Source organism: Castor canadensis, chromosome 3, assembly GCF_047511655.1.
Source record: "Castor canadensis chromosome 3, mCasCan1.hap1v2, whole genome shotgun sequence".
In the NCBI taxonomy this organism is placed as follows: Eukaryota; Metazoa; Chordata; class Mammalia; order Rodentia; family Castoridae; genus Castor; species Castor canadensis.
In genome coordinates, this window is record NC_133388.1 from 49,807,511 (window position 1) to 49,951,689 (window position 144,179).

The 144,179-nt window shown below is 37.1% G+C and overlaps 1 protein-coding gene and 1 pseudogene across 22 annotated transcripts; both read right to left on the bottom strand.

Annotated features, from left to right (window-relative positions):
• Nucleotides 1–2,873: 2,873 nt before the first annotated feature.
• Nucleotides 2,874–100,128, bottom strand: Ktn1 (kinectin 1). 22 transcript variants are annotated; one of them, XM_074067919.1, is made up of 46 exons: nt 99,974–100,093; nt 81,648–81,692; nt 80,816–80,883; nt 74,826–75,372; nt 70,972–71,109; nt 68,548–68,718; nt 67,282–67,412; nt 63,269–63,385; nt 61,207–61,347; nt 57,418–57,524; nt 56,345–56,477; nt 54,905–54,992; nt 51,571–51,701; nt 51,072–51,140; nt 49,879–49,916; nt 49,102–49,192; nt 48,424–48,492; nt 47,938–47,975; nt 47,703–47,784; nt 47,112–47,180; nt 42,926–42,960; nt 42,444–42,534; nt 41,687–41,755; nt 41,042–41,079; nt 40,258–40,348; nt 40,038–40,106; nt 38,899–38,936; nt 38,227–38,317; nt 38,082–38,150; nt 37,568–37,605; nt 35,377–35,467; nt 34,542–34,610; nt 33,230–33,264; nt 31,288–31,378; nt 29,184–29,270; nt 25,572–25,661; nt 21,267–21,347; nt 20,420–20,509; nt 20,198–20,290; nt 19,156–19,227; nt 18,833–18,916; nt 18,586–18,669; nt 15,732–15,815; nt 13,650–13,742; nt 5,385–5,505; nt 2,874–3,075 (listed from the first exon to the last, which is right to left on the bottom strand). In XM_074067919.1, exons 4-45 carry the CDS (start codon nt 75,340–75,342, stop codon nt 5,401–5,403), a joined length of 4,008 nt encoding a protein of 1,335 aa, XP_073924020.1. In that variant the 5' UTR covers nt 75,343–75,372; nt 80,816–80,883; nt 81,648–81,692; nt 99,974–100,093; the 3' UTR covers nt 2,874–3,075; nt 5,385–5,400. The 22 variants fall into 22 exon arrangements, with proteins under 22 accessions (XP_073924020.1, XP_073924019.1, XP_073924016.1 ...); XM_074067918.1 differs by having other exon boundaries at nt 42,471–42,534; nt 51,535–51,701; XM_074067915.1 differs by having other exon boundaries at nt 51,535–51,701; nt 99,974–100,092.
• Nucleotides 100,129–140,040: 39,912 nt separating this feature from the next.
• Nucleotides 140,041–140,329, bottom strand: LOC109698484 (alpha-ketoglutarate dehydrogenase component 4 pseudogene; annotated as a pseudogene).
• Between the last annotated feature and the right edge of the window lie 3,850 nt (nt 140,330–144,179).

The following is a 144,179-nucleotide window of genomic DNA, read 5'->3' on the forward strand; positions in this document are numbered from 1 at the left end:
GGCAAAGACTTCCTCAATAGAACCCCAGAAGCCCAGCAACTAAGAGAAAGGATGAATAAGTGGGACTTCATAAAACTGAAAAGCTTCTGCATAATAAAAGAAATGGTCTCTAAAGTGAAAAGATTACCCACAAAGTGGGAGAAAATATTTGCCAGCTATACATCAGACAAGGGACTGATAACCAGAATACACAGGGAACTTAAGAAGCTAAACTCTCCTAAAATCAATGAACCAATTAAGAAATGGGCAACTGAACTAAACAGAACATTTTCAAAAGAAGAAATTCAAATGGCCAAAAGACACATGAAAAAATGCTCACCATCTCTAGCAATAAAGGAAATGCAAATTAAAACCACACTAAGATTCCATCTTATCCGTTAGAATAGCCATCGTCCAAAACACCACCACCACCAAGTGTTGGTGAGGATGTGGGAAAAAAGAACCCTAATCCACTGCTAGTGGGAATGCAAGCTGGTACAACCACTCTGGAAAAAAACTTAGAGGCTTCTTAAAAATCTAAACATAGACCTGCTATATGATCCAGCAATCCCACTCCTGGAGATATACCCATAGGAATGCAACACAGGTTACTCCAGAGGTACCTGCACACCTATGTTTATTGCAGCACTATTCACAATAGCCAAGTTAAAGAAACAACCAAGATGCCCCACTACTGATGAATGGATCAAGAAAATGTGGTACTTGTACACAATGGAATTTTACTCAGCCATGAAGAAAAGTGAAATCTTACCATTTGCAGGTAAATGGAACTGGAGAACATCATTCTGAGCAAGGTCAGCCAGGCTCAGAAGACCAAAAATCATATGTTCTCCCTCATATGCAGACTTTAGATCTAGGGCAAATGCAGCAATGTGGTTGGACTTGGATCACAAGAAAAGGGGAGAGCACATACGGGAGATGTAAGAATAGGTAGAAAACCCAAAACATGAAAGCGTTTGATGTCCTCACTCCAGAGGAACTAATACAGAAACCTTAAAATGACAGGTTATCATGAGCAGGGGATCAGGAACCAATGTAAAGATCAGTTAGAGTTGAATCTACATGGGTCGTAACACAAGGGTACATGAAAGCAACAGTAGGAATCTCTCTGTATAGCTACCCTTAACTCAACTAGCAAAAACACTTTGTCTTTCTTATTATGCATATGTCTTTACTTCAACAAAATCAGTGATAAGGGCAGAACAAGACCTGCCTGAAACTGGGTGGGGGGGGGGCAGGGTATTGGAGGGAGGCAGGGTGGAGAAATGATGCAAACAATGTATGCACATGTGAATAAATGAACAACAAAAAAATGAATTCCATCCACTAACTGATTTAGTATTTGAGCACAATTAAATGTCGGGCACTTTTTCAGGGCTAGAGATACAACAAAGAACCAAACAGATGATTCCAGCCCTCATGGAGCTTGCTTTCTGGTGGAGGGATGCGAGCAAAAACATATATATTAGGAAACTGTGAGTAGTTCAAACAAAAATAAAGCAAGATTGAGAGGGTGAGGACAATACTGGATAGTCAGCAAAGAACTCATGAGAAAAGTGACATTTAAGCAGATTTCAAGATGGTGAAGGAAACCACCTCTGATATTCAAAAGAGTTCTAAGTAGGCAGAATAGAAAGTGCATAGGCTCTGCAGTATAACTATGACTGCTGTGTTCAAAAACAGTAATGACACCACAATGCAGTCTAAAAGTACTTCATGGAACAAGATATTTGTCAATGGTGATTGACATCTGAAGAGAGCAGTGTTTGCAACAAATTTTTTTTTAAACTTCCTTTTTTTTAAATTTCGGTGGCTCTAAGATTGAATTCAAGGCCTCAAATTTACTTGTTAGGCAAGCGCTCTACCACTTAAGTCACACCTACAGCCCTTTTTGCTTTTAATTATTTTCTTCAGATAGAGTCACACTTTTTTTTTTGCCCAGGGCTGGACTTAAAAGGTACTCCTCCAAACTGGGGCCTCCTGAGTAGTTGGAGTGACAGTTGCACGCTACCACACCTGGTTTATTGATTGAGATGGGCTCTTGCTAACTTTCTTGCCAAGGCTCAAACCTCAATTCTCCTATCTCTGCTCCCTAAGTAGCTAGGGTTACCGGCATGTGCTTACTACTGCCTAGCTATTTAAAAAAGAACTTTCAACAAAAAGATAACATATGTAAACTATGTAGTACAGTGTCTGAAAAGGGAAAGTTAAAAGTTAATTTTTATTACTTTAAAAGATAGTAGTAAAAAGGGTTGGTGGAGTGGCTCAGGTGGTAAGAGTGCCTGCCTAGCAAGCATTAAGCCTTGAATTCAAACCCCAGTGCTGCCAAAAATAAATAAACAATTTAACTCTCAAACGCTAAATGCTTGTCCTGTTCTTTCTGTAAGCCACAGCACACTGGGGCATAGTTTACCCAGCACAGAAGCAGAGAAGCCCCAAAACTCCAATCATAAAGGCTACATAAGCAACAACTGCTAGCTTATCTTGTTCAATAGCCGCAATCAATAATTGTATGCTAAACTATGTTGATCTGTAATGTAATGAAATCTGTTAAAGTTCAATGAAAATCAGAGGAAGTCAAGTTTGAATAATAAGCATCCCTTTATTTGTTGACTGCCATTACAAAAACTGATTACACCAGCAACAAAAAAAGTGTTTTCTTGAGTTGATGTCAGAGGCAGTTACTCTCCAAAATGTTAAGTAAAACAGTGTACAACATCAGTATTAAAATGTTAAATTTTATGTTGTTTTTACCATTTTGATCTTCTGAACAATTTAATTCAGCAAAATAAGGTAAAAGATTACATGTTTATTTTATCTTCAGGAATGTAAAGGTCTAATTATTCAAACAGTTTTATTATAAAACTAAACTCTGAAGGTGTCTACAGAGTTGCCTTTTTTTTTTTAATGTTTTCTCTTTAAATCAGTAGTCTAACAAGGATTAGAAAAGACAAAACCTGTTCAGTGTTTCTGACAAAGTAGAAAGGGTGAAAACATAAATAAGGCTTTAATTTGGCCAAATATAATACAATGCCTTCTGTTACCCATGAATGAACAGTTCCCAATTACTTCACTCTGTAAAAGATCAGAAAGAAATTAATTTTAAAACAAAGCAAGAAAAGGCAATCAGAATACATTTGTCTTATACATAGTCCATTTAATCTAGCGTGGCCCTTTCAACTATAATCAAAGCAATTTACACTATTGGTAATCAAAATGAGAACATTTTCGGAAGAAGCTTTTAGGTAAGTATTTAAAAATATGAGTCAAATCCTGTTAGAAAACATTTAAGAGCTTGGGAAGCCATTTTTATTAGTCCTACTTAAAAGAAGTAGTACTGAAAAGAAAGCCTGAAAAAATTTTATGTCTCCACCCATTAATAAATATTAGTACAGTCCTAAAGGCAAGAGGTAATAGACAATCTTAGAATTTTTTTAAGCACTCTAGAAATAAAGTTCTTTCTTTGTAACACAAAGTCTTATATACTATCTTTTAGCATATCTCATACATACTTTCAGCATCCCATTATATGTAAAGAAAGACTTAGGAAATCATTAATGTTGTTAACAAAAATGTTCTCTTTGGACTGACAGAAGAAGTCATTCCAGAGTAGACAGAGAAATTAATAACAAGAAGAGACATACTGTGAGAAGAGTTTCTTATTTTAAGAATATTTGTTGGCCAGGAATAGTAAGGCACACCTGTAAGCCCAGCTACTCAAGAGGTATAGGTAGGAGGATTACAGTTGGGTGAATATGGGAGACCCTTGTCCAGCAACTAACTAAAGGAAAAAGGGGCTGCAGGCATGGCTTAAGTGGTACAGCATCTGCGTAGCAGGAGTGAGGCCCTGAATTTAAGCCCCAGTACCCCATGATGTATATGTGTTAAACAGTGGCACAAAAAATTAGGGGGAAGACCTGAAGGAAAAACAAGATTAAAGTAAGACATCTCAGCACATTATCAAAACTGAACAGAAGGAGCATTCAGTCAGGCTGAAACTATGGGAAGAACAGATGGAAGAGTTTTCCTTAATGTGGGAGGGGAAATTTGCCAGGAGTGTGACTCCAGCAAACTGGAGAGGTCAGCTTACAAGGATAAAGGACTGACATGAGTGTCGTTACTTTTGCTGGTATGTTCAAGAATGAGCTGGATTAAGTCTTCTGAGAGGTACCTGACCTGAATTAGCATTTTAAAGAGAGCATGTGCTGAGGCAGGCCAGAACATGAGAGGTCTATAAAAGTGAAGCAGCACCTACCTCCAACATCAAAATGTAGGTGCACCAACTTTTCTAGGATAACTACCCCATCCCTGAGACTTTTCTATGGCTCTCACAGTCTGAGGCATGGGTTCTGAAAGGCGGGATTTGGTAACGAGTTGCCCCTTTGGATCTCCAGAATACTATGATTATCTTAAAGCAAATAGCCTCAAAAGAAGACTATCTGAAATATTCAGTGTATATCTGAATACTGTATCCTAGGTAGTGTGACTTAATCCATTCAGAAAATGTAAAAATCCCAAGTAACAACAATAAAAACTTGTATTCATCAGCTGAAAAACAAGTAATTTTTAAATGCCAAATCTAAACTTTCCAAGGTAATACAGGTAGCAAAACCTTGTTACACTGATTTAGTTGCTCATGGATTTATCTGTCCTTATTTAAAACTCTCATTTCACTTCAAGCATTACAGAATGGAATTCTCAGAATCTCTACAAAAGTGAGCAAACAGTTTCCAGCCAGGTATGGTGGTGCACGTCTATAATTCCTAACACTGGGGAGGTGGCTAAGGCAGGAGGACTGCTAGTGCAAGGCCAGCCTGAGTTACAAAAATGAGACCCTGTCTCATTAAAACAAAACACCCAGCTTCAAATTTAAAGAAATTATGGAAATCTAATGTTCTTACGCCTCGGGTATGTAATAAATATTGTACATTCTTTCTGATGTTAAAGAAAAAGAAATTTGATGACTTGATTTTCAGTTCTGCAATCTTAGGTCAGAAAAAATGTTGTGTTCACTTTATTTACCAAGTCATAGAGAGAGGAAGAGGGAAATCACACAACACCTCAACTGACCTAAGATCACAATAAACTAATGAAACAGCTGCAGGCATTACAGCAATGGACAAATTGGGTAGCCAAGTCACAACTGTGTTTGATGAAAAGGTCAAAGTAGACAAAGATAAAGGTTTTCCCCAACTAAGCTAAAAGACCTTTAAAATCTGCGTGAGACAGAAATAAAGCTCCCCCCAAAAAAAAAAAAAAAGTAAAAGGTGCCACCTGGACATTCTGAGAGAAAATAGTAAAATGAGAATTTCCTTTATTGGTGGCAAATACACATTATATACATGCTACCCATAAATACACAAAACTACTCCAGTTATCCTTACCCAAGACCTGGTAGTGTTATTTCTCCTTTATGAGTTGTCGGTTTACTTCCTGAAGCAACTGCCGTAACTGTGTTAGGGTCTGATTGAGACTTGTAAACATTGTCTCCTTCTCGGAAGACTCCTGAAAAGAAAATGGAAATGATGAGAAACTCCAAACACAAGGAAAAAGAATGTGCAACCAAAACCAGAAAATATTTGTTGTTTCAAATACAAACATGAAATATATGAAAAATGACATGAGAATTAGCATCAAAAAAAAAAAAAAAACCACACCCAGAGAAATGTGTTTGCTAAATAATGGTACAAAACCAGTTTGCACCAAAGAACATTATGCTGCAGGAAAACAAAGGGAAAAACCTAACGTCTATGAATACCATAAATTCATTTTTCCTTTAAGAAAATAAAAAAGTTTGTCCAGCAAAGGAGAGGACCTAACAGTACAAATCATGGTTAACATACATTAAGATCTCACTAGGTGCTAGGCTCTGTTTTAAGTCCCACTCTCTAGTCAATGTATTTTACATATTAACTCTTCTACTCCTTCAACAATCCTATAAAATAGGTATTGTTTATCATTGCCTTTTACAGATGAGTCAACTAAAGCTCAGAATGACTAAAAAATCTGCCCAAAGTTACACATCATGTTACTAAGAGCCAGGTCAGCATTTAAACTTTTTTAATCAGTAAATACTCACATGCATTTCCAATCAAGTGCTGCATAGATTTTACTATAGAGAGAGGTGGCTGATACCTATCATTATCATTTTAGCCACCTCAAATAACTAGTCTGTCTACATCTTTGAGCATCTATTTATTATCCTGAAAGTACTTTCTGAAAAACTGCTAGCCAATACCTTCGAGCACATGCCACAATCCCTCTCCACAAAAACCCTAAAATTAACATAGTATCTCACAGAGCTAAAACGGAAATAAAAACCAAAACAGTGCATTTTAGACAGAATATTTCTGGAGAGATTCCAAGATGGCGGCTAGAGGGAGGAAGCAGAAAGCGAGCCTCCTATAGTGAAATCTTGGAGAGACGCTGGAGACACACTTTGCAGGCATAATCACCGAGAAAAGGCATAACTTTGACCCCTCCACATCTCCAGCCGGCGCAGAGAATCTCCACTTCACGTTAAACGGAGAACCGAGGAGGCCCCCGGGGCCGCCAGTGGCCGGCGCCCATACGGCGTGGGAAGACGCGGACCAGGTGAGCTTCGTGGTACCGCGGTTCCCCCACAGACAAGCCTGGGCCAGAGCAGCATAGCCCCCTGGACAGACTGACCTCCACCCGGGAAAAAAAGAGAAACTGAGTACTAAGCAATAAGAACAGTTAAGACACGCTGGAAAGAGGGTGGGGCGCCCTGAGCGCTGAAGATTGGGGGAAGGGAACCCTTCCCGGGACTGTAAAGAAACGAGCCGGGCTGGCCGGAGAGGCTCTGGCGGGAGCGGGGCGCGCCAGCAACCAGGAGCGGGGACGCTTGTGAGAGGAGGGAAGACCCACTTCCCACGTGAACTGTAAATAAACACGCAGGCCTGACAACGCGGGGCAGTGTCACCTTTCCCAGTGCTTGGAAAGGGGAAAGCCTGTAGCAGAGGCCCCCCTCCCCCCCTCCAGGAGAACTCTGAGCAAACAAAGCCTGTGGGACCAGGTGAGTGCTAGCTCACCCCAGAGATCTGCATAAATAACGCCGCAGGCTACAGGCTGAGAGCAGCAGGCAGGCAAGCCACAGTTGCAGATACCACTCTCAGAACTGCCTCCAGACGCTTTTTTTTCTTTTTCTCCCTACCTTTGATGAGAGAACAACCGAATTACACCTGCAAGCCGAAAAACTTACTGAAACTGTATTGCATTTGAACTGGGGACACTTGGTGGGACTTTTTTTTTTTTTTTTTTAATCTTCTGTGTGTGTGTGAGTGTAGTTTTATTCTACTTTATGCATCCCCTTTGATGAGACAACTACAGAACAACATCTGAGGCACCAACTCCAGGACTGGAGATTGAGACGGACATCCAAATTATTAAGACTGAAATTGCATTGCATATAAACTTGGAAGTTTTTTGTTTTTTTGTTTTTTTTTTTTTAATTTTCTATTTTCCATTTTATTTTAATTCATTTTTATAAATAGATATTACTTTCATATACTTATTTTTAATTTTTTTTTATCTTTGATTTTCAATCCTCTCTCTGTCACTCTATTGTCTGTTCAGCTTACTGTCGATTAGTACACTAACACTCCCTGTTTATACCTTTGAAACTCTCTTGTCTGATACCTTGTTCTGCTTTCTCCCTCTTGTCTGTAAATTTGTTTTCCCCTTTTCTTTAACTTCTTGCTTTCCATCTCAGCTCACTCTTCCATTATCAATATTACCATTGTTATTATTACAAGCTAGAAAATACTTAATTACACACAGTACAGGGACAGTAACAACACCAAGGACAATGACAGGAAGACAGAAAAAACAAGGAAACCAGTTTCCCCACAGCAAAAAATTAGTACAGGAACCAGAGGGGAATGAAGAGAACAGAAACTCAGAGCCAGACTCCAACAAAATGAAGATAAACTATGCCAAAGGAACCAATGAAGCCTACAAGAATAATTTAAAAGAAGACATACTACAAGTACTCAATGAGAATTTTATAGAGATGATACTGGATAGGGTCAACCAAAATGTACAGGAGACACTCAAGAAATTCCAAGACAATAAAAATAGAGAATTTGAAAAAGCAAAAGAAGAAATAAAGGAAACCATAGAAGCACTGTATAAACACCAAAGTGAAAGAGAGAACACAATGAATAAATGGATAAATGAACTCAGGACAAAAATAGACAACAATAAAGAAGAAAACAGCCAGGATATGGAAAACCTCAGAAAAAAGAACGAAACAGAACTGCAAAACAAAACGGAAGGCCAATCCAGCAGAATAGAACAAACAGAAGACAGAATCTCAGAACTTGAAGATGAAATGGTAATTAAAGGAAAAACTGAAGAACTATTAATTAAACAACTCAAGACCTGTGAAAAGAAAATGCAAGAACTCACTGACTCCATCAAAAGACCAAACTTGAGAATCATGGGCATCGAAGAAGGAGAAGAGGTGCAAGCGAAGGGAATGCGTAATATATTCAACAAAATAATAACGGAAAATTTCCCAAATCTAGAGAAAGATATTCCCATACAAATGCAAGAGGCCTCCAGGACACCAAACAGACCAGATCAAAATAGAACTACTCCACGACATATCATCATTAAAACAACAAGTTCAGAAACTAAGGAAAGAATATTGAAGGCTGCAAGAGAGAAAAAACAAGTAACATACAAAGGTAAACCCATCAAAATCACAGCAGACTTCTCAACAGAACCATTAAAAGCAAGAAGAGCGTGGGGTGAGATCTTCCGGGCACTGAATGAAAATAACTTCAACCCCAGGATACTCTACCCAGCAAAGCTATCATTCAAAATAGATGGAGCAATAAAAGTCTTCCATGATAAGCAGAAACTAAAACAATATGTGACCACAAAGCCACCATTACAAAAGATTCTGCAAGGGATCCTGCACACAGAAAGTGACACCCAACTTAACCATGAAAAGGCAGGCAGCACCAAACCACAGGATAAGAAAAAGCAAGACAGTAGAGAGTAACATCAAGTTAGGTACACACAATCAAACCTTCAAACAACTAAGATAACTAAATGGCAGGAATCACCACATACCTATCAGTACTAACACTTAATGTTAATGGACTTAATTCACCCATCAAAAGACACCATTTGACAAAATGGATTAAAAAAGAAGATCCAACAATTTGTTGCTTACAGGAGACTCATCTCACCGACAGAAATAAGCATATGCTTAGGATGAAAGGCTGGAAGAAGATTTACCAAGCCAATGGCCCCCGAAAACAGGCAGGAGTAGCAATACTTATCTCTGACAAAGTAGACTTCAAACCTACATTGATCAAACGAGATAAAGAAGGACATTCCATACTAATAAAAGGGGAAATAGACCAAAAGGAAATAATAATCATCAATCTGTACGCACCCAATGTCAACGCACCCAATTTCATCAAACATACCCTGAAAGACCTAAAAGCATATATAAACGCCAACACAGTGGTTGTGGGAGATTTTAACACCCCATTATCATCAATAGATAGGTCATCCAAACAAAAACTCAATAAAGAAATCCAAGATCTAAAATATGCAATAGATCAAGTGGACCTAGTAGATGTCTACAGAACATTTCATCCAACCTCTACACAATATACATTCTTCTCAGCAGCCCATGGAACCTTCTCCAAAATAGATCATATCCTAGGGCACAAAGCAAGTCTTAGCAAATATAAGAAAATAGAAATAATACCGTGCATACTATCTGACCACAATGCAGTAAAAGTAGAACTCAACAACAAAAGTAAAGACAAAAAACATGCAAACAGCTGGAAACTAAATAACTCATTACTTAATGAAGAATGGATCATCGATGCAATAAAAGAGGAAATTAAAATGTTCCTGGAAGTCAATGAAAATGAAAACACAACCTACCGGATCCTATGGGACACAGCTAAGGCAGTCTTGAGAGGAAAGTTTATAGCCATGAGTGCATATATTAAAAAGATTGAAAGATACCAAATCAATGACCTAATGATACATCTCAAACTCCTAGAAAAACAAGAACAAGCAAATCCCAAAACAAATAGAAGGAGAGAAATAATAAAAATAAGAGCTGAAGTCAATGAAATAGAAACCAAAAAAACCATACAAAGAATTAATGAAACAAAAAGTTGGTTCTTTGAAAAAATAAACAAGATCGATAGACCCCTGGCAAACCTGACTAAAATGAGGAGAGAAAAAACCCAAATTAGTAGAATCAGGAATGCAAAAGGGGAGATAACAACAAACACCATGGAAGTCCAGGAAATCATCAGAGACTACTTTGAGAACCTATATTCAAATAAATTTGAAAATCTAAAAGAAATGGACAGATTTCTAGATACATATGATCATCCAAAACTGAACCAAGAGGAAATTAATCACCTGAATAGACCTATAACACAAAATGAAATTGAAGCAGCAATCAAGAGTCTCCCCAAAAAGAAAAGTCCAGGACCTGATGGATTCTCTGCTGAATTCTATCAGACCTTTAAAGAAGAACTGATACCAACCCTCCTTAAACTGTTCCATGAAATAGAAAGGGAAGGAAAACTGCCAAACACATTTTATGAAGCCAGTATTACACTTATCCCAAAACCAGGCAAAGACACCTCCAAAAAGGAGAACTATAGGCCAATCTCCTTAATGAACATTGATGCAAAAATCCTCAACAAAATAATGGCAAATCGAATTTAGCAACACATCAAAAAGATTATTCACCACGACCAGGTAGGCTTCATCCCAGGGATGCAGGGGTGGTTCAACATACGAAAATCAATAAACGTAATAAACCACATTAACAGAAGCAAAGACAAAAACCACTTGATCATCTCAATAGATGCAGAAAAAGCCTTTGATAAGATCCAACATCATTTCATGATAAAAGCTCTAAGAAAACTAGGAATAGAAGGAAAGTTCCTCAACATTATAAAAGCTATATATGACAAACCTACAGCCAGCATTATACTTAATGGAGAAAAATTAAAACCATTCCCTCTAAAATCAGGAACCAGACAAGGATGCCCACTATCTCCACTCCTATTCAACATAGTACTGGAATTCCTAGCCAGAGCAATTAGGCAAGAAGAAGGAATAAAAGGAATACAAACAGGTAAAGAAACTGTCAAAATATCCCTATTTGCAGACGACATGATCCTATACCTTAAAGACCCAAAAAACTCTACTCAGAAGCTTCTAGACATCATCAATAGCTATAGCAAAGTAGCAGGATATAAAATCAACATAGAAAAATCATTAGCATTTCTATACACTAACAATGAGCAAACGGAAAAAGAATGTATGAAAACAATTCCATTTACAATAGCCTCAAACAAAATCAAATACCTAGGTGTAAACCTAACAAAAGATGTGAAAGACCTCTACAAGGAAAACTATACACTTCTGAAGAAAGAGATTGAGGAAGACTATAGAAAGTGGAGAGATCTCCCATGCTCATGGATTGGTAGAATCAACATAGTAAAAATGTCTATACTCCCAAAAGTAATCTACATGTTTAATGCAATTCCCATCAAAATTCCAATGACATTCATCAAAGAGATTGAAAAATCTACTGTTAAATTTATATGGAAAAACAAGAGGCCACGAATAGCCAAGGCAATACTCAGTCAAAAGAACAATGCAGGAGGTATTACAATACCTGACTTCAAACTATATTACAAAGCGATAACAATAAAAACAGCATGGTACTGGCACAAAAACAGACATGAAGACCAGTGGAACAGAATAGAGGATCCAGATATGAAGCCACACAACTATGAGCAACTTATCTTTGACAAAGGAGCTAAAAATATACGATGGAGAAATAGCAGCCTCTTCAACAAAAACTGCTGGGAAAACTGGTTAGCAGTCTGCAAAAAACTGAAACTAGATCCATGTATATCACCCTATACCAAGATTAACTCAAAATGGATCAAGGATCTTAATATCAGACCCCAAACTCTTAAGTTGATACAAGAAAGAGTAGGAAATACTCTGGAGTTAGTAGGTATAGGTAAGAACTTTCTCAATGAAACCCCAGCAGCACAGCAACTAAGAGATAGCATAGATAAATGGGACCTCATAAAACTAAAAAGCTTCTGTTCATCAAAAGAAATGGTCTCTAAACTGAAGAGAACACCCACAGAGTGGGAGAAAATATTTGCCAATTATACATCAGACAAAGGACTGATAACCAGAATATACAGGGAACTCAAAAAACTAAATTCTCCCAAAACTAATGAACCAATAAAGAAATGGGCACGTGAACTAAACAGAACTTTCTCAAAAGAAGAAATTCAAATGGCCAGAAAACACATGAAAAAATGCTCACCATCTCTAGCAATAAAGGAAATGCAAATTAAAACCACACTAAGATTCCACCTCACCCCTGTTAGAATAGCCATCATCAGCAACACCACCAACAACAGGTGTTGGCGAGGATGCGGGGAAAAAGGAACCCTCTTACACTGTTGGTGGGAATGTAGACTAGTACAACCACTCTGGAAAAAAATTTGGAGGCTACTTAAAAAGCTGGACATCGATCTACCATTTGATCCAGCAATACCACTCTTGGGGATATACCCAAAAGACTGTTACTCCAGAGGCACCTGCACATCCATGTTTATTGCGGCACTATTCACAATAGCCAAGTTATGGAAACAGCCAAGATGCCCCACCACTGACGAATGGATTAAGAAAATGTGGTATCTATACACAATGGGATTTTATGCAGCCATGAAGAAGAACGAAATGTTATCATTTGCTGGTAAATGGATGGAATTGGAGAACATCATTCTGAGTGAGGTTAGCCTGGCTCAAAAAACCAAAAATCTATGTTCTCCCTCATATGTGGACATTAGATCAAGGGCAAACACAACAAGGGGATTGGACTATGAGCACATGATAAAAGCGAGAGCACACAAGGGAGGGGTGAGGATAGGTAAGACACCTAAAAAACTAGCTAGCATTTGTTGCTCTTAATGCAGAGAAACTAAAGCAGATACCTTAAAGCAACTGAGGCCAATAGGAAAAGGGGACCAAGTACTAGAGAAAAGGTTAGATCAAAAAGAATTAACCTAGAAGGTAACACCCACGCACAGGAAATCAATGTGAGTCAATGCCCTGTATAGCTATCCTTATCTCAACCAGCAAAACCCCTTGTTCCTTCCTATTATTGCTTATACTCTCTCTACAACAAAATTAGAGATAAGGGCAAAATAGTTTCTGCTGGGTATTGAGGGGGGGAGCGGGAGGGGGTGGAGTGGGTGGTAAGGGAGGGGGTGGGGGCAGAGGGGAGAAATAAACCAAGCCTTGTATGCACATATGAATAATAAAAGAAAAATGAAAAAAAAAAAAGAATATTTCTGGAAAAACAAAGATGACTTTCGGTTACAGTACAACACAGAGGGATGGAGGTATAGCACAGTGGTAGAGTGCTTGCTTGGCATATGCAAGGCCCTCATTCCATCCCCAGCTCTATTAAAAAAGGAATACAACATAACTGATGAAAGCACATTTTTCTAGTCAGGGCTGCATCTTACACATGCTTATTCTTTAAATAGTTTACAAGGTACTTAGTCCAGTGATTTGTGGTTAAAGGAGAAACATACCATTTCTGAGGAAACATCACTATTCTTAATAACAGTAGTGTCTCCAGCAGCTTTTTCTATTTTTGACTGGATAAGATCCAGAGACTGTTGGGCCTGTAAGGAAAGCAATATGATAGCTGATTAATACACACATACAAAATGAATAATTTCATTATGTGTTTTGCACAAAATTAAAGGTCCTCTCAAAATACAATGTAAAATTTTGTCATCAACAGACTAATAGCTACATTCCCCTACCAAATTATAAGAACATGTGCTCACTGTTGCAAAAAAGTTTGAATACAAAGCCAGGCATGGTGTTTCATGCCTGCAATCTCAGCACTCAGAAGAGAGACAGGATGATTACGAGTTTCAGACCAGCTTAGGCTAACACAATGCATTTGTGGCCAGCCACAGCTAAACATGGAGACCTTGTCTCCAAATGAAAGAAAAAAAGTTCAAATACAAAAGCTGTTTTTGTAGTTATGAATAGTTTTACATAACAAGAATATCTGAAGAGAGACCAAATGGAACCCACAAATCCTAAAATAGTCTGTGGGTTTGCTGACTCTCAATCTAGATAGCTCTTTGTGCATAATATGTACTTAGAGAAAACTGGCAGAAAATTTTATAGAAATGGGCTTTTAACATACATGTTGTTTTATACTTGCCTGTACAAAGCATTTTGTTAACTTTTTCAGTCAATAAATATTTCTGTGCATTTCTAATCAACTGTTGCACAGTATTTCTAAGGGAAAGAGACTGGTGACTGATGGCTACATTGTCACTGCAGCCACCACACATAACATGGTCTATCTGTATCTTTGAGCATCTGGCTATTATCCTGGAAGTACTCTCTGAAAAACTGCATTGCCAGGCTAAACCTCCATGTCTTATATTTTGATCCAGAGGTCAAAAATTAAAATGATTTTATCAAACAAAATTCAACCCTGACAGTGCATCATATATCAAAGTTTGTGCTCTAAAACAAACTTTTTAAGTTCACAATTAATCTACTGTTTTGGGGGATGGAGTGGTGCTGGTGATTTGAACTCAAGGCCTTGTACTTGAGCTATGTCTCAGTCTTTTTTGCTTTAGTTATTTTCAGATAGGGTCTCAGACTTTTTGCCTGGTGCCAGCCTCACATGACCCTTCTACTTCTATCTCCTGGGTAGCTGGGATTACAGGTTTGCGCCATGACACCTAGCTCTTTTAATCAACATTTAAATAACATAAAGCACTTCTGGATTCTTAGACTTTTGCAACTACAATTATAAAGTATAAACATACAAAACCAACAAGTATTTCTTTTATATTTTAAAAGATGACATTTTAAAATGAGATACTTTTTAAAAATCTAGACTATCAAATATTTAAATGTTTAACACTATTCAATATAGTTGGGGGTGGAGGGAAACGGGTACTCTCAGACCATGCTGGAAAGAGCAGAAATCACTTCAAGATATTGGACTCATACACAATACTCTCAAAATTTAAGATGTGCATATCCCTTGATTCTGCAATTCCAATAAAGTAACATAAGTAATTGCTTTGTTGATAACTACCTTCATAAACACCATCAAAGCTCTAAAGCAGTTTGATAAAAGTATGTATGAACTATACTATTAAAAATATCTCATAACAGAACTACAAAATAACCTAAAAGTCTAATGCAAATAAGAAATGTAATCTTAAAAATCACCCATTTGTACCGAAAAAAAAAAATCCAAATGAACTTCTGAAACACCAGAATTTTATATACCTCTCAGTTTTATCCATAAATATCAATAGAAATGTACTTTGTAAATGACAACATAGTCAAATCCCAATTTAAAAACATGGATGTAACCAAATTTAAATAGCACCAGCTAAATTTAAATTTTTATTTTTACTCTGTATTTTATAAAATAATTATGAAACATGATGAAATGAATTAATAATAATAGAAACAAGTCAAAATTTGGTTCAAAAACAAATCAATGCACCCAAACAAATTCACAAGGATGCAAAAGACAAGACCAGAATTAATAGTGTGTCTGATTAAGATGCAAGGACAACACACATGCTCAGGACGCTGTGTCTCCAGGTCAAGCAGTGCCTTACCTTATGCAAATCACCAACTACCTTCTGTCTTTCATTGTCTTCAGTTCTAAGCTTTGCATCTGTTTCATTTAACTGTTTCTTCAACTATAATAATAAAGTAACAGCAAAATTAACTTCATTTTCATCCTTTGATTATGCAGATACCTTTAGGAGTGAAGAATGAGTATGAAAGAACAGGAACACTAACAGTTATTATGCACAGTGAATTAGCCAATATGCTGCACCCAGATGTACAGAGAAGCTATGCAGTGGAAGTTCCCATCTGTAGAGCTAAACGTAAGAAAAACTATAGAAATGAGTAGAGTTTAGCGTAGAAAACTGTAACCGCAAAAACAAAACCACCAAACTCAAATAAGTGCCATTTAAAAGAGTCACTTTTCATAAAGTAGTTACTGAAATTACTCTAAATTAAAACGCAAATAGAAATTTAACCAATTAGTTTTTTTTGTTTGCTTGTTTTTGTTTTTTTTCCCTCAAAGCATGTTTTATTAGCACACATTAGTTGTATAGGGGAGATTCATTGTGACATTTCTGAATATGCTTCCAATTAGCTTTTTAAAGGCTTTCTTGATTTATGCAATTCAATTAAAAAGAGCCAACTATGTAATACTATAAAAAAACCTTGAAGAGATGATTACAAATCCAGGAAAATGAACAATTTAAACATTGACCATCCTCTAAGGACTCACTAAAAACAGTAGTGCAAGACTACTGGCCTAAATTACACCAATAAGAAATAACCAATAACCAATAGCTATAAGGCTCTATGAAACCTAGGGTCAATACATAATGCCTCTTCTGACAACTGTTTCAATTAAATTAAAAAAAAAATTTAATTTTTTTGTTGCCCAAAAAAAGTTAAGTTTTTTTAGTAAACTCATCAAGTTAATTCTTTTTGCCTCCCACCCACAGGTATGAATTTCCAAACAATTCTGGAGTCTTATAAGGGGACAATATAAGAGAGTGACATTTAAAACTGGAGGAAGAATGAATGGGGGAGGGTACTCCACTTGGAAACTGCATTTGGAGAACTGTACTTAAATACCCAAATAGGTTCTGCCTCCTTATTCAACCCTGAGGTTGATACTCTCTATAAAGAGGCTCACCTTTTGCCCCAAGAACACACATAATATGTGCAGGCAAACAAAACCATTTTACCTTAAATGCAGCAACAATTAACCTGAACGCACAAAATATAAAATTTCAATTCCAAATTCAAGACAAAAGGGGAAAAAAGAAATGGTCTCTTGACAGAAGGAGAGGGGTGCCAAGCTAAATGGAGATGCAACTATAATCTCATATGTTTGATGAAGCTGGAGCTAGCCTCTAAGCACCAAACAACGATTAGTTAGAAATGATTTTTTTAATAGCTGGGCATGGTGACACAGGCTTATACTCCCAGAACTTGTGTGTCTGAGGACAGACTGGGCAAATGGTGAGAACCTGCCTCAAAAAGGGGAGGGGGAGGGCATTTTGTAAAAAACATACTATACGGTAATGGCTTATAACTATATTGTATCATAGTCCTGATCTGTGCAATATATAGCAACATGTGCCTAAAGCTAGTCTTACACTGCAGTGGGAATGAATTCAATTAAAGAATTGGGCCAGGTACAGTGGCTCACATCTGTAATCCAGGCAGAGATGGAGAGGATCACAACTTGAGACCAGCCAGGACAAAAAGTCAGAGAGACCCCATTTCAACCAATAAAAGCTGACAGGTAGTGCACACATGTCATCTCAGCTACATAGGAAACCTAAGTAATAGGATAGTAGTACAAACCAGCCAGGGCATAAATGCATACATGATACCCTAATTCAAAAACAGTAAAGCAAAAAGGGCAAGGGGCATGGCTCAAGTGGTACAGTGCCTGCTAGCAAGCATAAGGCCCTAAGTTCAAATTCTAATACCATGAAAAAAAAAAAAGTAAAATAAAGAACTGGTAAATAAAACAAATTTTATTTAAAAAACAGGTTGTGTGTATGGGTAGGGTAATATATTTCTTACATATCCCCACTCTAAAAATTGATTCTCATAAATAGTTGACATAACATAGAACCACCACAAATGAATGAGGTGAGAAGTTTTCCATGATAAATATAGCAGTGCTGATGAGAAGATTCCAATAAGGCAGGATAATCTCATCCCATGCTATAAAAATTCTAAGTTACTGAAGGTAAAACAATTGTTGCTTGAAGTGGAGAACAAGACAGTCCTAAGCCTGTCAATAATCAATAGAAATTTCTACAAAAACTTAAGAATTGTAATGCAGAAGACCATGTCTTAAGACTTTAGTTTTCTGTAGGTTTGTATTTTGGGGATTATTAGACAGTAAATAACATGCTGATAAAGAATTTTACAAGCTTTTTGTTATTTATAATTTATAGGAAGACTAGTTTAAATCAGAAGCTATATTGGATTACAGCTCTTGAATGAAAAGCTGTATCTACAACCTTTGGCAATGTTTTAGATTACTGAAAGAAGAAAATGAGAGACCCAGATAACTATCATAGTTTGAAGAAAATATTTATAACTCAATCAATCTTTTGTTTGGTTTCTTTTTTACTGAAAATAATACTGTTCAAGAAATTAGGCTGCATAAAAAGCAGAAAATTCTGAAAAAGAGTTGGAAGCCATACATGCTGTTATTAGGAGCTAAGAAAAGAATCATCTTAGGAGTCAAGAAAAGAAAGACCACCTTAGGAGTCATCAGAATATGAAGATTATCTTAAACTTGCAAAAATGCCAAGCTAAAGATGGTTAGCAAGAGAAAAAGTTTGGATGGTTTCTCCACATGTCAACATAAGTGCTTTCAGAGCCTACTTGACACCCAGTGGAGAACAAGCTTCTTACCAAATTAAGCTCTTCATTCTGTCTTACTGCTTCAGAATATGAATCATCAAGTTTTTTCTGCAATTCAGTCAACAGATCTTTCAGCTGCAATGAAGTTTAGAGTTTAAGATTGATCTTCTTATGATATCCCATGTTTTGTATGGTACTAGGAAGCTCTTCCAAAACAACTTACATTGAAATACTTGATCACTGTTATAAACTTAATTTGAATTGAGAAGCAAGTTTGAAAAAATTCTGTTGTAAGTACCTCTCTGACTTCTGTAACATAAGTAGATCGTTCAATTTCTGCCTTCTCCAGTTCCATTTCCAAATGCTCTCGTTCTCTTCTCAGCTACCAACACAACAAAGAAGGAAAAGTTAGCACATGTAAGATTTCCTTTCACAATGTTTCCCCACAGTAGAAAGGTGAGACACTTATGAATACAACACTGTATCAACTCAAACACTACCCAAGATATTATGAGTTACTGTACTGTCAGATAAAAGTAATCTCAAAACACACATCTTCAGACAATACATAATGCCAAAACTGATTTCACAGGTTACAAGCCAAACAATCAAATAGCGTACATTTTCAATATCTTTATTTTCTCTTCTTAATCGCTCTAGCTCTTGCTCTGAAGATGTAAATGACAACTGCATCTACAATGAGAAACAATGTAAGGCCAAGTAAACCACCAAGCACAGAGCTTTCCTCCTTGAGAATTTTGGATCAATTTAAAGACTCAAGAAACGCATCTTTTAAACTCATACTAAATTTCTGAAGACCTTAAAAGTAAGAGAGTTACATATAACTTGATTTAAATTGTGGTTAAAATCTACTCACGTTGTAGGGTATTACAGTAGGCCCAGATAAGATTTATCTTTTAATGGTGCTAGGGTTGAACACAGGGCCTTGTACCCTAAGCAAGTATTCTACCCTCTCAGCCACACCTCCAGTCCTTTTGCCTTTTGAATTTGTTTTTCAGATAGAGTCTCACACTTCAATCCTTATACCTGTGCCTCCTGAGTAGCTGAGCTGAGTAGCTGGAATACAGATGTTGTGTATCACCATGCTCAGCCCTAAAACACTTAATTGTTAAATATCAATTAACTGGTAATCAGCTGTATTTCACCCCCAAATGCACTAACACAGCATACCACCAGCAGCTTGCACACACTGGCCCAAGAAAATGATTAACAGGTGGCACTCTACCACACCCATATACACGGGAAAAAAATTAAGACTGCACAGTAACATTCAGGTTCCATGAACAAAAATGACTTAGTAACTTTGTCTTAAATTCTATTATAAGTTAAATACCAGTGTTTTTAAAACTAGTTGTGAACCCAGAATTCTTCACCCTGTGTGATCACACAGGAGTTCTAAAGTTCAAAGCACTTTACATACTACATCACCACCCTTTGGTCATACTATAGTGATCTTCAGACATGGTAGGCATCAGAATCACCTGGAGGGCTCATTAAATACTTCACCAACACACATTTCAGGTTCAGAAGTCTGGGTAATGCCGAAATGTGAACTTCTCACATGCTCCTAGATAACACTGATTCTGCTGGTCCAGGCCCCACATTTGAGGGCTACTGCTCTAAGATATTCTTTTTTAAATACCTGCTTAATAGTCTTTTGTGACTCATCGACCTTAACTTTCCATTTATTTTCTTCTTGCTCCACACTTCTCTGCAGCTTCTGTAAAATTCCTTCCTACAGACAAAAATATAGTTGTTTGGAAAAATTTATGTTCTAATATCAATATAGACTATTTAGGCCATGAAGGAATAGGTTAATGATTTAAAAACAAAATCAAAACATAAACTAAAAATCATTTCCTACTGTTTCTGCAAGAACGGATTTATATTTTTCACACTCTAGCTGTAACAATGTGTGCATTTCATCAGCTTCTTTCAATTTGTGCTTTAGAACCTGCAAAGAATGAAGTAAAGAAAAATTCTGTAATTTTCCCTATTCGGTTCTGGGCTTCAAGTTTACTTCAGTACTTAACATTATATTATGATAAATGGCTTCAAACTGTTTATAATGCGACACTAAATTTCAATCTTCCTAAGTAGCAATGAAGTTCAATAATCTTTTTGGTCACTTGGTGTCTACTATAAAACTCTTTAAACATGTTCAAAATAAAATATATCACACACTTTCACAATAGGCTTGTTACTCTATAGCTAGATAGTAAAATCAAAGTAAAGACAAATATGAATGTCACAATGCCTGTGTACATACGGGAAAGGGGATTTCATTCCTCAACTTGGCATGTTAAGGAAGCAATAATAAATCCCCACAATACCAACAGCCAAAGACATCATTAATTAATTAATTAATAATGTATTTAAGGACGCCTTAGCAAACCAGTGAGATTCTAACTATCTATACCTCAAATGATTTTTACGTTTTTAAACTTGGGCTAAAAAGAGTAATTCGATATTAAGTTTTAGAGTGATTAAGACATACAGTTAAAGAAAAGGAAAACATTAGCTTTGTACACAAATCACATACAAGGAAGATATAGCATTTTCATTAAAATGAAATCACCTCCTTACACACTCTGTAGATCATTATGCTACTAATAATATATCCTTTATCTTTTCAAAGCTCACGCAAGTTGAGTTCTGATTTGCTCTTTTTCCCGTGTTTGGTCTAAATACAGTTTGCTTCTCGAACTAACCTTAACCTCCTCTGAACCTGAAGTTCCAGCTATACATTCTTTTGCCTTCTTTTCAAATCCACGTAACCATTCACTGTAACTCTGTAGGAGAGAAATAAAATGTCACTAGTTTCTAAAAAATATCTAACAGAAATACATGAAGCATTTAAAATAAGCAAATTAGACAATAATGAAAGAAACCTACACAGACAGCACCATTACACTTGAAACTTCACAGAGTAACATAACTTTCACAAATTAAACATAATCCAGTCTTAAAATAAACACTAAAAGTATACCTATGTGCTATCAAAAGAAAATCTTACTTATCCAAACCAAGAATATCAGCAACTGAATTCTGGATTCAAAGGCAGAAAACCTGGGTTTACCAGGGATAATGACTTCAATCTTTAAAACAGTGAAAATCCAAAATGAATAATTTTTCAAAACTTTTCTTCAGGTAAAATATTTTTTTAAAAACTAGGTATATTGAATTCAAAAACTAAAAATCCAATGATAGAGGAGGTAAATTCAACTATGATATACTATAAGAGCTTTGGTAAGTATCACAATGCACCCCCAGTACAGCAATAATATGGTAATTTAAAAAAAATCCAACTAAAGATGTTCTGGTTCATCTTTGAAAGTACTCCAGCCTTCCTGAAAAAACACTTCATTCAAATTAAGAAAAATGTATTACAGTCAGGTATGATGGCTCACACCCATAATTGTAGCTATTCAGGAGGTATAGATCATGAGGATCACAGTTCTAGGTCAGTCAAGGGCAAAAAATTAGCAAGACCCCATCTTAACAAACGAGCCACATGTGATGGTTCATGCCTGTAATCTCAACTACACAGAGGGTATGGAGGATCACAGTCCAAGACTTGTCCCAGAAAAAAGTGGTAGACTCTACCTGAAAAATAACTAAAACAAAAACAAAGACTAGGAGCATCAAATCCCAGTACCACCAAAAAAAAAAAAAAAAAGTATTATAAGCTGGGCACTGGAGGCTCATACCTGTAAATCCTAGCTATTTGACAGGCTAACAGTAGAAGGATCTAAGTTTGATGCCAGTTCAGGAAACTAGTTTAAGAGATCCCATCTCCAAAATAACCAGAGCAAAATGGACTGGAGGTGTGGCTCAAGCGGTAGAACACCTGTTTTGCAAGTGTAAAGCCCTAAGTTCAAACCCCAGTCTCACAAAAAAAAGTATAAAAACCCATAATGAGAACTGACATGCAAACATTTGTGTTGACAGACTGACTACAATGCATGTTACAGTTTTAGCCATTATTCTAATTTTAGAATAAATTATTTAACTTTTTTGATGCTTCCTATATGAATTTTAAGCTCTGAAAAATTATTGAGTACTTGTTCCATATGTTAAATCCAATTTCTTAACCCTTTGGATTAGTTTATTTGAGGAAAAATAATACAAAATTTCTATGAACTCCTATAACATGAAGCTTTATTCATGTGGCTGAATCAGGATGCTCTATAAACCATAATATATAAGAGTAAAAATAAAAGTGGGTGCTGGCATCACCCATAGTGTAATACGTATCATGTTAGTTTGCAAAGCCTGTCCATTTTAACAGAATGATATTCTCACATTACAAATCCGAATGAAGACTAACTGTATAATATTAAACTCATCTTCAAATATTGAGATCTAATGTAAGTTAGATCAGACAAAAAACTGACTTAATTGTTTGAAGTTTGTAAACCTCCCTACAGTTCATGTAGTTTAATCTCTCCTATCTGCTGATATGCTTAACTAAACAACAGTAAGTTCATCTATAAAAGTCCTTTCATATCTCATGATTATGTAAACTTTTCCTAATATTAATGAAGCCTAACACCTAATTATTCTTGGTATCCTTTAAAAATCTAAACTAGTACTTTATAAATAACACATGCAAAGTTTAAAGTATTTCTTAAAAACAGGCTACATTCAGAAACATTCAACTTTTACAAGCATAGGAACAAAATCCAAAGAATATCATTCATGTCTTACAGTGATTTATAAATAGGATCATGAAGATTTGGTTATTGAAGGTAGATAGTGGTGCTATTAAGAATTAGCCTAGCTAGATATGGTGGCCCAAGCCTGTATTCCTAACCAAGGTCAGGAAGATCTTGTACTCCAAGCCTGTATTCCTAGCAAAGGTCAAGAAGATCACGGTTCAAGATCAGCCTAGGCAAAAAATTCATGAGACCCCATCTCAACAAAGAAACTGAGTAGTGATATGCACCTGTCATCCCAGCAGGATAAAGATTAGGGTCCAAGCAAAAAGCAAGACCCTATGTAAATAATAACCTAAACGTAAAATGGCCTGGAGATGTGGCTTAAGTGATACAGTACTTGCCTGAGTGTAAGGACCTGCCTTCAAATCCCAATATTGCAAAAGAGGAATGAATGTGGCCTAGATGTAGAGATGCATGTTTGCCTCAGTGCTCAGGAGACTGAGGAAGGAGAATTGAGAGCTTGAGGACAGCCTGAGCTACTTAACAAATCCCTTAACAACAAAAAAAATGTTACAATGAAAGAAAATTCATGCTGCTGATAATCTCACACAATCTTTAAGGAATATAAACTGCCTATCATTAACTCTCTTGGCTCATAAATACATCCACTCAAAAATACAAAGTAGAAAATACACAGATCATAATCACAAAAATATGAAACATATTAACAGCAACCTGTTCTCCAAGGTATCTTTATATAAATTTACACAACGTAAGACATTTCATCAGTTCAACTTAAGTATAGGGATCTTTTACACTGATCAAGCCTGGATGTAACCTTGATAGTTACAAACGAACTTCCTCTCCTTACTTTGAAAGTAGGCTAAGACAGAAGGCAGCTGAACTCAGACCATATATAGAATAGGCCATTAAGTTTACTTACCCAACCCCTAGCACCCACACCTAGAGGAGCCAGAGCTCCTTACACAAACAGGTGATTCCATGTTTGGGGTTGTAAATGCACACAGTAAATTAGGAGCATCTTGTTAAGCCACAAAGCACAGAAGCTATTAAAGGTTAGAAGTTTAGTGTCAAAAGGGCTTGACAGCCAGTTTAAATAACGACAAACAACCATCACAGACCTTGTGATGGAAGTGAACAACACTGCTCAGGAAGCAAGGGCATCTCATCCTAAACCCAAAATATTGAGCCTGAATCACATTAGGCCTCACTATCAGCTTATGGGATACAGAAAGGGTAGAGAACATGATGACACTAGGAATGCAGTCAGCTAAATCCAAACTAGAGGAAACTACCAGATATAAAAGATAAAGTGTGGGCAGGGGTGTGCTGAGAGACATAGGGAAACCAGTTGAATTAAAAAAAAAAAGATTCCTTAAACAGTTACATGTTGACTTTAGTTGGGTCCTGAGTAAATCAAACTACAATGATTTATTAATTACAACAGAAAATTAATGTGGCAACTGGACGAATGCAAGCATTGACTCTATGAAATTAAGAATGTATTTTTAATAAAGGGATTATTATTTTTTGAAACGTGTTGAAATAGTTACAGACGAAATGCTCTGAGGCTTGAATTCCTTCAAAATAATTAGGGTAATATAGAGAGGGAGATAAAACAAGACTGTCTATTTATTAATACAAGGCATGTATTCATAATTGCTGAAGTGGTATACTGGTTTCATTATTCCATTCTCTTTACTTCTCAACATATATAGGATTTTCTATTAAAAAAAAAAAAGACCCCACCATTTTAGGAAATTCACATGCACTCTCACTGGCCTTTTCTGCTCTCAAATACTTACTGTATTAATTTTCTGAACCAAAGCCACTTTTCTCTCCCACTCAAAACATGTTCAACCTTAAATAAAGCAAGCTGTTCTCTATTATCTTTAAGACTTTTGCTTGAAAAAGTTAAACAGCTGACCAAAATCTTAGCATTCTGTCATCTTGTAAAAGAGCCTGGTTCATAGTATCAAATACATTAAGAAATAAATTGTTGCTAAAACTAAAAAGTAATCAGTTAAAATTAAGTTCTACTTTGAACAAAGCCATTAAGAATACTATTGGTTTACTGACAATTCAGAAACACTTCTTATCCAAATATGATATTTATAAAGCCTCAAATTGTATTCAACACATTTCATGTGAATAAGTACAAATGAGTTTTGAGCCAAGTTATTATTCCCAACTACTCAAAAACACCATGGGTTAGTAATAGGATAGATTAAGGAATCAATATACTATCAAAACCAAGTGCACAGACAGAGCAAATGCTGTGTATTCACAACCTTTCTGAATGTCAGGTTAAGAATAACAACAAATTAGTCTTACCAAATTAGGAGGAACAGACACCTTTGGAAATAATTTTTTCAGAACTTCTTTAGCTTCCAACTCAACAGCTTCCACGTGTTGTTGTCTTTCCTAAAGAAGAAGATACACCAAATCAAACTTGGAAGATTATAGAATTTAAAAACAGAAAAAAGCTATGGTCTTTAATACTAAAGGAGGAAAAAGGCAATTAAAAATTATTTTAGTACTGACAAATGTCAAAATTTCCCATTTTAAGGTATTAAAAAAATATTTCCATTAAGAAAAAATAGTAAATATCCTATATTAATCTAGCCAAAACAATATCGGACAATAGGGACATTTTCCTTGGCACTAGAAAGACAGTGATTTGCCTCTCCAGGTACAATATTCATACTCTCATTCTCTCTCTCTTTTACACACACACACACAACAACCCACTTCCCACAATCTTAGCAAGAAATATGCATGTGGACAATATAGCTGAGGCTTACTAAGTAAATCTACAAAAAAAAAAAAAACACCTATTGCCAATAGACTATAATGCCATGGGAATAAAATGGCAACTTTCATATTTCCATCTTCAAGGTCAGGTGAACCTATTTATGCTAAACAAAACAAAACTTTGATGAGTGGTAAAAATGGTAAAAAGAGTAAAGAGAACAAGGAAAAACTGATGTTATATTACTTCACTGCTGCCAAGCATCAAGAAGATTAACTCTGACACTTGAATATGGACTTAGCTGTAAATGTAAGGTACTGCAACTGTGCATGTCTAAATCTGCTGATTTTAAATCCAACTCCAATGGATACCAATCATGAACTCAAAATCATTGTTTGTCAAAATTAGGGAAATGATTCATCACACCCTACCCCCCACCCAAATCACATGTTCAAACTATCTCTACAAGATTTTAAAAGAGAAATACCTATAAAATGCACATCTAAATCAAGCCAAAACTATCTCAAAACAATGCTTCTAAAGTTCAACAAATGACAAGAAGGCAAGCAAGCCAGCAATTTCCCAATCATATCTTCCCCCCAAAAATTTAAGTGTTTGTTTCTTTTTTGGAGGGTGAGACTGAGGTCTGAACTCAGGGCTCTGCAGGTGCAAAGCAGGAACTCTGCCAACTTGAGCCATGCCTCCAGTACCTCTTTGTGTGGTTATTTCAGAGACAGGGTCCTGTGAATTACTTGCCTGGGTTGGCCTCAAACCTCAATCTTCCTGACCTCAGCCTTCCAAGTAGCTAGGAATATAGGTGTGAGCCACCAGCACCCAGAGATCTTTTTGAAATCTATTCCTGATTTAAGATGCACACACTTCAACTTGTGAAAATTTAATCACATGAAAATTTAAAATTTACACAACAAAGCCAGAGCCTTTACCATATTCTATATACACAAAAGCTGTTATTTTATTAAAGATTAATGGTAATATTTTAGAATAGGTGTTTTACTTAAGTATTTTCAACAATTCAGTAAAGTTCACTAAATTATAGGAATATACCAAACTGCATAAATAAGGTGTATGTGCTCAAAGAAAAACAATTGCTCTTTCAGAGACAATTTAGAGGTAACTTTACCATTTGACCAGAAAAATGCTAAAGCAATCCTTAAAGGAAATCAGTAACGAGAAGAAACTGTGGAACAGAGCTTTCTAAAAACTTACTAAAGGAAAAACTCGAACTAAATAAGTAAGTCTCTAATTTACAATCCAGAAGCACAAAGAAAAGTTACTTTTATTCTCTATTAACAATTTTAGCTAAAATCTTTTCATTTGATATAACAGTTTGGTTGTAGATAGCAATTTCCATTCTACTTTAACATGTGGAAAAGATCTAATGTTGGAAACTGCATTATAATTTCCATTATCATTTTTATCTAAGTGAAATATATATATAAAATATCTTCCATGTAAACCTGTCATTTATAGTAGCTCCTTGCAAGTCATTTACAGTTGTTTCATAGTAGCGCATGCCTGTAATCACAGCACTTTTGAGATAGAGATGGGGATCACAAGTTAAAGGCCAGCGTAGGCTACAAACTGAGACCCCACCTTAAGGAAGAAAACAAAAGTTAGCAAAAAAAAAAAAAAAAAATTAAAATAAACAATCCTGGAAGGCAGTATATCATTTTCTGTTACACTTCAGTTGACTGTTACTTATTTTTATTTCTACCACCTAAAACACTAGAGGTATTCTACACAGTTACTTTTTCCAGCACAATCTGTGGCACTGGGTCCATCAACATTATTTTACACCTTATGCTATCAAGGACAGCTATATTCTGCTGAAACAGAAGACTATAAATTCTTTCCTCTGAAGGCTATCAGCTATGCAAGAAGCCACCATGTGCATAATTATAGCTATCTTTTGGAATGATATTATATGAGAGCACCTTTGGCAAATGGCATATAATTTCTGCAGCAACAGCATCATCAGCACAGTGCCTAGCTATTCAGTCTCACTAACAACACAACAGTGATAAACAAAGGTAAAGACAAGCAGAAACCATACTGGAACCCTTGCTGTTGACAGAAATGACTGTCACAATTGCAACCCCTCACAATGAAACAATAACGTCCTATTAGACCTACATTCTTCTAGTCTCTGGCCTAAATTTCTCTGGTCCTAATATCTGTGAGCTACCTCAAATTTGAGTTTTAGTGAAAATTGTAGCATGAGTAAGTACATAAGTACAAATCCACTGCACTAAGAAAAATATAATGACAAACATAAACTTAACAAAACTTATAAAAACTATACTTGACTAAGAAAGTCTTTCATATGTCCTTAAGACTTGTACCACACAAAACACTTTTAGAATGCTGAAGTAAATCATAAATGCTCCTTCCTCAACCCATCTGAAAAATTTAATACTTCTGTTCTACATTTATTCAGGTCTCATAATCTTGAAAAACTTCTGTTATAATTCTTCAGTGATGGACAAAAGGCTCAAGGAGAATGTCATCCATTGTTTTTTGAAGACAAAGGAGATATATGTTTCAAGAGTACTTTTATATTCTGATCAAGAGAATTATCCCTCATGCTAGTATTTCATACTAAACACAACACAGGTATCATTACTATCCAGCTACTTCAAAATCTGAAGTTTAAGCTCTTCCCACCCCCACCTTTAAGGAACAATCTCCAGTAACCCAGAACTGATCCCTCTCTTTGCAGTACTTAGGACTTACATCATTTTTCTACCTTGTCTGAGTCTTCTTAACAGGCACCAGGAAACCTAGTTCACTATAAATCATAGATACACGCTAGGTTTATAAATGTGTTTGTTAAATCAGCTAGATTTCTTTGTTTCTGAGTTCTCATCAAAGTTCTCTTATCTACCCCAACAGGCACACTGCCTCATAAAGGCCTGCATACATAGGATAGCTCTTCTGAGTCTCTTCAGCTTAAAGTAATATTCATCAAAGATCCAACAATAAGGTCCCAACAAATGAGCATGCCCAAAAATAAAGCCTCAAGGAGATGGAAAAAAAAGCAGATGTGATAAATGTGGATGATAAGGAAATTTTATGTTTAAACTGCAGTAAAATCAAATGCTTTAGTGTGATTTTAAGACAAGCTGCAGATTTTCTCTGTTCAGTGGATTGTTTCTAGGAGTAAGCATTACAACCTTGGAAGTCTTGGTCACTTTGTCCTGCAGCATTTTTTCAGTTGATGCCAATGCTTCCATTGCTTCCCAGTTTTTCTCCCGAAGGTCCTAATCATTTTTAGAAAGAATGATTTCAGTTTATCTGTTATTGAAAGACTTGCTTTTCACTTCATCAGTATTTTGCACTGCATTTAAATGCTGGTTACTGCAAAATTATTTCAATGGGAAAATATGTATATTAGCAAAAAAAAAAAAAAAAAAAAAAAGCAATGTTTAGAAGTTTGAATGAGAAAAGAAAGAGATCTATTTTTCATGTTTTAGTACACATACCAAATACGCCAGAGTTTAAAATAATTACAGTGCTGTGTGGCAAAGAAAGCATTCAAAAGTAAACACATAAACCAAGATTACTAGATAATTTCAGGTACACCAAACATTAGAGGATTAAGAACGGAGTAAATATACAAGTACAGCAAAAAGCTCCCTTGTGTTTTTAAAACAAGGCCTAATATTGCTTGTGGAACTTTACGCTGCAGTGTAACACTTTTCCTTTAATTCTCTTTTAATAAAATCAACACATTTCCAATCTGCATAGGAATGACATGGTAACTCACTGTTTCTATGTCTTTCTTGGCATGGTCAAATGTATATGCCAACAAACAACCTGACACAAACTGCATGAGCTAGCTGATTGAGGCAAATAAGGAAGATGGGAAGGTATAAAATACATTCTCTTTGAGGATAAACGAAGGTCACTAAAAACAACTCTAAAAGATCTAAATTTTAACAATAATTCTTTAGCAACTATAAACAAAAACAATGCTCTATTTCAGACTTACTTCAGAATTAGAAATCTAAACATAAATGGGGACGACAATAATCCTCGTTTATTGAATGCTTACATGCCACATACTGTACGTGGCACTTCACAATTCCTCATTAATCCTTAAAACAAGTTATGAGGTATTTATTCTCATTTATAGATCGGGAAACAGGAGCTGAAGGTTAAAAAAATCTGGCCAAGGGTACACAGCAAATGAGTGGCAGAACTAGAATGGACTGACACTGCACCCTGCTGGCCTCCCATATCCTGACTCTTTCCACACGCTTCAGGGCCTCCAATGCTGCTGCTGCTGTGTTATACTGGCATTCCCATGCCCTCCTCATCTCAGAATCCCAACAATAAAACACATTTAAGATGTTAGCAGTATATCGGCGACTTCACCTCAAATTTTGTGGCTTAGCAATACTGTTAGTGGTATTATGCAACACAGAAAGGGCAATTCATGTACCTAATTTTGACAAACTCAGGGATGCAAAAAACTGCCAACTTGTTAAATTAACAATTTAACAAAAACTTTGAAAATTTTAACTTACATTAAAAAACACATATCCATTTATTATCAATATCTCCTTAGATTTCAACATTTTGGTCTTGTTTAAGACTTAGCAATCATACTTTTGTATGCAAAAATATCTTCTCTAGCAAAAATGTTTGCATTCTAGATAAAAGTTATCACCTTTTGTTAAGAGAAAATTTACAAAACTCACCTAAATTTACTATTTGCTTGATAAAAGTACTAGAATTTATAGTTCTTAAAGAACTGTTGCTTCCTATTTTAGTATAAATGTATTTAGATTCTAAAGTTTCTAACAGACGTAATTACCAAAACAGCACTACCTCTCAGTTTAAAAAGACAAGTTCCTGAAGGCTTGAACCTATTAGATTTGAGCATTGGATTAGTTTTAGTCCACAACAAAGCTAGCCCAATTAAAGAGGAAATACCTTTGATTTTAAAATACTGAGTTTGAAAGAATTACTTTTCCACATAATAGTTCAACACAAAGTCAAGTGTACTTTTAGTTTAAAAAAAAAACTCTGAAGTGTAATAATTATAGCTCTAATACTTCAAATGACATTCCTAAGTATAAAAATTGGTCTGTTCCACCTATTAAAAAAAATCTACTTTCCAATAAAATGATTACTCTCATAATACTCCCCAAAAAGCTACATAAAGATTAAGAAATCTAAAGTAAAAAGATTCAAAGAACAAAAATTCCTGAACCATCTTTCAATGTTGAAGTAATAAAAAGAAAAGCTTTATTCCAATAAAGATTTGCTTACATTGTTTTTCTTCCTCTGGTGCTCAACAGCATCCTTCAAAGTATCTAACTCATTCTGGAGACCAGTTATTTCTTTCTCTTTCTGTGAAATTCTAAACCAGAACACAAATACTTCTTTTAGGTAAGCAGCAATTTTATATGAGCAATAATACAACCTAGATACTGGGTAAATGATAATACAACTTAGATACCTACGTATCACTATTTGTTACTATAAAACAGTGTGTAGATGATGCTTTGAAAAATGCATTAACTTAATACCTTGTCTACTGTTTGTTAAATGAATTCTGAATTTCAGAAATGATTTTGAAAATAAGTTTGTGCACATAAAATGAACATGCTATATTCATGCTAAGAGAAATCTCAACCCATAGAAACCAGTTCATGAATATATTAACTGCTGCTTTTTTAATCTGAATCAACCTAGTAGCTATTTTCAGAGTGAAGTGGATACAGAGGTAGTCCTTGCAAACACATACTTTTTTTAAAAGATGGCAGTGAAATCTGTTATAACTTTAAGTGGCACCACAGGAAAAGTGTTTTGTTGCCATTTTCACCTAAATCTCAGGGTTTGTGAGCTTTGTTTTGTTTTTGCCCTGTACAATGATTTAGTTACTTCTCAGAAAGGCAGAACTCAATGGCAAGGATTCACGGTTCATTTTTCGGCTATAGGTCAGGGTGGCTTGTGTAGAAAGTTAAATCATACATAGCTCTGCCCTAAGAATAAGACTATATAAAAGCAGTTGGCACTAGGGTTGTTTACAAAGTTAAATCAAAGACAGCTATTTCTTGAAGGCTTATTTGAAGCATCTAGCAACAGAGTACAGCCATGTATACCCTTGATAGAAGAACAGCCTTTTATCAAGGAAGGTTGTCCTCTTTAACAGAGTACACAACTTCAGGACACACAGGATGAAGAGAAAAGGGGGTCACTACCTAGCCAGCCAGATCAGCCAAATAAATCAATCCTGGCAATCAATGCAGTGACAGGTATCAGAGCCATATCATCCTCACATCCACACATAGTTATGGGGTTGCCAGCCCACAGTCTGGTATTTTTTCTTCTTCCTTTTTTTTTTGGTCTATGTGGCCCAGACTGTTCTCAAACTCACAGGCTTGATCATTCTGCCTCAGCATCTCATGCAGCTGGTGAACTGACAACACCCAGCCTGTTTTTATGTTTTATAAAGGGTTGTTTAAAAAATAGTATGAAACAAGAAAACTGTGACCCACAAAACCTAAAATACTCAATCTCAGGCCCTTTACAGAAAATGTTTGAAAGGGATGTGGATATTGTTCAGTGCTAGAGTGCTTACCTAGAAAATGTTTATAGCTCCTTCTTCATACATTCAATCTCAAGACCCAATTTAAACAGTAATAATCCTAACCTAGTAAATGACCAACTTTGTAAACAAGTCAAAATAGAACATTTAAATTACTTATATTACCTTTATCAATATATTTAACGTGACTGGCATTCAGCATTGTTGAAACATTCTATAGCTTATTAGAAATGACCTTATTAAATGAGCAGTCTTTTAGAGAGAACTCCAGGCTGACAAAAATGTTAACAATGGAAGGGCTAAACCAAAATTTGCATCATTCAATTGTATAATGAGACCCAGAATAAGTAAGATTCAGCAGGATAAATGAGGTAACTGAAGGTAAAGGAGTAAAGCCTTCAAAGTATAGTTTAATTTGATTATTTTCTGACTGCTTGAAAAAGAAAAAAATCTCCCTCAACAAAATATTCAAAGAAATCCAAATAGCATAAAAAGGTACGTTAAGTTAGCCAAAGGCACAACAAGCACTACTGACCTGCAGTTCAACACAGAACTGTAAAAATTAGTGAGCGTTCGAAGTTACATTTAATTGCTTCTCTGAGAACTACTTAGCATATAAAGTTACCACTTCCCAAATTGTGAATCAAACTTATTACTTACATTTTTATGAATTCTTCATGAGGAAAAGAAGATGCCTATTAAAAAGAGTCAAATGTTATTTCAAAAAAAAAATTTCTAGAATACAACAAAATTAAATTGTCAGATATAAATTAAGAAAACACCAAACGTAAAAAAATCACATACTCCACATGCAAGCACCTTGACTTTAATCAAATGGTTTAATTATTAACATACACAAATTCACAAAATGTATAAATTCCAATCTTCAATGTCACTACAGAAACCCTTTACTTAACTTCCTACGTGCACAGCATTCAGGTAATACTTTAACTTTTATATTGCACAATTCATATTTCACTATATAAATTTTTTTGTTTTTTTGATGGGTCACTAGGGTTTGAAGTCAGGGCTTTGCAGTTACAAAGCAGGTGCTCTACTACTTGAGCCACACCTCCAGTCCATTTTGCTCTGGTTATTTTGGAGATGGGGTCTCAAAATATTTGCATGGGCTGGCCTTGAACCACAATCCTCCCAACCTTAGCCTCTCACAAGTAGCGAGGATTCCCAAATAGTTAGGACTACAGGCATGAAGCACTGGTACCCAGCTCACTATATAAAATCTTTAAGCCTCCAGAAGTCAAAAGATATTTAAATGAAATCAAAAGAAATTGAGTTTCTTCACACATAACAAAAAGTTAATTATGTAAAATATGAAAATGTACAGCCTTCCAACATGGTACTTATTTCTTAATGACTACCATCTCCCAAACTAAACTAGCAGACGTTGCTTACCAACAGGGACTCTTAACTCTTTGTCTCTCAAAATACATTCTGGTCTATCCATATGTGTTCAGAAATAAATATGAAAGAAAAGGAAAAGAAAAGAGAAAAACTGTGGATAATCTATCTTTTCTAAAAACCATTATTTTAAATTTTATTTGTACCCAGTAGAAATACTCCTTGAAATAATAAACAGTGGTAGACCATTACTTATAATATTATGTATTTGTTAGTTTCTCTCCAGTTATTGGTATTTTCTTTAGGGAAGGGAGAAACAACATATACATATACTGACCTATGTATAATTTTAACTAACCTGCTAAGAAAAGCATTCTGGAGGATCAAAAAACACACAGATAAGAAATAGAGCTGGAATACAGATAGTAATATTATTTATGTGTATTTTCATAAATAAATTGCTTTGTTTTATAGGAAATTGATAAACACCTATAGTTTATAAAGAAATTTTTATCATCAATGAAAATGTAAAAATGGCAAGGACATTTACAGCCACTGGTTATATTATTTTTTTACCACATAAATAAAAAGCAAGACATCCAACAGTACCTACCTGTTGGTAGTTCTGCTGCTTGAGCTGTTCAATTTGAGATTTAAGCAATTTATTTTCATCTTTTATCTCCTATTTAAACAAAAATTAAACATGAAAACCTGGACAGAGATTTTTTATTTTCTGAAACATATCATCTAGAAAAATTCAAACACTAACAATTTTGAAAAGATATAAAAGGTCCTATATAAAATATACTATTCAATTATAGTTAATTATATTTAGTACTAGCCTGGGAGTCAGCATACCTCAATGGAACAAAGTAGTTTTCAGAAGCAGACCAATTCACCTGTAAGGATTTAGTATGGGGTGGAGGGGAGGGAACAGGCACAGCGGCTCATGCCTGTAATTCTACTTACTCAGGAGGATCATGGTTCTGGTTAGAGGCCAACATTGAGCAAAAAAGTTAGTGAGGCTCTATCTCAGTCACTAAAATTTGGGCATGGTGGCATGTGCCTATTATTCCAGCTACACAGCAAGTGTAAACAAGAAAATCATAGTCCAGGCCACAAATACAAGACAGGATTTGAAAAATAGCTAAAGGGGCGGGGCGGTCTCAAGCAGGAGAGCACCTGCCTAGCAAGTGTGAGGCCCTGAGTTCAAACCCCAGTACCATCCAAAAAAAAAGATAGACATGCATGCACTTACATGGAAGGATCTCAAAAAACATTGGTAGTGGGTGCTTTCTCAAAAGATATACCACCATTAACAGTAATAATTTGTGAGGAATGAGACCCAGTATATCTGGGTGAGGGGCTCTTCTGTATTCTATTTTCTCTTATGGTAGTTAAAACTTTTTTTAAAACACACAAAGACAATTTTAAGCAATCATAGTTACCTGCAACAGCTTTGTTTTGCTAGAAAGATCACTCTCCCTCTCTTTTAGCATAGCTTCTACTCTCTTCATTTCATATTCCTTTTCTTTCAACCTAGAATTTTTACAAAAACCTTATTTTACTAATGTACATTAAAAAAGAAAAACCAGACTCCAGTATCAGCCTTAAAAAAAAAAAAAAAAAAAAAAACCCACAAACAATGCCTACCAGCTACAGCTATAGCAATTTATAACTGTTTTCAAAGACAGCATTTCCAGGATCAATCTACTTCAAATTCAAGAATAACCTAAAATTGCTACAACTTATTTTACATTTAACATTTTTTAAGCAACTAACTATGGCTTTATCTAGGAGGAAACTCTAAAAACAAAGGTTAACAGTAAAATTATATTTCATCAGTCTGTTATAAAAATTACTACTTGAAAAGAAATGAGTTTTGCTCCCAAGACTCTTAGCCATAATTTACTGACCCCATAAATTACAATATCCTTGTCCTGAAAGGATGCTAAATATAATTTAACCTGGTACTCCCCTTTACCAATCTAGATGTAAATCTTAACTCAATCTATCCCTCATGAATCCCAATTGCCCTTGTTATTCTAAGCAAAAGACATCAAAGACAACCACTTAACAGTATTAAATGATCTGTATAACTACCTATTTCCTCAGAGCATAAACCCATTTTATCCATTTCCACATCCCTAGTACCTAAAAGTATGTAACAGATTCTCAGATACTTGCTTAATAGAATGCTATTTCTCCCACTTTAATCTAGCATTTTATTTATTTTAAATATGGGGCATGGCACTGGGGCTTGAAGTCAGGGCATTGCGCTTGCTAGGCAGGGCGTTCTACCACTTGAGCCCTACCTCCAGTCCTAATCTCACATTAACCTAGAAAAAATACCAAGACCCGTATAGGTACATAAGAAAAATATCCAAACAGCATACATGAACAGTGGGATTAAAGAATGAAAGAAAGGGTGAATTTAAATGAATATTGCTTAAGTGAAGGAAGCCTATCTGAAAAGACTACAGTCTGTATGGTTCCAACTATGACATTCTGGAAAAGGCAAAACTATGGAGAGAGCAAGATGATCAGTGGGTGCCAGGAATTCAAAGGGACTGGGTGGAGTAAATGAAGGGAGGGTAGGATGAAAAGGTAGCACAAAAAAAAAGCTATTCTATATGATGCTATAATGATGCAATAATATACTGTCATACATTTATTAAGACCTAGTGAACCCTAGTAGAAACTGTGACATTTACTTAATAATAATAAATTGCTATTGGCTCATCAACTGCAATAAATGTACCATAATAATGCAAGTTATTAATAATAGGAGGAATGGGGGAGGGGGTAAATGGGATATCTCTGTACTTCTGTTTTAATTTTTTCTGTAAATCTAGGACTGTTCCCCCAGAAATAAAATTTATTAATTTATTAAGAGGACAAGGAAAATGTAAGGTAGAAATAATCATAAAATTTATGATTTATATACCTACTAAAAAGAGACCACAAATGTGTCTCTAGGCTTTTGCTTAACAGAGGAGAGCAAAGCACCCAATTAGTTGTATAAATAAATGCATAATCATGGAACCAGGAAGATTCATCTGCCTTGTTTTCCTTAAGTTAAATGACCTAATAAATGTCTTCAGCACCTCATTCTTAAAGACATAATTTAAAGGAGCGACTTCTTAAATCAAACAATAAAAATTGATTGGCAGAATGCCAAAGAAAAATCCCTTAAAAATAATTCTACAGGGAACCAAAATGTGTTTCAGGATGAACATCTGCAAGGACTGACACCTCCTATGCTGAGTTAACATTTTTATTATTCAGCATAGAATAACAGTTCTATTTTCCCTATAAGCAAATACTATTATAGAAAGATTGAATATTCATTATCATTTTATAGCTAAGTAATCTCTTTACAATAATTGCATTCTTTGTTTTAAAAAACAACTTAAAGCTAGTTTATATTTATAGAAAGAATATTTGAGAAAATGGGTATGATAGGGTTAGAAAGGATAAAACTTTTGGGTATTTGAAAGCATCTAAAGGAAAAATAGAATTTGCTTCTGGACTATCATTCTGAACAATAAAGGTAATAACTTAGAAGGTATCAATGAATTTTAAGCACATTCTGAAAAATAATTTCTTTTTAAAAATGCTAGCTAAAAGTATACTTACACAACTTCAAGTTCTTCAAATTGTGATGGAGAACATGCCTAAGAAACAGATTCATATTTTAAATGCTAATATCAAAATAAACAAGATACCCTAATATAAACAGAATCACTACCCAATAAAAAATAAAATAAAATAAGGCGTAATTATGTGGTAAACTTAAGATTAGGCCATGTATAAAACAGTTTTCTCTATCAAACTTAAATTTTCATATTTATTTCCTCAACGATTTCAGATTAATACACCAACTAAACACAGTTAAGAATGAGCTTAGAGAAAAACATTTGAAAAAGGAAAGAGAAGGAAATGCTTCTAAGCTTAGGTTGACAAATCAGCAATAAAATGAAACTTGACAGGAATAAAAATTAACTTATTTTAACAATAACAACAAAACTATAGCACGACATGATTTTTCTGGCAAAGAAACTGAGACCATACAAGTTTCTTTACTTTTCAGTATACTAAATAAAGGTTTCTATTCCCTGTGTAGTACATTTGTGATTTGTTTACACTATACCTCTTGCAAGTTATGTTGGGCTACTTCTTGAGCATGTGCCTTTAAAGATTCATTTTCTTCTTGAAGATCCTTAAAAAGAATTAAGCGTAAATTGATATTCACATATTTAGGAAGCTGTTTTTTACTTTTATTTGTAACTTCTCACCTGTAGCCATTTCCCTGTATTAGCGAGGTCTTTCTCCTTCTCTTCTAAAACAGTCTTCATGGTATTCATCTGCTCCTCCTTTCCTTTTAATCTGACAATAAATTAGTAATGAAAACGTTAAATGACCATAAAATTTTAAAATACTCAAAGACTGGAAAAATCTATTTCAGATAGTTCTCACAGTCCAAACTGATTTAAAAAATTACTCTAAATACAAAAGCACACAAGTTCTGGACATATAATCAAATTAGAGGATATTGATGAATAAAGAAAAATGTCTGGGCTGGGGCAAAGCTCTGAGCTCAAACCTCAGTACTGGAAAGGGAAAGGAAAAAAGGAAGGAAAGGGGAAGGAGAAGAGGAAGGGAAAGGAAAAGAAAAGAATGAAAAGGAAAGGAAGAAAAAAAAACTGTTTTATAACTGACTGTTCTATCACTGAATACTCAAAAATATTCCAACTGTAAGTCAAGAAAAATGGTACGTCGTATCTGTTCTCCTTCCCACAACAACAAAAAAAAAAACCAAAAAAACAATGGGTTAAAGCATAATGAAAAACTTAAAAACTTCAAGGCCTTTTGAAATATCTTCTAAAATACTACTTGAAATCATATAGAAGCTATGATTTTCATTATGTTTAACATGTGAAAAAGTTAATGAGAAAAATGATACTCACAAGTTCTGAAGCTCGTGAACTTGAGAAGTGATAGATAACTGAAATACAAAGGACAGAAAAAGCAATAATCCTTTAATTTACCTTATTAAGCTTTATAATGTATACATTTCAAATTACAAAGACCCTAGGTTAAGTTTTTCATGCCAAAATGAGAAGTGTTTTGGTTTTGCTTTCTCTTGACTCTAATGACAATAAGGGTAATAAACTAAAATATAACAGAGAGGAGAGAAAAGACAAGGAAGATGGTTTCAAATAAGTGTAAATAATGTGATTGTCCTACAATTGTGATAATTAAGAGTATTAACTAACTCTCCACATACTTCCCTACATTAACAGAACTCTTCTCCAGCCCAGTTTTCAAGAACTACTACTCAATGGTATGCTTTACTGTCCATCCCTAATCTCTCTTTTACTAAACCATACACAGTCTAATAGTACCTCTTAGCCCCCATTCTCTGCCCACAGCCCCTTCGGATCTTAGCTTAGATCAGCTCTTCAGGAGGAGCCTCTTCTGAACTCTCAATTGCTCAACACATTATCTTCAGTCATCATTAACACAAGACTGTGGTAAGTAGGAGAAACTCAATAAATATTGTTGAATGGATCTGTCATATGAATGAATCTCTTCCATGCAATCCTCACCATTTTTTAATGAAGATTAAATGTAATAAAAACCCATTTACTTCTAGAAAAATAAAATAAAACCCATCTACCTCTAGAATCCCCCAGTAAAACTTATATTTTGTTCTACCAGCTGAGGTTGAATAATACACAAACTACAACTAAACACTCCAGTCCATTAGGTTTGTGTTTGTTTTCATACGGGGGAATTAAAAACAGATTTACCAAAGTGTTTTGTTTCTTTTTATTTAAGTTGGTAAACAAAAATAAGCACTAATTCAGAAAACTTTCCAAGAAAGGACATTAATTAAAAGTTTTAAAAGATATGCAGATTATAATAGCAAGGAGACTTTCTCAAATCAGGAAAAAAAAAGAAAAGAAAAAGCGCATATAACCCAATATACTTACAGCATTAAGCGATTTGTTTTCTGAGTAACAAGGGAAAAAGGAAAACTAAACAGCTTATAAATAATACGTATACTAATAAATCTATCATGCTATGGCTCTGGGATTGTTACCTGTTGAGCCTTTTCAAGCTGGACATTTCCTATTTCTTCTTTTAGAGCCTTTATTTCCTGTTTCAAATCCTTGACAATGACAAAACAGACAAGATTGGACAATGGAAACACAGAAGTTGACAAAAAAAATGCAATGCACAGACAAACACATGAAATTAAATGATATTAACTAAACTTGATAAACAGAAAGCCACACAAACTGTTCTCTCTCTCCCAATACCTGAATAGTTTTCTCCTTATTAGCAACTTTGAGAAGTTCAACTTCTAGAAGCTCTTCCACAGACTTGATCTTTCCATCTTTCTCATGGATCCTTAAGTAAACAAATGAAGTATTAACCTGAATAGAAATCACCAAGATCTACCAAATAAAGTTAAAAAAAAAAAAAAAAAAAAAAAGCACCAAATCACAGGAAAGTACTCCAAATCAACTCCTTCCTATTTTAAGTAAAACAGCAGCAATATTTGCAAACAAAAGTGGAAAGGGCAGGGGGATGCTTAAAAGCTCCTCTAAGATGAAAATTCGTCAGTAACTATCAGATGGTTAAACTCTAGGCACACAAGAAGGTGATGTGCTTCAAAAGTCCCTGAGGAATGTAAGATTTGTAGCATGAAGGACATAGAAAACAATCAGGTTTCATTCAATAATAATAAACTTCCAGGGCTTTGAAAGCTGTGGCACAACTTATAAACAGTTACAGCATTAAATTTTACAGACACCTCAAGAACAGGATACATGCAAGGAATTCTTTAACAGCTCCTGCTGCAACACAGAAAAGTGGCAATTTGATAACCACATGAAAAGGGACTCAATTATGGAAATGGATTTTTTTAATAAATCACGTTGAATTTGGGAGTACAGCTAACTTCCCTTAGTCCATTAATGAAATATTCTAGAGTGAAAGTTAAACTACTGTATATCAGCTATCCCATCAAAGCAGTGAAACTAGATTTATGAGTACTAAAAATAGGCCACAAGAAAAAGGCCAGTTAATGTTATCACTTACACTTTTTTAAGTTCTTCAACTACAGATGCAAAAGAAACCTGAAAAAGAAAGGTACCTTACTTTGTAATTTTCTCCAACTATGAATGGGTCAGAAATAGAAAAGTACATAACCCCTATATTTGCCACCATACCACAGTTCGAATGAAAAAAGCAAACCCAGGAATTCTTTCTAAATATTTTTAAGTATCCTGATGAAAATCGGTTAACATTTTGTAAGTAAGCAGCTTTAAAGATACTTACAAGTGTAGGCCTAAAGAAAAATCACTAGATAAATGTTTAAATTATTTAATTAACAATTCCAACCAGATGAAAAAACTACAACTAGGAAATTTCCTCATTTCATGTAGACTCTTTTGCTATTAGTCCTAATTTATATGTGTATACTCAAAATCTTTTATCACTATGGTAAAAAGAAGCAACAAAATCTTATCTGGTATAGTCTACATAGTACCTGGCATGCAGTCAGTTTACAATAAATGGCAGCCTCTATAGTGACCATAAAATCACTGCTCATTCACTGACTAAAGCTGTACTTGAAGTTTCCCCCAGGAGCAGAAAGGGATGGGCGGCAGCTGCAGTGTGTTATGTAGCCACTCTGCTCACTGTTTAAGAGAGAACAGTTGCTGGGTCTGCTATGCACATTACCTGATCATTCTGCTTGGCCTTCAAGGCCTGAACTTCTTTCACCAGGGTTGAGTTTTCTGTTCTCACAGCCTTTTTCAAAGACACATAAGCACAACACACTTTTATTTTCTGAAAAATTAGCTAGCTTCAAAATATAGTAGCTTCTTATTTTTCTTTAGGTAATTCTTTTACTTTATGGAAGGCCCCCAAATCTTTCTTCTTCCATGTCTACAGCTCTGTACTTCTACAGCAAATCAACTGGTTTTTTAATTCAATTATCCCCAAACATATTTCTGCTTACATTTCCATAACATCAAAAGCACACAGTGTGCCACTTGTCAATAGAGCCATGGCCCTCTCTAAATTCAAACACACCTTTACAATTACTCTTCCCAGCAACCCTGTTCATATCAAGTTAATGAAAATGACAGTAACAATAAAACAGAACTCCACTTTTCTTTCTCTAACCTCCGATACTATTTTATGGAATTAGGAGGTCTGCTAGTAATCATTTGGTTATAATTTTAATATAGGTGCAAGTGAGGAAGCATGTATTACAAACTATAATAACCCTCATTAAGACACTGAATGCCACAATCAACTATGCATTTTCTATTTCTAAAGAAATCTTATTTAAATGTAATGAAAGAGGACATTTTATAAACTTATATAACTACTATTAAGTTTAAGAAGTATAGGAAAACCTTATACAATTACAACAAAACCCCTTTGTGTAAATGGAATAAGTGTAAGGAAAACAAACTATAAAATGCTTTACATTCAGTTCCTCCTCTTTAGTAGCCACCTGAATAAGTCCAGTTTCAAGTAATTCTTCTACAGTCTTTAATTTCTCATCTTTTTCTTGAATGCTGAAATTAGAAATTTTGAACATAAGGTCAAGGTAAATAATTATCATTCCTACATATTTTATACAAATCAACCCCTCTGTCCATTCTTCCTTACAAACTCTTAATTCTACAAAGGTTTATTCAGTCATGTCTGAGGGTGCTTCTTCCTGACCAGTTAAGTGGAACACGCTCAGGCAGTGCATGCTCACCTGCAGCCTAAACAAGTCCATCAACCACCACATGACACCCACTAACCATAACACAATCCCAGCTAACCCACAGCATACCACACCGCTCTACCACATGGTACAAAGAGAACTTGGGTTAGGTTAATGTATTCTTAATAATTATTTTATCTCAAATTGGCAGAAATGAGCCATTAAGGTATAGAAAGGAAAAGTTAAACTCTTACCATTTTTCCATTTGTTCCACAACATCTTTATTAGGCTAAAATTTAAAAATAAAACAAAACAACAACAACAACAAAAAAAAAACACCAAAACAAGTTTAATTCCACTAAGTTTGCATGAGGTAAAACTAGTTTAGAAATAACTACTTACAAAATACAGCAAATTGCCCTGTAATTTTGCTAATTACAAAATTAATTCAAAAGAGAGGCATCTATATACAAAGGACACAGAAAAAAAATGTATATGGGGCTAGCAAAAAATATGAAGAAACTTATAAATAGTTTTAATCAATACAAAAGATAACCTTAACATGAGTATGAGAGAAATTGCTTCAATACCCTTGTTCACTGAATATAAAAAAATCCAAGACCCTAAGATCTGGCAAGACAGAAGAGCCTCTGGTCTTTCTTTTTTTTTTCCTAATTGACTTTTTTTTTTCTGTACTAAGGTATAACACTTACATAGGCAAATGCACAAATCCTGTGTACACCTTAATGGACTCTGAATATGTACATACTTTGTAACTACCACCCAGACCAAAATACAGACTATTTTAAAGGTGCTTTAAACTGCAGAAGCAATACAAACGCATCTGTTTATAAACATACAATGTGACACGCAAGTGGTCCCTCTTTAGCCCTCCTCCTAGGATCCCCCAGTGCATACACAAGTCCCCACTGCTGTAATTCCATGGCTGTCTGGAAGCAGGACTTCCTCATCATTCACAAAGCTTTAGGCAGCTAAGTACCTAACCAGAGAAGTGTGAGATCTTTCTCCCTGAACATTCTCTACTATTCATCTCTTCTCCCACACCCACTCATGTTATCTTGCTGCTTTCCTAATTTGTACCAATCTCATTACAACCATTTTTCACAAATAAAACTAATTTTTCAACTGTCAAATTCAAATCTTATGATTCCACATTTTACGTATTCCTAAATTAAATGCCTTCTCTTCAGCGCCTAAACTTAGGTCCTCACAGTTTTACTCATCTCAAGTACCACAATGTCCTAATTCTCCCTGCTTCTAGTTCATGATTACTTTGTGAGGGGCACACAAAGAACAAAAATTGTCCCGCCATCAAAAGAGAGACAGTTGACGTCCAAAGTTCATTAAACTGAGTTTATATGTAAAAACAAATCATGTAGTAAGTTTACAAACCTTTCATGAAGATGATTAATGTCCATCTTTTTTATTAATGCCATGTCATAAAAACACTTAGTATTTCCAAGTACATAGTTACCTGCACCTAATTATTTGTCTTGTGCTTTTAGTCAATCCTACCAACTCTTCCCTCACACAACTGCAAATACCTCATCGCTACCAGTATCTTTCTAAAATGTTAGAGTAAGTGCTCATTCATCCTTTGCAATATCCTTCAGTGTTGGATCAGGATAATGATCCTTACAAAGTCCTTAATAATTAGGTACTAGCAAACCCTTCTCTACTCCCTAATTGTTATATCTTTCACTAGCAGTAACAATAAAACATGCCAGAAAAGAAAACACCAAAAAAAAATTTTTTTTTTTGGTCTGCCAAGATGAAAGAGGTCTAAATTACATCCAAAAATATCACAGTTAACAAGCCTTCTATTTTTCTTTTTTTAATTTCCAGAACTACAATAACAATTTTAAGAATTACCCAACAGTGGGTTTTTGTTGTTGTTGTAGTACTGGGGTTTGAACTTGAGACCTGTGCTTGCTAGGCAGGTGCTCTACCACTTGAATCACACCTCCAGCCCTTTCTGCTCTAAATTATTTTTCAGATAGGGTCTTGCTTTTTGCCAGGGCTAACCTCAGACCATACTCTTACAGTACCTCATATAGCTGGAATGACAGGCATACAACACCATGCCTCGTTTATTTTATTAAGATGGGGCTTCAGCTAACTTTTTGCCTGGGCTGACCTGGAACTTCGATTCTCCCAATCTCTGCCTCCCAAGTAATTAGGATTACAAGCATGAGCCACCATGCCTAGAACAACAGCAAATCTTAAATTAGTACCACAAATTGAGTTTCCTCTCTTATCAAATAATTCTTTTAAATAAATCCAAACATGTGGCTATGAAATTTCATTCTGAAAACATTAAAAAAAAAACCTCCATCTAATATTAAAAGTTGTCATTTAACAGAGCTTCTAAGAGTGTACAGAAAACAGAAGGCAGACTTAATAAGATGGAAATAAGAGAAAAAAATTTTAAATACTTACTTCCACAAATGTGATAGAGAACATCACATAAGATATTAGAATGCAACTTTTGGCTGGTGTAATGGTTCAAGCATTAAGAGCACCTGCCTAGCAAGCTTCAGGTTCTCTGTTTAAATGTAGTAAAAGTTGCCAGCACCTGGATACTATTAATGTACAGGAATTCTAAGACAGACTGAGCAGTTTCTAGACATTTGTTTTACACCCATGGTGCTAATTTTAGAATGCTTAAAACTTTATATATTGAAATAGATGCTTCAAAATCTCTGGCAACTAACTCAGAAATTACACTCTACTTTTCAGAATAAGAATTAACACACACACACAAAAGAGAAACTTGCATATTATCTAATCCAAGCCAGCAATGTGTTATCTTCCAACTGATACTTAACACAAAAAAATTTTTTAAATGCTGTCAGACAAATTATAACCAAAGACTACAAAATACATCCAGATTTCAAAGATAGTAATTGGGTTGAGGGCTTTTGGGGAGGAGGAAAGATGGGGCAGAACTGGGGTTTTAACTCAGTGCCTAGATCCTGCCCAAGTGCTCTACCACGTGAGCTACACCCCCAGCCCTTCTTGCTTTTAGTTACTTTTCAGATAAGGTCTCCTGCTTTTTGACCTGGCCAACCTCAGACTTCAATCCTCCTACTTCAATCCTCCTACCTATGCCTCCTGCCTAGATGGGGTTACAGGCACATGGCACCATACCTGGCCATACGGTTATCATTGATGGAATGTCGTTTCTTTCATAAGATACGACAAGCACAAGAAAGAGAAATAAGATTTAAGAATAAGATTGAAATACTGTTTAAACTAAATGTCCCTTTAACATTCTCTCCTCTATTATTTTTAGTTTGCAAGGGTAAAGAACAAACAAAGTAAAAAAGGTTATGCAAAGGACTTAATGGGGGGGAGAAGTGAATTCTATCTTAACAAGTAAAGAGGATGTTAACAAAATTCTTTGAGCAGCACAGCTACTTATATTTGCATAAATGGGAGTATTAAAATGGGAAAGAACGTATGCATCTGCTAAAGAAATATTAGTATTTGTGATACCTTACATTTCAGCTTCTAATAAAAGTATATTCCAAAAACTTACTATAAGGGAAATGTGTTGTAATATCAAGAGTTCCAAGAATACTTTTTAATAAGAGAAATGTATGCAGACAACACTTAGTAGAAGCTAGACAACAGACATCAAAGGGTGCTAGTTTATGGGGCAGTGCTTATTTAAAGCTGTTGTAGTTTTAACAGCTTGCTATAAATATAGTAAGAAGAGTGACAGCATAAGAGGATAAGGATGATAAGGGGAAAAAAATAACATTCCAAAAGAAATGATGGTTTAGATGGCTTCACTCTATATGTGAAGCACTAGGCTAAGCAGCATAGGCAAGCTTCCCACTTAAATCTAAGAAATATATGCTATAAAAGTATAGTCTTAGTGTGAAAGACTTGCTTTTAAGTACTAGTATTAGGTTTCAAACCCATTCTCCCCTGGATGAAAAAGTTGAGGCTCCAAAAGTATAAACAAAACTTTTATCCCTACTACATTTTTTAAGTACTTATGAGATTAGCTATAACATCATCTCAGAGAAGATTTTCTTTAATTTAGAAACTTGATAAGCACAAAGGTAAACAAATGCAATTTTTATATATGTATATATAAAAATTATATACATCTCTCTATATAAATTATATACTTATATATATATTATAAATACATATTTTATATAGAGATGTATATATATATATGTATTATGTATTTTTTACAGTATTGGGTTTTGAACTCAGGGCCTCGTACTTGCTAGGCAGGAACTCTACCATTTGAGCCATACCCCAGCCCTTAGAAATGTAATTAAAAAGAACTCTCTAAGCTTAAGCAAAATTTCTCAACTAGTAAGGTAGTTACTACTTAAGAAGAGCCAGACATTATTATATATTGAATAGTTTTATATTATAATTCATGAAAAGCCTTACCTGCTCAGAAATAAGAGTCTGTAGCTTCTGAACTTCTAATTTTAATGCTTTGTTTTGGTCATTTAGAATCTAGGAAAAAAATTCAATTTATTAGCTGAATACTTTTTTCAATTTAATAATTTTTAATAAATTCTTCATTTAATATTTTTTAGGCACAAATGCAATCATTTGAATGGGTTTTTGAACAACCAAACCCGTATTATTGGTTTAAGTGCTCACCGAGTCCGTAAGAACTCAGATCTCACTCTACACGGATATACACCCTTGCAACAGTACTCAAAGTCTCTAAGTGTAGAAATTAGACTACAGCAACAGTGAAAAACAGTCACAAATATAAAATACAAGCACAAAACTGCTAAAGAAAACTGGGTGCAAAGTAAATCTCAAAAATGTGTTATAAGAACAGCCAAGCTAGAACCTAGGCAAGAAGTCTATGACAAAATTCACTATTTTCATAAGTGTCCAAATAAACCATGAAACATTGTTTCATAGTGACTTCATTTAAAAAAAAAAAAAGTCTAGATTTTTCTACAACTGAAAATTACGTAAGTTTGTTCCAAGAAAGCTGAGTATGCAAGCTTAATCACACACCTTAAATTCTTCCATTTTGTTTGAAATTTCACACTGTAGCTGCTCTTCAAGCAATTTTATTTTATCGTCCTTGGCATGAATACTATAAGAAAAAAGTATCAATTAAAAATACTTCATACATTCAGAAAGCTGAGTATGTGCACAACTATCAATTATAAACAGCAGTACTTTCTGCAACAATTGCACTTGAACATAAATGCAGGAGTATCTCTATGTACAACAATATTTTAATCACCTTTTTTGCATCTTCTCCAATTCATGTGCTGCAACAGCCTGTGTTTGGAATAAAATGAGAATTTTATCACATCTCAGGAAGCACTGAAAACTATTCTTTCACTTGTTTTTGCATATTACTGTTTTCACACATTTGGAGTAAAGTGATAGCAACATCACATATTTCTGTGATATGTTTCGCTGCCCAACATTGTAGTCAACTTTTATCTTAATAAAAGGTTTGTCCTCTTTACGCTAAATGGCAGAAGGCTAAAACACACCTGAACATACTATTTTAAACTTATTTCTGATGTTTAACAAATAATTTATTGAACAAAACATTAACTTCAACATGAAATAGTTACATCTAAGTAGGCTGTGAGGAAAAGGCTTTCAGAAACACAACCACAGAAAACTACAAGTAACATCTGTAGTTTTTAACTACACAAATAAAACTGGGGCTCACAGAACAGACAAATTAAAACTGAGGTAAATGCTAAAGATCTACCTGTTCATTTGTCAGAGCCTGTAATTTCTGCACTTCAGCTTTTAATAAGAAATTCATATTCTTTATATCCTGGAGCAAGGAAAAAGAACACTGTATTACAAATATTTAATATAACTGACTTTGAAACTTCTAAGACATCTGCATCTTTTCTACCAAAGAGTTAGGCAAAGGTCTCAAGTTACAAATTTCCTAAGAAAGAGACATTATAAATTCCTTTCACTTAGCAAATTTCCCAAATTGTTGTGAATCATATCATGTGAGAAAAGCCCTTTAAACTTCTCCTCTTAAAGCTAAAGAGGACTTTATAATTTAGAAAAGAGATGCTAACATTTTTTAAATGACTTCCAGAGTACTTTCCATTCTTCATGTAAAATACTGATAAGGGTGACTATGACAATGTATTTTCTACACATGTATGAATGTGGAACACTGAAACCTGTCGAAGTCACTTTAATAAGGGGGAAGGGAAACAGGAAGAATAATGGAGTGGATGAACCAAACCGGGTTACATTATATGCATATATGGAAATGTCACAACGAAACTCCCTGTGTAACTATTATAAACTAATAAAAATATTTTAAAAATTTTTTAACAAAACAAAATACTGATTATAAGATCAGGATAATTCAATTTCAAGTTCCATAAAACATTGCAACTATTTATAAGAATTTCTATACCTTAAGTTCTTCCTCTTTACTTGTTAAGTGGTCATGTTCATTTGCTAAAGAATCTTCAGTCTCTTTTATCTGCTTATCCTTTTCTGCAATCCTTTAAAAGGAAGTAATTTGTGCTCTTAATAAACACTAGAAGTCATTATCACAAATCAGAGGAGGGTCGTCCTTACTTAAGAAGCTTCTTATTAATTGTGACTCCTATTTCTATAGTCCCTTTTCATTTTACTAATAACTATCATAAGCATTACTGAAATTCCTCAAAATACATGCTACCATTTTAAAACTCAAGGTCAAAGAAGTTAATTTATGCTCACAAGTCTGGCAATGTCAAAACCAGATTTCAGGGCTTCTAAACTCAAGTGATTTATGCCTATGTAAAATACAACACAAAAGAATACATAACTTTGAATATACTACCTATTATCACATTATCACACAGGGTAGTGGAGCACTTGTTGGATACAAAAACTAATTTACTTCCACCACTCTCAAATACAATTACCCCGTCCACATAATTGCCAAAACCCCAGATGAAGGAACATTTCCAAATCTTTTTATAATGAAAAAATAAAAACAGAAAAATGTGATGTTTAGAGACCCAAAAACAAACTACAGGGGTGGGGGGCATGGATGAGGATATAAGCAAAAGTTGCTCTAAATCTAGTTCAGAGTATTTTCCAAACGGGTCAGAATATAAAGCTAATCACAGTGTTGAATCTAGCAAGTATCTGTTAGTGGTGACTACACAATTGTAAGAGAAGTGTGGAAAGGCAGGCTTACACTTTATGTAATTCTTCTGCTAGAACTGAAGCGGAGGTCTAAGAAAGAAAAACATCATCAACATAAAAGCATTTGAGAGAAAGCTTAAAAGCATAAAAGTCATCAAACAGAGCTTGGAAAACTAAGAGAAATTAATGTATATCAAGTTTTTAAGGAAGTATCTGTCCCATGTGAGTGTTCAATAAAGAAAAGCTATCAATCTGAAAGCAAATATGATCACCAACAAACAGCCTGTATTAGGGATTACATATCAGAGGATATTCAGGATAAAACAAATTGCCAGACCTGGAAACTTCATAACTGAAGCAACAAACACAAAGAAAACAATAGCGTGGTCTAAGTAATTTCAGATAAATGTCTGAGAGCTATCTTTCAGATGACTAACAATCTCAACCCAATTTGATATAATTCATACACACGCAAAATGCCTTTCTTACATTAAATAATACCTTCTCAATTAATTTTAGGCAATAGTCTCTACAAAGAAATCAATTAGGAAAAAACTGCTTACATTCTCAAAGCTTTTACAGTTTGAACTTGACTAAACCCTAAATACAAATGTTTAATCTTAAAGCCACTTTTTACAAAGAAAAGTCGAATTTCTAAGCTAATACATTTTGCTACAAACAACTTTCACAATTTTAAAGTTGAACTGACATTCAAATTAATAGTACACATATAATGGAAAATAACAGTACATATATATACTTAGAAGTTTTCACTTTTTGCTTAATGTTATATCATTTATATTCTAAAATCTACCTACCAATCAATCTATTATGTCATAGACAAAATGTTGCCAAAGAATAACAGATCTTATAATACCATTTTTAAAAATTGGGAGCATTTACCACTATCTAAACTAAAGAATAATTTTGAACTGATTTTTTTGCAAATATAATCTGATAACTACAGGTATATGAGGTTTTTCCACATTAGTCAATATTTTGTGAACACCTTTAATACATGAACCACTATTCAAGACACCACTTGGCCAGTTCCTCTTGTTTGATGACAGGCACTTTTTACTCCTATGGTTAAGAGCTAACACCCTCCTTTCCAATTAACTGGATTTGGATTTCTTAGTGTTTTCCCATAGCACTGTACAGAGAACTTAGGATCACCATTTTTTGGTTCACTGACACGTAGATAATTGTTTAAATGGCTGGGAAACAATGAGAAAACACCATTACCTGGGCTGCTATCTGGGAATGAAACTGTTGAATTTGAGCTTTCAAAGCCTCATTCTGCTCCAAAACATCCTTTCATAAACAGCAAACAAAAAGAGGGAAAAATTGTGCAGTTAATAAATATCCAAATGTACATGAACACAGTGACTTATAGATTCCCTGTTTATCTTTAAAAGGGCATCCTTAGATTCTAAAAGGTCTTATTTAAAATAGTGACTAAGCATTGAATTTTGAGTTAATTTATAAGGTTCAAATTAAGAATACATTTCATTATTTCTCATCTACCACAAAGGGCCTACAACTGTGGATGACCACACCCATAAACACAATAAACTGGGATAAGTGCTCACAAACTAAGTTATAATTATTCACCACCACTGCAGAATTAGCATAAGGTATATCTTTGCTCTCTCTTCTAGACACATACATGTAACCCTTTATTTTTGAAAAGAAGGAAAACAGATACCTGCACTTGCATTTGTAGAGACTCTTCTTTGCTCACCCTTTTTTGCTCCGATTCCATTAACTGCATTAATCTTTGCTCCAACTGTTGTTTTGACACCAAAGTATCTGTAAGCTTACTATGCAGACTCTGTACTTCATTTTCTTTGGCCACAAATTTACTCTGTAAATCTGTAGCAAAATATTACATCTTACAAAGGTCTCTTCCTTCACCTAGTTCATTCCTTTGCCTAGGTCTCTTCATTTGTCTAAGCACTATCTCCTCTAAAAAATTTTCTCAGATCTCTCCACTTCCCCTTTTGCATGCTACCTCAACAGCCTATCCTTGCTTTATCACAGCACCTGTCACATTGTAGTAATTCATTTCTTGTCCTACAGTGAGCTTTTTAAGATCAGAGATTACTTTTTCTCTATATCCAGAGCTATACCCAAAATTTGGCACCACACTACATACTCAATAAATGTGTTAACTGAGTGGTATATGCACTTAAATAAAAAAACTATCATATAATTTCCTGAAAACACTCTTTATTTCCCCAAAGATACTTTACTGAAGTTATTTTAGTGAATTTCTTATAAATTCCCTGAATTCTGCCACCTCAAAATACTCTGCTACACGGAAAGATACTAAAGAAATCTATTACCTGAAGACTGAAAACATCCCAACATTTTAAATAGGTTAAGTTTTCTGTCTGCTCCTCCTCTTAGAGATAACGCCAAAAGAACAAGAAAAAAGAAAAACAAATACAAACAATCTTAACTTCAAGTCACAATAAAGAAAAAGTGAATGTAAAGATTAGTGATTGCTAACTTGGCAAAGAGGAAATCCCTGTCAAATAAAGAAAGGCTAATGTCACGTATCATGAGAGCTATCTGTCCCATATCATAAACAAGTCCAAAAGGGGGAAGCAGGGGAAACCATCACCACAGATAGAAAGACAATGCAGGGAAAAGTGGAAAATGTTTATGTGTGTGTGTAAATGTGTGCCTATATTCACAACATGATGGCTCCTGCCTGTTATCCTAGCTACTAGGGAGGCAGAGATCAGGAGGATCACAATTCAAGGCCAGCCCAGACAAAAAGTTCGTAAGATTTTATCTCAACCAATAAAAGCTGGGTGTGGTAGCACACATCCGTCAGCCCCACTATGCGGTAGCTTAAGAAGATCGCAGTCAAAGCCAACCTCGCAATAAACGCAAGACCCTATCTCAAAACGAACCAAAGCATAAAGAGCTGGGGACATGGTTAAAGTGTTAGAGTGCCTTTCTAACAAGCGCAGTTCTACCCACCACTACCCCACTCCCCCACCAAAAAAATAAAAATAAAAATACAGGAAAACAAAAGAGAACTCCTGAAAATTAAACACATGCATATTTGGGATTAAAACTCAGTACAGTGTAATTTCTTATCACCAATGGTAAAAGTTAAAACACTGAGTTAAATGCCTTCAAAGTTCTGTAGAGGAAGGCTGGTAGAGTGGCTCAAGTAGGGGAGTGAGTACCTGCCTGGGAAGTGTGAGACCCTGAGTTCAAACCCCAGTACCACAAAAAAAAAAAAGAAAAAAAAATGTTTAAAAGAAAATTCTGTAGAGGAAATTATTTCCAACTTACAACTTCACATCCAGTAAATCTACCAATCTACCAGTCAAGTATGAAGACAGAATAAAGACAGGATGCTTTGAAATGCATACGTCCTCCACAAATGTACTTCTAGGCATATTCTAGTACAGCTACTCAAAACATACTTTAGTAAACACAGGAGGAAAGCAAGAAAGATGGCAGCGATGTAAGATCCAGAAAGGCAGAAAGACAAAAGCACATCTCAGAAAGATAGCTATGGAGCCAACCTGGAAAGCAATAAGCACTGAAAAAACTGAAGACTCCAGGAAGGGTATCTCCAGAAAAAACTGTCTAATATCTAATATGTTGAGAGGTGTAAGGTGTGAGGAGTAGGTTAAGAAAATTTTAACCAGACATAAAATTTTAAACAATAAAACAAATACCAAGGAGGCAATAAAGCAGTAATTAGCTCCAGGAAATAAACAACTGGTAAAGGAAAAGAATCAGTTTTAACATCTAACTTGACCCAGTATCCCACTGGACAATCACAATGATATAAAAAAGTGAGTATTGATATAATCAAAAAGTATGGGGTGAACTTGTTCAAAGTATACTGTACACATCCATCTATGGAATAATGATGAAATCCTTTGTACTATTAATGTATGCTAAAAGTTTTCAACAAAAAAAAGAATGCATAACCACCATCAGGACAGTGGGAGACAGGTAGGAAAACTGATGTAGGAGTTAATACCCTTATTTTCTGTAACAGAAAGTCAGACTTCTATTAACAGACAGCAGTATAAGTATCAATATTATGTTTGTTTAGAAGTAGGAAGTAAAACACTAAAAGGAAAAAAATTTACAGTGACTGCTTCTGATTAAGAATAAGATTTTACTATCTATGGTTATATATGTTATAGTTATAATTCTTTTAGCAGAATGTCTGTGCTTCACCAATGAAACACAAAGTATTAATTTAAAAAAATAAAGTGGTATCTTAATATAAATAAAAACTTTATATAAAAAAGCAACAGGTCTTGAAATATCTTGTGTACGTTTAGATACTGAACAAGACAGCTATTTCAGTGGAGGGGGCATCAGAGGAAACCAAAAGTCTACTAAGCCAAAATTCCATCTATCCTACTATTTGGAACTATATTCTAATTAGCACCCTCTTCTGTGGGAAAAAGGGAGTAGTGGAGACATAAATGGGACACCCATTACAAGCGCCATTATCTCCCAGACAGATCCACCAAATTATGAATAAGGGAATAGTAAAAGTTAGCATTTATTAAGTAGACAGTTCAAGTAAGCTTCTTGGGAAGGTAATACTCTTACTATTTTTCTCCTCACAACATACAAGTGAATCTTTTCTTAAAAAAAGAAAATAAAATGAGGAGTTAATCAAGGAAACCAAAGGGGAAAACTATAGAGAAATCATCTACACCCAGGCTCCCATTACCCTATTATGTGCTACAATTTTGCCTCAACTTAATACTTTAGGGAAAGCTAGTAGGTTGCTTATTTATTTATTTACTTACTTATTTCTTTATTGTTGTGCTGGGGATACATTGTGACACTTACAAAAGTTCTCACAATATATCATAGTTAAATTCACCCCATCATTCTAATCCCCTCTTCCCCCATAGGTTGCTTATTTAAAACCACAACAAATGTCAAAGAAGTAAAGATGATATGAATGGGCAAAAGCTATTTTTATTGAGCTATAACCAAAATGCCAAATTAACTTTCTTTAGAGATGGAGCAGGGAGGAAATTTTACCTATAGTACCTTAATGCCTCTTCCCTTACCTTTCTGTGCTGCCTCATGTTCTGCTGTTCTCTTCCTAATATAGCTTTGAACTTCTTCCCACCTCCTCTCAGCTTCTTGTAGCTGAACCTTGATATTTAAAGAGAGAAAGGATAAATCAAACACAAGATTTCAACTTTTAAAAAAAAGCATCCTCTACCTGTATTGTCATAAAAGTGCTTGCTGTAACTCATCTCCTACATTTTAATAAGATGAGCAGACAGTTATCTTACAAGCTACAGACATCCTCTCCTCCAATACAGAGGATTAACAGATTGGAGATTATTTCAGAAACTCAGTATTTGTACTTTTAGATCAAGATAGCTACCACTATGTACATATCCAATCCATTTAGCAATCACCTGTTTTCTATTCATCTTTCTTCGACTGTAAGCTTCTAAACAAGAATTGTATCTTTGTTGCTAAATCTGAGTACGTGAGATTCCTATTTTGAGGTATATGTATTGCACAACACTCCAATATGATCATTAATCTTAAATGGCATTTATCTATTTATTCTTATCTTAGAGAACAGATTTCCGAATCTATAAACGCCTGCAGTAAATCTACCAGCAAAACCAGTAGTAAAAGAATATAATATACTGATATACTGTTTTATATATATAAGACCATATCATTCTTACACAGGATCCAAGAAAACATGTTACATTATATTCCACACTCAATTACTATTTTTCTACTACTTTAGAACTGGTCTCAAAGTACAACTGTATCAATGATCTAGGTGGGAATCTGTCTAATACAGTGCAATTGCATTTAATTTATACAAATTGAACTATACTTTCAACAAATCCCCTCCTCAATAAAGAGAGAAACAGACAATTCACATCCTTCTATTCAATATGGCTATGCTCCAGAGTAAGATGAAAGATATGAACATGCTATACCTCAATCAGTCCAAGCAACCCCATCCATGTCTTTATAGTATGAGCATCTTATTGTACCAAGTACAACTCTAGTGTCTAATGATACTGTATGTGACTTTTTACTTCATGGTTCAAATGCAAGCCACTGGATCAGTACTTGGTCTTGTGTTCAAGCAAAAGAAAAGCTGACTATTCCAATGCTAGAAGAAAAAAGGTCCACTGAACTTACTAAGATATTCAAGTGATGTTAAAAGGTAATTTTAACAATATGATTTTTGCCTTATTACATGTAGACCTCAACCACCATATGTAAAATGAAAATCTACTACTTATACATGACAATCAGCTAATTTCATTTTTCTTCAGTCTTTGGCTCCAAATTCAAGCCTATATTCACTTTTTAATCAGGACACACACTTCTGGATAGGCAGAACACTTAAACTACTGGCTTCATTAAGCCTCACTACATTTCTCAAACCTATACACACATTTAGATCATTGAGTTAAATATCTGTATGGCTCATTAAATGGTAAATAAAGCAGGCAATGTATTACCTTTAACTGGGTAACTGCTTGTTCTGCATTCTTCTTTTGGACTTCCTCTTGCTGTAGCTTTCCTGTTTTCTCAGTCAACTCATTCACCAACCTAGCATAATCCTGGCGCAGTTTATTTAGTTCTGCAGACTGCCTGAAAACAGTAATTGGATTAGGAACCTTCCATTACTGTAAACACAGGTAATGATAGATAAATACAACATATTTTATGTTAGTTTTACTGAGCTAGTAACTCCACAAATAGCCAAATGAAAAGCAACACAATTTACTACTAATAATGAAGCTTGATTGAATATAATTCCTAAATAATTCTAAAGAGAATTATACAAATTCTAAAAAACCAGTCTTAAAATATCAAGAAAAATAGATGACCACAAACTCTTAAGGAGGCAGTGTCACCCTCAAACTGGTTTTCTAAAAACCTATTAAAATCAACCAGTTCATTGTAACTGACTATTCCATTGCCAAGAGAGAAAGAGCATTCCTAATTCTAATAAAATAAACTTTATTATTAAAAAAAAAAAATTAAAACAAGATAAATCATTTAAGGGTGCTTACTCTGTGCAAGCATCCTACTAGCCTTTCTATGGTACTGTTTCTCAAATGGTCCCAAAACCAACTATATCCTGGCTATAAGAAGGAGTATGTCCTCATTGGTAGATTCCTGAACTCCACCAGGATAGCCATTGGATCATGATCTTTCAGGGTTAGGACTCAAGAATATGCTTTTTTAGTTGGCATCCCAGGTGCTATTCAAAATAATGAAGTTTGAGTAGGGGACAAATGGTTTAAAACTTGTAAATTCAGTCAGATATATGTAAACTGCTCCACTGATAGCAGTAATATTTATTACATAACAGTTTATAACATGTATAGGTTGCACATAGCTAAAGTTTTTCATTCAGCGAAAGAATTATTTATGAAAAGAAAATTACTTTAGAAGCAAATGAAAGAAACAAAAGTCTAACCGATTACTATCAACTACTATCTTGATGATTCAAGAAAATACTCTACCATTTTTTTTTCACCCCCCCAATATTCTACCATTTAACCTAAAGCATTGAGAAACATACTTGCTTTCCAGTTGGTTTGTAGTGTTGCTGACAGCATCTCTTAGAATACCATTTTCTTGCTTCAAGTGAGCTATCTCTGCTTCCATCTGCTCCCGAACTTGCTGAAACTAATTATTTTACATATTTAAAATTTAGAAAACAAAAAGTACCTCACCACTCATTGTTGGTACAAATGGGTACCAATCCATTTGTTTTGGGTTTTTTGGGGGGTTTTTTTGTTTTTTAGGCAGTACTAGGTATTTAACGCAGAACCTCTCGAGAATGCCCCCAATCCTTTTGCTTTTAGTCTGTTTTTCACATAGGGTCTTGTATTTTTTGCCACGGCTAGCTTTGGGACCACAATCTCCACCTCCCTCCCAGGTAGCTGGAATTACAGATGTGCATCTCCATGTATAGCTCCCTCCCCACATCCTCAACCTGGCCTCCAGTGGAGATCCTTCTATCCCAGCCTTCCAAGAAGCTGGGATTACAGATGTGTGCCACTGACCTTGGCCCCCAAAGTTACCTTTAAAAAGAAATTTTAGTATTATGAGAATGTAGAAAGCATCAGAATAATGGTATCTTAATCACTCTTTCCAAGTAAACATAAACATATTTAAAGGAAAATTTTTCTTTTTTAGTGGTGAATGCAAAGTAAATAGAAGCTGTCCCAGCATTTGAGAATAAAATAAATACAGTTTCACAACTAATAAATTATTTAGGACTTCTTTCCTATCTAATAAAATTAATCCTGTCCTAATCCTAGAACATGTCAATTTTACATTAGCAATATTTTTAATGAAAGTTTTTAGTTACCCAAAGTTTACAAACTAGGAATATGCTCTAATACACTTATATTAAGTTAAAAATTGAGCCATAATTAGATAATGCCACAAAAGTCTACTTGAAAAATATGCTGACCTCTAGTTACTTTATTATGGCAAATACACATAATTTAAAATGTGTCATTTTTTTTTTTTTTCAGAGCTGGGATCAAACAGAGCCTTGTGCATACTAAGCAAGTGCTCTACCATTGAGCTACATCACCAGCCATCTTAACTATTTCAAATGTGAAATTCAGGGCTATTAAATACATCCATACTATTGTACAACCATCATCATCATTCAGCTCGATAATTCTTTTTAAATGAAACTCCATACCCATTAACCAGTTAACTCCTCATTCACCCCTCTCTCTAGCCCCTACAACTACCACTAGAATTTTTGTTTGGCCTAATTTTTTAGTTTCAGAATTGCAGAATCAGAAGATAAAGAACACTGAATCTTACATTCATAAGGACACATATCTTAATCTAGTAAGTAAAATTACACTTATAAGACAAATTAATAGTTGCTGATAACCTTACTAATAGTTCAGTTAGGAGAAATTGAGGTATTTATTGCTATTTTCCAGAGAATTTATTTGGAATCTATATCCTGACCTCTATAAGTAATCAAATTTTTAAAAATTTTTTTAAATGACACACCAATAAAAGGTGTAGCAAAGTATCTGATTGAATTTCAAGTAAACAGTAAATAGCAATTGAGAAAAGATCACTTAAGGCTACAAAGACCAGTTCTTCAATAACCTGACTGATATGAGAGAAAATACAAATGACTAAGGAATGGGAAGATGCAGGAGTGGTCAAATAAAGCTAGAAGTAATGGACAGAATAAAAAACCTGACAATGTCACTCACTTGTTTTTTGTTATCAGTGACATGGCCAATGAAAACAATAGAACTTTGATACCAGTGAATAATTAAAAAAAAAAATTTTAGCCAACTAGCCATATAATCAAAGTAATATTTTACAAAAAATAATCTACCACCAATTACAGGTTAGAGTGGAAAAGAGAGACCTGTTAATAAAAGACTAATTATCCTACTGTGAGGTAAAGAAAGACATTTAAGAACTGAATGCAAAAGTAACTAACTACAAATAAAGTATTTACGATTCAGATCAACTTGTAGACTGGACAAGAAGGACAGAAGTCAAAGGATTCAAGTATACAGAATATATAATGCCTTAAACTATTGGAAAATAAAACAATCTGATCAACAGACAAGAATTTGACTTTAAACATGTTAAATCTAAGGAAACGACAACGTTCACAACTGAAGCATAGGGAAGCAAGTGGGGGTAACGATTTCAAAGAGAGTTCAGATTAAGGAAAGTATAAACTCATTTGGCAAGCAGACCCAAGCCATGTCCTTCAATAGTGTCTTTACCAGTGATGGGGGATGGGAGAAAAGTGGGAGAAGAGAAGAAAGTGAGAAAGAGAGGTAGAATTCACTGATCCAGACCTAAACAGAATCGTTAAAATGAATACTATATAGAACAGACTGTAAGAACTGAACCTCATGAAACACTAACAAAAGATAGGTGAAAAAATACGCAAGAATTAATAAAAGAGACAAAATGTCACTTAAGCCAAAACTCTGGGAGTCATCATTCACGATCATCTCTGTCCTCCACACTAACACCAAGCCCCATCCAATCAACTCTTTTATGTACTACTCAAACTCATCCCTTCATCATCAGCATCTTATTTCCAGCCCTTGTTTGCTCTGACTTGAATTCCTGCAAAAGTGTTTTAACCACATCTTGGTTCTACTCTGCACACTACTGACAAAGTGGTAATTAAAAATAAAAACAAATACTACTAGCCGCTTAAACTCCTGTACTGTCAGCCCAGTCTTAAAATATACAAGGCCCTCAAAGACGGGGCCCTCCCTACTTCTCTAGATCTTTTCTTCCTCAAGTTAACCCTGGTTCCCAATTTCCACAACTCTCTATATTTCTCACAAATGGTAACGCAATCATAAGTCCCAAAATAGACCTGCTGAGCCTGGATCTCTAGGGATGAACTAAAGAATCATACCAACTAACTTTTATACCCAGTGCCCATTTCTTCACACCCACTTGACAATGTTTAATTCAAAAGATTCAACAGTCTGCATATCAACTGTTCCATATCAGTCCTTCTGCTTCCCACTTCCCATCTCCATTGCTCCAAAGTACACAATGCTTACCTGTATTGTGACATGCTTTTCCTTGCCTGCTTCCAGCCTCCCTACCTCATCCCCACACAGAAAATTTGCTTACCTAAGAATGTGGACTAAGTTAAATAGCTATTGTATGCCAATGGCCCACCACATTGCCCTGCTCATACAAGGCACTTGAAAGTTTATTAACTGAGTGTGAGGCAGGTTAGGAAAGGGAAATAACCCACCATGGGACCTCACTTCTCTTAAACAAACAGGCATTCCCCAGCACAGACCCTGTGCTATCTCTACAGCAATACATCTCCTCTAAGTTGTCAAGACAGCTTGCAAAAGAGGCACCTTTGGGTCTGCCTTGCTTGGTAAAAAAGGCCTGTCACCAAAATTTGACCTCCCAAGCCAAATGCTCTTCCTTAGGACCTTAGGTATAATTGTCATATCCCATACATGCAATTAAAGGCCCAAAGTTACCATAAGCGTGTACACAGAATACCCCTTGTTATGGGATAAGGCTGTGTTAAGTAAACCTGCCAGTCACTCTAACCCCTCTCTAAGGGCTGCCCAGATTTTCTCACCAATTTATAAACTGGACTTAAAAAAAAAAAAAAAAAAAAAATCAACACTTCCATTCCGTCACGGTTCTTTCCTCTTTCTTTTCTTTCAATAACATTTTTCTACATTTTACAATTTGTGTCTCTGTCTAGTTCTCTATTCAGGTGACACAAGAACACGGAATCTTCTTAGACTACTCATTCCTGTAGCAAATGCACATATTTTAATCTTATTTCCAAAGAATGAAAATATACCTTCATCTGCATCTGTTGAGTCTCTTGATAACTGACATGCATTTTGTTTTGAAATACATTATGTTCCTTTTCTAATGTTCCGATCCTATCTTTCATCCTTGCCATAACCACATTACTTCTTTCTTTCTCGGTCATCATTTCCTAGAAGAGAAATGCAGAAAAGAAATCATGAAGAACTTATTTAAAAGGTATAAGCTTACAACAATGAGAAAAGGTTTTTAACATCAGTAAAATAAACATGAATGGTGAAACAATAAGTGCTTAAAAAGCAAAGTAAAAGATTTACTTTGCTATTCTTAACACTGATTGCCTTTATAAACACTTTGTCACCCTATTAGCTTTTATTTCAAATGTACTTTCTGGTTTAAAAGTTAAGAGACTGAGCCTAAAATAAATCCTATACTCTAATTTGATTATAAGAAAAAACATTTTAAGTTAAAAGTTATTATTCTCCAGTACTAGCTCTCTTGGGACATAAAAAGAAGGCCTGGACAAATAAGCCTAGAAGAGGGGAAAAAAAAAAAAGAAGAGCTCTCTTAGAAGAATAAAGATATGTCTACAGAACAACAGTTTAGAATAAAGGGAAGAAAAAGTGAGAAAGCAAAGCTTTATCATCTTCCCAACTCATATCTTAAAAGGGTGACTTTACTTTGTATTTCAAATATTATGAACTCCTAGAGTAAATATTAATTATCAAAATACATGAAAGGCAAGAGGTTACTTAGTTATCTGCAGGTTTAGTTCATGTATCTGCTCTAAAAAACTGACAAAATTGATAATTTTTATGTAATTTTTGACTGCTTATACATTTATATTTACAATGATGTATGATTCTTGAAAAGTACACACATCTTAAGTGTACAACACAAGTTATCAAAAAGTAGTTAACCTATTTTTAATTTTTTTGAAGAGTCAAAAAGAAGACATATAAAACTATAATAAAGTGAACAATAGTAAAGAGGCATGTTTTTAGTCATCTAACAGGATGTTTCCAAGACTATTATTTACTTCAAAATCACATAAAGGATTTATATTCAAACAAGGCCACTCATTCTTTTGATGCTGGCAAGTAGCTAGATGAATGAGTCATAAACTCATTTCCCTACTACATTTAATACTAAAAAACAGAAACAAGCACTTCAGGAGGAAGGAGACCACATTTTCTACTTTAATTCTGTTCTCCCAGTCTCCATGATTTTATGGGGGTTTTTATGGGGTTTGGATGGTATGAGGGGTGGGATACGGGAGTGTTGAACTCAAGTCTTGGCACTTGCAAAGCAGGTGCTCTATCCTTGAGCCACATCTCCAGTCCATTTCACTCTGGTTATTTTGGAAATAGGGTCTTAAGAATTATTTGCCCGAGCAGGGCTTGAACCAGTATCCTCCTGATGTCAGCCTCCCAAGTAGCTAAGATTACAGGGATGAGCCTTTGGTGTCCAGCTACATGATTGTTTTTAAAAGGTTTGTTTAACTTTGTTTTTGGTTTTGTTTTAGGTTTTTTTGTTTGGGGTTGGTTTTTGTTTTTTTGTCCTCTCAGACTAAAATTTCTGGAGGTTGAAGAAGCTAATAAAATTTGTACACCCTGGGCTGAGGATGTGGCTCAAAGCATTGTACAGCACCTACCTAACAAGCACTAGGCACTAAGTTCAACCCCCAGACTTACAAAAGATTTATCATAAGACCCTCCGTAAATAAGTTACTTATAGAAATGCTTCCAAATTTACCCCATAAATTGGATTTTGACAATATCACACCAAATTTTACGCTTCTATAGAAAATAAATGTAGGTCAAGTCAATTTAAAACAAACTCCCACGCTTCCGAACAGAATGCTTCCTATACGGTGAAATTAAGATATCTAATAAGTACTGTTATTTTAAATTAATAATTGAACTATAGGCTATAATATTAAAAGAGATACTTCCTACCAAAATTCTAAAAGAAAATTACTTTTATTAGATATAAATTTATTATACAAACAAAACTGGGGAATAGGGACAACTTTTAAACCTTTCATTGCTTTGACTCATAAGTATATCCCTTGAATCTAAGAGTCTCTTCACCTGGGTTAACTGCTTACACCGATCCTTTGTAGCAGCAGCATCTTCCTTCACAGCAGCAAGCAATTTGTCCTTTTCCTGAAGCTGATGCAGAAGCGCAGTCAATTCTCCCTTACTTGACTACAAGTAAGAAATCGATACAGAATTAGTATGGGCCAATGAAAACAAATTACCTAATATCAAGTGTTCTTAAGTCAACACAGAGCTCTATGCCAAAAACTGGTGAGTGGAATAAAATTTAGAAAAGTCACTGTAACATTACATATTCTAAAATTACCAATATGATAGAAAAGTTCAGAGTAATAAAACACTGGCTTGGATCTAATGACTAGAAAGGCACACTGTATCTAAGAGAAAATTGATAGAGGGGTAATGTCAATCTATATTCAAGTAAAATTAATGTTGAACTTTAAAGAAATTGAAACCCTTGCTATTCATATAGTATAGCACCCAGTGGAAAAATCCAATAAATAATAAAATTTGTTGATTACCCAAAGAATACTTTTACTGTAAGAGTGCAATTTGACAAAAATAAGTAAAAAAGTACAAAATTCAGGCTAAGCTCAGACCTATACCCAGCAATATGAATGCTCAGAATAGTAAAACAACTTCATTAAAATTTTTCAAGGAAAACCAGGAATGTTATACCCCACCAATCTATCATCTAAGACAACAAAGAAATGTCTTGAAAATTTTGGAATATAGTTTCCACTGAGGTCTTCTTGAAGAAACACTGTAATTAACCAAAGCTGAGAGGGAAGGAAAAGGAAAAAATTAGTATATACAGTAGTTCTTCCTGTTTATTTATTTGTATATATTATGGGCCAAAACCATTAATAGTTCAAAGTTAAAAAGTAACTGAGGCAAGTATATTTAAGCATCAATGTTAAAAATTAATTGTAGTCAAGTCATTTTCTTACTAGTAATCATACTGACATCTTTTAACACTTAGTATATGGCAGGAACTGAAAGCACCTACTACCTATTATCTTATTTAATTCTCAAAGCCTGATTTTCATTCCCATTTTAAAGATGGGGAAATGGAGGCATTGAGGTTATGTAACTGATCCATAAAACTCAAAGTGGCAGAGCCCAGATTTGAATTCAAGAAACCTGACTCTACATCCCACAATCTTAATCTACACTCTACATATAAAACACAAGGGTTTTGCATCTTAAACACAGGGCCATATGAACACACCACCATAAAATCTCCTCTCTAATTCTGCAACCCCTGCAGCTTTTACTCTACTTTTCTCTTTCCAGCTAAGCTTATTCACTGCAGACACACTGTTCCCTCTCCCAGTCATTTGTCACTTTTTTACAGTCTAATCAGAAAATGAAACTACTTTCACCAAAGATAACAAACCCTCTCTAAAACATGTCACTGTTGACCTCCCACACCCCAACTCTCTCTGTCCTCTCTAAGCTTCTGGGATTCTACTATCTCCTGGTCTCTCTCCTCCTTTGGTTCCTCTTCAGTCTCCTTTGCAGTGAATTTCCTCACCCTTTAAATGCTAGTGTTTCTTAGGGCTCATTCTTGAGCTTTAGTCACTTTCTACATCCATATGTACTGGTGATAATACTAGATTCCTTCCCCAAATTGCTCCCAATGTATTTGCAACTACAAAGAAATATATATTCAATTGTGAAATGATTATATCCAATTAAATGGCACAAGGGATGCCTAAAACAACTTACTAGAATTCCACAATCCTTTATTCCCTCTTTCTCTACAACATGTTCATAAATGCCCAATTACTCAAACAATTACCCAGTTACTCAAAGACAACAGTCATTCTAGACCCTACCTAAGCCACGGTATTTATGGTCAGCAAGCCCCTAACCTCTCTTCCTATGCCAGTGCTCCTGCACCTTGCTCTGAAGTTGAAGGGGGTCTGTATTAGGTGTGAGAATCTATCTATATGTGGGACTTTGAAATCTCTTAAAGTGACCAAGACCCAATTTCTATGTCAGGAAAAGGGAGACACTCAATTTACCTAGTCTTTATCAGATATAGTAGACCTACAATAGCAGAATTTCTTCAGCAGAGAACAGAACCAGCCCATGAGAAGCCAGTAACAAGATTTTAATCCAAAGCTAAACAGCTCCAAGGAAAAGCTGAGGGGGCAGGAAGGGAGTAAGGGGCAAATAGTTTCAAAATCTTTGCCCTATATCAAATGCTATCTTCAGTGAGCCCCTAACTTCTTCCTAGGCTACTTAAAATAAAAATAAACAGTAGACTAATTTACCAACTGATCTTCAGAGATCAAAGATGCCTCAGACAATAAAATGACTACTCTTATCCCCACTCAGTTCCCAACATCTTTACTCAGAAAAGAGACTTAAACCAATTATCTTTAACTTTAAAAGGCAGTCATTTTAAACAGGTAGGTATTAATGTAGTAACTTCATCTGGAGTCTTTCCTATGCTAGAAGCTTTTCCTAATCTCCACAAATAACTAAAAACTCTTTAGATACATATTCACCCAAATATAATGAAGTGAACCAAAGGACAAATTCTTCATTCAAGAATATCAAGAAAGTTCCTTGCAGGAGAATAATCTGATTTTGCATTCAAAGCCACATAGCATTAGTAACCATACTTACGGATTGCCCTTATAAATACCCTGCTTACTGTGAGTCATCACTGGCACCACTTACAGACAGTCTAACCAATATACTATATTGTAAAATGTCATAGATTTGTCAGATGACTGTTAAAAGATATTTGAAAGTATGTACAGACTTATAATACTATTCCAAAGTTATCAGACAGCAGAAAAACAATTCACACTACAAATTCAGGTTATTTTATGAGAAAATGATATTTGAAGGGACAGACAGAAGAAAAAATTTTGTTATACATGAAGAAGCGAAGATGACCTCATATGGGTGAAATGTAGTGAGGGGATTAGATGAGGCTATAGACAGAAGTAGACATTAGCCTATTAAGGAACTGATGTTGTGCTCTAAGTACAAAAACAACAGCACGAAAGGTATTTAAAGCTGTGAGTATATAACCTAATTTATCTCTTTTTTTCTTTTTTTTGGTGGTAGTACTGGGGATTGATCAAACCCAAGGTTTTGTGCATGGTAGGCAAACACTCAACCACTGAGCCACATCCCCCAGCCCCCTAATTTATCTTTTAAATGTCACCTTGAAGTTACATGGAAAAACAGCTAAGAGGGCTAAGAGAAAAAGCAAAAATATCAACTCAAAGACTACTGCAGGTAATTAGGTGAAAGGTATTAACTCAGACTAAAGCGATCTTTATTTGAAGAAAAAAATTAAACCACTCAAGGTGTTAGAGCAGGTATGTGTACACCATGTTTTAGAATAAGGAGAATTAAGTCAACCATTTAATACTGAATACCAGACACCATATCATCTATCTTATATAAGTACCACTTAAAAATCTGTCACTTTTTCCAGTATGACAAAGTACACATGACAATATAGTGAGCTTGACCCATAAGAATAATGTTAACTCCTTGGGAATTTTTTTGTTTACTAATTTTTTATCAGCCATAGCAATGATTCTGCCATACAAATCACTTTTTTTGAATGAAAGTATTATTTATACACACTGTAAGTAGACACATTCTGAAGAACAAAGAATTTAAATTCTTTAAATATGCTATCTTCAATCACAAAAGCATTCCACATAAGCTGTCCAAAAATTATCTGACCTTGACTTTAATACTCTTAGAACAAATCAGAACAGTTTAGCCAAATGATGTTAAAGCCATAAAAATCATCTCATTTTTTTTAAGCAACTGGCTTTTGTCAAAAAAAAAAAAAAATCACATGACTAAAAAGATGCTTGACTCAGTAAGTTCATGATTAGTATGGACATATGAAATAATCTCTGAAGGCTCTCATTACATTTAAGATGTAACTGTCATTTTGGATGTTAAATACAGGAATAGACAATAATTAATTACTCTCGCAGAAGTCTTGTTTGATGAACTTCTAATTACTGCTCACAAATATGCCCAAAAATTATGCTTACCTTTTTTAAAGCATCTTTTATCACTCCAGACTTCTCCTTCAGCAGGTCTACAACACAAAGAGCCTCATCTTCAGAAAACATCATAGTTTTCAAGGACAGAAGAAAATCTTTAAATTTCACTTCAGCATTTTCTAATTAAAAAAAAAAAGGAGTTAGCATTTAGAGGCACAAGTAATAATCCAGCAAAGGTAAACATCAAGAATTTCTGGTCCAGAATCTCAAAAGCCAAGAGAAAACAGACTTATGCTTCCTCAGGTCCAACAACAATAATGCTCCAGTTGAGAGGGAAAAAATGTTTATCATCTGTACTATGCAACAATAACTTATTAACTAAAAGATTGCTCCAACTGCAGAATACTAAAATGCCAGTACACCTTAACTTGTACAAGATCATTTAAGTGTCTAGTGTGTCCTAGAATCTGCATTAGATATATTCATAATATCCCTATTTAAATTTAATAATCCTGAGATGTATATATAAACCAAATTCCAGACAAGGAAAAATAATTATAAAAATGAAATCTAATTCTACAAAGATCAAATATATACAAGCAATTCTGAATTTAAACAATGCATATATAAAACAACTCCTGCATTTACCCACCCCAATTTTCCAGGACTCCCACATTAGGTACTAACTTCATCTTCTCGAAGAAACTGGCACCCATTAGACCTAAATGAGCATAAGGCTTTTACACTTCAGCTACATAAGTTCTAAAAGGTGGTTGTGTGTATGCACAGGGTCAAGGAGGAACAGGGAAACACTCTGTACTTTCCACCTAATTTTGCTGAGAACCTAAAACTACTCTATTTTATGGGGGTGGGAGGGCACTGAGGATATAGCACAGTGGTAAAGCGCTGGCCTAGTACACATAAAGCCCTGACTTTGCTCCTCAGCACCTCAAAAGAAAGAAGAAAAGGAAGGAGGAGATAGAGAAGAAAGGGGGGAAGGAGAAAGGGAAGAAGGAAAGAAGGAAGGAAGGAAAGAGGGAGCTGTGAATTAAGCTTATAAACCTCACAGGAGATAATAGTAGAAAATAAAAAATCAGACAACAAAGTAGTTGTAGGACCTTGAGTAAGTCAAACACCAGTGTCCAGTTCTACAAAATTGAGAAGAATAGACTAAAAGACTACCAATTAAGTTTTACCGCAATGATTCTATCAGTCTTTTCCAACGCACTAACTCTATGAGAACATGCGCTTAACTCCATTAGAACTCAGAAATGTGATTTTATAATAAAACAGATTACAACTTCTATACATTACCTTTGTCAGTTTCAATCTTCAGTTTTTTAGTCCCAGATTTCTGGATCACTTCTACTTGGTCAGGTTTAATCAGATCAATAACTTCTCTCTTATCCACCACAAGATTTGAGTTAGCATTATCCATCAAAGGAATGTAAGTAGCTGCATGAATAAGGGATTCAGCTACCAAGACTGCAATTTAAGTTCAACATAATCACAATTATTGGGTTTGAAAAAAAATGGGGGGGTAATTAAACAACATGCAAGCACACCTAAATTTAATACTAAAAGCAGTTTTTCAAATCTCTAATATTAGCTTAATTTTGTTTTAAATTCCAAAATCATCATTTAACAAGTCCAAACACTCTAATTCAAAAGTACCAATATTATTTTATAGCAAATCATTTAAGTCATATAAAAATGGGTAGCATAACAGTATCTAACAGAATCTGAAACTTCTTATATATCTCTTAATTAGCTCTACTTAATTTTTCTGAGGTTTTGTCTGATTTTTTGGTTTTTGGCAATACTGAGGTTTGAACTCAAGGCCTAAGCTTGCTAGGCAGTCAATCTACCACTTGAGTCATGCCTCCAGTCCTTTTTTGCTTTAGTTATTTTTTAGATGGGGTCTCATACATTTTGCCCAGGGCCAGCCTCATACTTCAATGCCTCCTGCATAGCTAGGACTATAATGTGCACCATCACACTCAGATTTCTTTTTGAGATGGGAATCTTACTAACTTTTTCCCAAGCTGGTCTCGAACTACAATCCTACTGATCTCTACCTTCCAAGTAGCTGGGATTGCAGGATGTATCACCATGCCTGGTTCCATCTGTTTTTGAGACAAGATCTGGCCATTAAGCCCAGGTTGGCCTCCTGAGTGCTGAAGCTGAGATTATAGGTGTGCACCACCATGCCTCACAATTTTTGTGTTCTGCCATAAGAAATTAAGTTCCTCTCACATGGTAAGTACAAAATCAGTCACTGTTCCTTACAGATAGGTTCTCATTTCTAAGTTATGCACCCTGGAATTTCAATGGCACATCTTCTTACACTTCTTACAAACTTTAAGAGTAACATTAAAAGCCTCCTTATTTTGCTATTCATTTTAATGGGAAGAATTCTAATGAAAAGAACTAGAGGTGTGGATCAAGCAGTAGAGCGCATGCTTTGCAAGTATGAAGCCCAGAGTTCAAACTCAGACCCAACAACAAAAAGAACTCTAAGTCTGAACAGGAAGTCTGATATATGCATATAGATGGAAATCTCTCTATACAATCTTTTAAAAAATGGCATTTGCGCCTATGTAATTCCTCTCTTACTTAAAATTGTAACACTTCATTTTATCAAATATATTCAGGTAGTATTTCTCTCATACCTAATGTCTGATGTCATAATTTTAATGTAAATAAAATTTCATTTTTTCCCATTCCAAATTTACTATTTCCTAGCACTCACTAGTTGATATACTACTTGGAAATTACTGTTGTTTAATCTCCATAAAAAAATTTTTTTTGGTGGTACTGGGGCTTGAATTCAGGGCCTCACACTTGCTAGGCAGGTGCTCTACCACTTGAGCCACTACACCAGCCTTTTTGTGTTTGGTATTTTTAAGTTAGGGTCTCACGAACTATTTTTCCCTGGCTGGCCTTGAAAGATGATCCTCCTGAATTCTGCCTCCCATGTAGCTAGGATTATAGGCAGGAGCCACCTGAACTCAGCTAATGTCCATACATTTTATCACCAACATTCCCCAAGAAACTTCTGAAAAAATCTAAGACTGCTCTGTCACTTTTAACTAGACTGTCGTCTACACATGCAAATTTTACATAGGCAATAACAGGGAATGCAGGATAATGCTAGATCTAGCAAATGTCCTCAAGTACAATCTTAAATGATACTAAAAAGCATAAGCACTGCATGTTTTCTCTCCTATGTTGAAACTGAAAGAAAAAAAATGACCTACAATAGAAGAGGGACTTTTAGAGAAGTGGTGAGGTGTGGGGGAGTGGTACAACAGGGTGGTTAGGAAGGTGGATATGACCAAAGAACAAAATGTGTATGTGTGAAAATGTCACAGTGAAACCCATTAATGTATTCAAGTAATATACATTAATAACTATAATTTAAAAACTAAAAATTTTTTAAAATAACTATTTCAGGATTATTTTTCTTCTGTAGAGTTTATATGCTATTTTTCTCCAAAACTAAGAATGAGAATATTTACAAATGCCCTTTTTAAATTTCAGATAAATTTTTCATCACAAACTTATACGCAGCCTATCTGTCAGAGCAAGACAAAGCCACAATGCCAGGGAGAATTTTAGATTCTGTACGTTTCACATTAAACTGGGAACTAAACAGCATGTGAGGTCCCCAGAGTTCCTGTCCTAGTGTACTTCTCTACAATTAGCATTTATAAAATACATGACTATATATTTCACCATTTTCTGTCTTCTGCTTCTTTGATAAAACTTTCTTCTTTCCTGATCCACCTTCTTGTTTCGTCTCTTGATGGAAGGGTATCACTTCTTGCTTTTTTGAAGGTGCCATGAGTGTTTCCACCTTTTTCTCTTGGTCATCTTTATTGAACATAAATGGGGGAAGAATATCATAGCGAACAATGAATACATCAGAAAAGATATAATTATGAATGAGTAACTTTCAGAATGCTTTACCACTAAAATCTTCAAGACTGATATTTAACTCTCTCACCAATAACCTTTCATTGCAGCTTTCTTCCTCTGCTACATGAGCTCTTCAGTGTGCTTGCCTCTTCTTCATATTCCATTCCAGAGCCACTCCCAATGCTCCTTGGCCTACCATATAGTTAAGTTCCCTGCCACTGTAATTCCCAGCCTCCCACACTCATTTCTTTCTGCAGTGACAAAAGAATATTCTATACTTCCTTTTCTACCAATCACTTTCAAATAATTTTAAAACCTGATTTTTGACCCTCCCACTTCCATAAAAGGAGTCAAGTCCCCAGTGAACCCAAAGTCACACTGACAAATAATGCCCACTAATCTTTATTACTACACTTCAGTATTTCATTCTACTGGTCTTCACCTCTTCCATAAAACTCTCCTCCATTATGCTAAATGAAATAAGCATGTCACAAAAGGCCAAATAACGCATGACTCCACTTATATGTGGTTGCTAGGACAGCTGGTTTCACAAAGACTGAATGTGGAATGGTGGTTACCACGACATAGGGGACAGTGAAACAAGGAATTAAATGTTTAATGGGTACAGAGATTCAGCTGGGGAAGGTGGTTGATGGTGATTACACAAAAAATGAATGTAGTGAACACCAAGCATGTTCACTTAAAATTGATTAAAATGGCAAGTTTTACAGCATACCAAAAAAAAAAAAAAAAAAAGCCCAGGCATGATGGTTCACATCTGTAATTCCAGCCACGCTCAGGGTAGAGATCAAGAGCACTGAAATTCAAAGCCAGCACAGACAAAAAAAGTTAGTGAGACCCCATCTCAACCAATAGTTGAGATGGCAATAGGCATAGTGATGTGCACCTATAATCCCAGCTCCATGGGAGACTGTAGGTAAAAGGCAGCCCCAGGCAAAAATGCAAACCTCTATCTGAAAAATAACTAAGGCAAAAAAAGGGATGGAGGTATGGCTCAAGTAGTTAAGAGTCCTTTCCTAGCAAGCTCAAAGTCCTCAGTTCAAACACCAGTACCACCAATGAAAAACAAAATTCTTTCCTATCAGTTGCCTAATTCTCTTCTTACACTCCTAATATTTCTTTGCAGTCTCTGTGAACTGTTTCCACTGAATACCTCATATGCTGGTATTCTCAGATCGTCTTGCCTATACCCGTGACTTCAACTGTTACCTTTCTGCTTAAGGCTTCTCAATCACTCTGAACCCATATTACAAGCTCACCCTTCCCTACATTTACATATGCACTGCACCTAAAACACAAACTGAAAACATTCCTCTCCACTCACCCATATCCAGTCTCGCCTTAGTGCTAACACCACTTAATCAATCAGGAATTAGAAAACATTTGTCAAGAACCAGAGTAAATCCTTTAGGCTTTTGCAAGTCACTATAGATTCTTTCATAACTATTTAAATCTTCTACCACACGATGAAAGCTACTCACAGATGTATGTAAATGAATTGAGTGGCTGTGCTCAAAAAAACTTTTTATAGACACTGAAGCTTCATTCATAATTTCTGCATTTCTCAAAGTATTACCCATCTTTTGATTTTTTTTTTCTCCAACCATTTAAAATGTAAAATGTATTCTTAGCTCACAGGCCATAAAAGCCAGGAAGTAGGCCAGATATAGCTCACCAGTTGCAGTTTGCAAATCCTGACCTTATAACTTAGTAGATAACTTTGATCCTGTTTTCTCCTTTTATCTGCCACACCCCTATCTATATAACAAGCTTATGTAATTAGCTTGGTGTTGTCATTCTTACTTTATAGCCTCTCTACTTTCTATTTCTTCTGTCCCTACATCTTAACTTTAGGAAACCACAACTACTTCCTACCTAGTCTTCTGCCTGTATCAAATACTGCTACACAGGATACGTCATCACAAGTTCTGCCAAAGAAGTCTTTCTAAAATGCAAATCTGAAAATCATTAGCAATCACTAACCTAAGAAGTTCCAACTCCTGGAATGGTACACAAGAACCATCCCAAGAATCTTTGCTCCCATGTCTCATATGGGACACAGGAAATGTTTCTTCCTTTTTTTTCCTCCAATTTTCCCTCCTTTATCCTGCTATACTAAAATAAATCCTTGTTAAAACTTCAAAATAAAAAACATCATCTAGCCACTGTTGTCTTTTCAGCTTTGTTCCCTACCTCTTATTTCATGGCTCTATAATATACTGTATTCTTGTACCTCTCTCTCTGTGTCCTTATACATGATATTCTGACAATGTGGAATAAGACCCACTATTTGCTTTAATGAAACCAGTTTTAAAGACCCAGTTCAGGCACCACCTCCTCTGTGAATAAGCCCTTTACCCACCGCCCCTCACCTCCCACTCCCAGTCAAAGCCAAAATAGTTACTTTGGCTTCTGTGTTTGTTACATACTTTGTTATTTTTGTCTATACATTCACTACTTAAATCACATCCCAGCTTGCATGTCCTTCTTCCCCACTAAAACATAGTAGTTCCTCACTCTTATTTCTCTAGTACCATGCTTGATCATAGCTGGCAAGCTATATTAAAGTCCAATATAACCAATTTAACATTCCACAACTTAAGATACACAAGCAACTTTTAAGTCCTTTCATGCAAAGAAAATCATTTTCACTTCCACACGTCACTTGTCATTTTTTTAAGTCCTTTCCATTGTACAGTCATCCCTTGATATCCATAGAAGAACTGGTTCTAGAACCTCCTCCCATACTAAAATCCACAGATGCTAAAGTCTATTATATAAAAATGGCATAGTATTTACATGTAACCTATGGACTTCCTCCCAAATACTTTAAATCATCTCTAGATTACTTACAATACCTAACCCAATGTATATGCTACATAAATAGTTGCTACATGACAATTGTTTAGGAAATAGCAAAAAGAAATATGCACATGTTCAATATAGACACAAGTATTTTTCACGTATTTTCAATCCACAGATGGTTAAATCTGAGGATATGAAATCCATGGCTATGGAGGACTGACTATCTCTTCCTTGGATACTCTATCACACCTCTCCCTGACCACAAAAAAAACCTAGCTCACATTTATTCAAACTTTAAAATTAATTTCCAGCACTACATGTTCTAAGTGACCTACCTTAGAATTCCTGCATTGGTTTAGACATACCTAGGTCATCACTTTTTTAATGATTTTATGATTTAATATTTTAATGATTTGTGTCATGTCTACCTCTAACACACTATTCACCTCTAGTGCCCCAGTAGCTAGTATAATGCCATGCATAAAATAGATGTATGATAAATGTTAGCAAAATGGATCAAGGATAAGAAGCAATATTTTATCTTTTCATTTTCAATTCCTACCACACTGATTAGAACGTGTTGGTTGAAATAAATACAGAAGTTTCTAACTGCTGGTAACTATAGGTCCTTAGTGGTTTTAATAAAACCACCAAAGTCAGATTTACCAATGTCTATTAATTTATATAAATATTTATATTTGTCAAATGAAATTTAAAAAGCTACTTTATGATCATTACTAATTTCTGTTAGCAATCAATATTGGTGAAAGCAAAAACATAGTAAAAAGAACAATCTCAGTTTCAGACTCAATACAATCATGCAATAAAGTTAAAGACTACAATACCGCTTCCATTTTTAGACTTCTTCTGCCCAGGTTTCTTCTTTGAGGCAGCCGCTTCAGAGGGCGGGGTAGGCTGTTTTGTAATTGGGACAGGTTCTATTTTTTTGCTAAGAATCTTTGATGCATCAGTTTCTTTGATGACCTGCTCTTCAAGTAAAGGTTTCTGTTTCTTCTTCTTCCTTTCCCTAACATTACTTGGAGTCTCAAGCACATTCGATGGAACAGGTACGACTTGCTCATCTTCTATAGCCAAAGCATCAGATAATTTAAAATCTCGAGGTACACTCTCAGAATCAGATTCATGCAGACTCCCATTCTGAATTTCTTTCTTTTTGTTCTTCTTCTTTTCTGCCTTCTTTTTATCAGTTTTTGTGGGAATAAGCTTTTGTTCTCTTTTCTGTTTTGCAAGAACTTCATCATATAATGTTTCTTTCATAAAAAGCCAGAAGAAGAGGAAAATTACTGTAATAACTACTGAAGGAATAAGGGCTATAAAATATGTTGATTCATAGAACTCCATGGTGCTTCTGTTAATGCGAACCTATAAAACCTAAATGGAGGGAGGACAAAAAAACCTCAGTCTTACAAAAATTGAACTGACAAAAGCCCTACTTCTTGGTGGCACTCAGATCTAACCTGGGCTATAGATCTAAATCTGAAACAGATTAGTTACCTCAACCACAGACTTTGCCAGCTACAATTCAAACATACTAGAAAAGAAAAATGAGCGGTAATACAAAGTTTGTAGTACATTCTTCCAGGAGCTTAGGTGTTATTTTCCCCCTTCTTATTTATTTTTTGGTAGTGCTAGACACTAAACCCAGAAAACACTACATCTTCTGCCCCACTTTTGATACTTTATTAGTACTTACCTTTTTCCCTTTTATTGTGTAATATTGATGTATATTACTTGCCATACATGAAAATAAAGAGGTAGTAACTATTACCAGCAACAATGGCCACTAAAAATACTAAACTTTTAATGGGAAAAAAGAGGTGGAGCATTCCTTCATTTACAAAATTGAGGCCACTCAATAGCTGCTAGCATCTTCATTCCAGTTACTAACAGCCTCATGTGGTAGGATACATCAAGGATACAGAAATATAATAAAGTCAAAATGAGAATATTATGATGTGGCATTTGGCTCTAGGTATGGGAACTAGGTCATCAAATTTTTCTAAACTCACAATATGTTTGTTGACTTGATAACATGGAGACAGGTAGAAGGGTCAGAGGTTTGTTGTTTTGTTTGGTTTTGGCAGTACTGCAGTTTAAACTCAGGGCTTCGTGTTTTCTAGGCAAGCACTCTACCACTTGAGCCACGACTCCAGCCCCTTTTGCGCTGGTTATTTTGGAGATAGGATCTTGCTTTTTGCCCAGGTTGGCCTGGACCTCAAACCTCCAATTTTATACCTCCCAGGCATAGCTAGAATGACAGACATGCACCACTATGCCCAGCTTTTTTCCACTGAGATGGATTTTCACAAACTTTTTTTGGTTTTTTGGGTTTTTGTCCCCCTGGATGGCCTGGAACCACCATACTCCCAATCTCAACCTCCCTCGTAGCTTGGGATGACAGGCATACACCATGACACCCAGCTATTGGTTGAGATAGGGTCTTGTAAACTTTTTGCATGACCTGGCCTTGAATCTGACACCCCCTCCCCAATCTCAGCCTCCCAATTACCTAGGATTATGGGCACGAGTCACCTCCATCAGGCTGAAGCTCAGGTTTTGTGTTGCAAGTTGGCAAAATCACCAATGAAATTTCTCCCACATTACCAGATGGCCTTTGTAATATTAATTTTAACCTAATCACTCTAAATCATAAAAGATTCCAATATGAATGCCAGTGATAGATGGTAAACAAGATTTCTCTATCAAGTGAGCCAGGAGTAAAATAACCACAAGATAGTAAGAAATCAAGCCCAACTATTCTCAAAGCACAGTGCATACTGGTCTCTTTTAACTTTTACTCAGACATAAATCCTTCAAGAAAATAATGAAAGATAATGACGGTTTCTCAAGGAAAAAAGTGTACATACTAATATTTACAAATAATTTCAGATTTCTGGACTCCCTAGAATAAGAATGACAGCTTTCATCACTACACCACCTCTAAAGAAGTCCAAAAATTGTAATCTCACAGTATGGAGAGGGGTTGGGGGACTAATTCAGTGGCAGAACACTTACCTAACATGCAAAGGCCCCAGGTTCAATCCTTAGGAACTCACACATACACACATACACATAATTAAATCCTGTATTTCATCGAAGAGTACATTATGAATGTTAATCACCAGTTTTTAAATTCCATTTATTCATCCTCCTGTAACTACACTTGCTCATGTAAAATTCGAGCAATATCATGAGTTAATTTTGTAAATCTTTCTACTTAATATATTAATATGACAAATATTTGTTAATATAGCAAAAACATGAAATTTTTAGTGACATGTAAATCCACAGGCAATGACTAAAATTTCATTCAAACCACTTAACTAAGGACAAAACTATAAAGATAGACCACACTGTTTCTGAAGATAAAACAATGAAATGATTTCAGTGTTGAACATCTACAGAAACATTCCACTGCTGTTTAACATAATTAAGACTGTATAATACAGCAAAATGCATAACAGAAAAAAACCCCACATTTTATTTAATACTTACCCATTACATGCATAATCAGACTACACATAAAAGTGGCAATCACTACATTCTCTGCAGGGGCTGAGAGCACATTTGTTTTAGTATTGGGTGCATCTTTTCTCCTGTATTTTTCAGATGCAACCTTGTACTTCTTGCCCCAGCTGACCTCAGATGGTAATCCTCTATATTTGGGTAGTACCTATCTACAGCCTCCTGTAGCTGGGATAAGAGACACACCTGGCTTACTGATTTAGATGGGGTCTTGCTAACTTTTTGCCAGGGCTGACACTGAACCCTGATTTTCCCAATCTCTACCTCCCGAGTGGCTGGGATTACAGCTATGAGCCACCACACTCGGTCTTGGAGAACTTCTTAAATGTCTTTCACATTAAAACAGAAATTTAAGTGACCACTCTGAATGCACAATATTACTTGGTTTCGTTTCTTGTGTTTTGATTTTGAGCCCAGGTCTCACTAAGTAGCCCAGGCTAACCTCAAAGTCAGGATTCCCTCCAGCTTCACCCTCTTGAATGCTAGGATTATAGATATTCCCCACCATGCTCTACTACAATATTACCCTTCTCAAAGTAAAACCAGAAATAAAGAGTGTTGCTTATATGAAAGAAAAGTAAAGCAGTTTAATCAAAATGCCATTAAGTATAAAGTAAACATAAGAATTTTCAATACTACTGGGGAATTTCACTTGCTCTTGCTTCTACTATTATTTTCTTCAAACTACGAGCATTTAAAAATTATACACAAAAAAACTAGTATTATGTATTTTTCTGTACTTCAATTGATAAAATTTTATCAGATGGATGATTCAAAAAAGGCATGAGAGAAAAAAATAAAATTTCGAGACTGAATTCTGAACAAACTGAAAGTTACTCTTTATCCATTGACATACATCAAACAGCATACAATCATCCAATCAAGCAGGCATATTTGCCAAAATCATATATCAACTAATTGAGGAAAACATAGTTTTCCACCTGAAAATGCATAATTTCCTAAAACTTACAATGACGTCTGGACAACTAATAACTGCACTTTTAAAAGATATGCAAGCTTCCATGTTAGCCTGCAAGAGCTTTATTCAATGCACAATGTAGTTCAATGCACGGCTATTACTTGAGTAGCTTTGAAACCTAAGCTGAAGGTTTTTATTTTAGGTTTTTTATAAAAATAGTGTTCCTGAGTTTAAAAAACCTGTAATCTGATCACACTGAATCCAAACACCCCAATATTTTACCGTTTCCTATCCTTTAAGTCCACATTGACATTTTGCTGCTTTTTAAAAAAAGGCAAGTTAATATTTTTTTAAGGAAAATGATGCATTTACAGTCCATTATTGATGGCCAAGTATCATTTAATCAAATTTCCATTCCACAACAGAATGATATACAATATTTTATGAATTCCTGCAAAATTAAAGATTGGGCATTAGACTGGCAGAGTGGCTCAAGTGGTAGAGTGCCTACCAAGCAAGCTTCAGGCCCTGAGTTCAAATCCCAGTACCGCCCAAAAAAAAAAAAAAAAGATGAGTCATTGTGTAGTTGCTAACTTTCAAAAAAAAAATAGGCATGTTATACTCCAGATATATCCTTAGGAAAAGTAAATTATTTTAAGATTGGTTAATAGGCCAGGCATAGTAGTTCACACCTACAATCCCAGCTACTTGGGAGGTGATCAGTAGGATCGTTGTTCAAGGCCAGCCCAGGCAAAAAGTTAGCAAGCTCTCAATCAATAAGCTAGGCATGGTGGTACATGCCTGTGATCCCACTGTGGGAGGCCTCAGGTAGATCAAGGTATGACGCTGGCCCCAGGCAAAAACAAAAATCCACTGGTGAATAATATTTTAATAATGCACTGACGGAGAAGTTAAGAATCTCAGTTTTGGTACCAATTCTGCCTTCACTCAAGGTATTCCTAAAAATTGGTATCCACGGATTACTTCTTATGTTCCTTTATGGTCTAAACTGTTTGCATGATCTAGGAAATACCAAGCCAAAAAATTCAAGTAGTCCCAAGTTGGTGGTGCCCAGAGTGCATGTGGCAAAAGCAAAAGCATGTCATCTTTGGGGGAATCCTCCCTCAAGCCAATCTCCTCAAACTTATCAAAGATTGTTACCCAGATATGAGCCTACAACCCAAAATCAAAAAATGTGATAAGCCATCCTGGGCAAGAGGCAGCAAAAAACAAGTTAAAAAATTTAATCCCTCAACTAAAGATACTGGAATCAACAGATACAGGTTACAAATACATGAGGAAGTTAAGAAGGAACTGGAAAAATGAGCAAAGAAGGGGAAGAGAGGGCAGGAAGGGAAAGGACCAACTATTAACATACAGCATATGAAGGGGTAATATTAACAATACTGGTAAGCAGGAAAGAGAAACAGAACAGAAACAGGAAAGTGGATAGTGATTTCAATTTTAATTAAAATGGTCAGGGAGGATTTCATTTGGAACAAAATGACATTTGAATAAACACATGAAATAAAGACACACCATCATCTATACATACTGAATAGCAGAGTATGAAGGAGAGCAAGCACAAAGATTCTAAGACAGGAATATACCTGTCATATATGAACAAGGACCATGTGGTTCACATAGATTGAACAGGAGGAAAAGCATAAGAGGTTAAGGAGATGTGAAAGTGGAGTGTTTAACACATCATGTAGTGCCTTGCAGGCTACTTAGTGAAAGGACTACAGCAGTACTACCAATAATATGGGAAGCGAGTAGAAAGGAAAAAGTAAGAACAGGAAAACTGTTAGGAGACTATTGAAATATCTATAGTTGATTAGAACACGTTTATTAGCAGTGAGGTAATAAGAAGTGGTCAGATTCAGAGTTAAGATGATTTGCTAACAGATTGGATGTGAAATATGACAAAACAAGCAAAGAGAAAAACAACTCAAAGCTTTTAGACTAAGTCAAAAATAATGGAGTTGCCCTTTATGAGACAGGAAAAATGCGGGAAGGGTATGGTTTGGGGCTGAAGATCAGGTGTAAGGTTAAGGTAGGGAGATGTCCACTAGGGTGGAGATCTAAGTTTGGAAGTATTCAGCATATGGATTGTTATTTAAAACCATTAGCTTGTAAACAATCACCAAGGGAATGGGTATAAATAGAGATCAGGTCCCAAGACTGAACCACTGGGCAATTCAACACCAGGAAGATAAAAAAAACTGTCAAAGGAGAGTAAGGAAAGGTAGAGAAAAAACTAGTAGCATGTTTTCCTGGATGTTAAATAAAGTGCAACAAAGAGAAGAAGTGAATCAACTTTGTCAAATGGTGCTGTTAAGTAAAATACAATGAAAACCTTAAACTGACCTGAATGTGGCAACATGCTCTTTACTGGTGACTGACAAAAAAAGCAGTATAGTTGTGGTGATCAAAACCTGAAATGAATTCAAAAGACAGAATTTCAACAGGTATGGCCAACTCTTCAGAGTAATTTTCCTATGAAGAGACGTGAACAACTGAGATGAAAGCTGGAGGGAATATGAGGTTGAGAATTTGGTTTTAAAGATGGGAGATATTAGAGCATAATAACATGTTGACAAAAATGACCCAGTAGAAAAGTAAACACTAAGGATACATACAAGAGAGTAAGAGTGTTTTTATTTTCTAGCAGCAAGAGAGAACATAATTTGATGCACAAATACGGACATTGGCTAGTAGAGTTCATCTACAGAAATATAAGGAAGAGTAGGGTGTTTTGTTTAGTTTTTGAGATGGGGGTCTTCTTATATTTCCCAAGTGAGCTAAAGTGATCTTCTCACCTCAACCTCCCAAGTTCCTGGGACTACAATTGTGCACCGCCACACTAAGCTGGAAGAAATGACATAGGCACTAGCAAGAAGGTTGATATAACATAGAAGTTTATGAAAACTTTCTTACTAATGCAACTATTCTCATAATGAAATGAGAAGCAAAGGCACTGGCTGGCAGTAAGGGTTTTTTAAAAAAGGTGTTAGAGGTCCTATAAATACATTACAATACCACTGAATTTTATTCTCTATAAATTCTGTTCAATTTTATCCTCCATTTAAATTTCAAATTTTGCTAGGCAGGCACTCTATCACTTGAGCCACACTTCCAGCCTAAATTTCAAATTGTGAATACAGAATGTTTAATAGTGTTCACAAAGAGACTCACTAACCTTAAATGAGTTTATGATAGCGCCAAGGAGAGAAATACACAGCACCTATAAATCAAAGCAAAAAAACCCTGAGTTTTGATGTTGTCTTACTCTTCCAACTCAAGTGGCATGAATACACCTAATTCTCCTAAAATCCCGGAGCAGTAATTCTCTATGTACACGAGTAGAATTCTATGAGAGAGCAGTTTTAACAAAATATAGGAGGGCGGCAATATAGTGCACTGTGACAAAGATAGAAGGACAATAATGGAACTCAAAAACTAAACCAAATCAAAATGGACACAAAAAATTAGTTTACTGTAAGTTATTTCAAATCATAGAGGAAAGGCTGGATCATTCAGATCAAATAAAAACATTCAGATAAAGTTAAATTCATAAGAAAAGCATAAACCACTTAGAAAACACATGTGAATTCCTTTTATGCAACACTACATGTTTATAAGTTTATAAGCATATTACATCTACAACAAGAATCTTAAACTTTTTTTTTTTTTTTGCAGTACTGGGGTGTGAAGTCAGAGCTTCATGCTTGTTAGGCAGGTGCTGTACCACTTGAGCTACTATTCCGACAGGGTATTGTTTTTTGCCTAGGCTGGTCTGGACTGTGATCCTCCTATCTTAACCCCCATAACAGGGATGATAGATGTGTGCCACCACACCCAGCTTTTTTCACTGAGATGGAGTCTCATGTACACCCCCTGGGGAAGAGGAGAAGGAATTAGCAATTCCTCCTTATCTTAGCCTCACAAGTAGCTAAGATTAGGACTACAGGTCCGAGTCAAGCGTAACCAATTTAAAAAACAAACTTACTCCTACAAATCAGTACAAAAAAAAAAAAAAAAGATAAACAAAATGGACAAGCATTAACCATTTTCAGAAATGGCCATCAAAATACAAAAATTGATCTAAACTGTTATTCTCCTAGTCAAGTCATTATTCCAAAAATATAATGGCCCCAAAATGCACAGCAAACTTAGCTTTTAAAATGAGAGAAAAAAGTAAGAGGGAAAAAATTCAAAGTAACCAAAAAATAAACCTAGTATATCAAACACTGAATTCCCTAACATAGGAACTCCATTTACATCACCTTTTCTAAAATTAACTTTACAAAGTACACTGAAATCTCAAAACCATGGTGCAATTTCTTCTTTTAAACTGTAATACGTGGTTATTTCTATGACTCATGTCTTATTAACACACCCCTTAAGTTATTTCAGCAACATCCACTCTGAACTATTGCTACCACAATCTGAAGTTAATAATGAAATTTAATTTTTCCGTTAGGTATAATGTCACAGCACTTGAAACTTGTATTTTTTTTAAATCAAATTTACTTTTCTTTTCATTTAATAGGAGACGACATAAATCAGTTTGAACAGCTTTCTCTAAAGAACCAAAACTAAACTGCACAGCTGGTAGTAACTGAAAGTTATACCCATGGTATTTTAGCCCAAACTAGTCCATTTTCTCAAGAAAAAGCATAACTCACTTACAGATAGTTCCGAATGAGAAAATCTAGTTAAAAGTTTATTCTGTAAAGAAACCCAATTTATGATGGTGTAATTAAACAAATTGAAAGTATTAATTCCTAAGAAATTATTTTTTTTTCTTTTGCAGTGCTAGGGATGGCACCCAGGGCCTCAAAGCACACCAGGCAAGCATTCTACCACTGAACTATACCCGCCCTAAATAACTCTTTAGAAATACTCAATATGAATCAATACATAAAATCAGTTTCCAAAAACTATACTCTCCCTGACCTTAAAGGGTGAAAAGGAAAGGCAGGACTAACTCTGTAAGGATCAGGACCCACCAATCAGAACACCACACGCACAGCCAACCAAAATGCTGATTTCTGCACACCTAATTAGGACAGAGCTTGAGCAACACCCTGGATCACATCATTTCTCTGTCACCCTCTCTCCAGGACCCCTCCTCCCAACCCTGGGAGCTCTACTCTTCCACTTTACACTTTTCTATCCCAATAAACTCTCCCATTAAGAGGAAAAAAAAAATTAAACAGAGGAAAAAAAAAAACCTTCCCATTAAGAGAGAAAAAAAAAAAAGTCATCCAAAACTTCAAAATTAACATTAGGACATGAAATTGCTATCAATAGTGCATTGTAAAACAGCTATACCAAATACAGAAAGTTTTCTCCTCCTAAAATCTATTAATCTTGACCTGTCTTTACTTTTCATAAGATTTCTAGGTGAGAAAGGGCCATTTAATTCAACTGGACACTAAAGAGCTTGTACCCAAGTGAATGGTCAGTCAGTCTCTTCTTGAAAATCAGAAATGAGCACCTCCCATAAGCACCTTTTATTTCTTCAAAACATGTTTGGCAAATTCTTCCTAGTTTTGATCCAAAATTTTTCCCATGACTTCTCCTATGGTCCTCTCTACCTTAACCTTACCAAGTTATGTCCAATCATAATAACTGATGCTTGTTCTCAAGTTTATCAACAACCTGAAAACCTACTTTGACATCTTTCATAAAAATGTATCATTCCTTAGGAAGTTTGGCTAGGGTATTAAAGTTGAACATAACAGTCTTATAAAGTAACTCCTAGGTATATCATCCTAGGTCACTCAACAATGAAAACTAACAAAACAGTCAAATGTTTTATTTATTCTTGCCTACCTCCAGAAAAAATATACTTAAAACATCATTTCACAAACATGAAATTTAAATGACAAGACTAAGATATCAGATATTCTCCAAAATGACTCTAAGGCAAGTACTTTAAAAGTTTAGCTTATGAATCAAGAATTTTTAAACCTTTCCCAAGAGGAGCCAATAAAATGCAACAGAAATAACCCAACTACATATGAAAAGTTTAGTATATTATCAAAGTGTCACTTGAAAGGCCTAGAAACAATCTTGAATTTTAAAAATAATCTTGTTTTGTAAGAGGCTGTTCTATGTTTCACATAAAACTCAGAGCCAAAAAGAAAAAGAATGGTAAATCTGATGACAGAACATTATAAAAGATTTGATGGCAAAAATAAATTAAATGCAAAGGCCTCGCTGCCTCGATTTACAAACATCACTTGAAATTTGAGAAAAATAAGTAAGCAAGAACATGTTTAGAAGGTCCCCAGAAGACATGCAGTAGGTACATATATTTTTTAAAGCAACCTCAGTATCATTAGCTATGCAAATTAAAACAGCATGTGCCTTCTTTTCACTGAGATTATCAAAGCAGGATATGTGGGAAGGGGTGACTATCAAAAGTACCAAGAAATTTTAGTGGTGATACACATATTCAGTGCCTTGAGGGTGGTGATCATTTTACCAGTCTACACAGGAAATCACTTATATCATACACTCTAAAAACATGCAGTTATATACGCCAGTCATGGCATGTAAAAAAATTGTTTGTAAATATTACCTTGTCATTATGATTGGCAAATATATAAAGGAACAGACCAGGAAGTAAGAAAACCAACACTCTCATAATGTTAGTATGAGTGTAACTAGTAAAACTCAGAAGAAGAATTTGGGGAAGTATAAAGAGTGCATCCTCTTCAACAGAGAAAGTTCCTTTCTTGATAGTTTATGCTATAGATACAATCACACAAATAAATATACTCAGGATGTTCACTGGTTATTTTTCTAAAACATTATAATCTGTAGAATTTCTACTCTAAGTTCAATATTTCAATGTTGATTTTTATGTCATTCCATTAGTAAATTCCTGTCACTACTATCTAAAAGGAAGCAAAGAGATGCAAAGTCTACACAAAGAACAAATGTGAATGAAGAGCAAAATCTTAAAACATATTCTAACCACAGAAGACACAAATGAAGAAACTAGCTGGGTTTGGTGCCACATGTCTGTAATCCCAGCAACTCCAGAGGGTAAGGGGAATAAGGATCATGAGTTCAATGCCAGTTTACACAGCAAGATCCTGTCTCAAAAAAAAAGAAACTAAAATAATGGGCAGGGAGATGACAGTACATTTTAAATCTCAGGAGAAAAATGTTTTACTTCTCTGAACATAAACAACTTTATATAGGTAGTCCTTGTGAGTCCTTCCCTTTGAATTCTCTTTCAAAATAAACCTACCTAAATATGGTAAGTAACAACTCTAGTTGCATTCAGTAGTACTCTGAAACACAAAATCAAGACATGTTATCACCATATGGATTTTATTATAATGTTAAGGCCACAAACAGAGTATCTGGCAGAAAAAACTGAAAGCACAGACAGAGTTACCATAAACTGAAAATATAACTTTTTAACATATAAATCACATTATATGTGTAAAGTACTTGTACACTGAAACTGTTAACACTTACATAAATTCATTTTCATCATTAAGTTAATATTTACCTTTATGGGAAAGGTAGTTGGGATGTAACACAGCTTAACTTCCCACCAAAATTAATGGAAATGTTTCCATTTAATGACTTTGCACTTAGCTGCAGGGTTTTAAGACTGACCCCAGGGCCAAGGGTCTAGGTCAAGTGGTAGAATGCCTGACTAGCAAACACAAGGCCTTGAGTTCAAACCCTGATACTGCCAAAATAAAAAGAAATTTAAAAAAAAGAAAATTATTAAATATTTGATTCTTAAGTTTGAGACACTAGCAGTAAAAGTTTAGACAGAAAAGCATACTAGCTCCACCTCATAAAAGGAAAAAAAATATCTATTCATCCTGAGTCCGACTATCAATTCCAAAACAAGCTGAATAATCATAGGATATGTGACATGAGCTAACAAAAACAAGGCTTAAGATGTTAACTAGTTGTAATCATAAATTAGGGTGATACTCAAATTGCTCTACGGTGTTGAATAATATCCAGTAAGACTGAAAGAAGAAAGATTTAAGCAAAGGAACAGATCACTGAACAAGCAATAAGGATACACTTGAGTATTACATAGGATTCATCCAGGTGAGCTTGATGAAAACCAAGATTAAAATATGTGGACACAGAGCTGGTGGAGTGGCTCAAGTGGTGGAACACCTACCTAACAAGCATGAGGCCCTGAGTTTAAACCCCAGTACCACCAAAAAAAAAAACCTGTGGCCATGAACATAAAGACCTTCAATGTGGATCCTCCTATTTCAAACACTTAATAATGGCATGACACATAAAAGGAAATTATTTCAAAGATACAGATAAACTCAAAACTAAGATAAACATTTTCCTGGCTCAGAAATACAATACAAATTCAAAACAGAAACCCATTCTAAAGTAGAATAGAGGGAAGGAATGGTTAAGAGGCCTGAACACTGGCTCTCAAGAAGGCAAGTCAGAGGTTTAGTTCCTAAAGGTAAGCACAACAAAACAGAACCAGGTTCACTGTTTGAGAGCAAATGGTGAGAGACAAGAGGATTTACACATTTTGTGAAAAGAGTTTTGGGGTTTTTTTCTTTTTGCTTTTTTTTTTTGTTGTTGTTGTTGATTTTTTTTTTAAAGACAGGGAGAGGGAAAGAAAAGAAGAAAAAGAAGTGTGAAAAACAATTAGTCTGTAAACCTACTATCTATAGCTGCATAGCTTTCTAGGAATTCTCAGCCTGAAGAGAAAAAGAGTACAAAACATCCAATCTTGTAGCAGGTTAAAAAATCAACAATAATTATTTAATATCAAATACCAAGCCAGTGCTCACATTTCTCCATCTGCTTTGTAATTTTTTGTTTGTTGTTCTTTGGTGTATTTCTTATCTCCTCTCATATACAATCCCCATATCTCTTTATTGTCTAGTTTCTTGCAAATTCGGAGAATTTGGGGGATGTAGGATGGTAGCTGGTCCTATAAGGTATCCTAGCCTGAATTTCGTTGATGATATTCCGATGGTGTGGAACAATTTGTGTGTGTGTGTTCTCTATTTCCTAACACTTGGTAGTTAAATTTAAAGGCTAGATCAAATTTCAGAGTTTTCAATACAAAATCAATGCACAATCAGGGCAGCATACTTCCATCAGACAGTGTCTATGTGATATCCACAACTATGAGTTGTCTAGATATTATTCATTAGGAGATCAGAACTGTGATATTCTAAGCCTAGCACTCCTTTATTAGTCAGGGTCAGAAACTTTTTTTCATGACTCTTGATTATACCAAAATACAAATACAGGAACAGTAGGATAAATGCTTCTCTTTATTTACTAGTTGTCAAAATAATGAATTGGTCCAACAACAATAAGTAAAGTTTTTTTTAATCTAAACATAGAAAGAAATTTGATGAGAAAAAAGATACATTAGTAAAAACATGACGTTACACCAAATGATACTAAATTCATGGGACAGTCTGACAAAGATTTTTAAATTTAAACATATTGAAGAAACAGAGATAAGGAGTTTTAAGTAGCAAAAAAAGGTAGATATGAAAAAGCAAATTCAAAATCAAGAAATGAAAATTATATACATGTTGGTATGCAGACTAAAAAAACAAAATAAACTCTAGACTAGATGCATAGAATAAAAAATTGGTAAATTGCTAGATCCTACTGAATTCATCTAGTATGAGACCCAGAAAATAAAGAAGAAAACAGAATGATTAAAAGACACAGAAGATAAACTAAGCAACTCCAACATAGTCTATCAAAAGAGAAACTAATGAAAATAACAAAAGCAACATGTTATTTAAAGAGCTGAGAATTTTCCAAAATTGAAGAAAATGCTGATTCCTCAGATGTTAAGTACACTGAGTACCAGTCAGATATTTAGAAATTTGTCAGGGCTGGTGGAGTGGCTCAAGAGGTAGAGAATCTACTAGCAAATATGAAGCTCTGAGTTCAAACCCCAGTATTGCCTCCTCCCAAAAAAATAAAGAAATTTGTCCACACTTACACGGAGCACTGTGATAAAACAGAAAAATACCAAATAACAAATGTCTGTAACAATTTAAGAAAACCACATACACAAATGCTGGCATCACTTTGAGATGGTGACAAATCTTTTACAATGTCATTTGGGGCTAGGTATGAGACTTCAAAATTGACTAACTCCATCCACATTTTTTTTTTGGTTTTTTTTTTTTTTTTTGGCAGTACTGGGGTTTTAACTCCAGGTCTCATGCTTGGTAGGCATGTGCTCTAATCCCATCAGTCCTTTTTGCATTGGATATTTTTGAGGTAGGGTCTCCCAAATTATTAGCGCCAAGCTGGCTTTGAACCATGATCCTCCTGACCTCTGCCTCCCAAGTAGCTAGGATTACAGGTGTGAACCACTGGCACCTGGCTCATTCATACTTTTTTAACATATTGCTGCAGAGTTATTTTCTAATGACTATAAAAGCAAAATGTAGATTCAATCCTCAAAACAACCCTATATTGTAGTGAACTACTGAAGAATTATTTCAAAGCATTTAGCAAATAAACACACTTTAACTCTTAAAGAACTGAAATATTAAGCCATACAGAACCAGTTAACTGATTTTTGTCAAGATGGCTCTTAAAAATTAACAATTTTCAAGCAATGACTATTTTATATTAGTAACTGCCTACATACAAATTAAATATTCTAAAAAGTAAAATTTTACCATTATGATGGTAGGCAGACACTCAACTTTTCATTCAACATAATGGTTTCCCATCAATCTATTATATAAAACAAATCTGGACTGTATACAACATAAAAACTGTGTAAGTCAACATTCAAGAATATCTTCATATCAACAAAATCAGAGACAAGGGCAAAATAGTTTCTGCCTGGTAGTGAGGGAGGTCGGGGGGAGAGGGAGGAGAGATGACCCAAACATTGTATGCACATATGAATAAAAGAAAAAAAAATTATCATAAAAAAAAAGTATCTTCATAAACTTGAAAAAGAGAAAGATTTCTTAGACAGGACACAAAGTATAATCATAATAGGAAAATACTGAGGGCTGGTGGAGTGGCTCAAGTGGTAGAGTGCCTGCCTAGCAAGCGTGAAGTCCTGAGTTCAAACCCTAGTACTGCCAAAAAAAAAAAAAGGAAACTACTGACACATTAAAACTCTGAACTATAAGACAATATTAAAAAGACAAGCCACAAAATGATAGAAGGTAATTGTGACACATAATTGGCAAAGAATTAGTATTCAGAACATACAAAGACTCTTACCAGCCCAAAAGAAAGAAAAACCACTCAACAGAAAAATGAACAACCATTTCTGAGAAGAGGGGGAAAAAGTCCAGCAGACATTTGAAAAGATGTTTTCTCTTAGTAATCAGATAGGCAAAACTTAGAGCCTGGCATAACGGTGCACACCTGTAGTTGCAACGCTCAGGAAGCCAAGGCAGAGGCAAGATAGAGAGTTCACGACCAGTCTGAGCTATGTAACAAGACCCTAGCTCCAAAAAAAAAACCAAAAAAACAAAAAACACCTACAAGGTACACAATAGGCTTTCTGGCTTTAGTTTTTGTATCAAGTATAGGCAAGAATGTGGAGCCATCAAAACATATTCACTGAAGAAAGTAAACTGGTACAGTTACACTAGAAAACAATTTGACACTACCTAGTAAAGCTAAAAATGTCTTACCTCCTACAACTCAGCAATTCTAGGCCTAACTAGCATAAGCCCCAAAACAACGTATATAAATTGGAAGAAGTTTATATACAACATATATATAAATTTATTAATGGATAGTAAAAATCAACACTGGCTCTTCACTAGTATTTTTGTTTTTAATGAAACAGAACAGTATATACTATCACACACAAGTATAATTTTTCAGGCAACTTTTTTGTTATAAACGTGTATGACTACTAATGTACTGAATCATAATGCAAAACGTATTTCTTACTTTGAGTGATAACACAGTTTGAAAAAACACTATCACAGACACTGGAGAGCACCAATGGATCTTAAGGTGTTTGTAGAACCCCTGTTTATAAAAGAGGGAAAAAAACTGGAAACCCAAATACCTACCCATAATGGAAAACAACTTACAAAATATTCACACAATGAGCACTCCAGAAGCTAAGGCAGTAGAATTGTGAGTTCAAGGCCAACATGGAATATATAGCAAAAACCTGTCTCAAAAATTTTTCCCACAAGTGAAATTTCATGTACAATGAAAGTAAATGAATTAAACCTATGCACAACACCAGGTGTTGAGACCCTATCTCAAAAGAATTCAACACAAAAAAGGGCTGGCAGAACGACTCAGGAAGTAAACCCTGAGTTCAAGCCCCAGGACCATTAAAAAAAAAAAACTTTGCACAACGTGGTGAAAGAATATCAGGATCAGAAAGTTTAAGGGGAAACAAAAAAATCAGTTAAGTAGATGAAACAAACAATAAACCACTTAGGGATACAGTAGATGTAACAAAACTAAAAGAAAAGTAAAGGTAAGAAAAATGGCAATTATTTCTAGGGGTAGGAAAGAGCACTCAAAGGAATAAAAAAGATGATTTTCTTGAACTGGGTGTTAGGTACAGGTTTATAGGTAAGTTATATATTTAGTTAGAAAACATTTTAAATAAAGCAGAGAGAAAGGTACAGGCGTTCAGTATACATTCATTTTATATTTATAATCTTTAACTGTATACACATATTTTATATTTTTTTATATTTCTAAATTATTTAATATTGATTCTCAACAAAATAATAAAGACAAGTGGAATAAGATAAATGTCAATTAAAAGACAAGTAAACATGGCATAAAATTCCCTGCTTCTATACAATGAAAATAAGTTACACTTTGGAAATTTCTGAAATAGAAAATAAAAGCACACACCTGCACGAGGATAATTAGTTCAAGGCCAGCCTAAGCATAATAAATTCAAGGTAAGCCTGGTCTGCAGGGTAGGACCTTGTTGCAAATAACTAATTTAAGAAATCTATTTTTAAAAATTATACAGCTGGGCAGTGATGCATTCCTATAACCCCAGAACTTAGAAGGAGGAGGAGGAAGAAAGCAAGCCTGGGCTACACAGCCAGACCTTGCCTCAAAAAACAAACAAACAAACAAACAAAATTAGAGGTGGCTCACATCTGTAATCCTATCTACTCAGGAGGCAGAGATCAGGAGGATCTCGGTTTGAACAAACCCAGGCAAATAGTTCCCAAGACCCCAATCTAGGGCAGGGAGAACATCACAAAAGAGGGCTGGTGGAATAGCTGAGGCGGCAAGAGCACAAGCTTTAAACCCCAGTGCCATTACAGAAAAAAAAGATCCAGAAAAATAACTAAAGCTTCTGTTTACACAAAAAGTACTATGTTATTTTAAAGGATGTTGAGATCTTTTGCTTAAATGGAGGTTATATAACAAAGGATACAACTGTAATTACCTATTTACAAGTAACAGATGCTAGAAGAGCAGACAAAAATCCAGCTTTGCTCATTTTACAACTAAGTTATGTTTACAAATTATTTCTTTTCTCCCCTAACTCCAGACAAGGCAAGTGCATGGGCTATATTTTACATGTAATTTCAAAGATAACCTTAAATACCTTCTTACTTTAAAAGTGCTCCAAAACTTCCAAGTTCAGAAATACTTCCTTCAAGGTGAATTTGGTTGATGTACTTTCTATACAAGAATGAATACAGAATTTTTAAGCCTATTGAAATCACCATAAGAAGGGGACTAAGGTAGAAAGGAGAAAAATAGAGGGGATGAACCAATTTGGGTTATAATACATATACACATGGAAATGTTACAGTTGAACAACCTATATAGCTATCTTAAACAAACAAAAGTATCTTTTTTTTTTTTGCCCCAAAAACAGAGAACAGGAAGGTAAAATAAGTCCTCTCTGAGGGCTGGCACCAGTGGAATTGGTGGGAGGACATAAGGAAAGGGTGTAGAAGGATGAATGTGGTAGAAATATGTACTCATGTATGAAAATGAAAAAAAATGAAACCTGTTGAAACTACTCTATGAATGGAGGGAGGGGTAGAAAGAATGATGAGAGGGTGAATTCAACTATGATATATAGTAAGAACTTTTGTAAGTGTCACAGTGTACCCCCAGTACAACAATAATATGATAAATAAATTTAAAAAAATACTTCCTTCAAGTTCAAATTAAGTCTAATCTGGGGGAAGGGGAATAAATATAGTCAAAGTATATTATATACATGTATGAAAATGTCACAATGAAACCTATTATTTTGCTGGACATAGTGCTGCACTTCTGTAATCCCAGTTATTCAGGAGATGGAATTTGGAGGTTAGCAGCTGAACCTGGCAAAAACATAAGATGGTATCTGGAAAGTAAACTCAAGCAAAAAGGGCATGGCTCAAGTGGTAGAGTATTTGTCTAACAAGTGCGAGGCCCTGCGTTCAAACCCCAGTACCACCAAAAAAAAAAAAAAAAAAAAGAGAGAGAGAGAGAAAGAAAGAAACCCACTGTTTTCTATAACATACATTAATAAAAAGTTAAAAATTAAATTAAAGCCAGGCACCAGTGGCAGAAATCAGGATGATCACGGTTCTAAGCCAGCCTGAGCAAATAGTTCCGCAAGACCCTATCTTGAAAAAACCCTTCACAAAAAATGGCTGGTGGAGTCGCTCAAGGTATAGGTACTGAGTTCAAGCCCCAGGTCTGTAAAAATAAATCAAAATAAACCCAATCCAGGAGACCAAAAAAAAGAGCAAAAAAAAACTAAACCACCTTTACAAAGGATCCAACTTAAAATTATCTAGGTCAAACTGGAAGTTACTTAACAAGTGATTCCCCATTCATTAATAATGGAGTATGAGCCACAAAGATCATACAGAATAGTTCCTGAAGTTATACTCAGAAATAATACTATGAATAATGACAAATTTGAGAAATTTCACTTCACAGAAATCATGACATTCAGACAACCCATGTATGAAAATTATGTGAATATGGAACATATTTCAAATAAACATGACTTCCCAATAACCTAGGTAAATGCACAGCAGAAATGAATACAGCCTGTGTTTAGATATTAAAGGTTTAAGGCTACATGGCCAGCAACACAGCATCCAGAACAATGGGGAGCTTTTGGTATATAGCTTAGCTTGTCCAAATTTATTTTCAAGTAACTGGATCTAAACACAAGCAATCACTAATTATTTATGTCCAGATTCATTAACACTCGTATTAATGATCAACAAGAATAACCTGTAGACATACAGAGGTATTTTGCTAAAATTCATGTTTTAAACTGTTTTCCATTCCACTCCCCCAAGAGGAATTTCACTTTCCCTGTCCTTCCAAATTCCACTCAATTACCCATTCTAGTGGAAGTAAATCAGAAGGCTCAATGCGTCCCCATCATTTCCCAACCTCACGCCATCCATTTCATCAAATTGAGTATTACCTAAGTGCCAGAAACATAGTTCCCAGTGATGAATAAGATGAAGTTTCCATCTTATGGTGCTTATATTCTTGTAAGGAGGCAGACATCAAGCATATAAATAAGTATATATTATAATGTCAGATAGCGACTGATAGTGCAATCAAGAATAAGAGGGCTGGAACAAAAAAATAGGGTAAGCTTTTTAGACAGGGTAACTGGGTTGACCTTTCACAGATAATCTTTGAGCAATGTGTACAAAATCACAAGTAATTCATAATGCACATACACACAAATTGACACTGAAAAAGATTCCTGGAAACTAAAAGGATCATATAACTAAAACATATAGCATGATTTTAAGTAGTTCTTATTTTGTTCACTTGGAAAGCTCATCTTCAAATTTCAGTCACTAATTTGTAAGTTAATTCTCACTCGGGGAGGAAAAAAATCTTCATAACTTTAATTTATCTTTCTAACACCTAACATCAGACAATTGAATGTGGACAGTGCTCCTCACTTCACCCCCAAAGTATTTTTACAAAACAGCTCAATGGGTAAGAACGGGGTCTAAAGTCAGAATGCTTCCATTAAAATTCAGGCTTCTCCTTTCATATGCTATGTCTTTGAACAGATTATTTAAACTGCCTCCCTAGTTTCCACCAAACAGTATCTACCTCATAAGATTGTTGAGAACTAAATATGATTCTGTACATAGAATATTTACAGAGCCTGACAGCAAGTAAACACTCTAATGTTAGCTATCACTATGTAGCAACTATTAAGATAGTAAGTCCTTAAAAAGCTTCCAGGAGGTTAAGAAAGATAGACAAAATCACCCATGCGGTAAGTGGTACTGATTAGCAAAGCCAAATCCAAACTGGAGCTGTGCAGACTCCCAACACTCACAATCTCTCCAAAACACCAAATGAAGTTAGGTCATTAAAGAACTGGGCAACAAAGAATTTATATAAAATCGTAAGAGTTTAATAAGGTCTAAAACCTGTATGTGGTTTTAGACCTTATTACACCAGACCAGACTGTTTGTTGACAAATCAAATGATTTTTGTGTAAAAATAGTCATACCACATTCTCCAGTAAGTGTAGCATGACATAACATCTCCTGAAAGAGAATGTACTTCCTGAAATCACACAAGTTCATCTACCTAATTATAAATTTACTCAGAACCAAAATAATAACTGTGAGGAAATGACATTCTCCTTAATAACAGTAGGCTGCTAAGATCCTATGGCTCCTATGAAGCTTATTCAAAGTAGAAACTGGCTTGACCTCTCATTGAATTAACTGACATTTTCCCCTATTGTAAAAGTACATGAGCTGGTGTCTACTGAAAGCTAAATGCCTCTGGCTAACAATGCACCCTCCTACCTGCTTGTTACTATAAAGTAATATGAGAATAAAGTTCTATAAAAACTAAGTTAAATCCTTTGGAAGGCCTAATGAAGGATTGGAAAAATCTAGAATTTTGTACTTGGTGCTTTCCAGTGCCTTATGTTTTCATTCCACTTTAAAGAAACCAACACTAGAAATCATAGATAACGTTTTTAGGGTACAATTTATATACCCCAAAGACCCCTATTCTAAGAAAACTGGTCCAAAAAAAAGACACAAATAAAACTAACATTAAATGCTTTAAGTGCAAACATTTTGGTGTACAAACATTTTGAGTCCGTGATTTAACCAACTTTTTAAATTAACTAACCAATGGTCTTAATTATGTAGGGCAGGTAAGAGGGTCTCCACCACTCATAACATGACTCCTTCCACCAAGGGGTTCCCAATGGCTCCTTGCCACTTTCTTCTTCTTTCTGATGGTTCCTAAGGAAAGCAGCATGAAAACTGTATTCAACCAAGAATGCAGTATCCATATCAAAGGAAGGAGCTTTAGGAAAAGGATTTAATTCATTTGACAAATCCTTATCAAGCAACTGCTATATGCTACACAATGCCCTAAACTCTTAGAATCTATCAATAAACAAACAAAAAGCCCTGCCCTCATAAAGGTTATTTTATAGTATGTTTTTGGAGGGCAGGGGAAAAAGACAATGAGCACAATCAACAATGAAATTATACAGTATGACAGAATGTGCGACAAGTCCCATGGAAAAATAGAGCAAAGTACAGGAAAAAGAAGGGGAGTGCAGTTTTAAGTGAAACTGGCAGACTCTTGGAAAAGTGACATTAGAAAAGCAAAGGAGACAAGGAAGCAAGCCATGCAAATGTCTCAGGGAAAAAAATGACTCAAGGAGGGGAATCAGCAAAGCAGACTAGTAGAAAAGGAGAGGAGTAAGCTAACTTGAGAGGTAAAGGGAGATGGGGAGAGGAATGCCCAGATTCAGTAAGGCTGTACAGGGTTATATAAGGACTAGTTTTTGTTCTGTATGTTGGAAGTCACAGGAAGGCTTTGAGAAGTGATATGAACTGGCTGCTGCATTGAAGAGTGTAGGGAGCTAGCACAGAAGCAGGAAGACCAATTAGGAAGGTAACTGCAGAAATCTAGGCAAAAGATAAGAATGGTTTAGATGAGGCTGGTGAGGAGTGGAGGTGGTAAGAAGTAATTGGGTTCTGAATATATTATTAAGATAAGAAAGAGCACAAATGCCAAGTTTGAGCAAGAGGATTAACTCCAAAAATTTTTTTTTGCCTGAACATTACATGGAGTTGCCATCAGATTAGTTTAGCTGCCCCTGAGGCAGGTTAAGGAGGAACATGGAAGTTGAGTTTGAGTTCACTATTGCATATGGAAGTAGATAGGCCTAACAAATTGTATGGAGTGCAAGAGTGAAGTAGAGCTAGAGTTGTAACTATGGAAATCATCAGCAAATAGGTATTTTAAACCATGACACTGGATGAGAGCGCCAAAGAAATATTAAAAGAAAATGAATCAAGGACCCAGAAAAAGAATGTACAAAACAGTGAAGACAGAATTTAAAAAAGCAGAGTATCCTGAGAGAAGTATGAACAATTTAGTTGCTATATTTAGTGTACAAATCACCCTGATGAAACCAGATTTAACTCATGATTAAAAGTTCCTAATTAGCCTGTAGATGTTAAGAAGGCATGTATGGGGATGGAGATGTAGCTCTGTGGTAGAGCACTTGCATGTATGTGGCCCTGGGTTCAATCCTCAGTCACACACACAAAAAATGGTATGTACAATACTAAAGCGTAATTAAAAAAAAAAAAAGAAGAGTTGAGCATTTCTTACGCATTTCCTAGGAATATTATATTTCCTAAAACTACTCTTAGTATTAAAAGTGTACCTGGCCTATTCTTTTTTACGTAAAAGCAGTTAAAAAGCCTATACATTTTTTAAAAAGGAAAAAGAACCTACACACACAAGTTTATTCTGCCACCTCTCTCAAAGACCAAAAATACATGTAAGCACCAATTGAGCTGCCTGATACACAGAACTACTATAAATTGTCATTACTTTTCTTCTCCTAGACCTCAGATAGTTAATCAAACTCCTTTGTTCATAGCACTTAAGGATTTAACCTTACTGTTCACTTTTGTATTTCTAGAAAAAAATTTATATCCTCATTTAAGCTAATGTTATTCTTATTCAAACCAATTTTTACACCAGTGTTTACACATAAATTACATTTTTTAGTTCAGAACAAATTTACAAGTCATATCCATAAAAACTGATAGGGGAAAACAATGAAATGCAACTCCATTTGTTCACAAGTGATGAATGTGATTTTTAGAGAAACAGTGATTGAGTCTAACTTCTACACTCTGGATTTACCTTCAAATAACTAAAACCATAAACAGTAGACAAAACAAACAACTCCTAAGATGTCATCCTCAAATATTCAAATGTTCTTCTAAAGCACACTTCCTTATCACACATTAGGTTAGATTCCTAAGCCAAACTTTACTCACACCATTGAGTTTATTAGCAATTTTATGAAGTATTTGGAAATCTCTTGAATTAAAACTTCCTTTGCTCTAGAAAATTATAGTAAGCATACAAATGAAAATACAAATACATAATCCAGGGCTGGGGATGGGGATGCAGAACTTGCCTAGCACCTTAGAGGCCCTTGGTTCAATCCTTAGAAGGGGGTGGGAGGGTGCTGGTGGTGTCATCTGTATCTTTCAAATGAAACTTACAATCACAATCTTAACATAGATCCTTCAAAAGTTAAGCCTTCACTTTCTAGGCCCTTTAGAGGAGTTTTGTTTTTTTTTTATATATATAATCGTTTTTACATTTACTCACATGTATACACATTGTTTGGGGACCTCTCCCCACCCCCAGAAAAGTCCTATTAACTGATATTTAACATGTAATTCTTGAAATGCTCTCCCCAACAGAAGCAGATAAGCCTACAAGCTAGTAGGCCTATAAACAGGCTTGAGGTGCGAGGATTTTTTAGGGAAACACTCCATCAAGCAGAAGAGACTAGTGACACTAAAGGACACAGAGATACCTCAATGCAAATAAAACTCAAGCTAATGGCTCTTCATAATGCTGACTCCAGATCATCAGGAAAGGTTAAACACTGGGTATCCTTTATTATTTTGAGGTGTTTAGTACACTTCAGAAAATTTTTCCAGAAGTCTTGTTATATTTTGTTTCAGTATTTAAGTAGAACACCTTATTCTCTAAGCACCTGATATTGAGACGCTGTCTGCTGAGGGCTACAAAACTAGAAGAGACATTTCTAACTCAAGTCTGGAGTGGGAGGGAAATGAGCATTTTCTTGGAACCTTACAAACAATGGGTCCAGCTATTTGGTGTTAGGTCCCTGAAAAAAAGTGGGAATTTTTTAAAAGTCTTTTGCATCAGGCAACACACCAAATATTAAAGTCTACTGCAAGGCACAGAGTACTCCAGGTCAGTTCCTGGAGCAAGTGCTGTAGGCCAAGCTGAAGACGCGGTTGCCATGTGCCTTGTGGTCCAGGTCGGGAGACCAAGGGCGGCCTAATTTAGACAAAATACAAACGTAAGACGAAGGCTACACAATCCGAGTGTCAGTTCTTCATCACCACCACCACCACCACCAGCCCAGGTTTTTATCTTGAGCTAAATTTCTCAAGGCTCTTCCCAGAGCACCTCAAAAAGCCCCACAGCTTTGAACTTCAACTGTAGCTGTTTAAACAGGGCTTATTTAGAAAAAGCGAGACGAAATCTGAGTCTGGTGTTGGCCCTGTACAGTTAGCAATGTTTCCTCTTTCCTCCCAGGAGGAACAGCTAGCATTCAGCAGACCCTCTGAACCTCATCAAGGAGCAGCCAGCCGAGATCAGGACGCCGCTCCTCCACCCATGGGCGGGGGAGGCTGCACCTCTCCGTCCAGGTGCGGGACACATGGGAGCCGCACGACCGCTCTGTACTGCCGCTTAAGGTTGTGCGCCCCGCATGTCATTGTTGGAAAACGAAGGGGGGAGGGCGCGCCGCTGAGGAAGACACACCCCTCGGGGAGAGGAAGGGAGAACTTCGCGGCCCAGCGATTGCTTCCAACTCTCCCGCCCCCCGCCCTCCCATCCCGCAGCTCCCCGCTCCCCAACTGCCCCCACCCTAGCCGGGGTGCGCGCGGGACGGCGGGAGGGCGGGGGCGCGCGCCGGGGGCCGCCCCCGGGTCTCGGCGGTGAGCGGCAAAGGACTGAGATTCCAGCATGGCGTAAGCGTGGCCCAGTGTGGGCCCAGGGCGCCGCCGGAGACGCGCTCCCTCCGTCCCGCGAGCGGACGGCGGTAATCCGCCTTCCCTCCCGGGGGCCCTCGGGGCCTGCTAAAAATAGGCGCCTCGGTCACCCCGTGGCCCTCCCGGGCCGCCCTGGCCCTTGGCCTCACCCTCAGAAGACGTCCCCGGGAGGAGTCCCCGGCCGTGCTCCCCGGCACAAGGCAGAACCGGGGTCAGGCCTGGGCGACCCGGTGAAGCCCAAGCGGCACGCCCGCCGGGGAGGCCTGGCCGGAGACACCGAGAGGGCTGACGGGGTGCGGAGCCCCGCGGCCGCGCCCCCCCTCCCCGCCGCCCGACGCGGCCCTCCCCCCCTTCCGCCCCGCGACCCCGCGGCCGACGCCGTCCCCCCTCCCCCACGTCCCCGCGGTCGGCGCCTGGCCTAGCGCAGCCTGCTCGCCCTCACCCTGCGCGGCCGGGAAGGACACCGGGAAGACGCGGCGGCGCCGGCACCACAGCCCCGGTCGCCCGCTCCGAAGCGCCGCCGCCGCCGCCACCGCCGCCGCTCAGGTGCCGTCGCACCGCCCCGCAGGAAACGGGAGGCTTCGGGGCGGAGCGGCCCCCGGCACGTCCCGGCGTCGGGGCCGGCGGTGCCCGGAGACCCGCCCCTTAAAGGGACAGGCGCACGCACGGCCGCCCACGCGCGCGGGACCTGCAGCCTGGGGGTCCGGGTTCCCGGGCGTTCCTGCGGAGATAACGCTCCTAGCTTTTGCGCATGGAGCTCAGGGACTGGAGACTTAGCGAATGCTCGTCGTCCAGTGGCCATGCTGCTCTCTCTCCTTCCTCGGTCTCGCGCGGCCCTCCCACCTCGGTACCACCTGGCCTGCCACCTGGGATCATTTCTTTCTCCCTTAAGCGAAGGGTGCTAAACTTCCCTCTCTCTGCCAGACCTGAATTTCTTCTCAGAATTCACTGGAAAATCCTCCCTTCCTTTGGATCCGGAGCTTTCGCTTTGTAGTCTTCCAGCTACAAATGGAGAGAGAAATTAAAAACCTACCCCCAATAAATTGTGTGCAAATATTACGAAGCTTTGTGGCTGCCGGCTGGTGGCCATTCACTAAGCCAGGGTAAATAACTAGAAACTGCAAGATCCAGGGGGGGAATTACGTCCTTGCTTAAGTTTGCTCTTTTCTGAGAGGATGGCGGCGATCTTCCTTCCACTGGCCAGTGAGGTGCTGACTATCATTACTTACTTCTTAGGACTTTCACAATGCCAGGCACTGCCCCAACATCGACAAAACACTCCAAGCTCCCCTCAAATGTTATCAAAGCCCAAAATGATTCAAACGCCTCTGGAGTATGGATAGACATACACCACCTTCTAACATCCCTGACAAGGTCCTTAAGGATTGACCGGCAGGACAGTACCCACCAACAAAATCTCCTGGATGTGGGCTGGTTACAAGCAGATGACACGCTTGTATTATAATTATTTTTGTCTACACTGCACTTCCCTCCAAAGTAGAAGAAAAACTGAACAGCACATTCTGCCAGTCTCCCATGCTCTCCATCCCATTCTGTCATATTTGAACCCAAGAAGCAACCTTTTTTCCCTTTCTCATCAGGGTTACTCAGCCCTGGATGGCCCCAGGGCCGGCAAGGCAATCTATCTCTGATCTACTGGCTGTCTTCTGAGCCAGAATATCCAGCTTCATTGGAAAGTGAAGCCATTAGTGTTTTAATACAAAGCAGAAATGTACCATTTGTGTAGTGGAGTTTAAGGGTTCTTGAGTATCAAACAAACTACCATGCAATTTCCTGAAGCAGGTTTAAGTTAGAATAACAGTTTCTATCATTTTCCTGACTTCAGGAAAACCACAATGTCATGTGGGAAACAATAATATTTAGGTACACTTGTAAATAAGACAATGAAGTGGAGTTTGAGGACACCTTGTCCCTAATTCAGGACTGCATGTAGTCAGGGATCTCGTATATCTTGTGTTGCACAGTCTGAAACAAAAGTATAAATGCATCAGCTGCCTCAGCTTTTCTGGATAATGACCTTCTTTTGACTTTCGAAAGGGAAGTGGTTGGATGCTGCTTCTTTATAAGCTTCCTAATTATTCACATCAAAACACAAAGACTTACTAGAAATGTTGCGCATACAAGCCCTATTAGGAAATAAGACCGGCCTCTTAAGTTTTGAAGTGTAGTATAATGTAACATAATTAGCTATAATTAACACATATAATTAATCTAAGATATAATTAACTTCGGCTGCTACTTACTACCCTCCATGTCACTGAAACCCACAAGTAGAAGAAGCAGTAGAGCAACCAGCATCTGAGTTATCTCTGGTAACAACAAAGAAATTAACTTTATTGAACTTTGTTGAAAACTATAAGGTATAATGCTGTTTACCCAAAGAGTCCTCCTCTTCTTTCTACTTCATTTCTCTCTCTCTCTCTCTCTGTCTTTCTCTCTCTCTCTCTCTCTCTCTCTCTCTCTCTCACACACACACACACACACACACACACACACAAACACAATTTACTAGAGACTGCATGTAGGAATGGTACATAACAATTCCCTTTTTGCTGAGTTTTGGAAGAGATTTAGAGACAGAGTTTGCATCTGTCCAGCAAATGGAGAGAAACCTGTCCATGCCTGTCTCATGTAGGGAGTGTGTATACATGTTGTATATCTTGACTCATATCAGGGACAGCAGAGATGAACATATATTGGAAGCAATTTACAGAACTAGAAGGGAAGATTTCAGGTCCACCTTCACCCAAGTAATGAAGTGAGAAGGTTTTAGAAACTCCTCCAACTGTGGATCCAAAAGTAACCAGCTCTTCTAGCAAAACTACCTGGCACCTTAAGGTCTATATTATGCCTCTTTGATGTGTAGTCTTTTCAAGCATGTGGCATTCAAATGCTTTCATGACAGATTACAGACAACCAAAAATTATTATTCTTGAATTTAGGAGGACCCTGTAACAGCTGTGACTAATAGAATATGGCACAAGTACACTGTGCCAAGTTCTGGGCTCAGGCAGTTCTATTCACTGTTGCTTGGAACCCCTGATCTTAGAGCCTGAGTTGCCATGTAAGAAGCCCAACTACCTTGCTGGAGGGACCACAAAAAGAGGAGGCCTTGAGACTAGAAGAGGAAGGAGAGGAACCCAGCTGGACCCAGTCCTCCTACTGTCACCGCAATTCATGGATCCAGATCTATGAATGAAGTCTTGTTGAATCCCAGGCCATCCATACCACAAGCTAAATACTGAATGGTCCCAGTTACTACCACATGTAAAAGAATCACCCCAACTAGCCTAAATTTCTGATCTCACAAATTCTGACCCCTAGAACTAAAATAATTTTTGTGAATTTTGAATGGTTTGTCATATGGTAATAGATAAATGCAACAGCTTGCTTCCAATCTAAATAGCTGCAAGAAATCTTGTTTAAGCAGAAGAGGGTTTCCACGTTGTTCATACAATCCCAAGAGTATATAGAATATCCTTACTTTTAAAAGAAATATCTAATGAAGTATTTAGAAGTAAAAACTGTGATGTTTATAACTTATTTTCAAATTTTCAAATGATTCGGTATAGATACAGAGATAGTATGGAAAACTGTCAACACCTGTTGATGCTAAGTGACAAGTACACATGTGTACATCACACTGCTTTTCAATCTTTCTGTATGATTGATATTTTTCACAATTAAATATTGAGGAAGAATACAAAAGAAATAAATGGCAGAAAAGAGGAAAAAGTATAAGGATAAAAATCAGTGTGATTTTCTGCCTTTTCTTGTACCATGTGGGATGGTCACATTTCTTCGTAAGCACTTAAAATTGCTTATTAAAATCAACCTTGTGCTCTTCTTTCCCCAGTCCAGTGACTCACAGGTCTTACTTTCTCAGTTCGCTCATCTTTGAGCCCTCTCCATAAACATTTTTCATGGCTCTCATTAATAATGGATGCTGTATTTTGCTAGTAAGTTACTCAAGGTAATGGAAGATTACTTTGTGGTTTTTTAGTCTTCACATGACAAGTTTTATTCAGTAGATTAGATCAGTTTCAGTTGATTACTATTAGCTTTTCAATAAGGCCTAAATACAAAATCTGATTCATATGCAAGTTGCTTAGTGTCACTTAAGGCAAAAAGAAAAACCTCCCTCCTACCACCATGGTCTATTCCAGTCTCACCCTGACCAACCTGTTGCCAAGATGAACCATGGCCTGAGGAATCAAGCAAGAGAATGTGAACATATCAGCATAAACCATCACACTATCTGCTATCTGTACTTAAGAATATGCCCTGGGGGCCAGTCCGTCCTGTGAGTCCAAGCCAGTAGACATACTTTGTAGAAAGTGCAGATGCAGGGCTGGCTCCCACCTCTCACCTCTACCTTCTACAAGGGGGACGGACAGCCAGCTGGAAGCTCCTCAGCATGGTGATGGGGCTCCTGGTTGCTCCAGGCAGGCAGCTAGGGAGGGAGGCTGCCACCCACCACTTAGCCAAGTAAAACCTCAGAGTGGTTTTACTCAGGGTTCCTATTCTCCAGAGAGTCCTGTGGTGTCCTCAAAATCCCTTCCCCCCCATCCCCCAATCACTGACATGCAAAGCTCTGCACCCCACCAAGGTCCCTTTCCGGGTGCCTCTATCTCAGTCTGGAACCCCGCAGACATAACAACCCACAAATAATGAACAAACAAACAAATAAGTGGATAGCAGAGTCTGACCTGGGGAGGGCAAATGAGTAGCAACAAATCAAATTCAATCAAGTCAGCAATTGTTTGCAATGTGCACAGCATCATGTTAGATGTTTCAATATCAAAGATGTATTTAAAATGTTATGCTGTCTAGAATGCTGCTGACTTTTTAAACCACTCTTTTATTTGCTGACTTGTATCCAGTCCCTCCGCAATAGATTTCAGCTGGTCCTTGCTGGGTGTTTTTCCTCCCTGTATGATGACAGCCCTGTAATTAACCTTCACAGGCTTTGTTCCACTTACTTCTGACCATGTCTCCAATTTACCAATTTCCTTTGATGTGGTTCAACATTTTTTTTAAAAAGCAACCTTTTGGGACTTCTATATATTATTTAGAAAATTTTATACTTATGAGAAAAAGTAAGAAGAGTCCAAACTCCATTACAAATCATTATTTTGTGCAGGCTGTAGAATAATTTCTCTGGAGACAAGTCTCATGACACAGAGCTCTGGCTGTCAGCCCTCCTGACCTCCTGAGGGACCTCACTCCATCAGCAATGCCCTTTCTGCCTGTATCTTCAATCTCAATCTTCTCTCTATCTCTCTCTATCTCTCTCTCTCACACACACACACACACATACCCACAGCCATTACTGCAGTCAGGGCCCTCTCCCTTACATGGCAAAAATTCTTTAAAAGATCCATCCTAAAGGGAAAGGGGGAATGGAAAGAGAAAGTGGGTGAACTTGTTCAAGGTATACTGTATGCATGTATGGAATTATCACAATGAAATTTCCTCATATTATTAATGTGTGGTAATTCAAAAATAAAATTTTAGAAATTTTTTTTTAAGTTCCAACTCCAGATCATTTTGTCTACCTCATCCTCTACAAAGCCAGGTGTTTGGTCCATTGGTTGATTGTTTGGGTAAGAGATACTTAATTGACTCTCTCTTTTTGCACCCACAAATGGACTCTGAACACTTCTCACCAAAGTCAGCAATGACATCCCTGCTGCCAACACCAAATCAGCATCTTGGAGTTCATCTGGTAGAACCTCTCTGTCATATGTGATGCCATTGATTATTTCTTCAAAAGTTTGTCTTCCCTTAACTTCAGTCACCTCACCCACATGGCTCTTCTGAAATACCAGGTGACACAGCCTCCAACAAGAAAACTCATTTCCCAGCACCAAGACCAAGGCAATGGGCTATAGTCCAAAGGATTCTCCAGAAGTAGCTAATGTTATAGAATGGCTGGAATGACTGTCAAAGATCCAGCGTGGGTGACAAGCAAGGAGACAGAGACAGTGCCTTGCATTGATTGCTGTCCTACATGATGCAAAATCTGCTCCAAGTCAGCTACCGATGTGTAGAAAGAATCTATAGGTGCAGAAACCAAGCAGAAGTAGGAGTAGTTCTTCTCACTGTTGTACCTAGCAATCTGTTTGCAAAAAACTTGCTTCTGATCTCTTCAGATCTTAGTTCCAAGGAAGTTTCCAAGGAAGACAAACATGTTCCTATTTGAACAGAAAGTTGAGACTTCCATCTGACCATTTTGTGTTTCTCAAGCCACTAAACAGCAGAGAAGGAATGTTCTCTTCTGACTGGAGTCATGGATCTCTACTAGAAAGGAAGCTGACCTCTGCAAAGTTCTCTCATAACTAGGGCAACCAAATCACACCTCTGTGCTTGAGACTTCTCAGTTTTATCACTACGTCGTATCTTGGGCAAATTGGAATAGATAGTCACTCAACTCATGTCCAGGAAACATTGAAAACACTGATTAATTGAGTGGAGTGCATCTTATTTGTGGCAGACTGAATCCAGCCCTACTTCACAAAATGTGTACTTGATTTTGTAACCCGTCGAGAAATACCTGAAGATGTTATAGGCTTCCCTGCATTGCCTCATGTCTGCTCACAGACATTATCTTCAGAGGCTGGGACGCAGTGCTTCCTTGCACATGTCAGCTCATTTTTTGCTCTTTATCCCTAGTTCCAGTATTTTCTAGGAATTATGTAAATAATAGAAGCTTTGATCCTTAATTTTGTGTGTGTGTGTGTGTGTGTAAATTCTCTCAATCTAATAATTTTTTAAGCACTATGGAAAGTTTATGTTAGTTCTGGAAGGGATCATAGAAAGAATCTAATCCAAACCCAAACATTTCATGCTCACTTGCAATTGCTCAATTATTTAAACTTCATTATTTTTGTTTTAGTTTATTATTTGTCAGGTTATCCAAGCATTCATTTCCTCAGCTGACCAAAAATTATACTTTCAAATTTAATGCTGTAGTTTTTGTTGTTGTTGTTGTTGTTGTTTTTCTCGTGGCCCTGGGGTTTGAACTGAAGGCCTCATGCCCCTCATTCCACTAGCCCTTTTTTGTGTTGTTTATTTTCCAGGTAGGGTCTTTCAAACTATTTTACCCATGGCTTCAAACCATGATTCTACTGATCTCTGCCTCCTGAGTAGCTAGGATTACAGACGAGAGCCACCGGTGCCCAACTAATCCTGTAGTTTATTTTTGCTTGTATGATGGGAACGAATGCTAGCTTTCAAAATGTCAGTGTTTCTCTAGCACATCATCGAGCATCAGTACTCACAGAGTTTATTGGTGAGGACTTCGGTCTTCTAAGTACTACACATCAGTCTCATTTTCTATTGTGCCTTGGTAATGACATCTGTGATTGTCAAAAGATCTGCTACCACATGGACTTGGCTTATAGCACCAACCACAGACTAGAACTCGAAAACCAAGATTAAGATTCATTTCATTCCGGGAGAGAAATAACTGGGATAACACCCTCCCACAAAACCTTCACAGGGGCTACTCTCAACCAAATACTGGCTTCTAAATTTATCACTGGTCTTATGTTAGGTTCTTATGAATCAGCTCTCCAATTTTCTAGGGCAACAATAAAGAAGAGCAGGATTTGCAGAAACACTTAGCTGTGGTTTAAAATACAAAACAAGGAGTACTCAATATGCTTAGAAACTCATGCCAGATAGAGTCCATCTCTCATGAAATTGTCAGGAGAGAAAGGTGATATTTAAAGACAGATTTTTTTTAACCATTTTTTTCCTTCTTTGACTATTATTTTATAACTTTTTCTTCTTCTGTGTGCATGGAATTGGTACAGGAAATGTCAAATCCTATTGGCTCAGGAGTTTGCAAAGGAACCAAGATTACAGTAACATGATGGTCAACAGCAACAAACCTCTTTCAGTGTCGGGCCAAACAACAGAGGACAGAATGGGCCAGACAATAGAGGATAGAATGTTAAGACCAGTAAAAATCCCAGATCCAGCATTCATGCCCCCACTAAATGTCAAAAGTCATTTAGTACTGAGAAAAGAGAAATGACATATCCGAAAGAAATGTTTTGATTAAAAGGAGGTATTTGAATCATCAACCGAAGCCTGATAAAAGCTTCAGTTCTGAATGATTCTGAACCTTTTTTCCAGCTTCTTTTCGCAGATCTTTTAGTTAATTTTGTCTCATCAGTTATAGGAGTGGCAAACAATTCTCAAGTGGCTTCAGAGCAAAAATGAAATCTAGGATAGAGTTGGAAGATCTTTTATTGAGAAGTCAGGGAAACAAGGTGGAGTCTCATAGACCCTTGCAGACAGAGACCTAGTTAGGATGTGAAAAGAATATCTTGCAAACACTCTGTCTAAACAGCAGGCTGTCTAAGAATCTAAAGCATAGTCCCACAGCAGCATCACAGGGAGTCAAGAGTCCAAGGTGGATAAAAAGCTTGTCCCGAAGAGACTTGTGGGCTTCACTTTAGTATAATATAGATTATAAACCATTGCTCAGAAAGTCCACAATGCTTTTTTAAAACAGTTATATCAGCTTCATCTTTGAAAGACAGCATACCTGACTTGGCCAAATTTCTCAAAGTGTAACTCACAAATCCTTGTGATCTGCACCAGACCTCTTGGTCTGAATTATTTGGGGAGGAGGGAAGGGAAACAAATCCAGAAACCAACATTTTTTATTAGATAATACTTATGGATATTAAAATTTTACATCTACCTCAAACAGACCTACTCACTCTTAAATACATTATTTCCTGGGTACTGGCTTCATTCCCTCTGGAATACCTCTGCCTTCTGTTCCTCAAATACCATCCATTGTTTAAATTTTACACATCCGTCCTTCAGCAAATAGTGGTGGGTCAGATGGACAAAGAGAATGTGACGTCTATCTCATGTTACACATGCACAAAAAGTTCATTTGAAATGGATTAGAGACCTAAATATGAAAAGTAATGCTTTTAGATGCAAACATAAAAGATATACAAACATATCTTCAAAATCTTGAAGTAGACAAAAATTTATCAAATAAGAGACAAAAAAATGTAACCTCATAGTTCATTTAAAAACTTCTTTTCATCAAAAGTCACAATTAAGAGAATGAAATTCAAGCCAGCGTCAAAGCAGCATTAAAAGAGATTAAAGTCATAGGACTCACGTATCCAATTTCAAGAAGTATTACAAAGGTGAAATAATCAAAACAGTGTGGTACTGGTATAATAGACATATAGATTGATGGAATAGGATCGAGAACCCAGGATAAAACTCATGCATGTATAGTCAATTAATTTTCAACAAGACTGTAAAGACAATTCAATGGGGGTAAAGAACAGTCTCTTCAACATATAATGCGAGAATAACTAGATATCTATAAGCAAGAGAATGAAGTTAGACCCTTACTTTAGTTTAGTCATACTGCTATAACAAAATACCTGAGACTAGGTAATTTTACAAAAAAAACAAAGTTCTCATAGATCTGGAGGCTGAAAGTCTAGGATCAAATTTCAGTGTCTGATGAGGCCCAGTCTCTCCGCTTCTAAGATGGTGCCTTGTTGCAGAATTCTCCAGAGTGAACTAGTTCTGTGTGTTCATGTGCTGGAAAGCAGAAGGGTAAAAGGGCCAAGTGTTCCTGTGAATCCTCTAGTAATGGCCTTAATCCCACTCACAAGGGAGGATCCAAGCCCAATCACCTCCTAAAGCCCTACCTCTTAATATGATTGCACTGCGGACTAAGGCACCATGAATTATGGAGAGGACACAAACATTCAAACCCTGTAACTCAAAACGATTCAAAGACTCAAGTACAGAAGGCAAAGAAATAAAGCTCTCAGAAGAAGACAGGTGAGTCTTCACGACCTTCATCTGGCAATGCTTTCTTAGATGTGAGACCAAAACATAAGCAACCAAAGAAAAACTTACTTGGACTCCATCAAAATTGAAAAGTTGTATGCATGAAAGTACACTACCAAAGAGTGAAAAGATAATCCACAGAATGGGGAAAATATTAAAAAAAATAATATATACAATAAGAGTCCAGTGTCCAGAATGTAAAAACTCTTACAGTTCAACAATAAAGGATAAAAACCCAATTAAAAAATGGGCAAAGGACTAAAATGAACATCTCTTCAAAGACAAGATAGAAACGCTCACAAGCACACAGGAAGAGGCTTATTGTCACTAGCCATAAAAGCAATGCAAATTAAACCTACAATGACATATCACTTTACACTCAGGAGGATGGCTCTTATGAAAAAGAAATACACAGAAAATGGTGATGACAATGTAAAGAAACTGGAGCCCTTATAGCAGCATTATTTACAATAGCCAACAGGGAAGCAACCCAAATCCATTGACTGACACACTGATAAAATGCAGTATGTCCATGGAATAGAATATTATTCATCCATAAGAAGGAATGAAATACTGAATCAAGGATGGATACAACCTAAAACATTTTGCCTAGTGAAAGAAACCAGACACAAAAGATGACATATCACATGATATCACTTATGTGAGATATTCAGGTAGGCATGCCATAGAGACAAAAGCAGACAAGTAGTTATCAAGGGCGGTGGGAAAAAGGGAATGGAGTGACTACTTAATAGCTAAGAGGTTTCCATTTGGGGTGACAGTTCTAGAAGTAGGCCGTGGTTATTGTTTCACAATTTTGTGAATGTACTTTATGCTCCCTGAATTGTACATGTGGAAATGATTATAATTATGGTAAATGTTAGGTTGTGTCTATTTTGTCACAATAAAAAAAATGAAAAAAGGTTTAAAAATTATACTAAATGAAAAAAGCTAGACACAAAATTCTCCTACTATAGGGTCCATTTCTGTGATAATCTGGGCCCAATTATTGTATAACCTTAGACCAGTTTCCTAACATCTCTGAACCTCAATGTCCTCATCTATAAAGTGGAAGAATAAACTCCCAGGGTGACTGAGAGTACCAGAAACAAGATTTGTGATTAAATACAACTAGCGTAATCAGTAGTTGACATCCACAGACCATCTTCTCTCACCTCACTGTTCTTACCTTTAAAACTTTCATTTAAAGAAGCTCTCTTCACTTCATAAAGACTCTGAGTACCAAGTGTGTGCTTAGCTTTGGTGACACTGGGGAACACAGAGGATAAAGGTGAATCCTGCCAACACTGAAATGCCACGATGACCAGTGCAGTTTTCCTTCTGGAAGGTTGTGGGAAGCATGTGAAGTAACAGACTCCATGAAGTGGTAGAGTCTTGAAGCTGTTCCTCTAAGCTCAGGTTCCCAACAATTTGAAAAATGAAACAGATGTGAGGCAGCTGGAGGCCAAAGCTGGACTTCAGAACTGATGAGACCAATTGGAATTTCCGGCTGGGTAGGCCAGGACTGAGTCCCTCGAGGGAAACAGGAAGGAGGGGAGGTGAAGCGAACCAGGCAGAGCATGTCACTCTGCCTACTCAAGGGCAGAAAGGGACCAAGAGTATAGACAACCCAAACCAGGAAGAAGGGAAAAGACTTTTTTTTCCAGTTCTGGATTTTGCCACTCCTCAGATGTGCGATGTTGGGCGAGTCATTTAATCTTCTTATTCATCAGCATCCTTTCTAAGTGAAAGGATTTTATGAAGTCATCTTTGAAATTTCTTCTAGGTCTAGAATTGTATGATTATATAAATTACTAGGCTCTAAGTATATCAGTATATACTAAGAACAGTATATCATCTAAGAACTGATCTGACCTTACATAGAAAGGAAATTTAAAAATCTTTTGCACTTAGATCTGGAGTTACTTTCATAAGTGTGACTTGAATTACAATTTTGTTTTGGAGGGTTGACTTTAGGAAAATCTTCAGAATCTTAAAATTAAATCACATTCTTTTTCCTAGCCATAATCATCTGCTTTAAGACTCAGTTGAGGTCTGGAATTAAACACACACACACACACACACACACACACACACACACACACACACACAGGAAGCACTTTCTCTCACAAGTCCAGCAAGGGGATCCAAAACGACATAGAACCCACAGTTATACTGACCATATTTGTCTCCTGACACCAGGAGCCCCTGATCTCTGACCTATAAGAACTGTATGTACAAGAACTATAAGTACAATAGAGAGGAAGAAAATAACAGAAGGAACTCTTGACTTTGAAATGTGAAATAAAAAAAGAACCAACAATACTTTACTCTTGTTCATGAGTACCTTTGTACATTCCAGAACTGCCATGTCAAAAAAAATTAAACAGGAACCTTTGTTCACTGATTGACTCAGAAGTACCCATTCATTCTCAGTGTGATGCCTCTTCTGCTACTCCTTCCCAGAAGTCCCATAATGCCTGGTCCTGGGCCACAGCCCTATATCATGGCTCCTTATCATATTGAAAAATGGTGCTGAACCACAGTGCTTTATGTTCAACTTATTGGAAAGTAGTACTCCCAAGTGTGGGAGTGTCATTTGAAAGATTAATGAAAGGTTTGTACTTTGGTTTGTGACTTTGGTCCTGCCTGCCTCTCTGCCTCTCAAGCTGCCCATTTCAATTCAACTTAAGCAGTGCTTCCCAGACTATGCGTGCCAACAGGCTGTACGTGCAGCTGTTGCCTTCCATCCATCACAACAGCACTTACCCTCTCCAAGTTCCAGGTCAGCATTTCCTGATTGCATTCCTTGTCCCCGTCATGCTTGGAGCTGCCCTACTTCTGACCATTCATTACCAGCAATTGTTGCTGTTAGTTGTCTTTCTCACATGACCAGTCCTGCAAAGTGTGCCAAAGAGGAATGCCAGTGGGCTGGCTGCATGCCAGCATGTTGCCCAGGATTTGAAGGTGACCTTAAGTATCACACACTAATGCCACTGGTGAAATCTGTGTGGAAAGTCTGTGCAATATTCAAAGCCATCAAAGGCCTCGCTCTTTCTCTAGGAAGTAATAAATCATTGTTGATTCCGTGGTTGAGTTGCTTATGAACCGTGCTTAAACATAGGGGCTTTCAAGTCAGAAGATAAGAGTCTGCCACAAACTTGAGAAGTAACTTTCACTCTGCTCAGTTAGGCACCTCCGATGAGCGTTTCCAGGACTGAATGAGTTAATGGATGTAAAGCTGTTAGAACTATGTCTGTCATTAAGAGCCCCACAAGTGTTGTCTAATGCTATTTTTCTGCTCACTCTGCTTACTGTGCTTAGGTTGGAGCTTCAGATCACTCACTTACTCCTTCAATCAATATTCGCTGAGTGCCTATGATGTTCCAGGCACTGTGGGTAATGATCCCTTTTCTTTACCGTAAGCCTTGTCATGGTCTTTGGGAAACCTCTCTGCACTCAGAGCTGGGCTACCATGGAAACAACAGGACCTCAGAGAAGAAACCACTGACCAGGGTGCCTGGTCAGGTGGATACTGATTATACCCGTCTTGATCCCATCTCCCAGAACAGCACAGGAAGGGCACAAGTAGAAAAGTAGAAAGGGACATAGGAGACAGAGTCAATGTGACACATGCTGGCCCCATCCCCTAACAACCCTCTCCCTGGGACTTTGATGTATTCTCAACAGGAGAATGCCTCCAGATAAAAGTTCAAAAGAGAATTAAATTCATCTAGAAGAAAACTAAGATGAAGCAATGAAATTTGACAATTTTTGACTTGCAAAGCCATCTAATTCATATGGTTCAACCTATAAAAAGTGCAATATTTCTTTTGCCCCACGAGTTTACAGAAAGCATTTATAACTGCCACACCTGCCTTAAATTTTTTTATTTTATTGCTTGAGGAAAACTCACATATAAGAAATCATCAAGAGAGTCTGGCATTCTATTGAAAAGTGAAAAGAAACATAAAGACATGGCAGCATGTGTTAGGAATTTGGTGATTAAAATGTCAGAAGCCCAGATCACAACTGACACGTGGAAGGCTTACTTATTCCATGCTATAAACCAGTATCACCCGATTGCATTTTACTGCTTTAGTCTACTTTCTAACTGCAGCTTCCTAACATTCCTTCACAAAATAAGTTAGCTAAAAAAAAAAAAAAAAAAAAAAACCAGAAAAATTTGGGGGTCCCCAGAATTTTTCAAGGATCAAAGTAAGTGGTGGGCTCTATTTGTTGCCAATTTATCTATCCATATGAAATCTTTAGGTAAATTCTCATATGGTTGGACGCAAGTATAGCTTACACATTCTTTAAAGGGTAGCTGTTGATAAAGCCAAGATGAAAGATAGTCTATCTAAAATAAATAACAAAATGTGTATTGCACATTTTTAGAACAAGTATACTCAATGTCCTAGCAAATTCTCCATCTAAGAATTTACTTAAAGAAGATAATAAAAATCCACATTAACATTTATGTACAAAGGCTGTACCAGCTAGGATCATTCGAGTAGATTCTTTAAGAAAGTGTAGAGGAACAGGAAGAAACCCAGTAGGGATGGTGCTGGTACCCAGGAGTACTAGCAGCCACAGCAGAGTTGTCACCACCCTTCCTTAGGCCCAAAATAAAAGGACAAGGCAGGATTAGGGATGTAGCTCAGTGGGAAGCACTTTGCCTAGTATATAATATATATACGTGTGTATGTGTATATATACATACATATATACATATATATATTCTTTCTATATATATATGTACATATATAGATAGAGATGGATGGATAGACAGATGTAGATAGGTATGTAAATAGATGATAGATAGATAGATAGATAGATAGATAGATAGATAGATGATAGATAGGCAGATAGATAGAGCACATCTCTAGCATATCTCCCAAGAAGGGAGCTGGGGTTGGGCATGGTGGTGCACATTTGAATTCCAGCTACTCTGGAGGCATAGATAGGAGGATCACGGTCCAAGGGTGGCACCAGGCAACAACATAAGACCTTACCTGAAAGATAGCTAAAGCAAAAAAGAACTGAAAGTGTGGCATAAGTAGTAGAGTATCTGCCTAGCAAGGGCTAGGCTCTGAGTTCAAGCCCCAGTACTCCCAAAAAGGAGGGAGTCCCTGACTTCCCTTCATCTCCTTGTCCTTCCCTTTCATCTCCTGCTGGCTGTGGCTGACTGGAGGAAGCCAGAGGTGAATGAAGCAGGTAATGAAAATCTAATCCCTAATGGAAAGCGGCACTAAGAGGATGGAGTGAGGATCTGGAGGAATAAACCAGAGCCATTGGCACAAAGATGCTCACTGCAGCAGAGTTGATGACAACAGAACATTGGAAAAAACCTGAATGACCCAGAAAGCAGGAAATTTAACAATTTAAGCACACTGACCAAGTGAAATGCTGTGCAAGCATTGCAAATACTGATGCAGAAGTGTTCCCAAGCTAATTTGATTTCCTTTCATTTAAAAAATATGTATAGAAATGTGGCATTACACATATACACAATAAATTCACACACACCCACAAAAAAGAGGCATAAGGTATGGACATGAAGATAAAAATGGAAGTTATTTCAGGCAGAGTAGGGTCATAGAAAATTTTTGTCTAAGTTTTTTTGTTTGTTTGTTTTGTTTTGTTTTGCTCTGTTTTTGAGCAGGGAGAGTTTAATATAAAGAATTACTAACTAGCACATCTGTAATCCCAGCCCTCAGGAGGCTGAGGCAAGAAGATCATGAGTTCAAGTCCAGTATTGGCTATTTAGTGAGACCCAGTCTCACCTTTCCTCCCCAAAAAGAATTACTACCTATAATAGAGGACCAGGAAAATAAAGAGTCAGCTAGTAGCTACAGAAAACTCCAAGGGATATAAGAATGGCAGGGAGAAAGAGCAGCCACAACCCCCTAGGATGGACATAGGAACCCAAGGAAGAAGCCTCCACACGGCTGGAATCCAGACCCCACTGAGGAGGGTATGACCATCAATAGCTGGCAGGGAAGCCATAGAAACTTGCTTAGGTCTGCCCTCCAGATGCTGAAGAAAGCTGTGCACACAGCGAGGGCTCTCACTGGAGACATCTGCCATGAAGTCCACTGACAGGTCAGGGCATTGGGGCAAGCTGCAGACCTCAGGAGCCTGCTTGCCAAGGCACACACCGGAGGGGAAGGAAACCATCCCCTCTGCAGTGTGACTCCAGACATCTATGCTAATCAAGTTCCATACCTTCCAGCAGCAGAGCCAACATGACGTGTGGATGTGGAGCTAGGAGGCAATACTCTGATAACTGGCAAATACTCCAAATCCTGCTAAGTAGCTACATACAAACACGTGCAGATATGGATATGGTTTAAAACTGCTATTTTCCTGCAGTGGCATGGTATGAATGTTTCTACAAGTCTAAAAAATAGGTATACATCAATATTTTTCATTGTGGGATAGTGTTATGCACTTTGTTTTATATAAGTGTGTTCTCTTGGTTAACATTAAATTCTATCTTTTAAAAATTGTTTATGAGTAGCAATACTTATCTCGGACAAAGTAGACTTCAAACCTACATTGATCAAATGAGATAAAGAAGGACATTCTGTACTAATAAAAGGGGAAATACACCAAAAGGAAATAACAATTATCAACCTATATGCACCCAACGTCAATGCACCCAATTTCATCAAACATTCTCTGAAGGACCTAAAAACATATATAAACTCCAACACATTGATAGTGGGAGACCTTAATACTCCCCTATCATCAATAGATAGGTCATCCAAACAAAAAAAATCAATAAAGAAATCCTAGAACTAAATCACACCATAGATCAAATGGACCTAGCTGATGGCTACAAAATTTTTCATCCAACTTCTGCACAATACACATTCTTCTCAGCAGCCTATGGAACCTTCTGCAAAATTTATCATATCTTAGGGCACAAAGCGAGCCTCAGCAAATATAAGAAAACAAAAATAATCCCATATATTCTATCTGACCACAATGCATTAGAACTAGAATTCAACAACAAAAACAGCAGTAAAAAACATGCAAACAATTGGAAAGCTGAACGACACATTGCTCAATGATGAATGGGTCATTGATGAAATAAAAGAGGAAATTAAAAGCTTCCTGAAAGTTAATGAAAATGAAAACATGACCTACCAGAACCTATGGGACACAGCAAGCAAAGGCAGTCCTAAGAGGAAAGTTTATAGCCATGAGTGCATATATTAAAAGGACAGAAAGATCTCAAATCAATGACCTAATACTACAGCTCAAACTCCTAGAAAAACAAGAACAAGCAAATCCCAAAACAAGCAGAAGGAAAGAACTTATTAAAATAAGGGCTGAAATCAATGAAATAGAAACCAAAAAAAACCATACAAAGAATCAATGAAACAAAACAGCTTGTTCTTTGAAAAAATAAATAAGATTGACAGACCCCTGGCAAATCTGACTAAAATGAGGAGAGGAAAAAAACCCAAATCAGTAAAATCAGAAATGCAAAAGGGGAGATAACAATAAACACCATGGAAATCCAGGAAATCATCAGAGACTACTTTGAAAGCCTATACTCTGATAAATTTGAAAATCTTGAAGAAATGGACAGATTTCTAGAAACTTACAACCACCCAAAACTGAACCAAGAAGATATTAATCACCTAAATAGACCTATAACACAAAAAGAAATTGAAGCAGCAATCAAGAGTCTCCCAAAAAAGAAAAGTCCAGGACCTGGTGGATTCTCTGCTTAATTCTATCAGATGTTTAAAGAGGAACTAATACCAACCCTCCTTAAACTGTTCCACAAAATATAAAGGGAAGGAGCACTGCCTAACACATTTTATGAAGCCAATATTACTCTCATCCCAAAACCAGACAAAGACACCTCCAAAAAGGAAAATTATAGGCCAATTTCCTTAATGAATAGCGATGCAAAAATCCTTAATAAAATAACAGCAAACCAAATCCAACAACACATCAGAAAGATCATTCACCACGACCAAGTCGGCTTCATCCCAGGGATGCATGGGTGGTTCAACATACACAAATCTATAAATGTAATACAGCACATTAATAGAAGCAAAGACAAAAATCACTTGATCATCTCAATAGATGCAGAAAAAGCCTTCGACAAGATCCAACACCATTTCATGATAAAAGCTCTAAGAAAACTAGGAATAGAAGGAAAGTACCTCAACATTGTAAAGGCTATTTATGACAGACCTACAGCCAACATCATACTTAACAATGAAAAACAAACCATTCCCCCTAAAATCAGGAATGAGACAAGGGTGCCCACTATCCCCACTCCTATTCAACATAGTACTGGAATTCTTAGACAGAGCAATTAAGCAAGAAGAAGGAATAAAAAGCATACAAATAGGTAAAGAAACTGTCAAAATATCCTTATTTGCAGATGAAATGACCCTATACCTTAAACACCCAAAAAACTCTACCCAAAAACTCTTAGACACCATAAACAGCTACGGTAAGGTGGCAGGATAAAAAAAATCAACCTACAAAAATCATTAGCTTTTCTATACACCAACAATGAACAAACTAAAAGGAATATATGGAAACAATTCTATTCACAATAGTCTCAAAAAAATCAAATACCTAGGAGTAAATTTAACAAAAGATGTGAATGACTTCTACAAGAAGAATTACAAACTCCTGAAGAAAGAGATCGAGAAAGACTACAGAAGATAGAAAGATCTCCTGTGCTCATGGATTGGTAGAATCAACATAGTAAAAATGGCTGTATTACTGAAAGCAATCTACATGTTTAATGCAATTCCCATCAAAATCCCAATCACTTACATCACAGAGATTGAAAAATCTACTCTAAAGTTCATTTGGAAACACAGGAGACTGCAAATAGCCAAAGCAATACTCAGCAAAAAAAGCAATGCTGGAGGTATCACAATACCCAACTTCAAACTATATTACAAAGCAATAGGAATAAAAACAGCATGGTACTGGCATAAAAATAGACATGAAGACCAGTGGAACAGAATAGAGAACCCAGATATGAATCCACACAACTATACCCACCTCATTTTTGACAAAGGTGCCAAAAACATACAACGGAGAAAAGACAGCCTCTTCAACAAATGTTGCTGGGAAAAGTGGTCTATCCATGTCTATCACCCTGTACTAGGATCAACTCAAAATGGATCATGGACCTAAATATCAGACCTGAAACTCTGAAGTTACTACAGGAAGGAGCAGGAAACACTCTGGAACTAATAGGTATAGGGAAGGACTTACTCAATACAACCCAGCAGCCCAGCAACTAAGAGAAAGGATGAATAAATAGACCTTCAAAAAATTAAAAAGCTTCTTCATTCTAGTGAATGAAGAGAACATCATTCTGAGCAAGGTCAGCCAGGCTCAGAAGACCAAAAATCATATGTTCTCCCTCATATGCAGACTTTAGATCTAGGGCAAATGCAGCAATGTGGTTGGACTGGGACCACATGGCAAGGGGAGAGCACATTTGGGTGATATAGAAATATGTAGAAAACCCAAAACATGAAAGCGTTTGATGTCCCCACTCCAGAGGAGCTAATACAGAAACCTTAAAGCAACAGAGGTTATCATGAGAAGGGGAACAGTAACCAGGGTAAAGATCAGTTAGAGATGAATCAACATGGGTCATAACGCGTGCACACGAAAGCAATGCTAGGAATATTTCTGTATAGCTAACCTCAACTCAACTAGCAAAAACACTTTGTCTTCCGTATTAGGCTTGTCTCTTTTCTTCAACAAAACTAGTGATAAAGGCAGAACAGGACCTGCCTGGAACTGAGGGGGGACGGGGGGAGAGGGGCAGGGGGGAATAATGACCCAAACAATGTATGCACATGTGAATAATAAAGAATAATAAAAAATTGTTATGAACAATATTCTGTTGAACATCTTTATTTATTTTTATTTATTTTTGAGACAGGGTCTTACTACATAGCCCAGGCTGCCCTCAAACTCATGGTCCCCCTGCCTCAGCTTCCCAAGTGCTGGTTTTACAGGCAGGCACCACCACACCTGGCTTGAACATCATTAAAAAATTATTTCCCCATACTAAACTATAAGAATTTGAATTGTTAAATCAACTGTTCTATGTTAAATTGAAAAGGATACCTGCTGGGTGCATCATTTATTTGTCTTAGCAAGAGAAATTTCACTTTGTGAATTTTTCAATAATACATGAAAAAAATGCTACTTTTTACATCTGATGTAAATCCAAGTCAAACAAAGTCAGTCCAGGATGGTTCCAGGAAATTCTCTGAAAACCCATGTATCTTGACCAGGGCACTGACTGTCAAAAATGGTGCCTACCTACACTGGTTTTTCACTAAAGAAACATATAGGATTTTTAAAATTAATCAACAACCAACTTTTCATACCAAAGTGGCACTTTTAGCCAGGCATGGTGGCACATGCCTGTCATTCCAGCACTTAGGAGGCTGGGGCAGGAGGACTGGGAGTTTGAGGTCAGCCTGGGCTACATAGCAAGACTGTCTAATAATAAGAAGAATAACATAAATAGTACATTTGTTAAAATCAATGAACCTTGATTAATGTATCATTGTGACCCAAAGCCCATAGTTTCCGTTAGCGTTTACTCATGTTCCTTTTATAGATTTTCACAGGTTTGTAATGACACATACTCACCATATGGTATCATAAACAATAGTTTCCCTGCACCAAAAATCCTCTGCCTATTTGCCCCTGCCTGAAAACCACTGGTCTTTTTTGCTGTCTCCACAGTGTTCTTTTTTCAGAATGTCACTTACTTGGAATCTTAGTATGTCGCCCTTTGACAGTGGCTTTCACCACTGAAGAAGGTGCGTTACAATTTCCTCCACATCTTTTTATGGCTTGGTGCTTATTTCTTTTCACTGACAAATAGCATTTCATGGTCTGCATGTACCACAGTTTAATTACGAACTCACCTCCTGAAAGACACTTTTGATTGTGTCCAAGTTTTGCAATTATAAATAAAAATGCTATAAAAACATCTGTGTACAGGTTTTTGTGTGGATGTAAGTGTTCAGTTCATTTGGGTAAATACATGATATTTGAGATGTGACATTAGGTAGAAAATTCCAGAAGTAAACAATTCCTAAGGAGTATGAATGCCAGCTCAGGTGGTCAAAGTCTATTTGGTGTTGTAAGACACTACTAAGCTCCCGTCCCATGTGGCTGCACCACTTTGCATCCCTCGCCAGCAGTGAGTGAGTATTTCCGTTACTCCACAACCTGGTCAGCATTTGGCCTTGTCAGAATTTTGGACTTTGGTCATCCTGACAGGTGTGTGATGAGGTATGCTGGCAATTTTAATCCACAAAGAAGCCATAAAATGCTTCCTTTAAATGAAAAGGCGAAAGTTCTCAATTTCTTAAGGAAAGAAAAAGATCGTATACTGAGGCTGCTAAGATCTAAGGTAAAAAACAAATCTTCTAAAAAGATTGTGACAAAATGTGACAAAGGAAAAAGAAATTCATGCTAGCTTTACTGTTGGACCTCATACTGCAAAAGTTATACCATGGTACAAGATGAGTGATCAAGGTGAAAGTTATTAAATGTTATCATGGGTATGTACATATGAAAAAACATAGTATTTATAGGATTTGGCAATGTTGGTGGCAAACATCCAGTGGGGGGTCTTAGAATGTATCCTCTGTGGATAAGAGAGGACTATTGTACCTAACACACACACACACACAAACACACGCAATCAGGGCCAGGCATCGTGGCTCACAGATATAATCCCAGATATTTGGGAAGCAGAAACAGGGAGGATCACAGTCTGAGGCCAGGCAAAATTTAGTGAGATTCCATCTCAACAAATAAGCTGGGCAAAGTGGTGAACATCTGTCATACCAGCCATATGGGAGGCTATAGGAGGAGGATCAAAGTCTGAAGCTAGCCCCAGGCAAAAATGTGTGACCTTATCTGAAAAATAAACAAAGCAGAAAGGGCTGCGGGTGTGGCTCAAGTGGTACAGTACCTGCCTAGCAAAACATGAGGCCCTGAATTCAAACCCCAGTACCACAAAAAAAGCTTTTGAATTATAGGCAATTGAATAAACAGAACTTTTTCAAAGGAAGAAGTGGCTCAAGTGGTAGAACACCTGCCTAGCAAATGAGAAGCCCTGATTTCAAACCCTAGTACCACAAAAAAAGAAAGGAAGGAAGGAAAGAAGAGAGGGAGGAAGGGAAGGAAGGAAGGAAGGAAGGAAGAAAGGAAGGAGGGAAAACACTCTGTGCATGGCTGTACATAGCTTTAATATCAGCTACTCAGGAGACTGAGAAAGGAGCAGGAGGATCGAAAACTGAAGGCCAACTTGGGCAGCGTAGTGAAACCCTATCTCTTGTAGAAAAATAAAGGGTGGGGTTTGAGCACATGCTTAGCATTCTTGAGGCCCTGGTTTGATCTCCAGCACTATGGAAAAAAAATTTACCTTCACTTCTTCATTCGCTGATGATCTTCCTTTTTTGTAAAGATTCAAGTTTCTGACCTGTATCATTTTCCTTCTCTAAGTAGTTGTTTTAACATTTCTTACACCGTAGCTCTAATGGCACCAAATTTCTTCAATTTTTGTCTTTATTTCTCCTTTATTTTTGAAGGATAATTTTGCACAATTCTAATTTGATTTTTTAAAAATCAAATCTGACATTACTTCGGGGAAAGTCTGTCATTGCTACAAATATTGCTCTCCTTTCTTTTCTCCTTTCTTCTCCTTCTGAAAGTCACATGATGAGTCTGTTACAGCTTTTATAGTTACCCCACAGTTCTTGGATATTCTTTTTTTGGTAGTACTGGGGTTTGAACTGAGGGCTTACACCTTGAGCCACTCCACCAGCCCTGTTCTGTGTTGGGTATTTTTCAAGATAGGGTCTCTCAAACTATTTGCACAAGCTGGCTTTGAACTGCAATCCTCCTGATCTCTGCCTCCTGAGTAGCTGGGATTACAGGCATGAGCCACCAGCAGTTCTTGGACATTCTTTTCCATTTTTTTTCCCTTTGGCTTTTCAGTTTCACAAGGTTCTGTTGCTACACTCTCAATCTCAGAAATTCTTTCCTCTACTAATGAGCCCGCTGAGGGCACTTTTCATTTCTGTCACAGCGTCTTGGAGCGCTAACATTTCTTTCTATTCTTTTTTAGAATTTCCATCTCTCTGCACACATTATTCATCTGTCCTTGCAGGGTGTCCACTTTTATCACTGAAGCTCTTAGCATATTCATCATAGTTTTGAAAATTCCTGCTGCATCCAACCCTGGCTCACACATTTGTCCGGTCTCTGCAAATTTGTAGCATGGCTTGTAAGGTTTCATGGGAAGGTGGACACGATGTACTGGGTAAAAGGAGCTGCAGAAAATAGGCCTGTGGTGACATGGCAGGGAGGTACAGGGAGGAGAGTTCTGCAGCCCTGTGAGCGCTGGCCCCTGGACTGTCACCTTTTCCCCACCCCACACACTGCAAGTGGGACAGAATGATAGAGGCTGGACTTGGACATTTCTCTTGCCCCAGGCAAACTAGACCTTGCTAAGAAGAAAATGCCGCGGTATATTTCAGAATGGCTCCCTTTCTCTCCTTCTGCTAGAGAACAAGGGATTTTTCTCTGATACCATGAGGACCTGGCGCAGCTCCCCAAGGTAAAGCTCACAGCAGTGTGGGGATCTCAGGGGTTTTTAACTCTCAGGAGTGTCACGCTGAGCCTCCATCAACTCATCAATGATTTCCTGCCCTGGTACTCATTCCCACAGAGGGTTCTGCTCCAGTAGGTTGTGCTCTTCTGTGTGTCTGTCTCTCTTGTTTTAGAGGCAGCTGTCTGCCCTGAGGTCTCACTCTTTGATGGATCTGACAAGAGCTGTTGGCTTTTTTAGACAGAGCAGTGACTTCTAAACTCCTTATATGTCAGGTCAGAAACCAGAAGTCCCATCTAGGTTTTTAAAAAATTCATCTGTATTATGTCATTTATGATATGTGCAAAATGGATGCGTATGACTTATACTTAAGGAAAAGGTTCATTTTTTTCTCCTTAATGCCTGCAGTTTACTAAGTTTAGTGTGAGTCCAAGGCTTGGAAAGCCAGATTCTACCAGAGGAGCAGCAGGACTTGGGAAGTTCCATCTGTACTTTACCATATAGCTTTAAATTTGCCCTTGCTACCTCCTTACCACAAGATGACTGTTGCCATTTCAGACATTATATCCCAGTTTGTGCAGGAGGAGTAGGGGGAAAGCAACCTTAGGCAAACCTGGTCTCTTCACGAGGAAAACAGAAACTCCTAGAAACTCCTGCTCAGGTGTGCTTGACCAGATCTGGGCACTGGGGGACATTGTCTGTGGGAGGACGGGTGGGCAGGTGAGAACAGGATGGAGAGCGGGTGCTGGTTAGGCAATGCAGCATAACTAGAATATTTGACATGTTATTAACCTTTCCTTGGCATTACTGATCATCCCTTCTCCACGGACAAAGCCCAGGCACTGTCTAAGCTTATCAGCTTAATGGAACCAGCTGACTCTCCATGTTCACTCAAATCCTGTACCTTCAGATCAGCACTGGACTCAGGACTGAGAGAAATCATTTATAATGAAGTGATTAAAATTTCCAGCCAGATGTCACAGAGTGATTTGACTCCTATTCCCCAGCTACCTGCCTACCCTTCCTGACCTTACTAATTATACTTCCAGATGATCTGGATAGCCCTACACAATCTCCTAGTCCACTAAACAGTTCCTCTTCATGAGTTCTTCCCTAGCCCCTAGATCAGTTTAAGACCTCCCTGCTTTATGTTTTCATGGGCCTCTGCTTTTCCCTTATCATAAGATCAATGCTTTATTTTAATTACTAATTAAAACCCTGCCTGCCTACCTGCCTGGAATGTGAAGTTCACTGAGGTCAAGAACCCCATTTTCCCTGTCCACCACTGATACAGTATAGTCTGAACAAATGTTTGTTGAATGAATGAATGATTGCATCCTCTTTCCAATCACCACTGAAAGATATGTATTATTCTGTATTTATCATACAGAGCCAAAAGAGGAAATTGAACCCACTGAGGTTATTTACAACAGAGGGAGTTTTCTACAGTGAGTTGATATCATGGGAGATAGAAGAGCCTGAGGTGACTATCCAGAAATGGAAGTTATCCCAGACATTAGCAACAGGAAGTGCTTGGGATCCTCAGGGTAGAGGCACAACAGGAAGAACTAATATTACGAGAAACACAGAGGCTACAGTCCATGGGACAATGAGCCCAGTGTGGCTCATTGGGTCCTTGAGTCATACAAGGCCAAACTCAAGGTGCTGGCAGGGCTACATTCCTTCCCAGAGATTCTAAGGATGAATGTGCTCCCAAGCCCGTCGGGTGGCTGGCAGAATTGGCCCCATGCAGGTAGTAGACTGAGGTGCCTATCTCCTTGCTGAGTGTCACCCAAGAGCGATTCTGAACTCTAGAGGCTGCTGACTGCCCTCCTCCATCTTCAAAGCTGGTCATGGCAGAGACAGCATTCCTCATGCTGGGGTCTATTGACTCCCAGCCAGAGAAAGCTCTTAACCTTTAAGGTGTCACGTGAGGAGAGTGACTCCACCTGGATAATCCAGGAGATGCTCAAGGTCTACAACCTTAATCACATCTGCAAAATCCCTTTCACTAGGTAAAGTAGCATTTGCACAGGTCTGGGGATAAGGCCATGGAATCTCTGGGGAATCATTTCTCTGCCTTTCACAAATGTCCATTGGCACACCCCCCACTGGTCCAATTGATAAAAGAGCCCAGGAAGGAGGCCTGCAGAGCAGAAGAATAAGGACGAGATTTGAGGGCCTCAGGCTCACAACCATCTCAGTTTAAAATGACGTCCTTATTGTTCTCAGAGTGACTTAACAGACAAGCAGTCTGCTTTCAACTTGCTGCCAGAGATAATGAACCTCAAGACATAGGTTTTGTTTACTTATTTATTTCTTTCTTTTGTTTTGTTGAGACAGGGTCTCTGTGTAGCTCAGGCTGTCCTGGAACTCACAATCCTTCTGCCTTAGCCTCCCAAATACTGGGATTACAGAAGTGCACCACCACACCTGGCTCAAGATTTGTTTTTGTTTTTGTTTTTTTTGGTTAGGACTTGGGTTTGATCTCAGGGCCTCATGCTTACTAGGCAGACACTTTACCATTTAAGCCACTCCACCAGCCCTTTTTTATGTTGAGTATTTTCAAGACAGGGTCTTACAAAATATTTGTCCAGCTGGACTCAATCCGTGATCCTCCTGATCTCTGCCTCCCGAGTAGCTAGGATTACAGGCATGAGCCACCAGTGCCCAGTCCATGGTTCATTTTTGTCCAATCTCTCTGAATTAGGCCATAATGATAAACACCAATCAACTCAGAGATACCTGCTGTCCCAGAAGTCTCACCTAACTACGGGAATCAGAATTGTCCCCAGGAGTATATATGCCACTGAACTGCCAACAGGTGACATCAAACACCCCCAGACACCCGGAAACGCTGAATACTAGAGCTGACCACAGAGCTCTTCACCACTTTGTGGTTCACTGCTTGTCCTGTCATCTTACCACCCACACAGTAACAAGACTCTGCATACATTTTTGGACCCCACAAGGTTCAGAGATGATGTTTACATTATTTCAAAACTCAAATGATCATTTTTGCTAAAAGGCCTCCAAAATTTACCTGTTTTTCATTAACAACTATGTGTGGCAACAATACCAAAAAGTCTGTTCAACTTTGAACATTGAGAAAGAGAAACACTGTGATAGACATTGGTGGCACCAACTCATGAGATGAGAACACTGCCATCCAGCATCGTCATACCCCATCTGTTGTCACTGCTGCAATGAGGAGTTCAGGAGGAACAGCAGTTCCCTAAGCAAAAGCCCTCAGCAAGGTCAAGATGGCAGAGTGGCCCCACTCAGGTCCACTCATCACCTGTTCTGTGTCATCCAAACGCCATCGTGCCCCTTCTGTCCTCCCCCTCAGGTCTGTAGGCATTAGAATGCCACTTTCTTGTATCCTTGGCCTTTTGCAGAAATTCTCAGTCTGCGGTTATTTGAAATTCACCTTCAGGACAGTTTTTGAAGAAGTTTGTTCTCTTCAGCATGCCATACTAATACAGCCTCTCTTACCAGGTGCTCCAGGAATGAGTCATGAGTTTCTCTCTCTCTCTCTCTCTCTCTCGCTCTCTCTCTCTCTCTTTCTCCTCTCAGTATAAGGTCTTTGTGTTCTATTTTTGAGATAAGGTCTCTCAAACTGTGCCCAGGTTGGCTTTGAACCATGATACTCCTGATCTCTGTCTCCTGAGTAGCCAAGATTAGAGCTGTGAGCCACTGATACCTGGCTGGTTTGAGACAATTATAAATAAAATTGCTGTAAATGTCTGTGTAAGTGTTTTTATGTGAGTGTAAGTTTTTATTTCTCTTGGGCAAATAAAAGTGAGATTTCTGGGTCAAACAGCAGTTCATGTTCAACTTTATAAGAAACTGTCAGACAGTTTTCCAAAGTGGTTGTACACCGCAACAGTGAGACTTACTTCCTCATCAACAGTTCCATCGTCAGTTTTTCCGATTTCAGCCGTTCTAGCGAGTCTGCAGCAGCATTTCCCTGTGGCTGTGATTTCCCTAATGACTACTTAGGTTGAGATTTTTTTTAACACGTTGAAATTTTCATGTTGCACCATCCCCCAGCCTGTCTCACTTGGCTGTGTTTTCACTTAGCCCTCTAAACGTGCTTTAGTAATAGTTTAGAAATAATTAACCACATAATAGGTGAAAATCTTAGAATTATTAGCATGAAATTAAGGCTGCTGAGTTACTTTCAATAGAGAGGAATTCTAATTATTAAAAAGAGCCAACGCAATGTTTGTAAAATACACCCAAGGTACATGGATAGCATGAGGTGATCAGGAAAGTTGATTTTTAAAAAACTGTGTCTATAATGTACATGTATTCTTTTTAATCCTTATGAACCTGTTTGGATTAAACATCTATATGTACTATAACAATTCCAGGAATTTTCCCTTAAAAAAGCTGAGTGTTAAATGATACTTCTAATGCAGAAAACCTAAATAATTAGGTCATTAGGACACGCACAGACCTGAAGTCCAATAAAGTAACTACAGGAGCAAGTTTCTTCATGATGGAAACACTGCCTTGAAACTTCCAGGACTTCTGGGTATCATCGGGTCTGCTGAGGCATCTGGATATCCACAAGAATCATTTGAATAAGTGTGTCGCCTCTACTGAGTGCCAGAGCTGTCACAAGACACTTCCTATTTCCAGTAGCAACAGGATTGTTGTCCTATGCTAAAGAAATACAAAAGTGAAGGCAGCTACCTTAGGAAGCTAGGAAGACAGAGCGACAATCAGTACAGGGGACACAGCATAGAACTGTATGCTTTTAAAAGTATCACTTGAATGTTTTAACAAAACTAGCAGCACAAATGGTGCTCCAATCTTCTTGTGGCATAAGTGTTAATAAGGGTAATATTCTATTAACTCACTTCTGTTGAACGCTGACAATAGAATGCCAGATACTATTAAACGTTCTTGGCATAAATTAACTCACTTAACCCTTACAGCTACCCCAAGACTAGGTCCTATTCATACCACCATTTTACAGATGAGGTCACTGAGGCACTAACAGGTTAGTAACTTGTGTACAGTCCTGGTGGAGAATCAGTAGACACAGTTTCACTACGTCAAATGACAGATGTCCAGGATCTGAGCCCTACACCTGGCCAGTGACCAGCCCGAGCTCTTCAAAACTGTGATTCCCAGGCCCCAGTTCCAGGATCCTGGGTCAGGGGTTTAGATTCCCCCGGGGGTTCTGAGCACAGCTAGGATTCCAATAGCATTTTGGTGTCCCGTTGGTTTTTGCATGAGGGGTTAGGATAACACATTCCAGATCACAGACATGTGACTTGGCTGAGGCAGGTTACCGCTTGTAAAAGTTGCAAATGCAATGAGTAAAAGTCAGGAGTGGTAGTTTACTTATGCATGGTGTTTCCCACACCTGAACTCTGCTTCCATTTCAATGTATTTTAATTATTATGCTCAGTGTACATCTGAAGTACACACAGTGTATTCCTGAAGTAGGATGTACAATCCCACTTAGTCTCACGGTTTCCCCCAAGTGCTGGTGATGACTAAGTTTTTATTTCTGGCCAGAATATCAAATTGCATCTTGGACCTTTCTTCTCAGAAGGACCTCTGATGGAACATGCCTGAAAGTGATCTCTTGCACCACACCCCAGTCAGACCTGCTACTTCCCTGTGCTCCCTTTCCTGCCACCCACTCAGTAATGCAAGTCAGACACCAGGAGTCACTTAGATTTTACTCTCTCCCCTGCTTCCCCTGACACCACAATTGCCCACTTCCCACACCTCATGTTCTCCACTCCTGCTGCCTCAGCATCAGTTCATGTCCCTGTCACCTCATTCCTGGACATCTCTGTGGTCCCCAGGTCCCCATCTCCAGACCACCAGACCACACTGCTTCCAACATACTCTGTCTTTGCTGAGGAAAGAGTACACTTTTGGATCCAAGCTTAACTTGAAAAAATATTATTGAAATAACATATACTTGAGTATGGAGAATAATAAACTGTGTTCTGACCATGAGTTTAACCCACTGTGACTAACTCAACCTCTAAACCCAAACCCTTCCCAGGGTACTCTCGGGAATTTGCTAGTATCTATCCCATGTGTGTTATAGATATTTGTAAGTTCATAAACAATTTAAATCTTTGCTTTGTAGGTTTTAAGCTTTCCTAAAATGATATCATACTGTCTAAAACCTCTGCAAGCACCGGTTGTGGTGGTGCACACTGGTAATCAATGAGGCGAAGAGGATGAGGCAGGAGGATCATGAGTTCAAGGCCAGCCTGGGCTACACACCAAGGGGAGGACACACACAGGAGGAATAGGGAAAGGTAGGAAACCAAAACTTGAAAGTGTTTGATGTGCCCACTGCAGAGGAACTAATACAGTAACCTTAAAATGACAGAGAGGTCACTATGGGAAGGTGACTGGGAAGTAGTGAAGAGGTCTGGTAGAGATGAATCAACTTGGGTTGTAATACACTTGTGCATGGAAGCAATGCTAGGAATCTCTGTATAGCTATCCTTATCTCAAACCAGCAAAAACACTATGTCCTTCTTATTATTGCTATGTCTTCGCTTCAACAATATTGGAGAAAAGGGCAGAACAGGTCCTGCCCGAAAGCGAAGGGGGCAGGGGGCGAGAGGAAGCGGGGAGAAATGGCTCAGACAATGTATTCACATATGAATAAATGAATAGTAACAAAAAAAAAAAAAAACCCTCTGCAACCTGGTTCCTTCACTTAGTTTCCTTCTGTCTTCCCGCTGACACATGTGGCCTTAATTCATTCATTTTAACTCCCGTATGGCATCCCCTTGTGGCACCGTGCTACAATTTCTTGATTTCTTCGTGGAAGGAGTTTAGGGCTTTTTGCTAACAAACAGAGCTGCATCACTCTCTGAGCAGGCGCCTGAGTTTCTGGAGCCAGTGGGGTTACTTTCTAGCACTCCTGAGCCATTTCCTGCCTCCTTTTTTACATCTACACTGCTCCTGGAGGAATTTTTCTGGAATGCAAATCCAATGCTGTCACTCCCCTGCTCCAGTGCCTTCCATGGAGCAAACATGCATTCCTGAATGAGACCCATGAGCCCGCCCCCCCCCCCCACACCTGCTTCTCCCTCCAGCTTGCCTCTGGCTCCCCACACCATGGCCTCTGGTTTGCTAGCAACTCCACAGATGCTAGCTCCACCTTCTGTCTTTCCAGGACTGCCCTACTCTCACCACATCCCTCCATGCCCCTACCGGGAAACAATGAGTTGATTTTTCAAAGGCCAACTTCTCCCTGACTTCCCCTCAACTGCTAAGGTCACTGGTTTGAATCCAGCTGTACCATTGACTAACCTGGGCAAATCTTTAAACCCTGCGCCCAATTTCTCCATTGGCACCAATAGCACCCACCTCCTACACTCATCATTAGGGTTAAACTTGATTATTCATATTGGTTTTGATTGTTGAATTATTTGATCCATGATATACAGCTGTATTACATAGCTTTACATTACATATAGAGAGAAGGGGCACTATATTTCCTATAGTGTTAGCAAGAATTGCTAGCACTTATTCATTCACTGATTACAGCATTTTATTAGAATGATTTCTTTTATTGTTGTTAGTCATTTCTCTACATAGCTTCTCCCTCTACCTGCAGTAAATTCTTCCGAGAGTGGGACCACATCTAATTTACTAGTTTATCACAAGCACAGGCCTGGCATAGAAAAAGCACAAAATAGATGTGTAAATGAATGATTACTGGGACTCACTGAGTAAAAGAGAGAGAGACAGAAGAAATATTTTATACTTTGTAATAGAAGTTATCATATTTTCACTAAAATACAAACTCTAGCAGAATAATAATAATAATAATAATAATAACAATTATTATTATCATTATTGTTGGTGGGATTGGGAACTATTTTCCTGGGCTGGCCTTAAACTGATCTCAGCCTTCCAAGTAGCTAGGATTCAAGTGGGAGCCCCGGTGCCTGGCAGTGAGAAAGTCTGGATAATAAGAGAGAAACAAAAATAATTCACTAGAAGCTGGGCAGATAGTTCACAAGATCCCATCTCCAAAATAAGAGCAAAATGGACTGGAGGTGTGGCTTGGGTAGTAAGTAGAGTGCCTGCCTTGCAAGTGTGAAGCTCTGAATTCAAACTCAATTCCCACAACAACAAAAGAACAAACTTTCTTACCATAGTTTATTTCTTTAGGTTGTTGATGATTTGTGCAAGCCTATCTGTAAATGGTGTTAAAGGGATTTATTTTGCCACTTGGTTGTTGCCTAGGGAAAGGGTTTGATTAAAAAAGAAAATGAAAGAATCATGGCTCATTTAGGATTTTTGGCTGACTTACAATCTTATTGAGACATGAATTAGTACCTAGAATTTCAATGAAATAGGTGTAATTTCTGAAATCTGAAAGTGTATGAGTGTAGATCCACCAGAAGAAAATGCAAACAAACAAAAAATGCTTCCATGGCTAGGCTTAATGGCTCACACCTATAATCTCAGCTACTTGGGAGGCTGAATTTGGAAGGACCAAGGTTGGAGGACAGCCACTTAAGGAAGTTAAGGAGATCCCGTCTCAATCACACCTATGGTCCCAGTTATGAGGGAGACCTAGGTGAGAGGATCACGGTCTGAAGCCAACCTGGGCGAAAACATAAGACCCTACCTGAGAAATAACGTAAGCAAAAAAGGGGTACAGGTATGACTTAAGTGGTAGAGCACCTGTCTAGCAAGAGTGAAGCCCTGAGTTCAAACCCCAGTACCACTCAAAAAAGAAATAAAAAAAAAATGCTTCTGACCCACAAAGACAAGGCTTGGAAAGTAGGAAGGAGAAGAAAGACAGCCCTTGTTCATCTTTCAGCCTCAGGCTTCTTCAACACCTGGAAGCCAGTTCCCGAACCTCAAAGCTGGGTCTGCAGGACTCCTCGGACCCACAATGTACCAGCCAGACTAGCCGCTCTCCTTGGCCCACGTCCAGTTACCCTGCCTGGCTTGCTATTATCTTCCTGTGATGTAGCAACTCTCTCTGAACCCCACGGGGAGGGAACCAGAAACAACTCCTGCTCACTTACCTCCCTCGTTGAGCACTATTCATCCCCACCAAGTCCCCAGAAGCAACCCTGCCCTATAGAGATGGCCATCCTTAAGTAGCATGCCTGGACTCTGACTCCGAACCCGCTCCCTCCTGGCACAACTGCAGCCATGTTGTCCACTGAATGAGCTTGAGCTGTGTGGGCATCACAACCTGGTCACTACACTCTTGCCAAGCCAGTATTTATTTCCTTAAATGTTTCTTCATTGGTTTAAATGAGAACAGAACAGAACACACAGAATAGAACAGAATAGAATCCCATGTCTGATAGTATCTGTACAGATCTCATCTGAGGATTGAACTCCAGGCCTCTGGGCTCCAACCCAGTCCTTTTGCTTTTCAGATACAGACTCCTGTTTTTGCCCAGACCAGCCTTACACCCCAGCTCTCCTACCTCCACCTTCTGAGAGACTGGGATTGCAAGGGTGCACCACCACTCCCAGCCCAATATCTCTAAAATTTACAGGTCTGTGCTTTTGGTGCTGGGTCTTGACTTGGTGTTTCATTTCCTATGTGTTATAGAATTTTATTTGTTTGGCAACAAATTTATATTATGTGGGCTTTTTTTTCAGTTGGAATTCATTCAGATTTGGGTTAAAAATAGATTTCTTTAGTGAGGGTTTGTGTTTGCTTCTTCTAATTGTTTGATGCACTTTGTAGCCAGAATCACTTTAAAAATTTTTGATGTTTTTTTAGGATATGGATAATCGTGGGCTGCAAAATCCTGTGAAGACTGGCTGTGGACATGAATTCCCAAGGGCAGGGGAAGGGATTTTCTTCCCCTTTTATTCAGCGCCAGGCTGGAGACAGGTAAGTTTCCCTAATGTCCTGTCGTGAGGCATGTCTACTTTATCTCTAAACTGAGGACGTGGCTCTTTCTGGCCCAAGATTTCTGCAAGTGTTTCCCATTAGATTCCTGACCACTGTGGGGTCATATCCACACAGTTGTAGGATGTGAGGCGCAAAGTCACCAGGGTTCAACAGCTGTCCTCGGGGTGACGACTGCTCTATTGACCACTGTAATTGTCACTTTCCCTTTGCTTTTGGCTTGTAAAATGGCTTACAGTCTTGCCAGCTCAGCAATACACTGAAATGTATATTTTATATCCTATCTAGGATCGGTGGTTGTTACAAGATAGATGATCAGCCTATTTAGTCCCCCGTGTCATCAGAACAAAAGTCCCTAGGCTGACTGAGTGGCTCAAGCCATAAGAGCACCTGCCTAGCAAGCATGAGGTCCTGAGTTCAAACCCCAGGGCTGCCAAGAAAAAGAAAGTAAAAGGCCTATCTGCCTTCCTACTTCAAGAATGTTTTGCTAGATATTATTATGAATTGATTATTTTCTCAGAATTTGAACATGGAATTTGTGTTCAGTTTAGGATTGCCAGATTTAGCAAATAAAAATATATGACATCTAGCTAAAATTAAACTTCAGACAGTGAATGTTTTAGGATAAAATGTCCCATTTATTATTTAGGGTATACTAAGAATTATTCATTGTTTATCTGAAATTTAAACTTAACTGAACTGCCCGTATTTTACCTGGAAATCCTAGTTCTGGATCTAATCTAAGCTGAGTAATAAAAAAAATTTGGATCAATAGTTACCTCTTAAGGAGAAGTAGATACCATGCAATTATTTATAGTGTTACGTACAAAATTGCTGCCACTTCTATATCTCCTAGTAAACAGCAAGATATTTTATTTATCTGCAGTAGTTGGGTTAAAAACTACTAAAGAGTTGCTTAAACACCTCATGTCTAATGACCTAGACATAGCTAAGTGCTTAGAATAAAGAATATATATGTTAAGTACTTTTTTCTTAATTTAAAACGAGTGTTTTAATAAAATGAACAGCTTTTGACAAGACCCTACTTCCAACTTTTATTCCTGTTACTTTTCTATTTTTATGCTATATTAGAGAGTCAATTCCAAGTGATTCCAATTCTGTTGGGCTTTTAAATGAGCTTATCATTGTGTGTGTGTGTGTGTGTGTGATACTAAGGTTTGAACTCAGGGTTTTGTGCTTGCTGAACAGGGCCTCCAGCCCTTTTTGCTCTGGTTATTTTTTGGAGATAGGGTCACTTTTTTGTCCAGGTCAGCCTGGACCACTATCTTTCTATATAAGGCTTCTTGCTGTCACTGGGATGACAGGCACACACAACACACCCAGCTATTAGTTGAGATAGGGTCTTACAAACTTTTTTGCCTAGGACTGACCTGGAACCTCGATCCTCCCTATCTCAGCCTCCCAAGTAGCCTCCCGAGTATTAGAACCATCAGCAGCCAGCTTTGTCATGATTTTTTAAAGAACAAAAAGCCAAAGTGTAAATACACTTTCCTTCTGACAACATCCATTGTGGAAGTTTGTGGGAATGAGGGAAATGCTTGACTAGGAGCAGCCAGGGAGAGGCTGCCCACACTGGACATGTGTCAGCAGAGGCATTTTTCAAAAGAAATTAACAGACCATACTATCAATCTGGTTCCAAAGCTTAGGGTTTTTTTGTAAATATTGCAGACATAACATTCTTCTGGACCAGGGGTCAGCAAACTGTGGCTCATGAGCCAAATCTGGCCTTCTTGCTGTTTACAAATAAAGTTTTATTGAGACACAGCCATACCCATCCACTTACAACTGTCTACACTGCTTTCACATTGCAATGGCAGATCCTCAGGGGCCTGAGATACAAAAATACTAGCTCGTCTTTCACAGGAAGCACCTGCTGGCTCCAGCTCTGGGTTAATGCTAAATTCTAAAATATACCCTAAAGGGGGTAGAGGAGAGGGAAGAGGGAATGGAAGTATAAAAATAAAAATTTTAAAAGATTAAAAAGAAAATATAAATAAAATAAAATGCACCCAACATTTTGTCATTGCCAGAACAGTTACTGAAACTTATGCTTTTAGAAATGTGAGCACAGAGCTGGCAGGGTGGCTCAAGTGGTAGAGCACCTGCCTAGCAAGTGTGAGGTCCTGAGTTCAAACCCCAGTAGCACAAAAAAAAAAAAAAAGGAAATTTGAGCACAGATCAAGCTTCTCAGCAAAACCAACCAAACAGAAGTCATCTTCAGTAAGGCTTTCTGTTACTAGCAGTTGATCACAACTTCAAATATTTTATAATCTAATTCAACAATGAATAGTCATTGATGAGGCAGTATTTGAAACAGATCAATTGACAAGATAGCTTTACTCTCCTTTGGTTATTAACTAGTAATAAAATGAAGCCATAAAGTGACAAGGTCATCACTACCATGTGAAATCTGATATGGAGAAAGAGAAGAAGAAAAATCTTTCAAAGGCACAAAAGATGATTTTGGAGATTTGTCTCTGGTTTTCAGGTCATCTGTCTTGGAACACGGTGTGTACTATGGAGTCCCCAGCTGAAGAGCTTTGCCTTTGGGCTTGAAGGGCTTCTTTAGATTCTTTGATCTTAAAGTCTCTTTTTTTTTTCCTGGTAATGGGGTTTGAACTCAGGGCTTACACCTTGAGCCACTACCAGCCCTTTATTGTGATGGGCTTTTTCGAGATAGGGTGTCTCCAACCATTTGCCTGGGCTGGCTTCGAACCATGATCCTTCTGATCTCTGCCTCCTGAGTAGCTAGGATCACAGGTGTGGCAATCTGAAAGTTTCTTAATTGCATTAATCTCTTCTTTTATCTATTGTATTTGACTTTCTAACCTCCTAATTTCTGGCATATCATCATTACTTTATTTTTGGAAAAATAAACCCTTTACACATGCACCTTTGCTCACTGAGCATCTATTCATGAAGTATTGGCAATGGAGCTTAAATGTCACCCCGAGTAGATAAATAAAATATTTTTGATCCTTCCTCATCTTAAGAACAACAGCATGATAACTTCCTGTCACTTCAACAATAGAAAACACAACTGTCTTTGGGGCACTTTCAGTATCAGTAGTAAAGATAATGTTAGATATGCATCTTGTCCTGATTTTCTTGGGAACTACCAATTAGGTATGTGGGCATGGAAGAAAACATAAAAATGTTTTGCATTCCAAGTTGCTATGCTTTTAAAACATGGATAACAGTATGAAATTCTGACTTACACTGACTAACTGATAAGAATAACCCACTTTTGGGGCTCTGGTGACTCATGCCTGTAATCCTAGCTACTTGGGAGGATCGTGGTTCCAGTCCAGCCTAGGCAAAAAAAAAGGTTCACAAGACCCCATCTCAATGGAAAAAAGCTGGGCATGGTGGTACAAGCCTGTCATTCCAGTTACAATAGGAAGCCTAAATAGGAAGATGTTGGTCCAGGGAGAACTGGGCAAAAAGTAAGACCCTATTTCCAAAATAAGCAGAGCACAAAGGGCTGTTAGTATGATGCAAGTGATAGAGCACCTGCCTAACAAGCATGAAGCCCTGAGTGCAAACTCCAACACAAAGAATAACCCACTATTTGTATATTTGTGTAACTACCTGTTTATCTCTCTGACGAGCACACAAGTAAGGCATTCAAATCCTGCAGTCTAACAGGGAAAATGTAGCAAATTTGGTGACAAATGGAAAAATGTCACCTGGAGTTTTCAAGTCAGAGAGCCCAGTGACTCTCAAGGATTAGTTTTTAAAAATGAGGACTAAACCATTGTTTTAGGTCCTCAAGTTTGCTTTTGAACTCTAAAACAATTTTCATAGGCCACTTATACTTCTTCCCATGTAATAAGAAATCTTATGGAAAGGTGGACTTTTTTAACTTCAAGCTTTTTAAAAAAGTATTGTGGTTAAATACATTTAAAATTTGTCATCTTAACCATTCACAAGTGGTTAAGTCATGGTAAGTATGTTCATATTGTGCTATCAATCTTGAGTGTTTTCATCTTGCAAAACTGAAACTCTATACTTACTAAAGAACAGCTCTCCATCCCTCTCCTCCCCAGCACCCAGTTCTGCTAGCACTCTACTTTCTATGAGTTTGATTACTCTAGACACCTCATATAAGTGAAATCATATGCTCTGATTTTCTATAGCTGCCTTATTTCACTTCATATAGCATCTTCAGTGTTCACCCATGTGTTCAGATTTCCTTCCTTTTAAAAAATTTAAATCTTGCTGGGGCCATGACTCAGTGGTACATAGCTTGTCTGGCATGCATGAGACCCTTGGTTCAAAATGCAGCATCACAAAAACAAAAAAAATCAATCCTGTAATGTATTATTGTAAAGACTTATTTTAAATCACTGATTTTTTTCTTAGTCAACATTAACTACATATGTACACACACACAAAAAGTATGTGTATGAATATTCTGGGATATAATACACACACTTATATAATATCCACTATAGGATAATGAAGTAGAGAGATACATAAGTAATGTTTTATACTTAAATAATTCAAGGATTTAGTCTTTGGGGAGGAGAGACACTGAGAGCCTGGGGCAAGTCATCTCAGACAGCAATAGAAGAGTGTGCTCTCGTGATCATTGAGGGCTAGAGAGTGGAGTCTGTGCTCTCCCTTGGGGACCTCCTTTTCTGTAAAGTCTATGCATGGAGGGGAACCCCATGTTTCCAGCTCAGCTTTCAAGGGGACACTTTTGTTTTCAGGATAATGCCAAAATTTAACAGCAATTCAAGACTTTGTGCAAATGAGTCCCATTATTGAACTCACAGTCAGGAAGAGAAAATTCATCAGTTCCTTAGTTATGAATTCAACCTAATAGAATCCTACTTCTTTTTTTTCTTCATCTACCAGAGAACTAATGTAAATGCATCCTTCTTTTTTTGTAACAAGAAGCATAACTTAATAGTTTAAGACTGCAAGCAACAGATGCAAGGGAATCTGACTTTGAATCCTCACTCTGTGGTTTTGTAGGCTTGTGGACTTGGGAGGGTCTGAACTGTTTTTTCGGTCTCCTGCCTGTAAAATGCAGGTAAGAATAGTATCTCCTTCACAGGGTCATTGTGACGTTGAAGAAAAAGGAACGTTTAGTCCAATGCCTGGACTGTTATACGCTCTCAATCCACGCCAACTCATACTATTATCACAATAGAAATAGAAAAGTTTCCCAGATGGTGGCAAGTGCAAAGTAAGGTGATGTCAATTATGAAGACTGGACTCAACTTCTCTACCCTTCCCTGATTGGGATGTGAGACCCTGAACTCACAGCAAGGACGGTGACTCTTCCTGGCAAATTCCCACGGCATTTCCTGGCTGCTCAAGAATGGAGGTGCTAGAATGGCACATCAGCATGACTGTGTGCACTGTGTGCCAGCGACTGGGAGGAATAAATGACTCTTGGTTGTGATTTTCAGGATTTCTGTCTCTCTGGAAATTAGCTGGTTTCTGCTTGCTCTGTTTACTGTATATCAGCCAATACAAAATGAAATGCTCCTGCTGTAATTAAAAATTAAGCCTATGCCAGGGGACCCCACACTGGGCACACATAAGTGTCTAACAGTCTTTGAGGCCACTCACAGAGGTGGTTGCCCACTGCTCAAAGGTCTCAGGCCTTCTCCAAGGTTGCAGCTTGTCAAGGAGCGAACATGAGGGCCACAGCAGTGGGGGCCACAGTCAGGTAACTGTCACGTTAGCATTTGGGGCAGAGATACACTTTCTTATTGAGGCCTTATGTAGACCTGGCCCTCCTACCTGTACATGGTAGATCAGAGAGGCAATGTGCCACAGAGATTAAGGGGATGGTCTCTCTAGTCAGCCTGGGTTTGATTTGGTCTTACCCCCTACTGTGTGATGCTTGGCAAGTTCCTTGACCTTTCTATCTCCATTTCCTCAGCTGTAAATTAGAGATACTTGACATTGAGAGGATTAAAACAATACATGCAAAGAGCCTGACACACTAAATGTTTACCACTATCATTACTTCTTTCTCACTTTCACGTGAAATGTGGACATAGATTAGTCAGGCAGAAATGTCTGTATCTTTTGAATTTTCTATTCTAGAAAAATGTATACAGCATAAAATTTAACATGTTAACCTTTCTTTTTACAGATAAAGAGATAATTTATTTGCTTTATGGGGCTTTACTTTCAAATATGCCTGTCCTTGGCATAAAAGAACTGATTGAAGTTTCACAGGTTGCCTTAAAAAGATAAATACTTAGGTTGATTTTATGAGGCTTTCAGACATTAAGGTGGAGAAAGTGAACAGTTCTTAGGATTTGCACACATGATCACTACCCAAACAGCAAAACACACCAAAGAAGAAGACTTTCTTAACATTCCCCAAAACATAATAAATTGTGATTTCTGGTGAAACATTTCCTGTGCTTTATTCATCTTGAGCTCTATGTCTCATCTTATACTTTGCCATCCTTTCTGAATATAGATACAAATCGCCTTTTGTATTTTCCCCCTAGTCTTTATTTCACAGTCACTATTTTATCTTGCTACATTTTTATCATGTAAAATAGGATATTTAGACTTATATCAATATAAATAATTGCTTACTCCAGTAATCCTGTGAATGAAAAAAAGTTATATATAATTAAGAACAAATATGGAGATAATATTTCACTGATCCTCATGTAATTTCAGAAATGCCACTTTTGTAAAGCAGTAATTCTGCTTGATATATTCTTTCCATGTCTAAACAGAAACAGAAAGAAAAGTGAAATTATGGGAAACCTGTAATTTGCTAGCTATTATTTGCAAATTATAGGTTTATTATCATCAGCAATACTTGATAATCAAGAGTAAACTTAAGGTTAACGTTTTAAAATGTGTACTTTAATAAGAATGAAGTATGTAAACAATTAGGTAAGCTCATGGAGGAGCTAAGATAAATAAATTAGGAGACACGAATATCCCATTTAAATTTTCTATTTCATTTTCTCTTTTGCAGAATACTTTTTAAGGTTGGTTAATGTATAACTTCATTTGCCATTTTGGAAGTCCTTTATTGTAAAGGTAATTCTTTTGTCTGATGACAAACAGCAGCCCTGATGGTCACTCTGGACCTCCATGGTGGAGAGATCCCATCTCTTCTCGAGATACAAGTTTCCTTCTGCATTTCTGAGCTAATGTCTCTGCGGTGTCTGGTGGGCACTGGTGCATCGGCTAATCTGGTGATTTGCTTCCCTAGAATGCGGTGCAATTATAGAAGACTGAGGCAGGAGGTGGCTAATCTTGAAGCTTCTGATGTACTGGGTTTAGGACTGTCTCTTCTGTCAGGGAACCTTATGAATGGAGGACGTGGCTTAACCACCCTGCTGGCAGGCACCATCTTACTGCCCATCACCCATTTTAACCATGTTCAATACAGTGACATCAAATACATTCACTCAGATCTGCAGCCATCCCTATTGGAAATGGGGAGCTCCAAGCATTTTTATCATCCTGAGCTGAAACTATGTATATAATATGCAATACAACCCCACTGCCCCTTGCCACAGCCCCTATGTTATATTTTGGATTTTAAATGTCCCTGCAAGGCTTATGTGCTTGTTGCCAGCCTGTGGTGCTATTGGGAGGTAGTGTAAACTTTGAGAGGTGAGGCCTAATGGGAGGAAGTTAGGTCATTGAGGGCATGCCCTTGAAGGAATATTGGGACTCTGACCCTGCCTCTCTCTATTTTTCTGCGTCCTGGTCACAAAGCAGCTTTGTTCTATCACATGTTCCTCCACCATAATGCTTTGCCTCACCACAGGCCCAAAAGCATCAAGGTCAAGCAACCATGAGCTGAAACCTCTAAAACCATGAGCCAAAGTAAATTTTTCCTCCTCCTAAGTTGGTTATCTCAGGAATTTTGTCACAGCAACAGGAGGCTGACTAATACACTCTGGTAATCATTATTGTACTTTATGAAATGTCTTTAAGAAAGGCATTTCACTATTCTAGGTACCTCATGTAAGTGGAATCATACAACATTTGTTCTTTCGTATTTGATTTATTTCACTTAGCATGATGACTTTTTTTTTTTTTGGTGGTACTAGAGTTTGAACTCAGGATCTTACACTTGCCAGGTAGGTGTTTTGTCACTTGAACCATACCCCCATCCCTTTTATATGCTTTTTTGGGAGGTGGGAGGGCAGGGGATGGTACTGGGGCCATTGCCTTAGTTATTCTTCAGGTAGGGTCTCACATTTTTTCCTGTGCCAGCCTCATACTGTGATCCTCCTACCTCTGACTCCTTAGTAGATGGGGTTACAGCTGTGTGCCACCATACCAGCTTGTTTTTAAGATGGAGGTTCCACTAACTCTTTTTTGTCTGAGCTGGCCTCAAACCACAATCTTCCTATCTCTACTTCCCAAGTAGCTGGGATCATAGGTGTGAGCATCCATGCCCCACCTAAAATAGTGTCATGTTGTTTCATGTATCAGAATTTTATTCTTTTTAAAGGGTGAATGATATTCTATTGTATGTATTTGCTACATTTTGATTACACTTTCATCTTTCAATGGTCACTCAGATAGATCACACCTTTTGGCTACTGTGAATAATGATGTTATAAACATTAGTATATGAATATCTATCTGAGCTCCTGCTTTCAATTATTTTGGGTAATACCAAGAAGCAGAATTTCTGTATCATATGGTAATTCTACATTTAGGTTTTTGAGGAACCACCATACTGTTTTAAACAGTGGTGTAATAGTTTACATACCCACCAGCAATAAACAAAGGTTCCAACCTTTCCACATTCTTTTGGGTTTTTTTGGCGGTCCATGAGTTTGAACTCAGGACCTCATGCCTGCGAGGCAGGGGCTCTACCACTTGAGCCACTCTGCCAGCTTCTGTCCACGTTCTTGCCAACAATTCTTTGCCTTTCTTTTCTTTTCTTTTTTTAAATAAAAGCCACTCTAATGGTGTGAACTGATATATCACTTTGGTTTTGATTTGCATTTCCCTAGTAATTGCTGATGTTAAATATTTTTCACGTATTTATTGACCATTATAAATATTTTCTTCTAGTATAATTTTCCTAATCACTAACCCTAAATGATATTAATATTAATCTATTAGCATGTGTTGAGTATATTCTACCCCATGACTATCTAGTGTGCCACACGTATACCTGGCATGGATAAATAGAACCCCAGCAAAGTAATGTCTTTTATTTTCTACCCAACCAGTTACAATAGCTAAGGTGACATGAAGATGTCTCCTGAGCCGAGGGAGGAGGATGGAGAGACCTCTGTGGAAGTCTGGAATTGGAAGTTGTTCTCTTCCTCTTGAAACGATTTCAGCAGCCACAGCACTTACAGAAGGCACTCAATGGCAGCAAGCAGGGGCCTTTCCTGGCAGCTGTAGCAGGATTCTCCACAATTATAGAGTTATATATTTTATAACTACAGCCATGAAAAACATCCTTTGTAGATTCTATACTTTGAGCCTGCACTCTGAGCACCTTCAGACAGGAATTCCTTACATTAGGGCCTCCACTGTCGACAGTAGAAAGCAGTTGTCATGTGATACAGGATAGATCAGCAAGTCTGAAGACAACAGAGAAGGGAATTGCCCAGAACCGACGCAGGCACACTTCCCTTAGCCACAGCTGCCTTTAGGTCTTGCCAATACCTGAAGAATGTAGGACCCCAGAATCATTTATTCACAAACGTATTTGATTTATTCATCGTATATGAATACACACTCTACTATGTACCTGATGCTGTTTGGGGCTCACGGTGGTCAACAAAATTTCAATAATCTTACTGCCTATATTTTATTGAAGGGGGTAGAAAATAAATGATCAAAAACATATTATTTGAGCTGACAGCATGGTTCAAGTGGTAGAGCATACCTAGTAAGCACAAGGTCCTCAGTTCAAAGCCCAGGGCTGCAAAAAAAAAAAAGAAAAAAAAATATATATTTATATATGTACTTAAGCCAGAGATCAGTACTCTGCATTAAAGAGAAATTAGTCATTTTAAATTATGCCTATAAATTATTTTAACTCTATGCACAGTATAAAGTTACACGTAAGGCGTATCTGTACATAGTTCATCCTGTAGCGTATGTTCAATTTCTTTAGTTAGTGTTGTTTTTCAAAACCCTAAGTAAAGAATGCCTACAAGTATTATTAAAAGTGGTTATTGAAACCTGCTAGTTTATGCCCCAGGTGTGTGTGTGCCAAGCCCCAAACTCCTCAGAATGGAACCCGATCGATGTGAAAAATAACGAAGTAGACGATACACAGTCATGTGAAAAAGGAACGGGGTGAAAATTTTAAAAGAATGAGAAGACTAGAAACAGACTGGGAGAAAGTGCCTGCAAAGGGCACATCTGGTAAAGGACTGTCGTCCAAAATATAAAAAGAACACTTAAGACTCTGAAACAAGAAAATAAACAATCTAACTTAAAGATTAGCAAGAGACCTGAATAGACACCGCACCGAGGACATGCGGAAGGCCAGTGAACATTTGAATCAACATTCAGCATTGTGTGTCATCAGGCAAATGCAAATTAAGACAACAGTGAGAAGTCACAACCCACCTATGGGACTAGTCAACCTCCAAGACAGTGACGGCATGAAATCCTGGCAGGAATGGGGAGCACCAGGAACTCTGATTCATGGCTGGTGGGGACGCAAAATGGTACAGCGACTTAGGAAGACAATTTGACAGTTTCTTGTAAAACTGTTCTTAGCGTAAAATCTGCAATCACACTCCTTGGTTATTTACCCAAATTAATTAAAAAATTATGTCCACACAAAAGCCTGTGCACAGATGTTCATAGCAGATTTACTCATAATTATCAAAACTTGAAAGCAACAAAAATGGAGGTGCTATAGGTTGAATAAGTATTCCTCAAAAGGCCGACATATTAAAAACTCAGTCCCCAGACAGTGGCCTATTAGGAAGTGGTGAACCCTTTACAAGGTAGGGCCTAGTGGGAACTTTTAGGTCATTGGGGCATGCATGCTCTCAAAGGAGATTTTTCTCTTTCACTCTCTCTCTCTCTCTCTCTCTCTCTCTCTCCCTCCCTTTCATCCTGGGCAATATGATGTGAACAACTTGGTCTACCACAAGCTCCCACTATGATGTGCTGTCCCCCTAATCCCAAAAGCAACAGAGTCAATCAACTTTAGACCAAAACTTCCAAAAACTGTGAGTCAAAATAAATCTTTCCTCTTTTTAGGTTTATCA

What these genes read in the sequence shown, in the direction of transcription:
- Ktn1 (XM_074067916.1), bottom strand. Translation starts at nt 75,342, where the DNA reads ATGGAGTTCTATGAATCAACATATTTTATAGCCCTTATTCCTTCAGTA. An exon ending in TAAAAGATGCTTTAAAAAAG is followed by an intron (nt 63,386 to 67,281) that starts GTAAGCATAATT and finishes TCTTACTTGTAG; the next exon opens with TCAAGTAAGGGAGAATTGAC. An exon ending in CTCAACAGATGCAGATGAAG is followed by an intron (nt 57,525 to 61,206) that starts GTATATTTTCAT and finishes TAAAATAATTAG; the next exon opens with TTTCAGCAAGTTCGGGAGCA.